The sequence below is a fragment of the Coregonus clupeaformis genome, chromosome 27 (assembly GCF_020615455.1).
Source record: "Coregonus clupeaformis isolate EN_2021a chromosome 27, ASM2061545v1, whole genome shotgun sequence".
NCBI lineage: Eukaryota > Metazoa > Chordata > Actinopteri > Salmoniformes > Salmonidae > Coregonus > Coregonus clupeaformis.
Window position 1 is genome coordinate 16,243,795 of NC_059218.1, and position 144,179 is coordinate 16,387,973.

The window sequence follows — 144,179 nt, forward strand, 5'->3', positions numbered from 1 at the left end:
AAACTTCAGACGGGCCTGGACATGTACTGGCTTAAGCAGGGGGACACGTCTGGCACTGCAGGATTTGAGTCCCTGGCAGCGTAGTGTGTTACTGATGGTAGGCTTTGTTACTTTGGTCCCAGCTCTCTGCAGGTCATTCACTAGGTCCCCCCGTGTGGTTCTGGGATTTTTGCTCACCGTTCTTGTGATCAATTTGACCCCACGGGTGAGATCTTGCGTGGAGCCCCAGATCGAGGGAGATTATCAGTGGTCTTGTATGTCTTCGATTTCCTAATAATTGCTCCCACAGTTGATTTCTTCAAACCAAGCTGCTTACCTATTGCAGATTCAGTCTTCCCAGCCTGGTGCAGGTCTACAATTTTGTTTCTGGTGTCCTTTGACAGCTCTTTGGTCTTGGCCATAGTGGAGTTTGGAGTGTGACTGTTTGAGGTTGTGGACAGGTGTCTTTTATACTGATAACAAGTTCAAACAGGTGCCATTAATACAGGTAACGAGTGGAGGACAGAGGAGCCTCTTAAAGAAGAAGTTACAGGTCCGTGAGAGACAGAAATCTTGCTTGTTTGTAGGTGACCAAATACTTATTTTCCACCATAATTTGCAAATAAATTCATTAAAAATCCTACAATGTGATTTTCTGGATTTTTTTCTTCTCAATTTGTCTGTCATAGTTGACATATACCTATGATGAAAATTACAGGCCTCTCTCATCTTTTTAAGTGGGAGAACTTGCACAATTGGTGGCTGACTAAATACTTTTTTTCCCCACTGTATGTGAGGGTATTGTGGCTTTTGTTAAATAAAATGGATAAAATCATAGGCCTACCCCTTGTTAGCTTAAGATTTTGATCTATAAAAACGCTTTAGTCCGCAATGCAAAAAACTAGCTGTAAATGCCTGGGAAAGAAGTGACCAATGCATATGGGCTATCTTTGGTTTGTCTCTATGATATTCAGACGCTGCACTACAACCTTCTATAGGAGACACAAAATGTACTTTGCTTGGGAAGTAGCCTAACGTTTGATTCTGTCACTATCAATTGACATTAGACATTTCAACAGGCTATTAAACAACATACTAACTTTAAATCAGTCAGGAGCAAGCCAGGTAGCCAAGAAGGAATGAAAATGAATTATGTAGCCTGCCATTTAAGAAACATATTGTGAAGCATTTGTTACATGCTACAAGCTGGCAGGAGCGCTCAGCATTTCAACAACAGCACTTCAACAACAGGTCTGTAAATTTAGCATTTAGGCTGTGTAAAATGAAATGTAAAAAATAATTACTTCGAATTAAATAATAATGAAACGGAAAATGCCTTATAAGGCTATATAGTCATTCTACAGTGCCTTTGAATTCACTTTTAGAAAGACGAGTTTGGCCAGTCTTTGGTTTGAGGATCATGGTGGTGAACTATGAATGTCTAGTTTGTTAATTTAGCCTAGCAGATGCTCTTATATTCCCATACCCTAATCACAGTCAACACAAATCTATTTTGTTACAACAATATCATGTAATAAAATATAAACGCAATGTGTAAAGTGCGTTGTGTGGGCGAGCGGTTTTCTGATGTCAATGTTGTGAACAGAGTGCCCCATGGTGGCGGTGGGGTTATGGTATAGGCATGTATAAGCTAAGGACAACGAACACAATTGCATTTGATCGATGGAAATTTGAATGCATACTGTGACGAGATCCTGAGGCCAATTGTCGTGCCATTCATCCGCCTCCATCACCTCATGTTTTAGCATGATAATGCACTGCCCCATGTCACAAGGATCTGTACACAAAAAAAAATGTCCCAGATCTTCCATGGCCTGCATAATCACCAGACATATAACCCATTGAGCATGTTTGGGATGCTCTGAATCGATGTGTACCAGTTCTCTGCAATATCCAGCAACTTTGTGCAGCCATTGAAGAGGAGAGGGACAACGTTCCACAGGCCACAATCAACAGCCGGATCAACTCTATGCGAAGGAGATGTGTCGCGCTGCATGAGGCAAATGGGGGTCACACCAGATACTGATTGGTTTTCTGATCCACATCCCTACTTTTTTTTTTAAAGGTATCTGTGACCAACCGATGCATATCTGTATTCCCAGTCATATGAAATCCATAGATTAGGGCCTAAGGAATCTATTTAAATCGACTGATATCCTAATATTAACTGTAACTCAGTAAAATCTTTGTAATTGTTGCATGTTACGTTTATATTTTTGTTCAGTATATTAGAATGGATATCTTTTCACCCCTACCCTTGTCTGTGGTGGTCTGTAAATCCACAACCTTCTGGCTACTTTGCCATGTAATGCTTAAAAAAGGAATAACAGTTTCTAAAACTGCATATCTAAGGCTCTGGTCTGTCCAAGGAGTAAGAGTAAACTGTAGGTTCTCTGCAATCCACTTTTTTATTACTATTTTGGGTATAGGGGAGGGTCACTTTTTTTTTCTAGCATTCAGGGAGGGTCAGGTAAAATATATATTTTGCTGAAGGTAGAGCCATCCATTTTTCATTTCAGAGAGAGATGAATTTCTCCAGGTATCCCTTATTATAAAGTTCAGTCCCTAACGGAAGATAGTTGCTCAGCTAAACTCCATATTTGGTGATCAACTAACGGATTTTGTTATAACGCTTGCAGTTCTGGTGAATGAGATTTTGACTGTGCTTTCTGGGCATTAGAGAGGTCTCTAACGTACAGATGATACTGGTTCAGTCTGCGATCTACTCTGTGGAGGAGTTGAGGTACTTGTCCATTTCTGTCCCAGTCTCGCTCTGTCTTTCTATCTTTATTTGTTTCCCTCTCTCTCCAAGTCTCGGTCCCACTCATCTGTTCATTAAAAAGACAATCAAATCAGACAATCAAAAAGACGTCCATAACTTTGGGATCATGATCCATAACAAGCTGATCAACCACGCACAGTACTCTCCTCCAGTTCCTTTGATTTCTACTGATCTCTTCTGGTTTACACCTAGTAGTGCAGCTTGGAACACCCAGAAAATACCATTCCAAACAAAAGGAGGCTGTGGAGTTGACTTTTGAATTTTATTTAGCGTTAATACAATATACAAAACAAACTACTCAACATGCAACTTGAAGGAGAGACGAGAGCTTCTGTACAGTAAAATGAAATTCAGGACACCAGCCGACCAGTCGTCAAACTTTACAAAATATACAAACATCCCTTAAAGTCTGCTCTCTTTCTTAAATAACTTCAATTTATTCCATTGTCAGAAAGTAGCAACACCAATTTCATATTAATTCTCAGTGTTTTCTACTACATACTTGTGTCATTGATTAAAAAGTACAAGTTAAAGCCACAGTCCATCTCAAAACACGCACAGTTCACATCGCTTAATTCCACCTACTGACTTTCTCACATTTCGCAGGTGATGCATTTTTTCATTGTTTTCATGCCAAAAAATGATTAACAGGAACATTCAGGTGCCATTCGTTCAGATTTTCTAAAGAGGAAGAACAACCTAAAGTAGCTCAGCACACATTATCTCACACGCAGGCGCGCACACATTCACAGGCATATACTCAAGACACTAACAAACCACAGAGAGTTGAATGAATTATTCACTTTAACTGACACACACGCCACACCAATGATATTACAGCCCACATACCCTTCTCTAACGACCCCAACCCTTCTTCATGTCACACTGAAAGGGTGAAAGTCACAGGCAGGTTCACAGTTAACACTCAAAACAAGAACGTTAGAGTTTATGCAGGACTTTCTCTCCAACATGATAATGAATAAAATGCAACTAAGAGAAAGACACACAGAACAAACAGATAAATAAACAAGCCACTCTCGGGATCAGAAGGCGCAAAACAAAGACTGGGGGGAAATCGCTCCTTTCACTCAATCATACAATGAATATAATAATATAACTAATATACTCAGGCTATCAGCGTCTACACATCCATACAGCATAGACCAATGATATTACTGGGAGATTTCTCCTGTTCTGGAGTGTTTGGAGAAACAGGGATTACTGGACCGGTTCAGTTTAATGCACAGCATTAACTTCAAAGACACAGAATCCTCCTTTTTGATCAGTTGACTCACAAACCGGAGTGTAACCATAGACATCTATAATACACAGAGGCCTAGACCAGAGCAGTGTCCAGTAGATCAGCAAGCTTTGTCATGCATGTAAAGAGTACTGTATATGTTGATATTATCCCGAGGAGTGCTAACTGTAACTGAGGTACTGTATACCTCCACTAGAAAACCAAGGCTGGAGACTAGCTAGCGCTCGCTCACTGGAGTCAGTTGTTAGCATATAGCTTAGCTAGCATACATGTGCAGGTCTGAAAGCATAGGGCTTTTGGGTGTGCGGGTGGATATGTATACAGTATAATACAGATGTCCGTGTGTGAAGGAGTGTCTACATGAAATGCAACTTTGCCACTAAAGGACGGTACAATGATAGAGGCTATGACATTTAGGTCGCTGTCATCTGGTTCTTTGTTTATATTATAAGGTATTTTGATAATAAAATATGTTAAAGGCAATACTTCAAGCTACTACGACATGGCTGTGAGACAGAGAACATGAAGACCCAGAACGAAAAATCTAACCAAGACAGCAGATAGAAACCTGATTTCTGAGACACTTTCTTGTTTAGACATCTGATGGGTTTACACTCACTTCTTGAGATTAATCAGTCTAGATGTGATCATTCCGAGGTGACAACGTCGTAGAATGCACAGCATTCATCAACACTACCAGGTCTCACCACCAGAGGGCAGACTAACTGACCACCGACTGGTGGCCATCCCTGCCTGACCGGCTCAGGGTTCAAAATAAGTAAAGAAGTGTTTTGAGTTCATTAAGTGTTAAAACATTTCTAACAGTACTTGGTTAAATCCAGTTAATAAATGAGTAGAGTAAGTTTATGGATAGCTACAGCCATTAGTGTATTGGTGAAGTGAATTGACTTGCATCAGAGGGAGTGACAGAATCTGCATCTGGAATGCACACAACGAATAGGCCTCGGCATTAACATATATAGAGACACTAATATTCATATATGCACACACACACAGCTGCACACCCACACTTCAAGGAAAGTTTGCAAACACTTGTATAGTGACATGACTAAGGGGGTGTGGGGTCAGACAGACACAGGACAGGAGTGCATTAATAAAGCCACTAGGGTGGAGAGAGGCGGGGATTGGTGGATGAGACGGAGAGTGATAAGACGGTGATGTCTACAGGATGTACATCTGCACTGGGAGCTGAACGGAACTGAATGAAACGACTTAAACACAAGCCTCTCATATCTACTTCCTGCTTTCATCTACTATGACATCATTGGTCTCATTCTTCTAGGTCTCATCCATAGAGAATGATAGAGGACTCTATTGGCCAAAAGGCCGTTTTAGCATGGGCAGCGCCATTGAGTGCTTCCGCCATTTTAACCCATAAGAATCTAAGCCCTGTCTAAGCCGGGGGAGAGGGGGTTCTACTAAGCTTTATGGAATTGTTTTAAGAAGGTCATACCAAGGATCATTTTACTATTTGATTTTGAATTTTAAGACCCCTTGAAGTATAACATTTTTTAAAATAATATTTGGCCTTAGTGCCCTTAGCCCATACAAACGCATTGAATAAAATATTCACTACATGGAACAACAGATAGTCCCCCCCAAAAAAATCTAAAAGAAGTTTGTTCTGAAGTGTCCATCCTATATCTGACAGATATTAGAAAGATCTGGAAACATGTTAATTTTTTTTGTAATTTTTTTAAAACATGCATTTCACCCCTTATTTTTGGCACTAAACAGTGTCCATATATACTTCCATACATTTTTTCAACTGGTACCGGGGGACCTTCAGACGAGTCTTGTGAGCGTCCTAGAGCAAAACAACCAATATGTACGTGTTCATTAGTCTTGCTTTTCCACAGAGGGGTATTAGTGTGTAGCTCAAACTGTTCGGACGTTACAGACAGAAGTTGGCAGATCGGATATACCGACTTCAGACGAGTCCCAAGATGCTTGTGGGGGTCATACAGCTAAACGGAGAACACCATTGTGTTTGTGAGAGTCTAATCATTCCATAGATAGTTTGCAAGCCAAACCGTTCGGACGGTACAGACGATTTTGTCTCATGGTCTGACAAACACCACTCTAGCTCTGTCACCTTTCACCTCAGATGAGGAAGTGTGGCATAGGCGCATGCGGTGGATTGAGACGCATCCAATGCAAACAAAAACATATCTCTAGCTTAAACTGACAGATTTTTATTGTGATTGTTTTATTATGCTTATTATGCTAATTTGATTTCCGTGGAGACGCAGACATCGACCATAGGGAGTTCAAGAAATCAAAGTAAACTGGGTAAGGATTCTTATGGGTTGTAGCCTCAATTGCACTGCCCATGCTGTCACAGACGCTATAATGGCACAAATATAAAGATGAGTCCTCTATCTCTATGGTCTCATCCTAGTCATGCGAGTAGAGCTAGGTTAGGAGGGCAGGGAAGCTTGAGCTCGCTCGGGGGCTTGGATTGGACAGAGAGAAGAAATAGGGCGGGCTCTAGGGGCCAATCAGATCTGTTGCTTGAAGGCTCCGCTGGCGGCGTTGGAGGCTGCGGTAGCGGCGGCAGTCTGGACCGTCTTGTTGGCCATGACGCCCGTGGCGAACTCTGCCTGAGCCTTCTCAAAGCTGGCCCCCGTGGTACGGTACATGCCATGGACCTGAAGGGATGAGAGGGGGAGGAGGGGAGGAGGGGAGGAGGGGGAGGGGGGAGGGGGAGGGATAGAGGAGAAAAGGGGGAGGAGAAAGAGGAGGGGAGGGGGGAGAGGGAGGAGGGGAGGTAATTATTTAAATGAGGTCTATAAATACCCCAAGTGTTCATAATCTCAAAGAATGTGTGGATGTTATGATTCCTTTGAATCTAATCTTCTCAAACATGGTGAAAGGCTGAGGCTCATTCACAGCTTCATGATTATGATGAGGGATTGTGTGTAGGGTACCTTTTTGAACATGATGAGGGACATGGCAGCCAGGGCGGTGAAGAGAGCAGCGATGAGGATCATGATGATGCCAACAGGGATGCTCTTATTCAGACCAGTCAGAGCTGAGATCCACCCACTGTAGGAGATAGAGAAGGACAACCAGAGAGAGGATATTAGGTACTGAATCTCTATCCATATCAAGGTGAATAACATCTATTCCGAGTGATGTCAAAGAACCGTGTGTCCATGTCACTTCCTGTTAATGTCTGTGACAGTGACTGTCCTCACCTGGCGCCCCAGCCGGAGATGCCGATGGACTGCATCACGTGGACACCAAACTGACAGATGTAGACGAAGAAGAAGACGAAGAAACGGAACGAGCTGTCACTCCTGGAGAGAGAGAAAGAGATTGCTGTTTAATGAACGGCCTCTGTGAGTGTGTATGTCTGTGTGACTCTGTTTGTGTGCTTGTTTGTACACCCACCTGAAAGCTCCATAGAGGGGTCTGTACCAGCAGACGAAGGAGCAGGGGGTGAAGATCATGAACCAGAGCATGGCCAGACCAAAGTCCACTCCCCTGGACGCATCCACACAGAACCAGGCCAGACAGCCAAACATGTTGGCAAACAGCGTCCCTGTGTGGACTTGAGGGGAATGACAAACAATACCACTGATTAGTTTAAATAAAAATGTTGCATATAGAAATGTAACATATAGAGCAGACAGAAATGGCAGTTGTGTAGAATAGAGATGTGTATCAGCTCTTTAAGTTACATTTCTATGTGAAAGAGAGAGTACTTGATATAGGTCCTATGCCGCATCACATTACATTTCTATCTGAAAGATCCTTTTTGATAGAGGCCCTAATAGGCTACTTCAGTGTCCTGCCAAGTCATGCTAATGAAGAACAGGATGTTAGGAATAGGAGGAGGACAAGGAAAGATGGCTGCTTAATAATTTAACACACTAAGGAGCCTGGTGGTGCGCACACACGGTCAATTTAAATAATTCACAATGAGCAGAACTCTACCTTGGGGCTACAATAATGGCATGGCTCTGGGCATTGTATAGAGTCTGGTGTGTTGTAGTGTACAGTCACATTGGCATGGTATAGTCATATACCTACAGTGGCAGGATTCTGCACCATACTGAGGAATCTAACACTACTCTCACACTTTGGGTGAGAGAGAGAATACATAACGTGTAGGTAGAGGAGAGAGAGAGAGAGAGAGAGCGAGAGAGAGAGATAAGAGAGGGAGTGAGGGCGAGGAAGAGGGTAGCGCGAGGAAGAGTGAGAGATAAGAGAGGGAGGGTAGGGCCTCAAGACAGGTTGGAACTCCCAATGTCTCCCCCCCAGTCACCTGACCCGGTCACATAACCAACCACATGACCTACCCATGTGGCGGTGGAATTCCACGCTGTGCTATTGGCTCATATCTAATAAATGTCCTTCATAATCCCTCTCAATGGCCTTTTCATATTTAACAGACTGGCTGTCAAGTAAAGAAAGAGACTTCTGGAGATCAGATTTCTTCGAAGCTAGCGACAAAACTGAGGCAAAGGTTCAGTCATATTGAAAGAACAATTCTAAAGTGTACATTTGCCATAGTAGTGTCTGTTTTCTGACGTTACAAGCACTGAGGGGGGCAGATGACTTGACAAGAGGGCAGAGGTAACTCACACATCCAGATGTAGTACATGATCTTGACAGTCTTCTGGAACTCTACAGGGATATCCACTGTGATGTCATGGTAGAAACATGGGCCCACGGGGAACTTCTCTGGGAGAGGAGGCCAGTTGTTTTTCCTACCTGGGACAGAGAGAAGAGAGCAATGCTTGAATGATTCTGCAAAATGTTGTGTGAAGGTTTGGGTCTGACAAAGTGTAACGTAGTTCGAATGCAAGACCATTGGTTGAATGTTGTGTGAAGGTTGGTGCCAACCTCCTGATGTGCTGAGCGACTGCATCTCTCTCTCCCGGCGGTCTAGCTCCGCTGCCTTCCTCTCCAGCTCCTCCTGTCTCCTCAGCAGCTCTGTAGCCGCCCACGCCTGCTCCTACACACACACACACACACACACACACACACACACACACACACACACACACATCAAACAGTGCGCACTAACACTATACTAAACACACAAAAGAGATATACAGTACAGAGATGTTCTAGATGTTATCCAGACTAGATCAGGCTCCATATGGCTGACAAGTCTGATTTGACCTCTGACAAACCGTGAACTTCAAGTCAACTTGAAACTGACATTGAGGCAGCTGACTTTTTGTTTTAGTAATGTGTGTGTGTGTGTGTGTGTGCATGTGTTTGGCAGACTACTGTCAGCACACAGCACAGTCCCAGTAGTCATCTCCACCTCCTTTCTCTCCATGCGAGTCAGAATAATTAACGTTCTGGTTTTAATTTGACTAAATGCTAATCGCTAGGCAGGCATTGCTGGTTGTGTGTGTGTATGTGTGTGCGCGCGCCCAATCTCTAGCATGCAACAGCTGCAGGTGAAGCAATGGTTGCATTTGACGTCACTAGCTATTGCTACTAGGCACTAGCCAAACTACTGACAAAATGCTGCCCAATGCATCTTTAAAGGTAGGAAGATATTTCAACAGGACCAGGGACAGGATACTAGTCACATGCCTTATTGCCAACTTCCTGGTTGCAGCCTAGGTTGAAGATGACAAAGGTCAAGACAACGGGATTCTAATATCCCATAACTCTTTGCAACAATGGGACTATGCTAGTTCGCAATGGTGCTGGTAGTTAGTAACGGCACCAGTAGTTAGCAACGGCGCTGGTCCCAGATTCGTGACGACGTTGTCTTAAGCTGTACATCTGATCTAGGTTGCAGCATTCTGATATCATCTCTGTGTGTGTATGCCCAAACATTAAAAAAAACAGGTAAATGTGTCAGTAGAGGTAGAAAAAAAAGGTAGTAGAATAAGGAATATTGTTCCTGTCTTATCTGTCTGCTGGTGTCTCTCTCTCACTCTCTTTTCAGGTGCAAACACAAAGTTACACTTCTCCCTTAGACAGCGAGGTGTGGAGCCCACATTCATGTTTATGTAGTGTCTCTGAGGCTTAGAAGCATCTCCACACTCTGTCACAAACAGCTTTTAATTAGAACACGCCACGCTCTGTGGGAGAGCCTGCTGCCAAACCCACCAGAGCACGGTGTGTGCGCATGTGTAATTTGTGTGTGTGTATGAGTGGGGGGGTGGGCATGCATGGTGTTTCTATGGAAATGCAACGCTACATTGAGCCCTCTTTTCTTCAGAGGGGTGGAATAGCATGGCGTAAAAGGGTAGAACAGGATGTGAGGTGTGTGTGTGGGGGGTACCTGTGTCTGTTGAGGCTGTGAGTATGCAGGCGGTTCTTCAGTAGGCTTCATGATGGCTGGTTGTGTGTTGGTGGTGGTGGGGGCCGGTACCTTCGGCGCTGTGCCAGCGTGGACCTGGGAGAAAATAGCTACATCTTTTAACAATCCCACACTGGTTATGGCTCAAACCATACCCTATTCCTCATGTAGTGCACTACTTTTGACAAGAAACATATGTAGCTTGGGTCAAAACAACGTAGTGTACTAAAGGGAGAATAAGGTGTCAATTGTGAAGCAGACACCTTCTGGAATCAGCATCTTCAACCATTCTTCAGGAACAGAAGCTGAATGTAATAACATAATGAACACTTATCATCTGGAGCTACGTCCCCATCAGTGCTTCTGTTTTGATCTCATCAATGGCGTCGGTGTCTCCCATCTACCCGCCACCTCTCCTCAACACCTGGCCTCTCACACTGTGCAGTGCGGTTGCAGGGCAGCCCTCGAAGTGACTTATCAACTGTATGCAAGAATTTCCTCTGTGTTGTCTTAGGAATTCAGCATGCTCTGTGTTGATCTTGCCTACCTCCATTGTCTCACTTCTGAGAAGCTGAGGTTACATCCTGTAGGTCTGCTATCTGATTGGAGGTTAACTTTACAGTAATTATATTGGTCAACAACTCAGATTTTGAATCCAAACAACTCAGATGCTTACAAAAAGTGATTTATATGATGTGTTCCTCTTGCTGTGGTGAGATCCCTACACTCTCTCTCCCATGAGCTATGGGCAATGGCACAAGCCATGGTTTCTTCATCTCTCCCTTTCTCCCTCTGATCATGCTTAGAATAATGCCTTGTAATGCTTTGCAACTTAAGCTTCATGCCTTGTATTTATGCTGTGAATCTTTTACAAAATAATGAAATACACTTTATTTAGAATTCTAGTATCAGACATTTCTTGATTGCCTATTACTGTAAATCAACTATAGTGTACTTGCATATTGCTAAATCATCTTTATGGAGACAGATAAACATTATAAATCGGCTAATTACTTAGTGTTATTACGAGTCGCATGTGAGGTTTTAGAATATCATATATACTGTATATGCACATTTCAAATACTACTAACTACACTTTACTCACCGGCTTGGCATCTGTGAAGGGGTTGTACTCTTCCAACCCTGGAGGAGCATTCTGTGTTACTTGTGTCACCGACGGATCCTGAGAGGATAGGAAAAGACAGAAACTCAGTCTTCATACATATGGCACACAGTTCTACAGTACAGTATGAGGAGCATTGAGGGAGTCAGTCAATAGGCTATACTCCCATGTAGTAACCTAAGCCTAACTAATAGGCACTCAAATTGACTAGCCTACAGTGAGGGAAAAAAGTATTTGATCCCCTGCTGATTTTGTACGTTTGCCCACTGACAAAGAAATGATCAGTCTATAATTTTATTGGTAGGTTTATTTGAACAGTGAGGGACAGAATAACAACAAAAAAATCCTGAAAAACGCATGTCAAAAATGTTAGAAATTGATTTGCATTTTAATGAGGGAAATAAGTATTTGACCCCCTCTCAATCAGAAAGATTTCTGGCTCCCAGGTGTCTTTTATACAGGTAACGAGCTGAGATTAGGAGCACACTCTTAAAGGGAGTGCTCCTAATCTCAGCTTGTTACCTGTATAAAAGACACCTGTCCACAGAAGCAATCAATCAATCAGATTCCAAACTCTCCACCATGGCCAAGACCAAAGAGCTCTCCAAGGATGTCAGGGACAAGATTGTAGACCTACACAAGGCTGGAATGGGCTACAAGACCATCGCCAAGCAGCTTGGTGAGAAGGTGACAACAGTTGGTGCGATTATTCGCAAATGGAAGAAACACAAAATAACTGTCAATCTCCATCGGCCTGGGGCTCCATGCAAGATCTCACCTCGTGGAGTTGCAATGATCATGAGAACGGTGAGGAATCAGCCCAGAACTACACGGGAGGATCTTGTCAATGATCTCAAAGCAGCTGGGACCATAGTCACCAAGAAAAGAATTGGTAACACACTACGCCGTGAAGGACTGAAATTCTGCAGCGCCCGCAAGGTCCCCCTGCTCAAGAAAGCACATATACATGCCCGTCTGAAGTTTGCCAATGAACATCTGAATGATTCAGAGGAGAACTGGGTGAAAGTGTTGTGGTCAGATGAGACCAAAATCGAGCTCTTTGGTATCAACTTAACTCGCCGTGTTTGGAGGAGGAGGAATGCTGCCTATGACCCCAAGAACACCATCCCCACCGTCAAACATGGAGGTGGAAACATTATGCTTTGGGGGTGTTTTTCTGCTAAGGGGCCAGGACAACTTCACCGCATCAAAGGGACGATGGACGGGGCCATGTACCGTCAAATCTTGGGTGAGAACCTCCTTCCCTCAGCCAGGGCATTGAAAATGGGTCGTGGATGGGTATTCCAGCATGGCAATGACCCAAAACACACGGCCAAGGCAACAAAGGAGTGGCTCAAGAAGAAGCACATTAAGGTCCTGGAGTGGCCTAGCCATAGAAAATCTGTGGAGGGAGCTAAAGGTTCGAGTTGCCAAACGTCAGCCTCGAAACCTTAATGACTTGGAGAAGATCTGCAAAGAGGAGTGGGACAAAATCCCTCCTGAGATGTGTGCAAACCTGGTGGCCAACTACAAGAAACGTCTGACCTCTGATTGCCAACAAGGGTTTTGCCACCAAGTACTAAGTCATGTTTTGCAGAGGGGTCAAATACTTATTTCCCTCATTAAAATGCAAATCAATTTATAACATTTTTGACATGCGTTTTTCTGGATTATTTTGTTGTTATTCTGTCTCTCACTGTTCAAATAAACCTACCATTAAAATTATAGACTGATCATTTCTTTGTCAGTGGGCAAACGTACAAAATCAGCAGGGGATCAAATACTTTTTTCCCTCACTGTATATGCTGCATTGTCGTGGTGTGATGAATGAACTCTGAAGCCACTCCAGTCCAGTGTGACCTAAAACAGATCTGTAGTGAATGCTAGCCTACATGCATATACCAAGTTCTTGCAACCCATTCTGACGTCTGCTTACGAATCAAGTGCAACAAAACTCAAGGGCAGCACCACCACTAGCCTCATCTGCCTAACCTGGCCTCAGAGGTTTTCAAAAGTCAATATGAAGTCAGACAAACAGACAAGCACTTTTCATCTGAAGAAGAGAATTCCTCCACAGACAGAAAGACCCTAACAGCAGGGTACCCTTCACTGTCAACCCTTCACTGTCTATAATCTAGGGCCTTATAAAATATTTTTTTGTTGTTGCCTTATTCAGTTTCTCCCCAAAATTACTTTTTTTTCAGGTTTTTGCTCTCGAAAACAACTTTTGTAATATAACAGATGTTTTTGTTTTTCTAAGTACAATGTTTAAACCAAGTTTAAGATCTGGATTTTTTTTTTAGGTTGTAGTTCAACTGTGCACCACCAAGAGACTTGTTTGGTTAGCGGTGTTTCTGTAGCACACATGTAATTGCAGTTTGCTAAACAAATCGCCACTGGATTGATGCAAATAATCATAATATCAGGTAGGCATACTTTGAAGTTAACATTTAATTGAGAAGGTTTTAGGAAAAGCTTTTCCATCTACCAGAAGATGTATCATTATTAGCAACATCGCTAACGGCTACACTGTGGTAGACAAACACGCACACAGACAGCGGCTTTCCTGTGTTAGAAAGTTGAAGGAAAATATGAATCACTGATGCATTTTGTTCATATTTTATGATAATCTTGGGCATATTAATACATTTTCTAATAAGTTCAATACATTTAGTTGATTTCCTACAATACATTCTTGAATATTGTTGAAATGCGTTTCAATGTCTGGATCCCGTGATTCCATCCCTGTTCTCCGCTTTGTGGATTTTATAGGGCCCTAATACTCCCAAACTGGCAAAGACGAGATGATTCCAATCATTTTCACCACCACACAGACAGCTATAAATAGCGCAGAGCCCACGAGTTTGAGGAGGGAAGAGAACACTTTTCTCTGCTAAGACAAAGGACTCTGTGTGCTGCCGTTACTGGCATGCTGTGCAGACTCAGATACACAGTCTAGGCTAATTGTTTTCTTTCATCAACCTTTATTCAGGCTACGCAGATTCTAGGTTGGTATCAGTGAGTTCAAATCTCAGTTTCATAGGCCATTTTCCAATCTCCATGTGAATCCGGGAGGCTACGAGTAGGCTATTTGCCAAGTGATGAAAGTATAGGCCTATAGGTGCACCTCCCAGGACTGATGCATTGTTTAACTAGTGTGTGTCCACTGTGTCTACAGGTGTGTGCTGCAGTCATCTCTAAAACAGAGAATAAGGTGTGGCTTGCCGTGGTGTAGCCCGTCATCGCTGTCTGCGTGCACATGGATGTGAGTGTAGGGTGCATTTCAGGTAGCTAGCTCACCATGACAAGTTTTCACTCTTGCAGCATAAATTCAGATGGTACTTCGGTTCAGTGCAGTCCAGTGCAGCCCAAGAAGGCCTATCCAATACATCCAGTATAGTAGTCCAGTATAGACTGCTACAGACCAGTATAGTCCGGTATAGCCAGTTACAGCCAGTATCAGTCAGTCTGTCCCAGTCCAACCCCTCTCCTCGGCTGTGAGGTTCTGTTCTGACTGAGAGTCTCATGTCTGTGTGTAACAGAGGCAGGCTGCGCCTTGTCCCGAGGACAGTCATCAATACTTCAGGGTGTATCGTGATAAATCTTTAATATGGTCCTGACGCACAGCCAGATTGACACACAGTGCTCAAGTACAAGCTCAGTACACCCCATGGAACTACAAAACTACAGGATAGACTACTGCTGTTGAACGCCTACATTACAATATAGATTGGGCCAATAATGCACTAGGCCTACCTGTTAAATGTATGTGAACACAACAAAACTATCTCTGTTAATATTATAAATAATGGAGGGGCCTCCACTAGAAGCTGTTAGTAGGCCTATTGCTCTCTTGAAAAGAGCATCTCACAGAGCGAAGGCGGCAATGTTGACAGTCACACACAACGTTGACACACAAACATGTGTGTTAGATAGGCCTACAAGTTATCCCTCTCCACAACAATCTCACTGTGACAGACACTGCAACAACCCCTTCTGTATCTACTGAATGTTCGGTAGATGGGTTTTATGAACACAATTGATTTGATAAGAGAGACTACCAGGAAGGACCAGGAAGTAAATCAGGGGAAAGCAGCTAATGTAACCCTAAGCACCAGCTGTTGCCATGACAGCACCATATGATTTCATGAACTATTGAAGAGAGCCCAGAGTTGCAAGGCATAAATCATTAGGCTTACTGGCCGCAAGGCTGAAACGGGCTGAAATGGGGAGTCATCTAACAATGCCATAATTAGGGCACTATAAAATCAGTTACATTTCCCAAATTCCGTTTTTTTCAGGTTTTCGCTCTCATAATCACACACACAATAAAAAACTAGTTGGATGTTCTAAGTCCACAAAAATGCTTAAACTACATCAGGAGACCAAGTTTGAGGTCTGGAATTTTTTTAATAAACTTGCATTGTTGGGTGTAGATACCCTTTAATTCACATGAGCACCAGCATGAGACTTGTTTGGTTAGCGGTGTTTCTGTAACACACAAGTAGCAGAGTTCACTAAACAAATCGCCACTGGATTTATGCAAATAATCATGATACCAGGTAGGCATAGGCTACTTTGTAGTTAACATTTAATTGAGAAGGTTTTTGGGAAAGCATTTCCATCTACCGGAAGATGCTTATCCTTATTAGCATCATCGCTAACGGCTAGGCTACTCAAAGTGGTAGACAAACGCTCACACACAGACATGGGCATTCCTGTGTTGCCTCTTCAGAAAGTTGAAGGAAAATATGAATCACTGATGCTTTTGTTCATGTCTTATGATAATCTTGGGCATATAAATGTTCTAATAAGTTCAATACATTTAGTTGATTTCCTACTAAGTTAAATACATTTTTTAATATTGTTTAATTCTGTTTGATTGTCTGGATTCCGTGATTCCGTCCGCTTCGCAGATTTTATAGGGCTCTACTTAACCGACAGTTTCAGAAATATATATTTTTCCTGATAGGTTAGCCTAATTCAGGGGATACACAAATCCGGTCATTGAGGACTGCAGTGCCTGCTGGGTTTCATCCATGCCTTTCAATCGCTTTCAGAGAAACTACAGTTTTACTGTAGGTGTGTGCTGTGCATTTATTGATCCATGAAGTGACAGGGAGGAACCAAAAACACCCATGTCCTTTTACAAGCGACGGAGGAACAGACTGAACAACTTCAGATGGTTACACTACAGACTTCCAGCTCTAATATCTGACCAATCCTGTTTGTTCACACACACGTAGGATTCCTCGGAGACCTGCAGCAGTACAGACGTAACAGAGAGGGACTATTCGTGTATAGCCCAATAAATAATTGACTGTTTACGTGGTGCGGTGGTCAGCAGCACGCCACAGCTCTAGTGTTGAGTTAAACACACATTTCTATACAGAACAGTTAGGCTAGCTGTGGGAAGTACACCATTCATTCCTTCACTAACAATAAAACCATGCTTACGATCAATTATCAATAATCCTTACACATAAGCATCAACCTACAGACGAGCCACATCATCCAAACAGCAAGGCGGAGGGGACCCATTTTCCTGAGGGCAACTCCGCAGCTTCCAGGAGTGACAGGGCAATGATTAAAGGACCAGAAAGGGCAAAAGTGTGTGTGTGTGTGTGTGTGTGTGTCAGAGCGCGAGAGCCAGCGAGCAACCTTGCAGTGAGTAAACTATAATTGAATTGATATAGACAGACAGAGCGAGAAAGAGAGAGAAAGAGATAAAGGATCAAGAGAGAATGAAGAAAGAAGCTTCTGTCTAAAACAAGGAACACCAACAAGCTTGGGGAGTAGCCTAGCCTAAACAATACAAAGCAGGTCCTCTTTACCAAGCAAACGGGGTGAGCTGTGCTGTGCTATGAGGATCACTGGTGAGCCACAGTCTACAAAAGACAAATCTAAGTAATACCATTTTCATAATAAAAGCAATGCAACATGTCTTCTTACAACCACCACACCAGCAGGTATCAAAGCGGAATTCCTGGAAAGCAAAGGTAGTGGGATCACAGAATATGATGTGACATTATGACAGCACATCAAATTAATGTAGGCATCCATCACATGATGTTGTTTTGATGAAATTACTCAGACTCTTAGCTGGAATAGAGTATTGCACCTGTCAATCACAATGTGGCCTGCCCTGGATTCCAAGACAACAGCTGAGACGATGGATGTCCCAAAGAGTAGGATTATCATTCCCAATGCCATTCATCAGATAACATTGAGGAGTTTACCACATCAGTCACCGGCTTCATTAATAAGTGCATCGATGACATCGTCCCCACAGTGACCGTACGTACATATCCCAACCAGAAGCCATGGATTACAGGCAACATCCACACTTAGCTAAAGGCTAGAGCTGCCGCTTTCAAGGAGTTGGACACTAATTCAGATACTTATAAGAAATCCAGCTATGCCCTCCGACGAACCATTAAACATGCAAAGCGTCAATACAGGACCAAGATCGCATCCTACACTGGCTCTGGCGCTTGTCAGAAGTACTACACTGGCTCTGGCGCTTGACTCCCGAGTGGCGCAGCGGTCTAAGGCACTGCATCTCAGTGCTTGAGGCGTCACTACAGACCCCCTGGTTCGATTCCAGGCTGTATCACAACCGGCCGTGATTGGGAGTCCCATAGGGCGGCGCACAATTGGCCCAGCGTCGTCCGGGTTTGGCCGGTGTAGGCCGTCATTGTAAATATGAATTTGTTCTTAACTGACTTGCCTAGTTAAATAAAAATAAAATTTAGCAGGGCTTGCAAACTATCATGGATTACAAAGGGAAACCCAGCCGCGAACTGTCCAGTTACACTATTTAACGATCTGCATTGATCCTTTTTGCACTAACTCTTTTGATTCATCACATACAATGCTGTTACTGTTAATTATCTATCCTGTTGCCTAGTCACTTTATCCCTACCTATATGTACAGATCTACCTCAATTACCTTGTACCCCTGCACATCAACTCAGTACTGGTACCCTGTGTATATAGCCAAGTTATCATTACTCATTGTGTATTCACTGTGTTATTATTTTTTATATTTTTCTTCTCTCAGCATTGATGGGAAGGGCCCGTAAGTAAGAATTCCACTGTTAGTCTACACCTATTGTTTACAAAGCATGTGACAAATACAATTTGATTTCGAAGATGAACCTGCATTGTGTCAGTCGGGAACTGGTGTATTTTGGACATATATAATGCTATATTGTTTCCCCATAACTTTACAACTTGTCAGTGCCACACAGTCCACTACAAGCAACAATTCGGTCTGATGAAGTCTGTAGCACTACTGTCATGTCCACCTTGCATAACTCTCGTCATAAAGACCCTAGGCTAGCTGCCTACCAACCTCAATGTCAATGAGTTGTCCTACTAAATGAAAAACTCACATGTAACGTTAGTGAATGAATCATCAAGAGATGAGGCAACAGTTAACGTTACCTTTGTGTGGGTATTGTCAGACCCTATACGCTGCCTCTGTCTACGTCAGGTGTCAAGATGCAGCTAGCAATGTTAAGCTGATGCCTGGCTGAAGAGGACACAAAGTGATAACTCCACAATTGAATGGCAATAAGCGAAGTCATCATGATCTAGCGTGTTTGCTAGTTAGCTATAGTTTGTAAATAAATTACTTGATACAACGTTCTCTTTGTTCAAAGTAACTACTTGCTGACATAAAACGTTTGTTAGCAAGTGCTCCAGTTAACGTTAGTTAGCTGGGGCGTAAGTTATTCATTACGCCGATTCTGTTACAAAACGTTAAACGAAGCAAACGAAACGGGGAGGATCATCTACCTGCATTTGTCCAATAGAAAATCTCGTTTTAGATTCAGAAACAACTGTTCAGACTAATGATTACACCCCTGGCGTTACAGCTGTCATGCCCAACGGAAACAACGTGACACTGTCATCGCTAGAAAGCTAGCTAGCTATCCTTGCAAGCTAAATTCAATTCAACATAACGGACATTAGCAGGCTAACAAATTAGCATAGCCAAATGACAGACCGGTGAGTTAGCTATTTCACTTACCTGAAAAGGGTTATTGAATTCAGGGTCCGCGAACGGGTTATGGTCGAAATCTGACATTCTACTTTGATGACGTCTTCAATTGTTAAAAACTGACTTGGTCTCTTGTCTCGTTAAAAAAAATTAACAGCTGAACTTCAAAACAATGGCGGCAGACAGCACCAGCTAATCTGGACCCGGCTTGTTTTGAGCATCAGCAGCAAAATGGCAGGATCTCGGAAGTGATGTCTGTGCTTTGCCTGCCGTAGCTTGCCCCTGTAAAATGTGATCACCATCAATGAATACGGTTACATGCACACAATAATACGATTATTGTGGATAGTCAGATTAAAATAATAGTTCGTTTAAAAAGTTTACATGCTTTTCAAGAAGGCGGATTTCCATATTAATAATGCTGTTTACATGGACACGTCTGAAATCAGACCACTTGATCAAAATAAACATTCTACCACAGCCACCATTACATTTACGTCATTTAGCAGACGCTCTTATCCAGAGCGACTTACAAATTGGTGCATTCACCTTATAGCCAGTGGGATAATCACTTTACAATATGTATTTTTTATTTTTTTGGGGTGGGGTAAGGGGGATAGAAGGATTACTTTATCCTATCCCAGGTATTCCTTAAAGAGGTGGGGTTTCAAGTGTCTCCGGAACACCATGTTATTTTTTGCAAAGCCTATTTGATTCTGAGTTCCAACATACACTACATGTATGTGGACACCCCTTCAAATGTGTGGATTAGGCAATTTCAGCCACACCCGTTGCTGACAGGTGTATAAAATCGAGCACACCGCCATGCAATCTCCATAGACAAACATTGGCAGTAGAATGGCCTTACTAAAGAGCTCAGTGACTTTCAACGTGGCACAGTCATAGGATGCTAACTTTCCAACAAGTCAGTTTGTCAAATGTCTGCCCTGCTAGTGCTGTTAATGTGAAGTGGAAACCTTTAAGAGCAACAATGGCTCAGCCAGGAAGTGGTAGGCCACACCAAAAAACGGGACCACCGAGTGCTGAAGCGCATAAAAATCGTCTGTCCTTGGTTGCAACACTCACTACCAAGTTCCAAACTGCCTCTGGAAGCAACGTCAGCACAATAATTGTTTGTCAGGAGCTTCATGAAATGAGTTTCCGTGGCCGAGCAGCTGCACACAAGCCTAAGATCACCATGCACAATGCCAAGTGTCGGATGGAGTGGTGTAAAGCTCGCCGCCATTGGACTCTGGAACAGTGGAAACGCGTTCTCTGGAGTGATGAATCACGCTTCACCATCTGGCAGTCCAACCTGCCCGAATGCATAGTGCCAACTGTAAAGTTTGGTGGAGGAGGAATAATGGTCTGGGGCTGTTTTTCATGGTTCGGGCTAGGCCCCTTAGTTCCAGTGAAGGGAAATCTTAACGCTACAGCATACAATGACATTCTAGATGATTTTGTGCTTTCAACTTTGTGGCAAGTTAGGTGAAGGCCCTTTCCTGTTTCAGCATGACAACACCCCCGTGCACAAAGCAAGGTCCATAAAGAAATGGTTTGTTCAGATCGGTGTGGAAGAACTTGACTGGCCTGCACAGAGCCCTGACCTCAACCCCATCAAACACCTTTGAGCATTCATTGTGTGAATTGTTTGCCCTTTGATTGTATTTTTTTATTTTGATCAAGTCCCAATTACATACACTGAACAAAAATATAAAAGTGTTGGTCCCGTGTTGCATAAACTGAAAAAAATAATCCATACACACAAAAAGCTAATTTCTCTGCACAAATTTGTTTACATCCCTATTAGTGATCGTTTCTCCTTTGCCAAGATAATCCATCCATCTGAGAGGTGTGGCATATCAAGAAGCTGATTAAACATCACGATCATTCCACAGGTGCACCTTGTGCTGGGGACAATAAAAGGCCACTTTAAAATGTGCTGTTTTCTAACACAACAATGCCACAGATGTCTCAAGTTTTGATGGAGTGTGCAATTGACATACTGACTGCAGGAATGTCCACCAGAGCATCAGATACATGGTCTACACATACTGAGACAGAGAGGTGCCGTTTCGCTCGCTCAACGCTTTATCTTAGATTGAATCGTCTTTCTGTCGGCGTGCGTCTCGGTCAAATATTTCAATATTTTATTTGGACAGGCAAGGAGGTACCGCCCATAACGGTGACACCTATTACAGGCAATGCACATAAAGTATGAAAATGTATGCACTCACTAACTGTAAGTCGCTCTGGATAAGAGCATCTACTAAATTACTAAAATGTAAAATAAATCCTATACGATAGTGCAGCTCTAGCGCCCACTACCGGCTGTCTAGGCTAATAAGAGGGAGGCTTGCGCTACCGGTGCTGGCACATGTGCAGATCAAATATACCACTAGAACGCTGATTAAGCTGTTTACATGTCCTAATAACTCTAAATATTGCTCAGAAAACCAGGTGTTTTAATCAGCGTATGCTTGCTTTGTTTCTGACCTTTTACGCCAATTAGGATAAGCAAAGTAAAGTGTTTTAATGACTATTGCCATGCTCTGCCTACTGCCATAATCAGTTTAATATCCAATTATTAGTGTGCAAGTAAACATACTCAATCACTGGCCAGCTTATCAATTAATCATCATAATTGTAGGGTTATTTTGAGGGCTACATGGAGTATTCTTCAGGGAATGATTACATTAATTCTACAGTGGCACTCTCACAAAATGAAATATAACAAACTAGTAATCTCTATATGAGCAATGTGCTGTATCTTTGATGATGCAATCCCAATACTTTACTGACTTCAAATATTTTCTAATTTCCTTCATCTGCACTGATCTGGAAACATGGGACAGGAAGTCTAATATGAATTTGCTTTCATCTGTTCAGTTCTCTCAGAAGGAGACAAGGAAGCGATTTTCTATGTATCTAGATGCAGCCTGGTCACAAGAGAAGGATGACCCCGGGCTATCTCCAAGAAAGTCCTAGTTAGCCTCAAGCAAGAGAAAACAAAAAAAAATGAGTATCCAAATGTTACAGCACAGTTATTATTTGCCAGAAGATACCGACCCTACCGTTATGCTTGTTTACTGAGGTACACTGGGTCGTAGTGCAATCATGGTTACATTAAGACACTGTGGAGCCGGCGCGAGACATGTTCCGAAAAAATGATACCTTTATCCACACTGCTCCGTCCAGAAGATTGAAATACTGCTTGTTTTCCCGGAAAACTGCCCTTTTCGTCCTCGTGCTAGCTAGCAGTAGCCACAGCAGCCATTATGGAATAGCATGTCGCAATGAACAATGTTCCAAAATGTCTGCGGTGGCTACTGTTAGCTAGCATGAGGACAAAAACAGCAGTATTTCAATCTTCTTGATGTATCAGTGTGGATAAAGGTATAATTTGGAGTACAGAGGCATATCCCATTCCGGCATTGAAGTACGTTTTCCAACCCATATCTCGCGCCGGCTTCAACGTGTCTTAATGTAACCATGATTGAATTCTGACGACAGTGCAGCTCACTAAAAAAGCCTAACGGTAGGGTCAGTATCTTCTGGCAACGTTCTTCTGTTCTCCTCTTGCAGTTGTTGGTGAACATGGCTGGCTGAATGTGCTTCTCTTTCACAGTCAAATTAAGTCAGCAGTTTGCAGTCATGCCTAATCAAATACTGGTCCATTGCTGCAATCTACAGTAACAGACATTCTTCAGGAAACAAACGGTATCATTGATGAAACAGTGAAACAGTATTATGCAGAACTCAGATCCAGATGGCAGGGTGAAGAGACGTATTATTATTATTATTATTATAAGGAGAGTGACTTGTGTCCGGTTAAAAATGAATTGTTTGAATCATGTCTTAATGGACTCATTAACCTTTACATTAAATATTATCTTCTCTCAAGACAAAAAAAACTAAAATGGCACAATGAAAATATACCTTCGTTACATATCAACATGAAACATAAACTAAAATACAAAATGAACAGAGCATTTTGTTTACAACAAATGCCACTGTTACAGACCAGAGGTATCAGCTGGTTCTGACTGCAGTTCCACTGAAAAGCATAAAAAGACACCAGTTTTCGTGATCTGAAAATGACAGACAAAGAAGCATTCTTCTTCATTGTCAGAGTCTGGATCAGCTTTACACTTGACAGGTGATATCACTAAAGGGACCTCCCCTGGTAAGATTGTCAGAGGGCATTTGCTGTCATTACCAAGATGTTGAAAGACTCTTTCAGTAAAAGTGTGCGTGAACGTGTGTATATGTGTGGCATTATCAGGGTTAGAGAATGACAGTGTTCCTTTGTCCCAGTCCAGCCGCACTCTGATTGTCCTGGTATAGTCTACAGTGAGAAGAATTTTGTCATTTGGTGTGGAAAAAGCTTTATATGTACCATACAAGTATGTTAAACCCCAGGACTGGTCTCTAGTCTTTATTTCTCCCTTCCTCAGAGCAGACTGATTGCACACCCACCATCCACTCTTCATTTTCCCCAACCCCAACGTCCCAAGTGTGTAAGCCTGAGTCAAAGCCCTCAGAGCCCAGGACCGAGGGCCATTTATCAAACCTCTCTGGGTTGTCAGGAAGCTGCATGCTGTGTTCAAAGTATGTGCCAATGGTAAGATCATCAGACAGGACCATTTGTGGTTGGGCAGTGTTGGGGTCCAGAATCACAGGAGCTGAGTGGAAAGATCAGAGATACTTTAGTCTTTAATCAGTGGGCAATTTTAGAATTTGCTCAAATTTGGCCCTAAATTATTATTATTTTTCATCAAGAAAGCAGTGCATAGAGTTACAGGCATACTATGTTTTGATTATAAGGGACGGAAACACAAAACAATCTGTATCAAAATATTTTAATGGAATTTTACCATCAACAACACAAATGTCACTGTAACATACAACTATTAATGCTCCCAATGTTTAAGTAGGCCTACTTCCTCTTATGAATGTTCTTGAAGTTGAACACTTGTGCACAGCACACACACTGCTTTAAGTACTGTTAAAGCTTCAGGCATTCTAAATGAGTGTGACTATAGGAAAGAAGAAATGGCTCTATGGATGAAAAGAACAAGGAGCTTTTAAACTTGTCCAACAATGTTATGAAAACACTGTAACCATTCCGATAACTTTACACACATAGTCCTACACACTCTCCCTCCCTCCCACACCCGCTCTCTCACTTACTCATTTTCAGACACATACACACAATATCATACAAACCCCACTCTTGCATATGCAAATCGCATTATATATTACGATTTTGGAAAACGTACAATATGTAACGAATTTGCAAAATGTACTATATGTTACGAATTCTAGCTAGGTGGCTAACGTTAGCTAGCTGGCTAACATTAGCTAAGGGTTAGGATTAAGTTTAGGAGTTAGGTTTAGCTAAAAGGGTTAGGGGAAGGGTTAGCTAACATGCTAAGTACTTGCAAAGTAGTAAGTAGTTAAAGTTGCTAATCAGCTAAAATGCTAAAGTTGTCTGTGATGAGATTCGAACTCGCAACCTTTGGGTTGCTAGATGTTTGCATTCTTCGGATTTAGGAAAAGAAAAATACGAAATGCTCTGAGACCAGGTTGAGTTGTCTATTCCTTTTCAGTTCCTCCTGTGCCATCCAAGTTTGTGCATAGCCTAGTCAGTGGTCAAGTTATCAGGTTGCTAGCTAGCTAGGTAACATGACTAGCTAGCTAAACAATGTTTTATTATCGAACCAAAAAATATCAGCTCGCGACTAGTTTAAAACGGATCGCGACATGAGCACAAATTCGCGACAGAAAGAAAAAAAACATAACTCCGGTAATATTGGGCATAACTTTTACATGATTTTGGCTAGAGGCACACAGTCTTCAGCAATGTAAAGGGGTTGTTACCATAGCCACAAAGTCATAAACCCCTCCTATTTCACATTTTTGTTTTCATGAAAGCAAATGTTTGTTTTCATTAATTATTACGATATATAGGCTATATAATTTTAGGTTAGGGTTAGGCATAAGGTTAGCAGTGTGGTTAAGGTTAGGTTTAGCTCATTTTAACTTTGGATTGGTGGATACATCTCATTATTGTAATCCTTTTTTAAATATTCGATAAGGGTTATTGACGTCAACCGCCTGTTTCAATGGAGATAGATGCTATGCTACTAGCCTCATACCATGAATATGCATAGCCATCTCGAGACAACTCCAATATAAAGTGTTTTTTTCTCAAAGTTGCAATGATGTCACACATACACACATCAGTACACTCGTAACAACTTAGGCATTACGAAACGTATATTCCATCAAATAAACCTAATGTAACAAATAAGCCATTCATTTTTTGGTTGACCAAATTCGACACTCATTGACCTCCATACAAAAACCCACTACTTGGTAGGCGAAACAAAAAAACGGCACCTGCTGGAGGGAAAAGATCTGGCATGAGGCTAGTAGCAAAGCACCTCTCCATTGAATACAGGCGGTTGACCTCATCAACCCTCATCGAATATTCAAAAAAGGATTACAATAATGAGATGTATCCACCAATCCAAAGAAAGGATAGGCAGGAGCTAGACAGCCCGCCGTGCCGCTTTGTGGACAACGACTCCCATTGTTAGGGCGGAGAGACATGTATCTTGTCAGTATATCCAACATCTTTGGCCTCTCTTCCTCTTCCTCTCTGCTGTAGCTGTGTTCAGTGTCGTGTTCTGCACCTAAAATGGTCAGTGCGGAAACACGTGCACTTAAAAAGTTCTGTGCGGTGAAGAAATGTTATCATGTGTTATTAACGTTAACAGCCCTATATAAAATGTTAACTTTTCTGTTCACTTCCACAGCTCTGTTTAGTCCAGACAACTGCTTGCGGATTGCCCATTGGGCCAGGTCAGGTTAACAGGAAGAATAAACCGATATCACGATATGCCTTGTTCATATCAATATCATATCGAATTATCAATATTGGTGCCCACCACTAGTATTTACTAAAGATTTTAAAACTGTATACAAACTGTAAGTGACAATCTCATTCCTCTGCATCTTCTCCCAAGCTTTGAACTGCAGGTTGCCCAGATGTTTGTCTATGTCAATCAGTGCTCCTGAGACCAGCTGTGTATCTGGATCTGACAGTGTGCACAGAATATTCAGGAGTCAGTGGGAGTTGTGCTGTGGGGGTTCAGAACACACAGAGAAGAGAGAGACAGGATGCAGCTCACTTACCTTTCCATGATAGTCTTGTAGTTCTGCAGAAGAACAAACTACCAGATTAAATTCCAATATTTATCAATCACTATTCATCATTATAAATGCAATAATAAATAATGTTAACTTAGACAGAGCAGTCCTGACCTGAAGGAATGAGGTGTCTTCAGCTCATAGCTCATCCTCTATAGCTTCAATTGTGTTTACAAGTGATGACATCTTGTCTCAACTGGTCAATCCTATTCACCATTGCTGAAGTCTTCTCAAACTCTTCTTCCCTCAGTATGTCAATCCTGGCCTTCTCTAAGAAACTGCTGAAACTCCTCGAATTCATACTTGATCTCCATGTCTGTGTCTTGGAATTGTCTCTGGAGACAGTGAGAGAACTGTTATTACATTACGTTACTGGAATTCTCACATTTCATCCAGAAAACCAATTCCCTGGTCCGGTTGCCGGATTCTGGTCTGATTTTGCTAGCCATTGGTACAGCAGTGAATTAATTAGGCCTACTACAGAGTCTAGCTGTGCAAAATGATGATTTAGCCAACTCTATCAAACATTTGGCAACCAAATGCAAACAGAATTAAATACTGATCTAATACATTATAGCTGCGTTCTCTAATATATTAAACTCAAACGTTGTCCTACCTGAATGTGATGCATTGTGGAAGTACAGATTTCTGTAGCTTTTTGAACACCTTCAGCTTCTCCTGTAAGGGTTTCAGTGTTCTCTCGAGTTCACCCTGAAACGAAAGGACATCTTATCTTACAGTTCAATAATCTGTATACAGTATATATAAACACCTCACATAGAAAAATGTATTATGTTCAATAAAAACGTTACTCTGTAAAATGCATGTCTTTATGTCGTTGTACCTTGTCCTTGAGGTCCTGTACAGCTTCGTCTATATGGCAGTAGTCATGACTCTTGTGTTTTCTAGATGATTGACACACTAAACAGATGGGCTGCTTATCCTCCAGACAGTAGAGCTTGAATTTCTCAACATGCAGACTGCAGGGCACTTTAGACTCAGACTCTGCTGAAGCTCTCTCCTCAAGGTAGGCCTCACACACAGGTTCTTTAGAGACAGGTTACCCATTGAAAATGTCTTCCTGCAAACGGGGCATTCCCGAAACCCCTTCGACACCCAGCATTGCTGCAGACAGACTTTACAGTAGCTGTGGCTACATGGTAGGAGGACGGGATTATTGAAGATGTCACAGCACACAGGACAGGTGAAATCTTCCTCTGGAAGAGATGATCTGGAACTAGAAGCCATTTTCCCAGCCCCACTCACATTCCAAGCTCCTAAAGTTAGCACCTGTGTAATCAAGCTGCAGGTAGCTCGACAGCCAGCTAACCATCTAGCTCTGAAGTTTACTTCAACTCTCGTTGTTTCTGTTTCTGTTTCTTCTTCTGTTTCTTCTTCTTCTTCTTCTTCTTCTTCTTCTTCTTCTGAGGGCTTTATGGCGGACTACATCCAAAAGTTGCATTAACTTTTGCTTCTAGCGCCAAAGCTACAACAAAAATACTGGACGCTTTAGTTTAGCGCGCATGCGCGTCATCGAGTACGCCCCTAAGCTCATTTGATTGGCTTGCTCCCATAGTTACCATGGCAACGGGGTGGTCAGGCGCTTCGATTGGGTTCATGTAGTTACTACAGCTACAAAGTCAAAATAGGCTATCGTAAAAATTCATGTAAACAAAAATGTGCCTTTTGGTGTTCATTTAAGGTTAGGGTTAGGCATATGTATAGCAGTGGGGTTAAGGCTAGAGGTAAGCTTAGGGTTAGGTTTAAAATCACATTTTAAGAAGATAAATTGAAGAAAAAGGCGGGGTTTATGACTTTGTGTCTGTGGTAACTAGGGACGACCGATTCCTCTTCCCCTTGTCATGTGTCATGTGACTGACTCGAAGGTATCCTACTCATGCTTCCGGTACTGCGTGGATAAGGGGGAAAAAGTTGCACGTTGAGGATAAAGTTTTGTTTTGAGTTTCTCCTTCTAATTGGCGTCATCAAACTGTCAACGACTGGGATTTTGTTTCCGGTAGTTTTACTTTATACAATAAACAATTCTGTACATTTGTGAAACGTCAAATGTTGAACATGTCGACGAACAACTTGTCGTATAACGACCAAGGAGGATCGGATTCAGCGGTGGAGGTTGGTCAGGAGACTACCCCGACCACCAATGCTGGAGCTGGATTTGGCCTGTTCAGTACCAACTTTAAAAAGTAGGTCAGTTAGCTAGCTAGGAAGCATTTTAGTAACCTGCTTGTGTGTAAGCTGTGTTTGCAACTTAATTTGCTAGCTAACATGGCTGCTGGTGGTAATTAGTTAGCGAGATATACAGCCGCAGTGTCAACCCAGCCACATCTCTATGGTAGCTTCACGGTTGAAAACGCTTTTGTTGACAGCCAGCAATGTTTGATTTATCGAAGATGCCGTTTGCTTGGAATACATGTTGACATAAACAAAACAGCAAAAAGATGACGAAGATACACCACCAGACATTTTCTCTAACATACACAGATTTTACATTCCACATTAATGGTGTTCCACCATGTGGTTTTATGTTTGTATCGTTGTGCGGGGTCAAATTATTCTAAATGAAAAGTTACACGAAGATAATGCTAGCTGTACTATGCACATAGGCTATCCTCAGTTGGAGCCGGTTTGGCTACTCAAGTCAATTGATGTGGTCCTCCAAGTCCCTCGGTACAAGCCAGGTAAAAAAAAAGATCCCATCTTCTTTCCCTCTCACTGTCATAAACTCAAGTGATTACAATAAGTCCCCAACAGTAGCATATAATTGAAATATTGGTAAAAATCTTTGTAAACAACCCATTTATATAAATGGAAAAAGTGAGATGAGAAGGAACTGACTACTTGTCAAATGTGCTCAGATGTCAGCAATCAGCATCACGTGATCCCACAGGGGGTATGAAAAAAAAAAAAAAAAAGTATAATAATAATGTGACTAACTGTAAGTCGCTCTGGATAAGAGCGTCTGCTAAATGACGTAAATGTGATGATACCACTAGAGGGCAGTCCATCATTTAGTCATTTAGCAGACGCTCTTATCCAGAGTGACTTCCAATTAGTGAGTGCATACATTTTTCATACTGGCCCCCGTGGCCATCCTCCTCCTGTTGTCATGTGGCTTTACTGTAAATCCAGGCCTGTATTCACATAGGATCTCAGAGAAGGTGTTCTGACCTAGGATCAGGTCCATATAGCCTAATCTTATTCATTATGATCTTGAATACGTGCCCAGTAGTTCACTTACTCAGCTGTATGATTGGGTTTACTGTAAATCAGTATTTCCCAAACCGTGGCCTTGGAGTTATAATTTCACTATCAGTAGGTTAGTCTTTCCCCAGCTGGCTCCAGACAAGGCCTCAAGTCACTGTCTTCTCTGAAGGCCATTTTCTCCCGAAAAAAGTCTCCCAAACAGTCAGCCATTATCATATGAAAGTTATTTCAACCTGATTATCATGGAAGCTTTGAATTATCCACTTACTGTTAGTTTGTCTGTCTTTCTCTGCACTTGGGCCTATTTCACATGTAGACTATTCATTCTTGCAGTTTTAAGAGGTAGCCTACCCGTATAAAGGTTTCATTGAAAATGTTGCATTGTGCTCATGTCATCATTATACAATGGAATGTCTACCGGTATGTCTGTTCTCTGTTGTTCTATGTTCTTCAGTGTTCCATGTAGCCTAGTGCTGCTCTTCATTGCAGCGGGCAGTAGAACAGTTTCAACCATCTCTGTCTCTGTCAAGAAGTGACATGCTTCAGCCTAATGTTTAATGTGGTTTGGCCCTAAGTGATCTCTAAGTCCTCTCACATGATCAGATGATTGGTCTGTTCAGCAGCGGGGCAGGGCCAGTAGGCCAGGTCTTTTGGTCTGGTAATGGAGACTAGATGACTCTTGGTTGGGCTGCTGGAGCCTGCAGGGCTGGGGCGTTGGGAATGCCTGGATGTGAATGATTACACTGTCCACCCACAAACTATCACACACAATGCCTAGGCTTTACTATGAGATCTAGTAGGGAGTCTGTCCTAAGGGATTATCAGTATCACATAGTAACTTAATCTAGGTTTATGTCAGGCATTCATACATTTACTCACTCTATATTCACCATTAGCCTAATTCCCTTTACATTATGTTTTTCTGTACTCCCAAACTCAAGTCAGTGACTGATAGCGTTGTTCTATGAAATCAACCCAGTAGCCCCACATCTCTTGTAGATCTGAATTGAATGGATGTGTGTAAGCATAGGGTAGGTGGAGGTTTTATCATATTTTTATGGCTTTTTTGAATGAAGCTATATTCATTGTTACTTTACTTGCCTTGGACGTATATGCATTTAATGTCCGTAAGCTTAATCCTCTCTTGCACTTTATTGCTCATAAAGATATTGATTTGAATAATGTCATGTGACACAGTCAGGGTCAAAGCCACGTTCCTGTAGATGATCCTATATTGGCTGGGCTCTTGTTACCGCACGGTCCACTACTGCTCTGGCCAAGACAGAAGCACAGCAACATGTGACTGGCTGGTTGTCCCCAAGTGATCAGCTGCTTCCTAAAAAGCCATATTATTTCATTGTGGTTCAGTTTCCCATGTTTTTATAGGGATTTGATGAGGACCTGGCTTAGCCTATGTGAATTAGGCCTCCATGTGAAGTCGGATGATGTATTAGGCTATATCAACTGAGCCATGTCCGACAACATTATCATCCTGGTTTTAAACACTAGAGGACATGGCAGACAGTAGTAGGCTAAATAGCGGAAGCTGGTAAGACAGCTGATTGGAGCAGTTTACAGTGTTTTATCCTACTGGTCGTTATGTGAATGATTGACCAGAGACTCTTCCGGGCTTGTTGGTTGTAAACTTGCTTGCCAGTCTTAAAAACCTGGAAAATGAGACTAGGCTGGTTGAAACATGAAGAGAGACATGTAGAGTTGTTGGGTGTTGTACTAACTCTGTGTGGTTCTTCTGGTGGTGTGTGATGCTTGGAGGGCTGGCATCGCCCTTATCTAGCCCAGACCTGGAAGCAGTTCCCTTGGAGGGCACTGGGCAGGCGTGAAGCAATGTGCTGTGGATGGTGGTGGTGAAAGCTGCTCACTGTTTACCCTGAGGCTGATAAGGCCCTCCCGTTTCACATGGAGGAAGTGGCCACAGGCACAGTCACAGGCAGAGAGAACCAAACTACCACCCAGCTACACACAGACGCAGAGAACTACAGTACGGTCAGAGGAGAAGAGGTAGAAGGGAAGAGAAGGAGAAAGTAGCCCCTGTCCGAGAGCTACAGATCCATCAGGCAGGAAACTTCAACCCGTCTCTGGATTGGATTTACAGCAATGAAGAGTCATAGCCTACTAGTAGCCATTTAAAGAGGGCAACTTCATCTTCCCACTCCCTTTATCATCTTAGAGCTGAGGAGGTGGCGGTCTCTTAATTGCTTAGTAGCCTGATACACGAGATTAAAGAGAAGGTGCTCTCAGTCACAGCTTCAGTTTACAGAGAGGGAGAGAGCATACCAGAGAGAGCATGAGTAGTGTCTGTCTGTGTGTGTGTGTGTGTAGCAGAACCACTAATGCTAGATCATAAGCCGGCAGAATGGTTATCCTGTGACCACTACTGTTGGTCGCTGCCTGAAGTGCAAAAGCAGGAGAAGGGAATTAGCCACAGTGAACGCCTCAGCCAGCTGACAGTCAGGAAACGTGTGTCTGGACTCGCGGGACTGAAGTAAATCAGTAGAAAGAGGATAACTGGATGACCAGGGGGAGCTCTGTCTGTGCCAGGGCGAGGGCTGGAGCTTTAGCCAGCGGAAAGGGCATCCTGTGACTCCTCTTATCAGCTGAGAGAGGTGGAGAAAGAAGAGCGAGGAGGACGGACAGAGAGGAGAGCAACAGATGGGCCTGTAGAAGCTGTAGCAGTATGAACGGTCACCGGGATTCTGAGGCGGCGGGGACTGTGAGGACAGCTCTGGTGTCTGCTGAGAACCTCCAGCTCACCTTAAAAACTGAACTCTGCCAGGAGGAGCAGCACCCTCACACACACGCCAACGGAGGCCCTGAAGAGACACACACTAAAGGGTACTCTACAGAAGTGTGTGTCTTGGCACATGCTTGTGTATCTCATCACGTGCTTGTGTTGTGTGTGTCTCTTCAAGTTTACGAAATGGCCTAGTTTCCCCATCTCTCTAGCTCAGTGTTTCCCAAACTCGGTCCTGGGGCCCCCCCGGGTGCACATTTTGTTTTTTGCCTTAGCACCACACAGCTGATTCAAATAACCACTCATCATCAAGCTTTGATTATTTGAATCCGCTGTATAGTGCTAGGGCAAAAACCAAAACGTGCATCCGGGGGGGCACCAAGACCGAGTTTTGGAAACCCTGCTCTAGCTGATTTATTGTTTGTTGATTGTGACATTATCGTGAGTCACTCACGAGTCACAGCGTGACTTTATTTTATCTGTGCCTGGCAACAACTCCCAATATGGTTAAATTGTGTTGTGTTTTTCATTCTCTCTCTACCCATCCCTCCTCATGTTGTTGTTCAATGTGAAACAACAACAACCCAACAGTCCATTCTGATGCTAACTGTTTTTTTTCTTCTGTCTGACCGTACCTCTCTCATTGAGTGGCCAGAACCCTTTCTCTGTCTCTCTCTCTACAATCAATGACCTGCTGTGTGGCTTCACATTCTTCTGTGGAAGAGCGAGGGTTGTGTAGGTCTGGCTGGGTTAACATCGTGAGATTCTGCTTTGCTCTCTGGTTGAAGATGTTTCCATAGCAAAGCTATGATACTTTAAATGTATCCAGTTGAGGATGATGGCACGGTAAAGGGATGAATTGTTGAAGCTGTTGTTGATATAGTTTGAGCGTAGTAGACCATATAGAAGACTATCCAAATAAAATGGTTCAGCTGGGGCCCTATATTGTTCTTGCAGTCATTTGACATTGATGGGACTAGAATGGTTCTCCTACCTGTATGTGGAAGCCACTCTTGAAAATGTATATTATTGCGGAGAGGTTCGCCGCATGACTACCAATTTATAGCAGGAGCTAAGTTAATTCAGGACATAATGCTCTCCATAGATCAGTATTAGTCTTGGTCTTGGCAGACCTTTGGCCTGTCTCCCACCAAGGACACGGCTAGATATCGATCAAGTGAGGCTGCATACCTTTTTGTGAGAGAGGATTATAATTTTCTCAAATAACTCTGTTATAAGTGTACCACCGTTTTCCAGTCCCAATTCAATGACATTCTTCAACTCATAAGCCTAATGAATTTTACACCAGTGGAAGTGTAGAATACTTGGCTACACCGGTGGAAGTTGTCTGGTGTAAAGAAGGGCATCCGCTATGCAAAAAAGCAGTGTGGTAATATTAAATAGCCTATAGCATACTGTACATGTTCTAATCTCTTTCTCCTCTCCACCAGGAATGATGACCTTAAAGAGATGCTGGAGAGCAATAAGGACTCACTCAAACTGGAGGCCATGAAGAGGATCATTGCGGTGAGCACCACCTACACAAGCACATTCCAGGCCTGATAAGTGCACTTCAGCTAACTGCACTGCAATCTCAGTTCAAGTGTACTTCAGTGTTCCAGTCTTAAGTAAATTTGGCCGACTGTACATTATTGTAAATTCCTCCTTTGAAGAAATGATGGACAATTTCCAAAATGCAATTTACAATGCAGTACATTGCAGTAGTATACAGTAGTATATACATTCGGAAAGTATTCAGACCCCTTGACTTTTTTCACATTTTGTTACGTTACAGCCTTATTCTAAAATGGATTACATAGTTCTTTCCCCCATCAATCTACACACAATACCCCATAATGACAAAGCAAAAACCAGTTGTAATTGCTAATCTATAAAAAAAACAATTACGGAAATATCACATTTACATAAGTATTCAGATCCTTTACTCAGTACTTTGTTGAAGCACCTTTGGCAGCGATTACAGCCTCAAGTCTTCTTGGGTATGACGCTACAAGCTTGGCACATCTGTATTTGGGGAGTTTCTCCCATTCTTCTCTGCAGATCCTCTCAAGCTCTGTCAGGTTGGATGGGGAGCGTCGCTGCACAGCTATTTTCAGGTCTCTCCAGAGATGTTCGATCGGGTTAAAGTCCGGGCTCTGGCTGGCCACTCAAGGACATTCAGAGACTTGTTCCGAAGCAATTCCTGCGTTGTCTTGGCTGTGTGCTTAGGGTCGTTGTCCTGTTGGAAGGTGAACCTTCGCCCCAGTCTGAGGTCCTGAGCGCTCTGGAGCAGGTTATGAAGCAGGATCTCTCTGTACTTTGCTCTGTTCATCCCCACAGCATGATGCTGCCACAGCCATGCTTCACCGTAGGGATGGTGCCAGGTTTCCTCCAGACATGACGCTTAGCATTCAGGCCAAAGAGTTCAGTCAGAGTCCTTTAGGTGCCTTTTGGCAAACTTCAAGCGGGCTGTCATGTGCCTTTTACTGAGGAGTGGCTTCCGTCTGGCCGCTCTACCATAGCTGCAGAGATGGTTGTCCTTCTGGAAGGTTCTCCCATCTCCACTCCTGTCAGAGTGACCATCGGGTTCTTGGTCACCTCCCTGACCAAGGCCCTTCTCCCCCGATTGCTCAGTTTGGCCGGGCGGCCAGCTCTAGGAAGAGTCTTGGTGTTTCCAAACTTCTTCCATTTAAGAATGATGGAGGCCACTGTATTCTTGAGGACCTTCAATGCTGCAGACATTTTTAGTACCCTTCCCCAGATCTGTGCCTCGATACAATCCTGTCTCGGAGCTCTACGGACAATTCCTTCGACGTCATGGCTTGGTTTTTGCTCTGACAGGCACTGTCAACTGTGAGATCTTATATAGACAGGTGTGTGCCTTTCCAGATCATGTCCAATCAATTGAAGTTACCACAGGTGGACTCCAATCAAGTTGTAGAAACATCTCAAGGATGATCAATGGAAACAGGATGTACCTGAGCTGAATTTCGAGTCTCATAGCAAAGAGTCTGAAAACTTATGTAAATAAGGTACACTACCGTTCAAAAGTTTGGGGTCACTTAAAAATGTCCTTGTTTTCGAAAGAAAAGCAATTTTTTTGTCCATCTTTAAAATAACATCAAATTTATCAGAGATACAGTGTAGACATTGTTAATGTTGTAAATGGCTATTATAGCTGGAAACGGCTGATTTTTTTAAATGGAATATCTACATAGGCATACAGAGGCCCATTATCAGCAACCATCAGTCCTGTGTTCCATTGGCACGTTGTGTTTGCTAATCCAAGTTTATCATTTTAAAAGGCTAATTGATCATTAGAAAACCCTTTTGCAATTATGTTAGCACAGCTGAAAACTGTTGTGATGATTAAAAGGCAATAAAACTGGCCTTCTTGAGACTAGTTGAGTATCTGGAGCATCAGCAATTGTGGGTTCGATTACAGGCTCCAAATGGCCAGAAACCAATAACTTTCTTCTGAAACTCGTCAGTCTATTCTTGTTCTGAGAAATGAAGGCTATTCCATGTGAGAAATTGCCAAGAAACTGAAGATCTCGTACAACGCTGTGTACTATTCCCTTCACAGAACAGCACAAACTGGCTATAACCAGAATAGAAAGAGGAGTGGGAGGCCCCGGTGCACAACTGAGCAAGAGGACAAATACCATAGTGTCTAGTTTGAGAAACAGAAGTCTCACAGGTCCTCAACTGGCAGCTTCATTAAATAGTACCCGCAAAACACCAGTCTCAATGTCAACAGTGAAGAGGTGACTCCGGGATGCTGACCTTCAAGGCAGAGTTGCAAAGAAAAAGCCATATCTCAGACTGGCCAATAAAAATAAAAGATTAAGATGGGCAAAAGAACACAGACACTGGACAGAGGAAGATTGGAAAAAAGTGTTATGACAGACAAATCGAAGTTTGAGGTGTTCGAATCACAAAGAAGAACATTTGTGAGACGCAGATCAAATGAAAATATGCTGGAGTAGTGCTTGATGCCATCTGTCAAGCATGGTGTAGGCAATGTTATGGTCTGGGGGTGCTTTGGTGGTGGTAAAGTGGGAGATTTGTACAGTGTAAAAGGGATCTTGAAGAAGGAAGGCTATCACTCCATTTTGCAACGCCATGCCATACCCTGTGGACGGCGCTTGATTGGAGACAATTTCCTCCTACAGCTGGACAATGACCCAAAGCACAGCTCCAAACTATGCAATAACTATTTAGGGAAGAAACAGTCAGCTGGTATTCTGTCTATAATGGAGTGGCCAGCACAGTCACCGGATCTCAACCCTATTGAGCTGTTGTGGGAGCAGCTTGACTGTATGGTACGTAAGAAGTGCCCATCAAGCCAATCCAACTTGTGGGAGGTGCTTCAGGAAGCATGGGGTGAAATCTCTTCAGATTACCTCAACAAACTGACAACTAGAATGCCAAAGGTCTGCAAGGCTGTAATTGCTGCAAATGGAGGATTCTTTGACGAAAGCAAAGTTTGAAGGACACAATTATTATTTCAATTAAAAATCATTATTTCTAACCTTGTCAATGACTACATTTCCTATGCATTTTGCTCAATTTCCTATTCAAACTCATTTCATGTATGTTTTCATGGAAAACAAGGACATTTCTAAGTGATCCCAAACTTTTGAACAGTAGTGTATATCATTTTTTTATATTCAGTACCAGTCAAAGGTTTGGACAGCTACTCATTCCAGAGTTTTTCTTTATTTTTACTATTTTCTATATTGTAGAATAATAGTGAAGACATCAAAACTATGAAATAACACATATGGAATCATATAGTAACCAAAAAAGTGTTAAACAAATCAAAACACATATTTTATATTTGAGATTCTTCAAATAGCCACCCTTTGCCTTGATGACAGCTTTGCACACTTGGCATTCTCTCAACCAGCTTCATGAGGTAGTCACCTGGAATGCATTTCAATTAACAGGTGTGCCTTGTTAAAAGTTACAGTGAGGGGAAAAAAGTATTTGATCCCCTGCTGATTTTGTACGTTTGCCCACAGACAAAGATATGATCGGTCTATAACTTTAATGGTAGGTTTATTTGAACAATGAGAGACAGAATAACAACAAATACATCCAGAAAAACGGATATCAAAAATGTTATAAATTGATATGCATTTTAATGAGGGAAATAAGTATTTGAACCCTCTGCAAAACATTACTTAGTACTTGGTGGCAAAACCCTTGTTGGCAATCACAGAGGTCAGACGTTTCTTGTAGTTGGCCACCAGGTTTACACACATCTCAGGAGGGATTTTGTCCCACTCCTTTTTGCAGATCTTCTCCAAGTCATTAAGGTTTCGAGGCTGACGTTTGGCAACTCGAACTTTCAGCTCCCTCCACAGATTTTCTATGGGATTAAGGTCTGGAGACTGGCTAGGCTACTCTAGGACCTTAATGTGCTTCTTCTTGAGCCACTCCTTTGTTGCCTTGGCCGTGTGTTTTGGGTCATTGTCATGCTGGAATACCCATCCACGACCCATTTTCAATGCCCTGGCTGAGGGAAGGAGGTTCTCACCCAAGATTTGACGGTACATGGCCCCGTCCATCGTCACTTTGATGCGGTGAAGTTGTCCTGTCCCCTTAGCAGAAAAACACACCCAAAACATAATGTTTCCACCTCCATGTTTGATGGTGGGGATGGTGTTCTTGGGGTCATAGGCAGCATTCCTCCTCCTCCAAACACGGCTCGATTTTGGTCTCATCTGACCACAACACTTTCACCCAGTTCTCCTCTGAATCATTCAGATGTTCATTGGCAAACTTCAGACGGCCCTGTATATGTGCTTTCTTGAACAGGGGGACCTTGCGGGCGCTGCAGGATTTCAGTCCTTCACGGCGTAGTGTGTTACCAATTGTTTTCTTGGTGACTATGGTCCCAGCTGCCTTGAGATCATTGACAAGATCCTCCCGTGTAGTTCTGGGCTGATTCCTCACCGTTCTCATGATCATTGCAACTCCACGAGGTGAGGTCTTGCATGGAGCCCCAGGCCGAGGGAGATTGACAGTTCTTTTGTGTTTCTTCCATTTGCGAATAATCGCACCAACTGTTGTCACCTTCTCACCAAGCTGCTTGGCGATGGTCTTGTAGCCCATTCCAGCCTTGTGTAGGTCTACAATCTTGTCCCTGACATCCTTGGAGAGCTCTTTGGTCTTGGCCATGGTGGGGAGTTTGGAATCCGATTGATTGATTGCTTCTGTGGACAGGTGTCTTTTATACAGGTAACAAGCTGAGATTAGGAGCACTCCCTTTAAGAGTGTGCTCCTATTCTCAGCTCGTTACCTGTATAAAAGACACCTGGGAGCCAGAAATCTTTCTGATTGAGAGGGGGTCAAATACTTATTTCCCTCATTAAAATGCAAATGAATTTATAACATTTTTGACATGTGTTTTTCTGGATTTTTGTTGTTGTTATTCTGTCTCTCACTGTTCAAATAAACCTACCATTAAAATTATAGACTGATCATTTCTTTGTCAGTGGGCAAACATACAAAATCAGCAGGGGATCAAATACTTTTTTCCCTCACTGTAATTTGTGGAATTTCTTTCCTTAATGCGTTTAAGACAATCAGTTGTGTTGTGACAAGGTATGGGTGATATACAGAAGATAGCCCTATTTGGTAAAAGACCAAGTCCATATTATGGCAAGAACAGCTCAAATAAGCAACGAGAAACGACAGTCCATCATTACTTTAAGACATGAAGGTCAGTCAATACGGAACATTTCAAAAACTTTACGTTTCTTCAAGTGCAGTCGCAAAAACCATCAAGCACTATGATGAAACAGTTTCATTAGATTTACCAGGCTCAGAAATTGCAGCCCAAATAAATGCTTCACCGAGTTCAAGTAACAGACGCATCTCAACATCAACTGTTCAGCAGAGACTGCGTGAATCATGCCTTCATGGTCGAATTGCTGCAAAGAAACCACTACTAAAGGACACCAATAATAAGAAGAGACTTGCTTGGGCCAAGAAACACGAGCAATGGACATTAGACCGGTGGAAATCTGTCCTTTGGTCTGATGAGTCCAAATTTGAGATTTATAGTTTCAACCGGCGTGTCTTTGTGAGACGCAGAGTAGGTGAACGGATGATCTCCGCATGTGTAGTTCCCACCGCGAAGCATGGAGGAGGTGTGATGATGTGGGGTGCTTTGCTGGTGACACTGTCTGTGATTTATTTAGAATTCAAGGCACACTTAACCAGCATGGCTACCACAGCATTCTGCAGCGATACGCCATCCCATCTGGTTTGGGCTTAGTGGGACTATCATTTGTTTTTCAACAGGACAATGGCCCAACACACCTCCAGGCTGTGTAAGGGCTATTTGACCAAGAAGGAGAGGGATGGAGTGCTGCATCAGATGACCTTGCCTCCACAATCACCCAACCTCAACCCAATTGAGATGGTTTGGGATGAGTTGGACCTCGGATTGAAGGAAAAGTAGCCAACAAGTGCTCAGCATATGTGGGAACTCCTTCAAGACTGTTGGAAAAGTATTCCAGGTGAAGCTGGTTGAGAGAATGCCAAGAGTGTGCAAAGCTGTCATCAAGGCAAAGTGTCTACTTTGAAGAATCTCAAATATAAAATATAATTTTTTGGTTACTACATGATTCCATATGTGTTATTTCATAGTTTTGATGTCTTCACTATTATTCTACAATGTAGAAAATAGTAAAAATAAAGAAAAACCCTTGAATGAGTAGGTGTGTCCAAACTTTTGACTGGTACTGTATATAAATTAGCAAAAATTGATAAAAAACCTGTTTTCACTTTGGCATTGTGGGGTGTTGTGTGTAGATTGATGAGGAAAATCATTTAATCAATTTTAGAATAAGGCTGTAACATAAGAAAATGTGGAAAAAGAGAAGTGGTCTGAATACTTTCTGAATGCACTGTATGTACAGTGTAATAACACATTGAATACTGTGTTGAAACATGCAAGTGATATTGTGTCTGCAGCTGATCGCCAAGGGGAAGAATGCTTCCGAGCTGTTCCCAGCAGTGGTGAAGAACGTGGCCAGTAAGAATATAGAGGTATGGGGTCAACCACACACTCATGCACAGAGCATCCATTGTATTTGCATAACGTTTAGTACATTCTATCTAAGACAAGATGGATGAGATTGCTCCCACTGCCAGGAAGAGATCACAGAACCACTGCCTGGTAATATTGATCAGCGGAATTAACGGGCAGTACGAGGGGCAGCCTGTGAGGTGTGTGTGGGGCAGCCCAGCCCGTGGTAGGGAACTGGAGCATGTGGGTGGGGGTAATTGGCAGAGGATAGCCCATGGTCACGTCTCCTCTCTCTCCCCTCACACACACACACCAGCTGCTAGGGTAGTGCTAGGTCCCTCTCTGTGGCCCGCTCTCATTCTCGCTCTCTCTCACTCTCTGTCCTCACTTCTCTGCGGGCAGCTCAGTCACTCTGTCTCTCTTGTCCCCCACTCCTCCCCCACTCTCCCCTCTCTGCTGCTTTGCTGTGTGTTATTGATTGTCTCTAATCAGAAAGCAGCACTGGAGGACACAGATTATTGACGGAATAGTGTGATTTAATATCAGGATGCTTTGTTTACTTCAACCAGCGCTAGCAACAACACCCTAAGACTAGAAAGCCTTGAGGTGTGTGTGTATGAGTGGGAGATGGAGGGCTATATGGAGTATGGTTATAGGTATCTGATAACTGATCAAATAATGGAAATTAAATCCCTAGCATATTTGATTAGTATTCCTAAATTTGAGCATCTATTTCTGTGATGTTTTCGATATGTGATTCCCCTTAGACATGGCCAGATGGGTTATGTCCCCTCTTAGACTCAGTAATGATGTTAATTCACCCACTAATTACAGCAATGATGATTGAAAACCACAGCTGAACCTCCCCTTGTACACACACTTAGCACACCGAATAACACTGAAGTGAATCATGAAATGGCCAACCTTTAAAGGGATACTTCGGGATTTTGGCAATGAGGCCCTTTATCTACTTCCTCAGAGTCAGATGAAACCGTGGATACCATTTTTATGTCTGTGTCAAGTATGAAGGAAGTAAGAGGTCGTTTTGTGAGCCAATGCTAACTAGAGTTAGCGCAGTAAATGGAAGTGTATGGATATCTGCTAGCATGCTAGCACATACCCATAGACTTCCAGTCATTGCGCTAACGCTAGTTAGCAGTTGCGCTACTTAGCAACTTCCTTCATACTGGACGCAGAGACATAAAAATGGTATCCACAAGTTCATCTGACTCCTTTAACTCCCAGTCGGACACTTGACAGATAATAATAATATGCCATTTAGCAGACGCTTTTATCCAAAGCGACTTACAGTCATGCGTGCATACATTTTTGTGTATGGGTGGTCCCAGGGATCGAACCCACTACCTTGGCGTTTCAAGCGCCGTGCTCTACCAGCTGAGCTACAGAAGACCACATTAACTCAGTCTCCCCTACGTGTGAAGAGAGAAGCGAGGAGGGGGAAGAAGTCAAACAAAAACTTTTTTAGCTCATTCTCTGCTCTCCCTGAAACAAAATGGGATCTAGACTGTAATAATATCAAACAGAAACACTTTCAACCTCTGCTAAAACAACCAACCCAAGAAATACATCTGAAGTCTAGCCAAAGCACCATTCTCTCCACTGTGTCCAAGAATAGTGTTACCTAAACATTTTGTAATGTGTACTGAGCTCAACCCAAAAGTGAATCACATAGACTTGGGATTTCTTCAATGACTAATTCAAAGTGTGTATTCCAGCTGAAGAAGTTGGTGTATGTGTACCTGGTGAGGTATGCTGAGGAGCAGCAGGACCTGGCTCTACTGTCCATCAGCACCTTTCAGAGGGCCCTCAAGGTAACACGTATGTGTGTGGTGTGTGCACAGCAGGCTTTGATGCTGAGCGTTTTTACCATTTGAATTCCCACACACTCATACAGGTCTTGGAAGAAACTATCATGTTTGGGATGTACGTGTATAAAGGTGTGAGAGTGTGTGTAGGACTATTGAGCCATTAACGAGAGGCTGTCTGTCTCTATGTAAGTTCTGTGGACAACAGAGTTGTGTTTTTAGACAGCCCACCCATTCACCCTGATGTGTCTCAGGCCCCAGAGCTGGAAAACCCATTTCAGCCCCTGCTAGCTCTACACCATGCTTCACTTCCTCCCAGCATGTATGTGTGTCTGCTTTGTGTGTGTGTGTGTGTGTGTTTGGAGTGTAGTACTGTATTATGTCTTCAGTATCTCTTAACCCAAACCACATGAGAGATTTCTGTCTCCAGTTCTTTATTTTTTATCTTTTACTTTCCTCAGTCTGTCTCAATGTGTACATCTTTGTGGAAGTGTCTGTGTGCGTGTGTGTGCGCACTTGTGAATGTGTTAAAAATCATCCTAATATCCCCTATCTGTCCTCTACCAGGACCCTAACCAGCTGATCAGAGCCAGTGCTCTGAGGGTTCTGTCCAGCATCAGAGTCCCCATCATCGTTCCCATCATGATGCTGGCCATCAAGGAGGCTGCCTCCGACATGTCCCCTTACGTCAGGAAAACATCCGCTCACGCCATCCAGAAACTCTACAGGTAGTGTGTGTGTGTGTGTGTGTGTGTGTGTGTGTAAAGCAATGGAACTGGGAGTGGAATCAAAGCTTTCCTTATCCTTCTCCTTAGCCTGGATCCGGATCAGAAGGAGCACCTGATAGAAGTAATTGAGAAACTGCTGAAGGACAAAAGCACAGTGAGTAAAACCATTTCACATTACCAGCTAATCAAAATAATTTTGGGGATGGTAAAATGTTTTCAGTGTAAACTTAAACGACTAGACCAAGATATAAAATATGTAGAAAGATAATGGAGCTATATATATATTTTTATAAGACTATCTTTGAGACTAACAATCACCAAAATATAACTAGACAGTCAGGGAGAATCTAAAATTCCCCAAATGGCATGGGGCCCACATTGATTTTATGTTTGAGTCACTCCAATGGCATAAGAACATGGGATAAGCCGTGACAAAATGTGTAGTATCACAGGAAACCAGTTTTACAACTGTAAAATGCCCCATGTCAAAATATGTAGAATTGCAGGAAATTTGCTTTAAAACAGCAACATTTTGTATCTGCTGCCAACAGGATTGCCCCCCAACGCTAACTTTGCCACAGCTAGAAAAAATCCTTAGAGGAAACACTGGAGACCTCACAAAACAAACGCCATACAGAAAACCGGCATGCCATGAACAAAGCAGTAATAATCATGGATTAGATAGGTTTTCATCTATTTCATTCATTTGATATCAGACAGGTTCAGCGGTCAGTCCCTACTCTCTTAATGCATTAATTCAAACCAAATCCATAATGTCACTACTACCGCTAGTCCACTAGGTGCAGTAATCCCATCCAACCACCAGAGGGTGCTCCACTCCAACAGAACAGGTCCCCTCATCATTACACCTATCTCTCTCTCTCTCTCCTCAGCTCAGCTCATTCACCAATGCCATGCTTTGTTAGCGCCCACTTAACTAGGAGCATCTGAAGTTGTGTGGATTTAACTGTCCATTTAGAAAGGCATTCTCTCACTGATGCTGGTGTCACCTTAATTTGCTTGCTAAGGCCAAGTTATTTTTTCTAGATTAGCCTGATGGTGTTCTCCAACTAGTGTTTGAAGCACCTAGCCAGTCACAAATACAGCGTCTCCTTTTGCTATTAGGATAATAGATAGCGCATATTCTCCAGAAGGTCACAATAAATACATAAATGCTCTTATAAAGGCTAGTTAAATAAATGTAAATTGTGTACGTGCTGAAGTTAGCATATAGAATGCCCTTTTACATGTTAGTAAATACAAACCATACACGGTCTCTCTCGCAATTACGTATTCATTGCATGCATCTCTCATTATATAAAATAACCCGTAGCACTAAGGGGGGGAGCCCAGGACCAGATGCATAGCATATTTAGCTTCAGTCACTAACGAAGATAGATGATTTCTCCCCATTGAAACACTCTCTCAATGAGGCTAGCTGGCTGGGGGACATGGAGAAAGGGCACAGTCACACAAGTCCATGCGCTGTGTTTTGTACTGGAAGAAGATTAATAAGACCGGAATGCTAATGACTTTTCGGGGGTATTTTTGTGTTATGATTGTTATTAGAATTTCAGAGAGCTTCTATACCAATTTATTTATTGCCAGTTTTAGCTCTTTGCTTTCTGTCGGTGATCTATCGTGTTGTTTGTCCTCTTATTCAAAGGACATCTGCATTTATATGGATAAAATTCACTTTATTTTGACCAAAGCATCATAAGAACCATCTTTGAATGTATTTTACAAATATCTTGTATTACCTGTTTTATCAACGTTCATCCCACAGTAGTATTTCAAATCAAACTTTATTTAAAGTGCATTTACACAAGATGTCACACAATATACACTTGGCAGACTAGGCAGGTTTTCACCTGGAGAAAAATAAAGCTTTAAGCTGATATTCCCCTTCACATTGAGATAGCAACCTGCTATCATTCTGGAGAGTGAGAATCACAGGCTGACCATGTAGAAATGGACTGTGTTCCACGAGTGTCTGGGACAGGATATAAAGCTGAGGTGTCCCAGACATGCGACCCAGGAGCCATGTGTAGCCCACCTCCATCAGATCTGATGTGTCCCCTGCCTGTGCCCCAAAACTAGCCTCCACCATTATTAGAAATGATTGTGCGTTGTATAAATAAGGATTCTCAAAAAGGCATTGAATTCACAGTTATGTTGGGTATGTTACAATGTAAGTATATTTAGAGAGATATAAAAAAAGATATTTGGCTGTCTTAGTTCTTGCTCCTTTGTAGCCTTCGTGACATTGGTCTGAACGGTGATGGCCCCTTTAGGCTAAATGAGCGTGACACCCCTGGTTAAAGAGAGGATGGTGAGAAGAGAAGGGCTGTTGAGAGAGAGAGAGAGAGCGAGAGAGAAACAACACAGGAGGTTGTGCAGCTGTTTCAATGTGATGGATCTATTATCCAGCCATTACATGATAAATGATCGATCCCTCCCATCCCGGCGCTCTGCCTCTCCCTGCACCTCCTGCAAAATTGAAATGAGAACAGGGAGGAGTGTGTGTGTGGTATGATTAGGGGCTAGGTGGGAAGCGCATTCATTTAAGAGAAAGAGGAGGGAGGAGATAGAAAAATGGAGGAGAGGATAGAGAGAACGCAGGGAAGGTAGGCTGACTGACCCTGCGCCGTGCCATCAATCAAGGCCACCCAGCACTCGCCGCCTCCCTGGTGCCCTAATTAGAATTCATGACAAAATAGATGCAAGGAAATGGTTTGGGCCCCTCATAATTTTATAGGAAATTTATTGTTATTAGAGGAACCATTTGCTTAGTGTGATTTTTCCATTACTGGCTTGTCACGTAGTGTAGATAATATGGTGGAAGTGGATGGGGGAGGGAGGTGAGGAGGGAGGGATGGTTGTGAACTCCATAGATTGGGGTGTCAGTTTTGTTGATGGCGCATGTAGTTTACCTGCGTCTAATGGGGGAAGTTGAGAGGGAGGTTGGGGAGAGGGACGGGGGGAGAGGGACCGAGAGAGGGAGGGAGAGCGAGAGAATGCACAAAGAGAGGCTGAGGAGGCAGGCCCAGAGACTGTCTGTAAATGGCTTAGAGAGAGAGATACAGACAGACGTCGGAGGGAACATAACACTGGCCTGAGATACTAGAAACATCAGTGTATCCATTGACACACACGGGCACATTCTCGCAAAGTTCCTGTTCAAGTCCTGTCAGTACTATACTCCAATATAAGGGCTATGCACTAGATGAGGTTTGCAGAGTTGGAACTTTACATCCAGTATCTGTTAGTTCTGAGACCAAGCACACTTTGCATAACAATTATAAACCACACATACATTTCCCAGCTAGGCCGCTTTCCAATTATAAATCACAAGCACGCATGTTCAACTCTGCTTATATGAGGTTTCTTATTGCCTGTGGGTTTCCTAATTGCTTGCTAAACCGAGTGCTTAAACAATATGTTCCTTGCCTCTGTTTTGATTTGTTTCGCCCATATGTTATTTATTTTTTACCGAACAGCTTCTTTTTAATTAAAAAACTTAATATTGGTTGCAAAGTTAGGCTACTCCCAAACACGCATTTTACCTCGCACACCTTTTCTGTAGTTTTACCAGTCATTTAGAAGCCTACTCCCTAAAGCTGTCCAGATTGTTGAATGATTAGCGCTTCGGTTCCCAGCTCCCCAGTTGTCAGAGGGCCTCAAACGCACACGCGCACACACACAATCAATGCAGCTGCACGTCAGGGCTGATGGGTAAACGTACAGGGTTTCCACAGGGGCCACCAGGGGCCAGTCTTTTCTAATGGGAGAGACCGGATCCGCCACCCCTCTCCTCGCCTCCCCTACTCCTTCCTTGTCCCCCCTTGCCTCTCTGCGTTAATGCTGTTTGCATATTAATACACAGCCATGTCAATCAGTCAGTCTGCCAGCCAGCAGCACTATAGGGATAGAATACGGACCAGACAAATTGATTTTTTTCTCCCAATAAAATGTACTTGATTGCCCCCCCCCCGTCCCTTTCCTCCCTCTCTCCCTCCATCCTCCCACTTCCCCCTTTCTCTTGTCTCATGAATAGAACATGAAATTAGTTATGAGTTGAAGGAAAAATTAAAAGTCTGTGGTAAAATCTGAGAAATATTTAGGTTGTGTATGAGCGATGGAAGGATGCCTTTTACCATGGTGATGCAAAATGAGATTTGTTCAGTGTAGACTTTAAATGCTGTAATTTTCCACCCAGTTATTCCTCTCCTGTCTGGTGCCTGGCTCTTTGCTGTAATCTAACTGTTCATAAACACAATTCTTGCTTTTAGATCATGAAGTACACTCTGTCTTTCTAACCAAGACGTAACCGTATGATGTGCTCAGACTAGAGCAGGGGTCTCCAAGTCGGATCCTGGAGAGTTACTGAGTGTGTAGGCTTTTACTCAAGCCCTGCAGTAACACAATGTCTCCTCCTATAGCTGGTAGCGGGCAGCGTGGTGATGGCCTTTGAGGAAGTGTGTCCGGACCGTATTGACCTGATCCATAAGAACTACCGTAAACTCTGTAATCTACTGGTGGATGTGGAGGAGTGGGGTCAGGTGGTCATCATCTCCATGTTGACACGCTACGCCAGGACACAGTTCACCAGCCCCTGGAAAGAGGTGAGGGATGGAGGAGGGGAGGGAGGAGTGGGGTCAGGTGGTCATCATCATGTTGACCGAGCGCACCAGCCCCTGGAAAGAGGTGAGGGATGGAGGAGTGGGGTCAGGTGGTCATAATCATGTTGACCGAGCCACCAGCCCCTGGAAAGAGGTGAGGGATGGAGGAGAAAAGTCAGGTGGTCATCATCATGTTGACCGAGTGCACCAGCCTGTGGAAAGAGGTGCGAGATGGAGGGATGGAGAACGAGAGCAAGAAGAGTGAAAGAGAGGCGAATACATGGTTTGTATCAGAACAGTGTAGTGAAGCCCTTTTATTTTACTTTGAGATTTGAGATGAATAAGATGTAATGGCTTCTCTTGAAAGTCTCTTAAGCGGACCAGGAAAGGGCTCAGGTAAGAGACTAAACACCAGATATCTATAGAACATCAACACTGAGGTAATAAGGTAATTATTGATTCAGTGTGATGAGTCAAATATAGCCTATATTTAGTTATTTCAACAATAGACATGAACCGTGCGTGTTGTTGAAATGTACTGTAGGTCTTGAATCAGCTATTTGTCACCCAGCGTAATCTTCCAGTAGGTGACGGTGACGTGTGAACATCATGTATTTAAAAGAAACCCTACACAAGATGTGCTTTCAGTATCTATCTGTTGTTTATTGTCGTTACTTGACGAAGGTCAAAAGACCAAAACGTTGGCGTAGTAAGAAAGTGATACTTAGCGAGCGCACTTCTCCAACTCACCTGCAAGCAACTTGTAGATGTGCGTATGCATCTGGCTTGATAAATTGACATGTTGAGTTGACATGATGAGGTGACACCTGAATGTAAATATGTGGCTGATGTGCTATCACATTGGCATGTGTGCTGTGTATGGCAGTGAAATAAAATGACAGAATGAAAGACACCTGTGTGTGTTTCAGGACGGTCTGTTTGATGAGAACAGTGAGAGGGCGTTCTATGAGTCTGATGAGGGGAAGACAGAAAATGAGAAGGAGGCCAAGTCCTACATGATGGACCCCGACCACAGACTGCTCCTCAGGAACACCAAGCCTCTACTACAGAGTAGAAACACTGCCGTGAGTCACGCGCGCGCGCGCACACACACACACACACACTGTTCCTAGTCTCTCACACACACACACACACAGATGTATAAACACACACGCATGCAGCAGTAAACTGTGTGTGTGTGTGTGTGTGAGACAGTGTTGACGGCTGTTGAACCTGCTGGCTGTGAGGGATACAGGCAGCCTTGATGAAGGCGTCTGAGCATGGGGTTCTGTTTTCACTCCTTCCGCACAGCTGTCTCTGGAACCAAGGCTACGCCACGACTGATGCTGCCGCTGCGCACACACACACACACTGTGAGCAGGTCTCCATCACCCAGGAGACTCGAGGTCTGTGTGGCAGTGTAGCAGCGGGAGGAAAAATTGTCCCAAGTGAGCATGTTGCTTAAAATGCGACATGTTGTTTCTTTAACAGAGAGAACACGATGCGGCCCTCCATCTTACCGACACTTACCGTCACTTCTTCCAAATGTCACTCCTCAGTCCTTACTCTGGCTATCTGTTACCTTCTAAATTACATTCCTCACATTTAATAACATATGGCACTTGACTTTGGTGTTGCTGTTTGATAAATGGAGCTTTAAAGAGCTTTGTGTCCAGAGGGAAGAGAAAAGACCCATCCTACATGAGGAGTAGATACAGCACTGCCTGGTCCCAGGGCTATTTGTATTGTCTTGCCGAATCCTATGGTCTGTGACACCAAAGAATGGCTTGACAATGACCATAGGACTTGGCAAGACAGCACAAATTCAACTGGGACCAGGCTAGATACAGCATGACTGGAGTTGAGAAACACTGCCTGTATTTGAGGCGTGGCTAGACGGCCATGTTAGATGTGTCTGTTGATGTCTGTTGTCCGCTGTCGGTCAGGTGGTGATGTCAGTAGCCCAGCTATACTGGCACCTGGCTCCTAAACACGAGATCAGCATCGTCACCAAGTCACTGGTCAGACTGCTCCGAAGCCACAGGTACGCCCCAACCCCACTCTTTCTTTCTCTTTTCTCTCTCACCCTCCCTCCATTGTTGTGAGGACAAAAAAGGCACTTAATCATGTTTCCCTTCTGTCTCGCCCTGTCAGAGAGGTGCAGTACATTGTGTTACAGAACATAGCCACCATGTCTATCCAGAGGAAGGTAAGGCTCTAAACATGGCTTCTTCAGTGTCAACTGCAGGACAGATAATTGCGTGTGTTACCTGTTACTGTTTTATTACCAGAGTGGCTGCGTGACCAGATTCTCTGGACGCCTCTTGCCGAGATAGCTTAACAACCGTACCTTCTGCGCATGTGCTACGTCTGGCGATGATCAGAAAATGATGTCTTGTCTGTTGTAACTATAAACGACATGATCGAGATGTTGTAGACTACAAACTTCTGTAGTGACTATAATAAACATGGTCGACATGTTGTACAAAATTCGTTGTCTGTTTTAACTAATAACATTGCAGTATTACAAAGAAAAGCAGGACACTCAGTCTTAAGTAGCGATTTAATATGCTTTTTTCAGATGGGAAGTCGGAAATTTACATACACCTTAGCCAAATATATTTAAACTCAGTTATTCACAATTCCTGACATTTAATCCTAGTAAAAATTCCCTGTTTTAGGTCAGTTAGGATCACCACTTTATTTTAAGAATGTGAAATGTCAGAATAATAGTAGAGAGAATTATTTATTTCAGCTTTTATTTATTTCATCACATTCCCAGTGGGTCAGAAGTTTACATACAATCAATTAGTATTTGGTAGCAGTCTTTAAACATTTTAACTTGGGTCAAACATTTTGGGTAGCCTTCCACAAGCTTCCCACAATACGTTGGGTGAATTTTGGCCCATTCCTCCTGACAGAGCTGGTGTAACTGTGTCAGGTTTGTAGGCCTCCTTGCTCGCACACACTTGTTCAGTTCTGCCCACAAATGTTCTATAGGATTGAGGTCAGGGCTTTGTGATGGCAACTCCAAGACCTTGATTTTGTTGTCCTTAAGTCATTTTGCCACAACTTTGGAAGTATGCTTGGGGTCATTGTCCATTTGGAAGACCCATTTGCGACCAAGCTTTAACTTCCTGACTGATGTCTTGAGATGTTGCTTCAATATATCCACATAATTTTCCTTCCTCATGATGCCATCTATTTTGTGAAGTGCACCAGTCCCTCCTGCAGCAAAGCACCCCCACAGCATGATGCTGCCACCCCCGTGCTTCACGGTTGGGATGGTGTTCTTTGGCTTGCAAGCCGTCCCCTTTTTCCTCCAAACATAACGATGGTCATTATGGCCAAACAGTTCTATTTTTGTTTCATCAGACCAGAGGACATTTCTCCAAAAAGTACGATCTTTTGTCCCCATGTGCAGTTGCAAACCGTAGTCTGGCTTTTTTATGGTGGTTTTGGAGCAGTGGCTTCTTCCTTGCTGAGCGGCCTTTCAGGTTATGTCGATATAGGACTCGTTTTATTGTGGATATAGATACTTTTGTACCCGTTTCCTCCAGCATCTTCACAAGGTCTTTTGCTGTTGTTCTGGGATTGATTTGCACTTTTCGCACCAAAGTACGTTCATCTCTAGGAGACAGAACGCGTCTCCTTCCTGAGCGGTATGACAGCTGTGTGGTCCCATGGTGTTTATACTTGCGTACTATTGTTTGTACAGATGAATGTGGTTCCGTCAGACGTTTGGAAATTGCTCCCAAGGATGAACCAGACTTGTGGAGGTCTACAATTATTTTTCTGAGGTCTTTGCTGATTTATTTTGATTTTCCCATGATGTCAAGCAAAGAGGCACTGAGTTTGAAGGTAGGCCTTGAAATACATCCACAGGGACACCTCCAATTGACTCAAATTATGTCAATTAGCCTATCAGAAGCTTCTAAAGCCATGACATCATTTTCTGGAATTTTCCAAGCTGTTTAAAGGCACTGTCAACTTAGTGTATGTAAACTTCTGACCCACTGGAATTGTGATACTGTGAATTATAAGTGAAATAATCTGTCTGTAAACAATTATTGGAAAAATTACTTGTCATGCACAAAGTAGATGTCCTAACCGACTTGCCATAACTTCAACTGTACATGCAGCTATCTAGGCAGCATATCTTGGAAGATAACATGCACAGAGCGTGACAAGGTTGTTAAGCTCTGGGGAAGAGGCGTCCTGTGCAACGGGGGTGGAACGGGGCAGTTCAATCCAGTCGCGCAGCCTCTGTCTTTTATAATGAAGTAACATTATGGTGTTATGTTCTCCCACCAGGGCATGTTTGAACCTTACATGAAGAGTTTCTATGTGAGATCCACAGATGCCACTCACATCAAGTCACTCAAGGTAAGCTCCCTCATGATGACCTAGCTAATCTAAAAGTAAACCATGAGATGAGGTCAGGTGTGTGATCAGACCTATCTTGTCTCCCCAGCTGGAGATCTTGACCAACCTGGCCAACGAAGCCAACATCTCAACCATCCTTAGAGAGTTCCAGGTAAGTCTCTCTCTCTTTGATTATCTCTGTTGCTTTCTCTCTCTCTCTCTCTCTCTCTTTCGCTCTCTCTCTTTTTGTATATTTTCTTATTCAATATCCCTTTCCATCACTGGCAGCAATTCCACATATATTTATCGCCTTTTACATACAATGAATGGCTTCACCTTGTGCTTTGATTTGAACAGACTTATGTAAAGAGCCAGGATAAGCAGTTTGCTGCCGGTACCATCCAGGCCATCGGCAGATGTGCCACCAACATCTCTGAGGTGACAGACACCTGCCTCCAAGGGCTGGTGCTGCTGCTCTCCAACCGAGATGGTACGGAACCACTGATCAATTGAACGATTGATTGATTGATGATTGATTGATCGACTGATTGGTTTTCTTTGCCAGCTCCTGTTCAAAGTTGGATATATGCGTCAAACTCTCTCTTTTGTATGTATTTTAAATGTAAAGTTCCCAGTTTTAGGGACCTGCGTGTTGCTAGTACCAGTTCTGACCGACATATTCACTTATAAATCCATATGTGTATTGAAATGGCTTGCATTGAGCGGTAGCCCTGATTCTCATAGACACAGGAGTATGTTTATTCTGCCTGTGTGAAGCAAGATGTGAAATCTGACACCACTCGAAGCTGTGATGTCCCTCCTACCATTTCATTCGCTCTTCCGACTGTCCATCAACTCCTGGCTGAACCCTACTTCACAGCCACTAACAACGCATATGCCTGGAATCCTTACCTCGTAACGGAGCAGGAGAGAGTGGTTTCATAGCTGTACCACATTGAGATCGATTTATAGCCAGTAATCTAAACTAATTCATAGATTCTAAACATAAACACTTTCTGTTTGTCATAGACGGACAAGATTATTATGAGATGAAACGAGTCCCTAACGAGTTCAGGAAGCAAGGCTAGAGCTCTGTGAGAAGGTCTGACGTTTTGATAAAGTGAGACCTTTAGAAAATATGCACATTTTCTCTATCACAATATACAAATATGTATTGGCCCAGCGTCGTCCAGGGTAGGGGAGGGAATGGCCGGCAGGGATGTAGCTTAGTTGATAGAGCATGGCGTTTGCAACGCCAGGGTTGTGGGTTTGATTCCCACGGGGGGCCAGTATAAAAAAATAAATATGTATTCACTAACTGTAAGTCGCTCTGGATAAGAGCGTCTGCTAAATGACTAAAATGTAATGATGTAATGTATTTTACACTTATAAGGAAGGTGAAATCTTATAGTTTTAGAAGTTGATTATACTATATTTAGAATTTTTTTTAATTTCAAGCCTTATTCATACACTTGTTGAATAGGAAATACATCATATAAAATATTTCATATTTTCATCATATTTGTACTGTGTACTTGAGCTTGTGTCCTCAAAAGTGATTACACCTCAGCAATTTATAACTATTTTTACTAAAAAGGTGAGATTTTAACATTTTCTTGGAGTATGCAGCATTACTAGTTTTTGTTTATGCCCCTCTCACAATAAATGATTACTTTTGGGGATTACGTAGATACATTTTTTTTTTTTTACATTTAGTTACATTTTCAAATAGAAATGTATTGTGTCCCTACAGAGACGGTGGTGGCTGAGAGCGTGGTGGTGATCAAGAAGCTTCTCCAGACCCAGCCCACCCAGCACAGTGACATCATCAAACACATGGCCAAACTCTTCGACAACATCACTGTACGTCTGCCACTATCTGAACGTGTCTGTCTCTGTGTACTTGCTCTTGCGGCTGAGCTTGTGTGAGTTGGGACTCAAAATGCATACCCAAATATACAGTGCATTCGGAAAGTATTTAGACCCCTTGACATTTTCCACATTTTGTTACGTTACAGCCTTAATCTAAAATGGATGTAAAAATATATATATCCCTCATCAATCTACACACAATACCGCGTAATGACAAAGCAAAAACAGGTTTTTAGAAATTATTGCACATTTATTATTAATAAAAAAACTTAAATATCACATTTACATAAGTATTCAGACCCTTTACTCAGTACTTTGTTGAAGCACCTTTGGCAGTGATTACAGCCTCGATTCTTCTTGGGTATGACACTATAAGCTTGGCACACCTGTATTTGGGGAGTTTCTCCCATTCTTCTCTGCAGATCCTCTCAAGCTCTGTCAGGTTTGATGTGGAGCGTTGCTGCACAGCTATTTTCAGGTCTCTCCAGAGATGTTAGATTGGGTTTAAGTCCGTTCTCTGGCTGGGCCACTCAAGGACATTCAGAGATTTGTCCCGAAGCCACTCCTGCGTTGTCTTGGCTGTGTGCTTAGGGTTGTTGTCCTGAGCGCTCTGGAGCAGGTTTTCATCAAGGATCTCTCTGTACTTTGCTCCGTTCATCTTTGCTTCAATCCTGACTAGTTTCCCAGTCCCTGCATCCTCACAGCATAATGCTGCCACCACCATGCTTCACCTTAGGGATGGTGCCAGGTTTCCTCCAGACGTGAAGCTTGGCATTCAGGCCAAAGAGTTCAATCTTGGTTTCATCAGACCAGAGAATCTTGTTTCTCATGGTCTGAGAGTCTTTAGGTGCCTATTGGCAAACTCCAATCAGGCTGTCATGTGCCTTTTACTGAGGAGTGGCTTCCGTCTGGCCACTCTACCATAAAGGCCTGATTGGTGGAGTGCTGCACAGATGGTTGTCCTTCTGGAAGGTTCTCCCATCTCCACAGAGGAACTCTAGAACTCTGTCAGAGTGACCATCTGGTTCTTGGTCACCTCCCTGACCAAGGCCCTTCTCCCCTGATTGCTCTGTTTGGCCGGGCGGCCAGCTCTAGGAAGAGTCTTGGTGGTTCCAAACTTCTTCCATTTAAGAATGATGGAGGCCACTGTGTTCTTGGGGACCTTCAATGCTGAATACTTTCCGAATGCACTGTACAATGCAAACATACTGGTAATAGCCCTAACCATCCTCTATCCTTCATGTTGTTCACAAATACACCATCTAAACAGGACTAACCCCTCTGTGTGTCAAGGTGCCGATGGCGCGGGCCAGCATCCTGTGGCTGATAGGAGAGTACTGTGAGAGGGTTCCTAAGATCGCCCCTGACGTCCTCCGCAAGATGGCCAAGACCTTCACCTCCGAGGAGGACATCGTCAAACTGCAGACTGTCAACCTGGCTGCCAAACTTTACCTCACCAACTCTAAACAGGTACACTAGCCTACACTAAACAATGGGTACATGCTACAGTAGAACCTGCTGTATATGTTCCATCATTATTCTGCCCTAACAATCACTTTTATTATCATGTAAAAAAACAACCTCATAGTAGCCTCCAGATTCAATGGACAATATAGTTTTCCCAGCTTCCTTAAGAGCAAGCTTTAATGTAGCGCGTCGTACCATTGCCTTGCCTCCCCTTGTATGCTAACTACAGATCCATTCTATCAGATGCAAAGCAATATGGCTGCCAGGCTGGGTTTATGACCACACTGCAGATGCTGCTGCTGCCTTCTCAAATGAGCACATCATTACACCTCTTTTCCCTGGTAATGTTTCAGAGAGAAGGATGGAGGGATGGGGGGGAGAGAGAGAGGGATAGTTTGAGAGATTAAAGAGGTGGACGGAGAGAGGGGTGGAGAGGGAAGAGGTAAAAAGGGATGAAAAAATAGAGGGAGTGTGAGAGACGGAGAGGTAATGTCAACCTTCTGGGGGTAGTAAGTCTTGTCTTTATACCTCACTAAATGATATATGTTAGTTTAAGGCAAGCACTCTCCATCTCAGACCATAAACCCACCTGGCACAGAGAGAGGTTGTCACTCATACAGCTAGAGAGGGTGAGCAGACGGAGGAGGACTGGAGGAGAAGAGAGTGTTGGTATGAAGAAAATGTGTGAAGCACCATACTGATTCATGAGCTTACCTTAATGGAGCTGTGTGTGTGTTTATGTTGGATTTGTGTGTCCTCTCTCCCTCTGCTCCTACTGCTTCATCTCCTCCATCTTTCTCTCCCTCTCTCCTTCCCTCCACCCACCTCTCTCTCTCTCCTTCCCCCTCTCCCTCCATCCAGACCAAGTTGTTGACCCAGTACATTCTGAACCTGGGGAAGTATGACCAGAACTATGACATCAGAGACCGCACGCGTTTCATCCGCCAGCTCATCGTGCCCAATGAGAAGAGCGGCGCACTCAGCAAGTATGCCCGCCGCATCCTGTTGGCGCCCAAACCAGCGCCCGTCCTCGAGTCCGCCTACAAAGGTACCTTGGAAGTAGTGTACTAAAGAGGGAATAGGGTGCCATTTGGGATGCAGACGGGTGTGTTTTTAATATGCTGGTGTGTGTCTGAATGGCAGAGGGTCCAGGGCCTTCTCTCTCCCGGCTCTGATGAGATGGGTGAATTACCTGGCTAATGATAACCTTTGAGATGCAGAGAACTCACACACACACACACACACACTTGACTTTAATCCAGATGAGAGAGAGACAGAAGCAGCGTCCTAAACATTATTATTCTGCGGTGGTCTCTGCGTCTACTAGATGTTTATGGAAAACGTTACCACTCCTGTCATTCTTAATATTCACCCTTTAACTCTTCATTTTTTTTCTCCCTCTCTTTTTGGTTAGAGAAGGCAGACCTCCCCAGGCACTTTGACTGATTACACCTCCTATATTGACCATTAGGGAGGGAGAATGGTTTTACTCTGTGCGTGCGTGTGGGCTCCTGGACCCTTTATTAAACAGCACTGTGTGTTTGTTTATACAGTGACATTTCAGAGTGTTGAATGCCAATGACTCACTGTCCTGCTGATTGAGAGAGCACTGCTGTGACATTGAGACCCTTGCCTCTCTTTCTCTCCCCCCTTCTTCTCCTCCAATGTTACTCATTGTTTCTCGTCCCTCTTTTCTCCTCTCCTCTCTCCCTCCTCCCATGTTACTCATTATGTTTCTCCTCTAACACATTTTCCCCTCTTTGTCTATCCTTCTTTTTCTTCCTCTCTCCATCTTCTTCTTTTCTCCTCTCCCCTCCATCTCTCTGTCAGACCGTGATCGTTACCAGTTGGGAACCCTGTCCCACACCATCAACACCAAAGCCAGCGGCTACCTAGAGCTCTCTGATTGGCCTGCCGTGGCTCCTGACCAATCGGTGAGGAACGTGGAGGTGATCGAGCCGGTAAGGATCCATCTTTACTTCTACTGCCCGTTCCCGCTCACCACCCAGGCACTACACCAAGGGTGGCCTTGGTCAACTCAGACATTTAATACAGGTCCATATTGATACACTATATACAGTGAGGGAAAAAATAATTTGATCTCCTGCTGATTTTGTACGTTTGCCCACTGACAAAGACATGATCAGTCTATAATTTTTATGGTAGGTTTATTTGAACAGTGAGAGACAGAATAACAACAAAAAAAAAACAGAAGAATGCATGTTGAAAATGTTATAAATTGATTTTCATTTTAATGAGGGAAATAAGTATTTGACCCCTCTGCAAAACATGACTTAGTACTTGGTGGCAAAACCCTTGTTGGCAATCGCAGAGGTTAGACGTTTCTTGTAGTTGGCCACCAGGTTTGCACACATCTCAGGAGGGATTTTGTCCCACTCCTCTTTGCAGATCTTCTCCAAGTTATTAAGGTTTCGAGGCTGACGTTTGGCAACTCGAACCTTCAGCTCCCTCCACAGATTTTCTATGGAATTAAGGTCTGGAGACTGGCTAGGCCACTCCAGGACCTTAATGTGCTTCTTCTTGAGCCACTCCTTTGTTGCCTTGGCCGTGTGTTTTGGGTCATTGTCATGCTGGAATACCCATCCACGACCCATTTTCAATGCCCTTGCTGAGGGAAGGAGGTTCTCACCCAAGATTTGACAGTACATGGCCCCGTCCATCGTCCCTTTGATGCGGTGAAGTTGTCCTGTCCCCTTATCAGAAAAACACCCCCAAAGCATAATGTTTCCACCTCCATTTTTGACGGTGGGGATGGTGTTCTTGGGGTCATAGGCAGCATTCCTCCTCCTCCAAACACGGCGAGTTGAGTTGATGCCAAAGAGCTCCATTTTGGTCTCATCTGACCACAACACTTTTACCCATTCTCCTCTGAATCATTCAGATGTTCATTGGCAAACTTCAGACGGCCCTGTATACAGTGGGGGAAAAAAGTATTTAGTCAGCCACCAATTGTGCAAGTTCTCCCACTTAAAAAGATGAGAGAGGCCTGTAATTTTCATCATAGGTACACGTCAACTATGACAGACAAAATGAGAAAAAAAATTTTTTTTATTGATTTTTTATGAATTTATTTGCAAATTATGGTGGAAAATAAGTATTTGGTCAATAACAAAAGTTTCTCAATACTTTGTTATATACCCTTTGTTGGCAAAGATACAGGTCAAACGTTTTCTGTAAGTCTTCACAAGGTTTTCACACACTGTTGCTGGTATTTTGGCCCATTCCTCCATGCAGATCTCCTCTAGAGCAGTGATGTTTTGGGGCTGTCACTGGGCAACACAGACTTTCAACTCCCTCCAAAGATTTTCTATGGGGTTGAGATCTGGAGACTGGCTAGGCCACTCCAGGACCTTGAAATGCTTCTTACGAAGCCACTCCTTCGTTGCCCGGGCGGTGTGTTTGGGATCATTGTCATGCTGAAAGACCCAGCCACGTTTCATCTTCAATGCCCTTGCTGATGGAAGGAGGTTTTCACTCAAAATCTCACGATACATGGCCCCATTCATTCTTTCCTTTACACGGATCAGTCGTCCTGGTCCCTTTGCAGAAAAACAGCCCCAAAGCATGATGTTTCCACCCCCATGCTTCACAGTAGGTATGGTGTTCTTTGGATGCAACTCAGCATTCTTTGTCCTCCAAACACGACGAGTTGAGTTTTTACCAAAAAGTTATATTTTGGTTTCATCTGACCATATGACATTCTCCCAATCCTCTTCTGGATCATCCAAATGCACTCTAGCAAACTTCAGACGGGCCTGGACATGTACTGGCTTAAGCAGGGGGACACGTCTTGCACTGCAGGATTTGAGTCCCTGGCAGCGTAGTGTGTTACTGATGGAGGCTTTGTTACTTTGGTCCCAGCTCTCTGCAGGTCATTCACTAGGTCCCCCCGTGTGGTTCTGGGATTTTTGCTCACCGTTCTTGTGATCATTTTGACCCCACGGGGTGAGATCTTGCGTGGAGCCCCAGATCGAGGGAGATTATCAGTGGTTTTGTATGTCTTCCATTTCCTAATAATTTCTCCCACAGTTGATTTCTTCAAACCAAGCTGCTTACCTATTGCAGATTCAGTCTTCCCAGCCTGGTGCAGGTCTACCATTTTTTTTCTGGTGTCCTTTGACAGCTCTTTGGTCTTGGCCATAGTGGAGATTGGAGTGTGACTGTTTGAGGTTGTGGATAGGTGTCTTTTATACTGATAACAAGTTCAAACAGGTGCCATTAATACAGGTAACGAGTGGAGGACAGAGGAGCCTCTTAAAGAAGATGTTACAGGTCTGTGAGAGCCAGAAATCTTGCTTGTTTGTAGGTGACCAAATACTTATTTTCCACCATAATTTGCAAATAAATTCATTAAAAATCCTACAATGTGATTTTCTGGATTTTCTTTTCTCAATTTGTCTGTCATAGTTTACATGTACCTATGATGAAAATTACAGGCCTCTCTCATCTTTTTAAGTGGGAGAACTTGCACAATTGGTGGCTGACTAAATACTTTTTTCCCCCCACTGTATGTGCTTTCTTGAGCAGGGGGACCTTGCGGGCGCTGCAGTATTTCAGTCCTTCACGGCGTAGTGTGTTACCAATTGTTTTCTTGGTGACTATGGTCCCAGCCGCCTTGAGATCATTGACAAGATCCTCCCGTGTAGTTCTGGGCTGATTCCTCACCGTTCTCATGATCATTGCAACTCCACGAGGTGAGATCTTGCATGGAGCCCCAGGCCGAGGGAGATTGACAGTTATTTTGTGTTTCTTCCATTTGCGAATAATCGCACCAACTGTTCTCACCAAGCTGCTTGGTGATGGTCTTGTAGCCCATTCCAGCCTTGTGTAGGTCTACAATCTTGTCCCTGACATCCTTGGAGAGCTCTTTGATCTTGGCCATGGTGGAGAGTTTGGAATCTGATTGATTGATTGCTTCTGTGGACAGGTGTGTCTTATACAGGTAACAAGCTGAGATTAGGAGCACTCCCTTTAAGAGTATAAAAGACACCTGGGAGCCAGAAATCTTTCTGATTGAGAGGGGGTCAAATGCTTATTTCCCTCATTAAAATGCAAATGTATAACAATTTTGAGATGCGTTTTTCTGGATTTTTGTTGTTGTTATTCTGTCTCTCACTGTTCAAATAAACCTACCATTAAAATTATAGATTTATCAATTCTTTGTCAGTGGGCAAATGTACAAAATCAGCAGGGGATCAAATACTTTTTCCCCTCACTGTTATACAAAAGTATGTGGACACAACTTCAAATTAGTGGATTCGGCTATTTCAGCCACACCTGTTACTGACAGGTGTATAAAATCGAGCACACAGCCATGCAATATCCATAGACAAACATTGGCAGTAGAATGGCCTTACTGAAGAGCTCAGTGACTTTCAACGTGGCACCGTCAAAGGATGCCACCTTTCCAACAGTTCGTCAAATTTCTGCCCAACTTTAATTAGCCAGGCCTAATCGCCCAACATCAGTGCCCGACCTCACTAATGCTCTTGTGGCTGAATGGAAGCAAGCCCCCGCAGCAATGTTCCAACATCTAGTGGAAAGTCTTCCCAGAAGAGTGGAGGATGTTATAGCAGCAAAGGGGGGGGACCAACTCCATATTAATGCCCATGATTTTGGAATGAGATGTTGCACGAGCAGGTGTCCACATACTTTTGGTCATGTAGTGAATGTTTCAATAGGTTTGCTTTTCTCCCGAATCTCCTCCCTCCTCTTTCCTTACTTCCTCATACTGTACCTCACTTCCTCTGACCTCACTTCCTAATCCATTGCCAGGTGAAGGAGTGGACTCCTTCGCTTGGAAAGTCCAAGCTGTCCAAGTCATCAGATGATAAGTTCTACTCTGACTCTGGAGAGGAGGAGGAGAAGGAAAAGTGCTCAGGGAGCAGTAGCAGTGATGATAGCAGCAGCAGCAGTAGTAGTGAAGGTCTGTCTGTGTTTGTCCATGTGTGTACCATTTTAAGTATAATGTTATTTTGTGAGTGTTTGCAATGCCAGTCCAGTATTTATAATCGTACGACGACAACCTGTGTGTTACAGAGTCAGGCAGCGAGGCAGAGAGCGATGAGGAAAAGAGCAGTAGTCAGAGCAGTGAAGAGTCGAACAAGTCCTCCAGCCAATCAGAGAACAGTTCCAGTGAGTCTGACTCTGAACAGAAGAAGAAGAATGCAACTAAGAAACCACCACAGAAGAAGACAGTCAAACCAACGGCCAAAGACAGGTACCACACTATAATGAAATATAGAATACGTACAGTTGCGGTTAAATATATTGGCACCGTTGCACGATTCACAATTTTAGTGCTGAGGGACTAGTGCTTTTTGAGTTCGGTTCGGTCTTTGATTTGGGTTCCAATTTTTTCTATTTTTTTGCAATAAATGCATTATGTCAGTTGAATGCTGTAACCACACAGAATAAAACTATTAATAAAAGCCCCATGATGGTGGTGACTGCCCATTACTGCTTAGCACTTATTAACCATAGTTCTTTCATAACATATTTTAGTTGGGTATATTACATATTTGTTTTAGTATGATGATGACTTTATTAGCAGTTTCATTAATAAAAGCAATGGTGATGACTACCCATCCTTTATCACATTACTTTACTTTAATAACATATTTTAGTTGTGTATATTACATAATTTTCATATGATGACTATATTATTTCATTCCAAGCCATCATCACATCTCTGCTCAGGCAGTAGCAGCCACCATCTATCACTCTGCTCCCCAGTGAATCATCCTAATTAGGCTAGCTAGCAGGCTATGCTGTCTGACGAAATCACTATTTTAGTAGTTCTTCAAAGTACGTAAGGAATACCTTCAAGACTGTTTTAATGCCAACTATCAGTCAATTGGATGTATTGTTGACTAGAGATAGGCTTCCTCACGGAGCAGTTTCCATTTCTGTCCCTCCCTCATGTCACGCTCTTCTGTCTCTTTCTCTAACGTGTGTGTGTGTCAAGAAGGCTACATAATGGTAATTGTAGTCCTGTGTAGCTCAGTTGGTAGAGCATGGCGTTTGCAACGCCAGGGTTGTGGGTTCGTTTCCCACGGGGGACCAGTATGAAAAAAAAAAAAAGGGAAAAAATGTATGCACTCACTGGATAAGAGCGTCTGCTAAATGACTAAAATGTAAATGTAAGTACCACGTTTTCTGCTGTAAACTTAGTTGAGCATTTGCCTTTTGAAATCTAGAACTTCCTACTAAGTCCCACAACAGCGCTTTGAGCTCACAGAAAAAACCAGAACTAAATGGAATTAGAATAATTGAACGGACGGTGGTCAATTTTTTAAAAAATAACGGAAATAAACAGACATTTCGGCTAATCGCGCAGCACTGTATTTATTCAAAAGTTGAAACTCAAACCAATGAATGAGATCTGAGACATTACTGTTGAACACACACACACTGGCAAATTTTGGCCCTGACACGTTCTATTTCACTCTATCCCACAATGCTCTCTTTCACACATACACACCCTACCTGCTCGCGCTGTGTGACAGGCCGGCAGCTGACCCTGTTCCCTCCATTAGAGGGTGTAATTAGACCAGCTCACCCCAGTGCTTCCACACACGTGCGCACACACACACGCTATACACACTATCCCACACACACACAATCTCTCTCTCAAACACACACACACACACACTCACACAGACACACACACACAGTAATTATCCCAGCTCACCCCAGTGCTTCCACAACAAACACAGCATACTGCCCTCATTACAGCCCAGTCATTCCAGGCAGGGCTTAATCAGGCCCACTCTGATTTATATCGCTTTTTCCTGTTCGCAACAAATGAAATCTGTAGGCCAAATTAATACTGGCTTCTCATCATCGGCCAAGTTAAAAAGCCAGTTACCGTCACAATTCTGCTCGTTAATTTAACAGCTGAAAATCCCAGGCAGCTCGAGTAAACACTCATTATCAGGACAAATTGGAGAGAGAGAGGGAAGGGAGAGGGTGGAAGAGAAAAAAGTTTCAACGAAAGCAATATTAAATTAAGTGGGCAAACCAAAACAGATTGATATTGGTTGTTCTGACAGAGTTTTAGTGTGAGCTCCAGCAGACTGCAGTAGGTGGTGGGGGTGGAAAGTGTTTTTGTTAGAGTGCCTTTAATGGATAGGTTCATAACATGTTCCCCTTCATAATGAAACTTTCATGTTTTAATATAGGAAAAACCCATGTTAATGTTATATTTCAGTCTGTTAAAGATGGAATCCGCAGTAGGGGAAACAGCGCCACTGTTCTCCCCGAGGCCATTGTTATGTTTTGGTTTTGTTGACGAAGCAGAGGTGAGGATCTTCGCAACGTGATATATATACACACACACACAGTGGGGAGAACAAGTATTTGATACACTGCCGATTTTGCAGGTTTTCCTACTTACAAAGCATGTAGAGGTCTGTCATTTTTATCATAGGTACACTTCAACTGTGAGAGACGGAATCTAAAACACAAATCCAGAAAATCACATTGTATGATTTTTAAGTAATTAATTTGCATTTTATTGCATGATATAAGTATTTGATCACCTACCAACCAGTAAGAATTCCGGCTCTCACAGACCTGTTAGTTTTTCTTTAAGAAGCCCTCCTGTTCTCCACTCATTACCTGTATTAACTGCACCTGTTTGAACTCGTTACCTGTATAAAAGACACCTGTCCACACACTCAATCAAACAGACTCCAACCTCTCCACAATGGCCAAGACCAGAGAGCTGTGTAAGGACATCAGGGATAAAATTATAGACCTGCACAAGGCTGGGATGGGCTACAGGACAATAGGCAAGCAGCTTGGTGAGAAGGCAACAACTGTTGGCGCAATTATTAGAAAATAGAAGAAGTTCAAGATGACGGTCAATCACCCTCGGTCTGTGGCTCCATGCAAGATCTCACCTCGTGGGGCATCAATGATCATGAGGAAGGTGAGGGATCAGCCCAGAACTACACGGCAGGACCTGGTCAATGACCTGAAGAGAGCTGGGACCACAGTCTCAAAGAAAACCATTAGTAACACACTACGCCGTCATGGATTAAAATCCTGCAGCGCACGCAAGGTCCCCCTGCTCATGCCAGCGCATGTCCAGGCCCGTCTGAAGTTTGCCAATGACCATCTGGATGATCCAGAGGAGGAATGGGAGAAGGTCATGTGGTCTGATGAGACAAAAATAGAGCTTTTTGGTCAACTCCACTGCGCCGTGTTTGGAGGAAGAATAAGGATGAGTACAACCCCAAGAACACCATCCCAACCGTGAAGCATGGAGGTGGAAACATCATTCTTTGGGAATGCTTTTCTGCAAAGGGGACAGGACGACTGCACCGTATTGAGGGAGGATGGATGGGGCCATGTATCGCGAGATCTTGGCCAACAACCTCCTTCCCTCAGTAAGAGCATTGAAGATGGGTCGTGGCTGGGTCTTCCAGCATGACAACGACCCGAAACACACAGCCAGGGCAACTATGGAGTGGCTCCGTAAGAAGCATCTCAAGCTCCTGGAGTGGCCTAGCCAGTCTCCAGACCTGAACCCAATAGAAAATCTTTGGAGGGAGCTGAAAGTCTGTATTGCCCAGCGACAGCCCCGAAACCTGAAGGATCTGGAGAAGGTCTGTATGGAGGAGTGGGCCAAAATCCCTGCTGCAGTGTGTGCAAACCTGGTCAAGACCTACAGGAAACGTATGATCTCTGTAATTGCAAACACAGGTTTCTGTACCAAATATTAAGTTCTGCTTTTCTGATGTATCAAATACTTATGTCATGCAAATTAATTACTTAAAATTCATACAATGTGATTTTCTGGATTTTTGTTTTAGATTCCGTCTCTCACAGTTGAAGTGTACCTATGATAAAATTACAGACCTCTACATGCTTTGAAAGTAGGAAAACCTGCAAAATCGGCAGTATATCAAATACTTGTTCTCCCCACTGTGTGTGTATGTATGTATGTGTGTGTATATATGTATGTATGTATGTGTATATATACAGTGGGGGAAAAAAGTATTTAGTCAGCCACCAATTGTGCAAGTTCTCCCACTTAAAAAGATGAGAGGCCTGTAATTTTCATCATAGGTACACGTCAACTATGACAGACAAATTGAGGAAAAAAAATCCAGAAAATCTCATTGTAGGATTTTATGAATTTATTTGCAAATTATGGTGGAAAATAAGTATTTGGTCACCTACAAACAAGCAAGATTTCTGGCTCTCACAGACCTGTAACTTCTTCTTTAAGAGGCTCCTCTGTCCTCCACTCGTTACCTGTATTAATGGCACCTGTTTGAACTTGTTATCGGTATAAAAGACACCTGTCCACAACCTCAAACAGTCACACTCCAAACTCCACTATGCCCAAGACCAAAGAGCTGTCAAAGGACACCAGAAACAAAATTGTAGACCTGCACCAGGCTGGAAAGACTGAATCTGCAATAGGTAAGCAGCTTGGTTTGAAGAAATCAACTGTGGGAACAATTATTAGGAAATGGAAGACATACAAGACCACTGATAATCTCCCTCGATCTGGGGCTCCACGCAAGATCTCACCCCGTGGGGTCAAAATGATCACAAGAACGGTGAGCAAAAATCCCAGAACCACACGGGGGGACCTTGTGAATGACCTGCAGAGAGCTGGGACCAAAGTAACAAAGCCTACCATCAGTAACACACTACGCCGCCAGGGACTCAAATCCTGCAGTACGAGACGTGTCCCCCTGCTTAAGCCAGTACATGTCCAGGCCCGTCTGAAGTTTGCTAGAGTGCATTTGGATGATCCAGAAGAGGATTGGGAGAATGTCATATGGTCAGATGAAACCAAAATATAACTTTTTGGTAAAAACTCAACTCGTCATGTTTGGAGGACAAAGAATGCTTAGTTGCATCCAAAGAACACCATACCTACTGTGAAGCAGGGGGGTGGAAACATCATGCTTTGGGGCTGTTTTTCTGCAAAGGGACCAGGACGACTGATCTGTGTAAAGGAAAGAATGAATGGGGCCATGTATCGTGAGATTTTGAGTGAAAACCTCCTTCCATCAGCAAGGGCATTGAAGATGAAACATGGCTGGGTCTTTCAGCATGACAATGATCCCAAACACACCGCCCGGGCAACGAAGGAGTGGCTTCGTAAGAAGCATTTCAAGGTCCTGGAGTGGCCTAGCCAGTCTCCAGATCTCAACCCCATAGAAAATCTTTGGAGGGAGTTGAAAGTCCGTGTTGCCCAGCGACAGCCCCAAAACATCACTGCTCTAGAGGAGATCTGCATGGAGGAATGGGCCAAAATACCAGCAACAGTGTGTGAAAACCTTGTGAAGACTTACAGAAAACGTTTGACCTGTGTCATTGCCAACAAAGGGTATATAACAAAGTATTGAGAAACTTTTTTTATTGACCAAATACTTATTTTCCACCATAATTTGCAAATAAATTCATAAAAAATCCTATAATGTGATTTTCTGGAGAAAAAAAATCTCATTTTGTCTGTCATAGATGACGTGTACCTATGATGAAAATTACAGGCTTCTCTCATCTTTTTAAGTGGGAGAACTTGCACAATTGGTGGCTGACTAAATACTTTTTTCCCCCACTGTATATATATATATATGTATATATATATATATATATATATATATATATATACAGTGCTATGAAAAAGTATTTGCCCCCTTTCTATTTTTCTCTACTTTTGCATATTTGTGATACTGAATGTTATCTGATATTCAACCAAAACCTAATATTAGATAAAGGGAACATAAGTGAACAAATAACACAACAATTACATATTTATTTCATAAACAAAGTTATGCAACACCCAATTCCCCTGTGTGAAAAAGTAATTTCCCCCTTACACTCAATAACTGGTTGTGCCACCTTTAGCTGCAATGATTCCAACCAAATGCTTCCTGTAGTTGTTGATCAGTCTCTCACGTCGCTGTGGAGGAATTTTGGCCCACTCTTCCATGCAGAACTGCTTTAACTCAGTTACGTGTGGGTTTTCAAGCATGAACTGCTCGTTTCAAGTCCTGCCACAACATCTCAATTGGGATTAGGTCTCGACTTTGACTAGGCCATTCCAAAACTTCCAATTTGTTGCTTTTTAGCAATTTTCATGTAGACTTGATTGTGTGTTTTGGATCATTCCACAGTAAGAACATCATACCAAAGGTCAAGCATGGTGGTGGTGGTGTGATGGTTTGGAGGTGCTTTGCTGCCTCAGGACCTGGACGACTTGCCTTAATAGAAGGAACCATGATTTCTGCTCTGTATCAGAGAATTCTACAGGAGAATGTCAGACCATCCGTCTGTGAGCTGAAGCTGAAGCGCAGCTGGGTCATGCAGCAAGACAATGATCCAAAACACACAATCAAGTCTACATGAGAATTGCCAAAAAGCAACAAATTAGAAGTTTTGGAATGGCCTAGTCAAAGTCCAGACCTAATCCCAATTGAGATGTTGTGGCAGGACTTGAAACGAGCAACTATGAAATAACACATATGGAATCAAGTAGTATCCAAAAAAGTGTTAAAGAAATCAAAATATATTTTATATTTGAGATTCTTCAAATAGCCACCCTTTGCCTTGATGACAGCTTTGCAAACTCTTGGCATTCTATCAACCAGCTTCACCTGGAATGCTTTTCCAACAGTCTTGAAGGAGTTCCCACATATGCTGAGCACTTGTTTGCTGCTTTTCCTTCGCTCTGCCGTCCGACTCATCCCAAACCATCTCAATTGGGTTGAGGTCGGGGGGTTGTGGAGGCCAGGTCTTCTGATTCAGCACTCCATCACTCTCCTTCTTGGTCAAATAGCCCTTACACAGCCTGGAGGTGTGTGGGGTCATTGTCCTGTTGAAAAACAAATGATAGTCCCACTAAGCCCAAACCAGATGGGATGGTGTATCACTGCAGAATGCTGTGGTAGCCATGCTGGTTAAGTGTGCCTTGAATTCTAAATAAATCACTGACAGTGTCACCAGCCAAGCACCCCCACACCATAACACCTCCTCCTCCATACTTTACGGTGGGAACTACACATGCGGAGATCATCCGTTCACCCACACCGCGCCTCACAAAGACACGGCGGTTGGAACCAAAAATCTAATGGCCATTGCTCATGTTTCTTGGCCCAAACAGGTCTCTTCTTCTTATTGATGTCCTTTAGTAGGGGTTTCTTTGCAGCAATTCGACCATTCACATTCACACAGTCCCCTCTGAACAGTTGATGTTGAGGTGTCTGTTACTTGAACTCTGTGAAGCATTTATTTGGGCTGCAATTTCTGAGGCTGGTAACTCTAATGAACTTATCCTCTGCAGCAGAGGTAACTATGGGTCTTCCATTCCTGTGGCGGTCCTCATGAGAGCCAGTTTCATCATAGCGCTTGATGGTTTTTGCGACTGCACTTGAAGAAACGTTCAAAGTTCTTGAAATGTTCCGTATGAATGTCAGTCAATGTCTTAAAGTAATGATGGACTGTTGTTTCTCTTTGCTTATTTGAGCTGTTCTTCCCATAATATGGACTTGGTCTTTTACCAAATAGGGCTACCCCCCCCACCTTGTCACAACACAACTGATTTGCTCAAAGGCATTAAGAAGGAAAGAGATTCCACTTTTAAGAAGGCACACCTGTTAATTGAAATGCATTCCAGGTGACTACCTCATGAAGCTGGTTGAGAGAATGCCAAGAGTGTGCAAAGTTGTCATCGAGGCAAAGGGTGGCCATTTGAAGAATCTCAAATATAAAATATATTTTGATTTGTTGAACACTTTTTTGGTTATTACATGATTCCATATGTGTTATTTCATAGTTTTGATGTCTTCACTATTATTCTACAATGTAGAAAATAGTCAAAATAAAGAAAAACCCTTGAATGAGTAGGTGTGTCCAAACTTTTGACTGGTAGTGTATATTTGTTTCAGGTACATATTCTGCTGTTCGATCGCACGTGCAATGATGTCAGAGGGGGAAAAAGCAGTGTTCGTTGTTTGCTGTAACTTATTTGTTGTTATATAGCAAACGGTAGTGGCAGTTTCACCACTAAGGATTCCAGCTTTTAAAGTTGTAATATTACACATTTTCCCACCCACGGAATAACCCTTCAAGATGCGCTCCTTAATCTCACAGGTGCATATAGAATAGCGTTCTATTTAGGGCTGTGACGGTCATGGAATTTTGGATTACGGTTATTTGCCAGCCAATTAATTTTTCTCTCCTCCTCCACTCCTGGCTGCATGTACTGCCATAGAAATAGAATGAATAGAACATGCGTCCCCATTCAAGTCAATGATAATAATGGGTTAATGGTATAGTGGGTGGACTGGCGGCCATTGCGAGTGTAATCAAAATGGGACCATCGTGCTCTCCCAGAAGCTTGGGCGGTGCTCAAAACCCGCAAACCCAGACTAACAGAAGGTGTAATATGTCCGCACCCAAAAATATGTTGCATAAAGCTTACTTCATTGTGAGTGTACCCATAGGCTGGGTTGAAGATATATATTTTCTACCTAGCCCATAGGAGCAAAGCAGAAAGGGTACCCATCAATATGTGCTGTGATTTGTTGATTCAACTCAACTGACGTTACAAAAAATACATTCCATTGCATGAGCCACATCAGTTACCGTAATTTGAATGAAAATGTTACATTACCATGGATATTATTTCATCACAATACCAGGCAGCCATTGCAAGTATACCCATGAGTTTACCAGTCCAATTGCCTGGGTTAGCGGTTGCAAGCCCGTTTTATTCATTCTATTTCTGTGTGCTGCTGCTGCAGTGAGGTGGGCGTTGCCTAGGCAACCAAAGTAGTGTTTGCTACAATACCTTGCTTGTTTCAGCTAGGAGCAACAAAGTGTTACCACAGAATGTTACCACAGAGTCAACCACAAGAATGCCTGTCCATTCGTCTTCTGTCAGCTGTTCGTTCCACAAAAACAAAACAAAAATGTGATGACGGTTATTTTATTTTCATGACTGTCTTCATCCATAACCGTTGGTTATACGGTAATTGTACCAGCCCTAGTTGTACTGTGTTTAGTTTAGCTCTCTAACACCCTTTTGTGTTATTTCTCCTATGTGTCAGTGATTCAGATGAGAATGGGAACGTTGCTAAAGAAGCCAGCAGTTCGTCTGCAGAAGAGAGCTCTTCTGGTTCCGAATCTGGGTCCGACGCAGACTCTGACTCAGGCACCGAACACAAGAAGAAAACCAAATCTAAAGCCAAACCCAAGGTGAGACAACCAACCGTGAGGGCAACCGCTTGCTGGGTGTGTCAGTTTAACATGGTTAACACCTCAGAAATAACCCCTAGTGGGGTTTTCCTTTATCTGCAGTTGATTGAATTGAGACCATGGTCTGACTCTGAACAGATGAAGTTATTTTGACCTGTGTCCAATCAGACTTCTTCTCCACACTGTAAATAAGACAGTTTGAACCAACCCTCTGTTCGGCATAGTACAACACTATATAATGTGTTAGTTAGTGTGAACTGTGGGAGAATCTCAATTGCATACTCCTCACGTCCTCTCTCCTCACCTCCTCAAAACCCATTGGAGGAGAAGGTCTGAGGGGAGGGACCTCTGGCTTTCTCATCCAATGGGTTTTGAGAAGGAGATGAGGAGCGAGGACGTGAGGAGTACGCAATTGAGATTCTCCCAGTGTCTTTTTAGAGCTAGTGGAGGCAGATAAATCATATTCTACACAGTGGAATATGATTTGGTCTGCTTCTTTGCAGCATCGTCTTCCCTATCTATCTCACCCCCCTCTTTTTCCTTCACTCCTCCTCCCTTCCCTCTCTCTTTCATTCCCTCTTTCGTTCTCGGCTATGAAATTCTCATTTTGCATACTTTGCTTCTACGACCTATGCATCTCTCCATCTTTTCTCTCCCTCTTTCGCTCTTCCACTCGCTCTTTCTCTCGCTCACTCCGCCTGCTAACAAGGGTTCCTTCTCTATTACCGCCACCAAGCGGCAAGAGACAATCTGAGAAGATACGTCCTCTAACTTCATTATTTGTTTTCACTATTACACCTTCTCTCTCTCTCTCCCTCTCTCACGCTCTCCGTTAGTGGATCCCGCAGTAAGCAGAGTGGAATTTTACGGTTCTTTATAAGACGTGAGCAGGGCCGTGGTTGGTTAGGAGGGCGTGGAGAGCGAGAGAGAGGTCCGTAATAGTGCTCTTATGTTTAATAGCGTTTTTATTGTTACCCGTTGTAGTGTAGATCTGGCGATGCACATCCTGATATTCCGAGTCGCCGTTTGACAAGCCTGGCCTAGTGGTTGGAGGTAGTCGCTAGAGTGTATCGGGTTGTGACAGGACATGCCTCATGGCTGGCCCATGCAGATCAGAGACACGCTTCAGATGTGCAGTGTGTATATGCACAGCAGCCTGAGAAATAGAATTGATATAGAATTGAATTTTATGTACATAGCAGATATGTTTAGGAATATCATGTTACATTGGATAGACGCTGTCAGTCAAATTAGGCAGTGTAGGCTACATTCCCCCATATACAGTACAGACAGACTTTACTTCCAATATTCTGCTTGTCATCTTTTCTGTCTTCCGCTTGTTCTTCTATCTCTTTCTCTTTCATCTACACTACTGATCAAAAGTTTTAGAACACCATCTCATTCAAGGGTTTTTCTTTATTTTTAATATTTTCTACATTGTAGAATAATAGTGAAGACATCAAAACTATGAAATTACACATGGAATCATGTAGTAACCAAAAAAGTGTTAAACAAATCAAAATATATTTTATATTTGAGATTCTTCAAATAGCCACCCTTAGCCTTGATGACAGCTTTGCACACTCTTGGCATTCTATCAACCAGCTTCACCTGGAATGCTTTTCCAACAGTCTTGAAGGAGTTCCCACATATGCTGAGCACTTGTTGGCTGCTTTTCCTTCAGTCTGCGGTCCAACTCATCCCAAACCATCTCAATTTGGTTGAGGTTGGGGGATTGTAGAGGCCAGGTCATCTGATTCAGCACTCCCTCCCTCTCCATCTTGGTAAAATATCCCATACACATCCTGGAGGTGTTTTGGATCATTGTCCTGTTGAAAAACAAATGATAGTCCCACTAAGCCCAAACCAGATGGGATGGCGTATAGCTGCAGAATGCTGGGGTAGCCATGCTGGTTAAGTGGGGCGGCAGGTAGCTTAGTGGTTAAGAGCGTTGTGCCAGTAACCAAAAGGTTGCTGGTTCTAATCCCCTGATGAAAAATCTGTCGATGTGCCCTTGAGCAAGGCACTTAACCCTAATTGCTCCTGTAAGTCGCTCTGGATAAGAGCGTCTGCTAAATGACTAAAATGTAAAATGTGTGCCTTGAATTCTAAATAAATCACAGACAGTGTCACCAGCAAAGCACCCCCACACCATAACACCACCTCCTCCATGCTTTACGGTGGGAACCAAACATGCAGAGATCATCCGTTCACCCACACCGCGTCTCACAAAGACACGGCAGTTGGAACCAAAAATCTCAAATTTGGAATCCAGACCAAAGGACACATTTCCACCGGTCTAATGTCCATTGCTTGTATTTCTTGGCCCAAGCATGTCTCTTCTTATTGTTGGTGTCCTTTAGTAGTTGTTTCTTTTCGGCAATTCGACCATGAAGGCCTGATTCACACAGTCTCTTCTGAACAGTTGATGTTGAGATGTCTGTTACTTGAACTCTGTGAAGCATTTATTTGGGCTGCAATTTCTGAGGCTTGTAACTCTAATGATCTTATCCTCTGCAGCAGAGGTAACTCTGGGTCTTCCATTCCTGTGGCGGTCCTTATGAGAGCCAGTTTCATCATAGCGCTTGATGGTTTTTTCTCTTTGCTTATTTGAGCTGTTCTTGCCATAATATGGACTTTTACCAAATAGGGCTATCTTCTGTATACCCCCCCTACCTTGTCACAACACAACTGATTGGCTTAAATGCATTAAGAAGGAAAGAAATCCCACAAAGTAACTTTTAAGAAGGCACACCTGTTAATTGAAATGCATTCCAGGTGACTACCTCATGAAGCTGGTTGAGAGAATGCCAAGTGTGTGCAAGGCTGTCATCAAGGCAAAGGGTGGCTATTTGTTTAACACTTTTTTACTACATGATTCCATATGTTATATCATAGTTTTTATGTCTTCACTATTATTCTACAATGTAGAAAATAGTACAAATAAAGGGAAAACCCTTGAATGAGTAGGTGTTCTAAAAACTTTTGACCGGTAGTGTATATCCCTCATTAATCTCAGCATTCATGTTGAAACATTTGCTAAAAAAGGTAACGCTATTTGTATTTACTATAAATATGTTTCACGATCTGACAAAGACCTAAGGGTCAAATATTAATTAATATTTATTTTGTTATTCAGTACCTGTTCCAAGCCGGTAGATATATGTATGCTCTAGGGACAGTTTGTTTCTCACGAAGGTTTCTGTTGTTCTTTTCCCTAGATGGAGGTGAAGTCAAAGAAGGTGGTGTCCCTTTTGGATTTGGATGACTGTACGTTTTATGTCCGCAAAACAGCACGTAACTGTGAAAAATACATAAACTGTAGAACTGACAATATTTCCAGTGGGAATTAAGCCTATTTATGCCTTAAATGACATAATAAATATATATACAGTGGGGAAAAAAAGTATTTAGTCAGCCACCAATTGTGCAAGTGTTCCCACTTAAAAAGATGAGAGAGGCCTGTAATTTTCATCATAGGTACACGTCAGCTATGACAGACAAAATGAGAAAAAAAAATCAAGAAAATCACATTGTAGGATTTTTAATGAATTTATTTGCAAATTATGGTGGAAAATAAATATTTGGTCAATAACAAAAGTTTGTCAATACTTTGTTATATATACCCTCTGTTGGCAATGACACGGGTCAAACGTTTTCTGTAAGTCTTCACAAGGTTTTCACACACTGTTGCTGGTATTTTGACCCATTCCTCCATGCAGATCTCCTCTAGAGCAGTGATGTTTTGGGGCTGTCGCTGGGCAACACGGACTTTCAACTCCCTCCAAATATTTTCTATGGGGTTGAGATCTGGAGACTGGCTAGGCCACTCCAGGACCTTGAAATGCTTCTTACGAAGCCACTCCTTCGTTGCCCGGGCGGTGTGTTTGGGATCATTGTCATGCTGAAAGACCCAGCCATGTTTCATCTTCAATGCCCTTGCTGATGGAAGGAGGTTTTCACTCAAAATCTCACGATACATGGCCCCATTCATTCTTTCCTTTACACAGATCAGTCGTCCTGGTCCCTTTGCAGAAAAACAGCCCCAAAGCATGATGTTTCCACCCCCGTGCTTCACAGTAGGTATGGTGTTCTTTGGATGCAACTAAGCATTCTTTGTCCTCCAAACATGACGAGTTGAGTTTTTACCAAAAAGTTATATTTTGGTTTCATCTGACCATATGACATTCTCCCAATCCTCTTCTGGATCATCCAAATGCACTCTAGCAAACTTCAGACGGGCCTGGACATGTACTGGCTTAAGCAGGGGGACACGTCTCGTACTGCAGGATTTGAGTCCCTGGCGGCGTAGTGTGTTACTGATGGTAGGCTTTGTTACTTTGGTCCCAGCTCTCTGCAGGTCATTCACAAGGTCCCCCCGTGTGGTTCTGGGATTTTTGCTCACCGTTCTTGTGATCATTTTGACCCCACGGGGTGAGATCTTGCGTGGAGCCCCAGATCGAGGGAGATTATCAGTGGTCTTGTATGTCTTCCATTTCCTAATAATTGTTCCCACAGTTGATTTCTTCAAACCAAGCTGCTTACCTATTGCAGATTCAGTCTTTCCAGCCTGGTGCAGGTCTACAATTTTGTTTCTGGTGTCCTTTGACAGCTCTTTGGTCTTGGGCATAGTGGAGTTTGGAGTGTGACTGTTTGAGGTTGTGGACAGGTGTCTTTTATACCGATAACAAGTTCAAACAGGTGCCATTAATACAGGTAACGAGTGGAGGACAGAGGAGCCTCTTAAAGAAGAAGTTACAGGTCTGTGAGAGCCAGAAATCTTGCTTGTTTGTAGGTGACCAAATACTTATTTTCCACCATAATTTGCAAATAAATTCATAAAAAATCCTACAATGAGATTTTCTGGATTTTTTTTCCTCAATTTGTCTGTCATAGTTGACGTGTACCTATGATGAAAATTACAGGCCTCTCATCTTTTTAAGTGGGAGAACTTGCACAATTGGTGGCTGACTAAATACTTTTTTCCCCCACTGTATATATACACATACATACATACATATATACACACACATACATACATACACACACAGTGGGGAGAACAAGTATTTGATATACTGCCGATTTTGCAGGTTTTCCTACTTTCAAAGCATGTAGAGGTCTGTAATTTTATCATAGGTACACTTCAACTGTGAGAGACGGAATCTAAAACAAAAATCCAGAAAATCACATTGTATGAATTTTAAGTAATTAATTTGCATGACATAAGTATTTGATACATCAGAAAAGCAGAACTTAATATTTGGTACAGAAACCTGTGTTTGCAATTACAGAGATCATACGTTTCCTGTAGGTCTTGACCAGGTTTGCACACACTGCAGCAGGGATTTTGGCCCACTCCTCCATACAGACCTTCTCCAGATCCTTCAGGTTTCGGGGCTGTCGCTGGGCAATACAGACTTTCAGCTCCCTCCAAAGATTTTCTATTGGGTTCAGGTCTGGAGACTGGCTAGGCCACTCCAGGAGCTTGAGATGCTTCTTACGGAGCCACTCCATAGTTGCCCTGGCTGTGTGTTTCGGGTCGTTGTCATGCTGGAAGACCCAGCCACGACCCATCTTCAATGCTCTTACTGAGGGAAGGAGGTTGTTGGCCAAGATCTCGCGATACATGGCCCCATCCATCCTCCCCTCAATACGGTGCAGTCGTCCTGTCCCCTTTGCAGAAAAGCATTCCCAAAGAATGATGTTTCCACCTCCATGCTTCACGGTTGGGATGGTGTTCTTGGGGTTGTACTCATCCTTATTCTTCCTCCAAACACGGCGAGTGGAGTTGACCAAAAAGCTCTATTTTTGTCTCATCAGACCACATGACCTTCTCCCATTCCTCCTCTGGATCATCCAGATGGTCATTGGCAAATTTCAGACGGGCCTGGACATGCGCTGGCATGAGCAGGGGGACCTTGCGTGCGCTGCAGGATTTTAATCCATGACGGCGTAGTGTGTTACTAATGGTTTTCTTTGAGACTGTGGTCCCAGCTCTCTTCAGGTCATTGACCAGGTCCTGCCGTGTAGTTCTGGGCTGATCCCTCACCTTCCTCATGATCATTGATGCCCCACGAGGTGAGATCTTGCATGGAGCCACAGACCGAGGGTGATTGACCGTCATCTTGAACTTCTTCTATTTTCTAATAATTGCGCCAACAGTTGTTGCCTTCTCACCAAGCTGCTTGCCTATTGTCCTGTAGCCCATCCCAGCCTTGTGCAGGTCTATAATTTTATCCCTGATGTCCTTACACAGCTCTCTGGTCTTGGCCATTGTGGAGAGGTTGGAGTCTGTTTGATTGAGTGTGTGGACAGGTGTCTTTTATACAGGTAACAAGTTCAAACAGGTGCAGTTAATACAGGTAATGAGTGGAGAACCTCTCTCATCTTTTTAAGTGGGAGAACTTGCACAATTGGTGGCTGACTAAATACTTTTTTTCCCCACTGTGTGTGTGTGTGTGTGTGTGTGTGTGTGTGTATGTATATATATATATATATATACAGTGCCTTCCACTATTATTGGCACCCCTGTTTAAGATGTGGTCGAGGACTTCCAAAAATTCTCCTTTTTTTTTTAAACAACATAGAACCCAAATGCAAAAAAAGAGAAAAATCCAACCTTTTATTTAAGTACATTACTTTGGTGGTTAAAAAAAAGAATCACACATTTAGAAAAAAATTAACTTGAAATCATGTGTCCCACAATTATTGGCACCCCTAACAATTCCGCTGAAAATTTTAATTGATTTTTTTAAAAATATATTTTTCTGTAGTTGCTAAAGTTGGTCAGAGTATCTAGGAACTTTTAATTAGTTATTCATGACTTCCTGTTTCCCTGGGGTATAAATATGACGTGACACAGAGGCCTAATTCTCTTACCCATTTGTCAACATGGCAAAGACAAGAGAACACACCATTCAAGTAAGGCAGATTTGTGTTGACCTTCATAAGTCAGGCAATGGCTACAAGAAAATAGCCACTCGCCTTAACTTGCCCGTATCTACAGTCAGAGGAATCATTAAGAAGTTTAAAACAACTGGAACAGTGACAAACAAGGCTGGAAGAGGTCCCAAGTTTATCTTGCCACAACGCACAGTGAGGAGGATGGTAAGAGAAGTAAAAAAAAAAGTCCTAAGCTCACTGTCACAGAATTGCATCAAAGAGTGGCATCTTGGGGTCACAGTCTCCAAAACAACCATCAGACGCTCTCTACATGCCAACAAGCTGTTTGGGAGGCATGCAAGGAAAAAGCCTTTTCTCACTAACACTCACAAACGTAAACGTCTGGAGTTTGCTAAGCGGCACTTCAACTGGGATCGTGTGCTTTGGTCAGATGAGACTAAGATTGAGCTTTTTGGCAACAAACACTCTAAGTGGGTCTGGCGTAAAACAAAAGATGAGTATGCCGAAAAGCACCTCATGCCCACCGTGAAGTATGGTGGAGGATCTGTGATGCTGTGGGCCTGTTTCTCTTCCAAAGGCCCTGGGAACCTTGTTAGGGTGCATGGCATTATGAATGCTTTGAACTACCAGGACATTTTAAATAAAAACCTGATGGCCTCTGCCAGAAAGCTGAAGATGGGTTGTCATTGGGTCTTTCAGCAGGATAATGATCCAAAACATGTGGCAAAATCTACACAAAAATGGTTCAGCAGTCACAAACTCAAGGTCCTCCCATGGCCATCTCAGTCCCCAGACCTCAACCCAATCGAAAACCTGTGGGGCGAGCTAAAGAGGAGAGTGCATAAGAGAGGACCCAGGACACTGGATGATCTAGAAAGATTGTGCAAAGAAGAATGGTCAAAGATCCCTCTCTCTGTGTTCTCCAATCTTGTGAAATGTTATAGGAGGAGATTAAGTGCTGTCTTGTTGGCAAAAGGGGGTTGTACAAAGTATTAACATCAGGGGTGCCAATAATTGTGGGACACATGATTTAAAGTATTTTTTTTTCTAAATGTGTGATTTTTTTTTTTTACACCAAAGTAATGTACTTAAATAAAAGGTTGGATTTTTCTCTTTTTTTGCATTTGGGTTCTATGTTGTTTTTAAAAAAAAAAAGGAGAATTTTTGGAAGTCCTCGACCACATCTTAAACAGGGGTGCCAATAATTGTGGAGGGCACTGTATGTGTGTGTGTGTGTATGTGTGTGTGTGTGTGTGTGTATATATATATATATATGTATATATATATGTGTGTGTGTATGTAATTTAGCGGATACTTTTATCCTAAGCGACTTACAGTAATGCGTGCATACATTTTACGTATGGGTGGTCCCCGGCCTTCTCTGTGTCCTGTAGTCACTCCTACACCAGTGACCCAGCCCAAGTCGTATGTCCTCTCCCCCAGCCTGCTTGGAGACCTGGAAGGCCTGTCTCTCGCCAACGTCTCCTCCACCATGCAGGTGAGTGTGTGTACTGTCTGACTGTCTGTGTCAGTTTGTCTATCCCTCCCTCTGTGTCCACTGGATCCTGTGTGTGTCTGGTTGACAGAGCTGAGAGAGAGACAACATACAGTAGTGTGTCTCTGAATGAGTTGGTCTCTCCAGTGGCTGAGATATCTCCTCGTGAGGTTGGCTACTGACCTTTTCCTCCTCCCTGAACATATTTATATCTCCTCTCTCCTCTCCTCCTCTCCATCCCTCCCTCTCATACAAGTGCACTGCCTGCCTCCATCTCTCTGTCAGTCGTTCCTTCCCTGTTGTCTCTGTACAGTGTGTCTATGCACGATGGTTGACCTTTTCCAAGTGTAATGGCTCTTTCTCTCTTTGGTCTTGAGATTTCTGTGCGCGTGTTGGCCATGCACTTGCACTAGTTTAGCTGAGGACCGTGTGTGACCAACCAATCAATATAAGCTAATCCATTAGAGAGCCGATATGTCCCAATAACATCACCATAACGTCCCATATTGTTCCTATTACATTCCTTAGCTACAAAAAAGAAGTTCCCTCAGGGAAGACGTTCCCTTATGTATCCAATCTTTTAGTTATTTTTGTAGTTTTCTGTCCTCACTCGTCCAGGGCTTTTGTGTCAGTGTGCGCGTGTGTGTGTGTGTGTGAGAGAGTCTGTTCCTACGCTTTTGAAAGTAAGTAGCAAGAGGGTTGTGAGGTTATTTACCCCAGTCTATGAATCCTGATGGCCATCATGTATTTATGCATAGGATTGACTCTCAATCAGATGCTGATGTGCAAACAGCACCCTGTTTAATCTGCAATTCTATTCTCTATTACTGCCCGGCCTTCACCTTTCAGTACACACACCACTCTGCATACAGACAGGCCTGGGAAGGGCTGTCAATCTCACACACTCTCTCTCTCACACACACACACACACACACGCAGTATCACCCACTCACTCATTCCCTATCTCTCTCACACACACACAAATTGACACACACACACACCATCTCCTTCACACACTTGCCCTGGTGTCATTTCTATTTCTCACCAATCCGCCCGCAGAAGCAGTGAGTGTGTCTCAGCTGAGCGCTTTGGCCCTTTTAGAGAATTACTGCATGGTTATCAAAGACATTTACATTAACCCTGGTCACCGTCTCTGACCTCTCCTCTCCTCTATCTCCCTCTCTTCTTCTCCCCCCTCTTTTTCCCTTTCTCTCTCCCTCTCTTCCCTTTCTCTCTCTCTCTTTCTCTCTCTTCTCTCTCTCTTTCATGCTCCCTCTCTCTAATAACATTTTGACATTAAAGGATCTCTCACAAATGCATTTTAAACCACCCCACCCTGCCACACACCCTCCGTCCGCTGTCCATGTGTATGGGGGGGTTGGCTAAGGCTGATAACTTTTCATTCATAATTAGCATTGGGCGAATGAGGCTGCGTTGGGGGGAAATTGAACTGTCAGCAGCAGGGCGCGGGCCGTTTGACCCCATCACACCCGGAGGGGGCCCATCATAATTTGTTCATTTGGTGCCCATCAGGCGGGCCCCTCCTCCCCCGTCTCCCCACTCTGACCTCCCCCGGTGTGGGCGCGCTGGGTTAAGGTCTAATTATGAGTCAGCAGTGGGCTGGGAAAGGCAGGAATATCGCAGCCCTGCCCTCCACACACCCCTACCTGCCACTCTCACACACACACACACACACACACACACACACACACACTGGCTGGGTATAAATATGTTTAAATGCCCTGTAGGAAATAGTGCAATATGCAATCGGTTGGTTTTGATGGGATGGGATGTGGCTGGGTGAGTGTGTGTGAGGGGGTTGTCTGTCTGTGTCTGTCTGTCTGTCTCTGAATCAAGTCCCTGATGCAAAGGCTTCAATTAAACTGATGCCACCATAGTAAGATTTACTGACTGAGTCTTGGTGTACAATAACTATCCATGTTTCTTTGAAAGTAACCAGATGAATCACTTAAAACAAAATCATATATAGTGATGAATGGTCCCAGATGAGCTAACCTCCGTCGATGTGCTTTGGGATAACTAACTCCTGTTGGTTTAATATGGTTGTAGGTGACAGCAGTGACATCGAGCTGACTCCTTCTAGTCAAGGTCTTCTGATAGACTGACTCAATTAATTGTCATCTCCTGACTGACTGAAGGGAACAATTACAATCAGATGCGTCTCTTACACCCGTTTCTCTTTCTGTCTGTCTCTCATACAATCTCACAACATAATGAAATCCTCTTTCGGAAGTAACAAGCAGCCAATGTCACAAAAGCAGAAATGGATTTTCAATACATCCCCATACATCTCCTAACACGCACTCTTTCTCTTAAATTGGACATCTTATGCGTCCACATGCTCGCCAGACGCCCTGTTACGGTTAGCCCCTTTTGAATATGTCAGCGGGATTTTCAGGTCGTTTTCCAAAGAGGATGCTGGGAGGGAGTGAGCGTGTCGTCCCGTTGTGTGTGTGTGTGTGTGTCCAGGCTCTGAAGGTGACTGGCGTGTGTGTCATCCATCACAGTAGCTTCCTTTAAGTTGAGACATAATAGAGCCTCTCAATCAACTTCCTCTCCCATTGTCAGCTTCCCCGAAGTCTAGAAGAGACAAGACAAAAAGAGACATACCCTGTGTGTGTGTGTGTGTGTGTGTGCATGTGTGCGTGCCACAGTGGAGTCAAGGTTACATCCCTAGTCTGCTGTTATTTACACTTTGGGTCTGGAGGATGCCTCCTGCCTCACAGGCCAACAGTGGCGGAAGACATGGGGAGGTTGTGTGTGTGTTAAGCCGTCACTGTCCACTGTGTCAAATTGGTGATGATAAGCGGTTTGAAGCCCTGTCCTATCCTGTCCTCCTTTCCTCCCTGCAGCCCTCCCTCCTCTCAGGGGTGTTAGACAGGACCTTGAGTGCAGAGTGTGGCAGGATGTGCTTGTCAGGAAGGTAAATCTGCATTGTGACGGGGTGGCAGACATTATGGCCAGCTTTATCGACAACGACTGCTCTGACACGGACAAACGTGGCCCGATAAATGTCCCTCGTTGGCGTGACGGGCGAGTGTGAGGGTGCCGCGCTACGACAGCACGCCGGCAAATGTTTGTATGACCCCCTTCCTGTCTGTGTGTCCAGGATGTCTGGGGGTACGCGTCACAAAACGTCACGTCTAGGCTGACCATAGGAGGTTTGAGATCTCCTCCTCTTCTCTGTGTCGTTGTATGAAGATAACCTCCTCTTCTTCTGTATAAAGAAAAACCTTTGACTGTGATTAGCCAGCCAGTTCCTGTTTACTAACTAAACAGTGTCATTGAACGCTGAATCAGTTAGGGGCCCAGGGCAGTAACACACAAGAGATGGCACTTTGACTTCCATCTCCTCAGCCCCCTGTTGTATTTCAAACGGATTCTCCACACTCACACACCATGACAGTCCTGAGAATGCCTCACACACATCTCTTCTTCTCTCCCCCACTCCCTTCTCCTATTGTCTGATCTGGAACAGACTGGCAATCCGTCCACCCACCTCCATCTCCTGTCAAACAACGCGTTTCTGACACCTCTCAAAACCCTGTGTGTGTGTTCCCATTTCAGAAATGAGGAGTTATATTCGCCCCCTCATTTCACTCTCACCGTTTCACACATTTGTTTGCTTGGACCCGTTTTATCTTGCTTGTTGTCGTTGAGTTTTTTGACATTGCGTTGTGAGATTTCGCACACCTCTTTCTATCGTTCCCCCCTCTATCCCTTCCCCTCACTCTGTCCATCTCGCCGCTTGTCGAGGTTAACACATAGCACCAGCAGCCGCAGGTGTAACGGAGGGATTCATGAAGTGTTAACTACTCGTTTTAGCGTTCTCACACTTTACTCTCATTAACACGTTGATATCCATGTGTCTGTCTGACAGAGGCAGGGAGGTGCGTGTTAAGCTGGTAGAGTTATGGGCATTATATAGCCAAGTTAGTAAATAGGCAATATGTAGCCATGATAGTCCTGAAATTTCAATAGAAAAGGAGAGCCGCTCTAGGAGCTCAGATGCAATAATTTTATAACCAACGTTTCGACACCCAAGCTGTCTTCATCAGAGTATAAAGATGGCTTGGCTGTCGAAACGTTGGTTATTAAATTATTGCATCTGAGCTCCTAGAGTGTGTGGCTCTCCTTTTCTTTTCCAAGTGTTCTACTCCGCTAGCCAGCACCTCGCCTAAACAGATGTGCGTTTCTTTCGCCTCCAGTGCTGATATTTAGACAGTTCTGTCTATACTGCATGGCTGGGCTGAGTGTCAACAGGGCAGCCTTTTACTGTTAATGAGGATTGAGCCAATAAGCAGGGTCACATTTTTATGAGTTTATTCTCCTATTCACACATGAATGTGACATGAATGGTTACACATCAATGTTACAAAATGCTACTTTTCAATCCTCATTAAAAGTAGCATTTTGATTTTGTAACCGTTTTTGATGGGGATATTGCAATGGTGGGTCGTTTTGTGCCTATGCAAAGTGTTACGAAACCACCTAGCCAACTTAGGTTTATTTGTTTTTGCATGTAGCCTAATTGTTGTTGCATCAGTCTTTGTCTGTAAAGTAGATGCCTTGTACCAGTATACATAGGCATAGATACAAGCAAATGTATAGTGCTACTGTAGGGTTGATCCTCTTCAGTCGAGAGGAGGCCATTGCCACTGTCAAATGGATGAGTGGAGAGAGAGCAGAGTCAAGCCGAATAAGAACAGACCAAAAAAAGAATGAGAAGGACCATGCTAATGTAGGGAGTGGGAAAATAAAGAACAAGAAAACACTCTGCTTAAACCCAAGAACGTGTCAGTACGTTTCTCCTCCTGGCATGGTGTTTTGTCCTGCCTTTCTGTGCTATGGTAATTACATTTTCTGCTGGTGAAAAGGTAAAAGCTCTGTTAATAGAGAGCTGAATGGCAGGCCCAGAGCAGGCCTCTAGTGTTGCCATTCATTAAGCCTGAGCAGTCCTTCAGCCTGCCATCAGACCCACTCACTACTAGTCTGACTGGTTGGGGACGTAGGACGAATAATACAAATAATAATACATTGGGTTTATATGGGGCTTTTCTAGAACATTGAAATGGGCCCTTTTCAAGGGAGAATGGTTGTGTTTTAATGAACAGAGCTAGGCTTAAGTTGTCAACAAACCCTCAGTTGTTCTGCAGTCGAAACAAAGTAGAATAGCCTAACCACTGATTGTAGATGGTAAATAAATATTGAATGAGGTATGCTGGGCCTACGCTATCAAAGCTATCAACCAACAAATGAAAAGAGTAACTAAGTATTTGTACGTGTGGGTCATGTGGGTTTGCTTATCTTACAAAGACCATGTCAGTCAAAATGTTATCAACCAACCTTCAGCTTTTTTAGATCATACCTTTCATACTTTCGCCTGTCCTCTCTATCTGTGGTCCAGGTGAGCGGTTACACGATTTTGTCCCAAAGAAGTGTTTCTGTCTCGCTCTCTCTGTCTGTCTCTGTATACTCACCCCTGTCCTCTTTCCTGTGTCACCCTCCTCCAGGTGAGCGGTCCGGCGTTTGTCCCAGAGAAGAGCCATGACCTGCTGCATCGTATGACAGGTAAAGGTCTGTCAGCCCAGTACCAGTTCCCCAGACAGCCTTGTCTCTACCAGCCAACCATGGTCTCAGTCCAGATCAGCCTGACCAACACCTCAGACCACCCTCTGGAACAGATCCACATCGGAGACAGGAGCCCCACAGGACTCAACATATACTGCTTCAATACTATAGGTGAGTTAGATAATACACTGCTTCAATACTATAGGTGAGTTAGATAATACACTGCTTCAATACTATAGGTGAGTTAGATAATACACTGCTTCAATACTATAGGTGAGTTAGATAATACACTGCTTCAATACTATAGGTGAGTTAGATAATACACTGCTTCAATACTATAGGTGAGTTAGATAACATAATACACTGCTTCAATACTATAGAGTGCATTCGAAAAGAATTCAGACCCCTTGACTTTTTACACATTTTGTTACGTTACAGCCTTATTCTAAAATGGATTAAATTATATTTTTTCCCTCATCAATCTACACACAATATCCCATAATGACAAAGCAAAAATTTAGCTAATTTATTAAATAAGAAAAACGGAAATATCGCATTTACATAAGTATTCAGACCCTTTACTTAGTACTTTGTTGACGCACCTTTGGCAGGAATTACAGCCTTGAGTCTTCTTTGGTATGACGCTACAAGTTTGGTACACCTGTATTTGGGGAGTTTCTCCCATTCTTCTCTGCAGATCCTCTCAATCTCTGTCAGGTTGGATGGGGAGCGTCGCTGCACAGCTATTTTCAGGTCTCTCCAGAGATGTTCGATCGGGTTCAAGTCCGGGCTCTGGCTGGGCCACTCAAGGACATTCAGAGACTTGTCCCGAAGCTACTTCTGTGTTGTCTTGGCTGTGTGCTTAGGGTCGTTGTCCTGTTGGAAGGTGAATCTTCACCCCAGTTTGAGGTCTTGAGCTCTCTGGAGCAGGTTTTCATCGATCTCTCTGTACTTTGCTCCATTCATCTTTCCCTCAATCCTGACGAGTCTCCCAGTCCCTGCCGCTGAAAAACATCCCCACAGCATGACGCTTCCACCACCATGCTTCACCGTAGGGATGGTGCCAGGTTTCCTCCAGACGTGACGCTTGGCATTCAGGCCAAAGAGTTCAATCTGGGTTTCATCAGACCAGAGAATCTTGTTTCTCATGGTCTTTGAGAGTCTTTAGGTGCCTTTTGGCAAACCAAGCGGGCTTTCATGTGTCTTTTTACTGAGGAGTGGCTTCCGTCTGGTCACTCTACCATAAAGGCCTGATTGGTGGAGTGCTGCAGAGATGGTTGTCCTTCTGGAAGGTTCTCCCATCTCTAGAGCTCTGTCAGAGTGACCATCGGGTTCTTGGTCACCTCCCTGACCCAAGGCCCTTCTCCCCTGATTGCTCTGTTTGGCCGGGCGGCCAGCTCTAGGAAGAGTCTTGGTGGTTCCAAACTTCTTCCATTTAAGAATGATGGAGGCCACTGTGTTCTTGGGGACCTTCAATGCTGCAGAAATGTTTGGGTAATTCACTGCTTCAATACTATAGGTGGGTTAGATACACTGCATGACCAAAGGTATGTGGACACCTGCTCGTCGAACATCTCATTCCAAAATCATGGGCATTAATATGGAGTTGGTCCACCCTTTTGCTGCTATAACAGCCTCCACTCCTCTGGGAAGGTTTTCCACTAGATGTTGGAACATTGCTGCGGGGACTTGTTTCCATTCAGCCACAAGAGCATTAGTGAGGTCGGGCACTGATGTTGGGCCATTAGGCCTGGCTCACAGTCGGCGTTCCAATTCATCCCAAAGGTGTTAGATGGTGTTGAGGTCAGAGCTCTGTGCATGTCAGTCAAGTTCTTCCACACCGATCTCGACAAACCATTTCTGTATTGACCTCTCTTTGTGCATGGGGGCATTGTCATGCCGAAACAGGAAAGGGCCTTCCCTAAACTATTGCCACAAAGTTGGAAGCACAGAATTGTCTAGAATGTCATTGTATGCTGTAGCATTAAGATTTCCCTTCACTGGAACTATGGGGCCTAACCCAAACCGTGAAAAACAGCCCCAGACCATTATTCCTCCTCCACCAAACTTTACAGTTGGCACTATGCACTTGGGAAGGTAGGGTTCTCCTGGTATCCGCCAAACCCAGATTTGTCTGTCGGACTGCCAGATGGTGAAGCGTAATTCATCACTCCAGAGAACGCATTTCCACTGCTCCAGAGTCCAATGGCGGCGAGCTTTACATCACACCAGCCGACGCTAGGCATTGTGCGTGGTGATCTTAGGCTGCTCGGCCATGGAAACCCATTTCATGAAGCCCCCGACTAAACAGTTCTTGTGCTGACGTTGCTTCCAGAGGCAGTTTGGAACTCGGTAGTGAGTGTTGCAACCGAGGACAGACGATTTTAATGCGCTACGCGCTTCAGCACTCAGCGGTCCCGTTCTGTGAGCTTGTGTGGCCTACCACTTCGCAGCTGAGCCGTTGTTGCTCCTAGACATTTCCACTTCACAATAACAACACTTACAGTTATAATAATAATAATAATAATATGCCATTTAGCAGACGCTTTTATCCAAAGCGACTTACAGTCATGCGTGCATACATTTTTTTTTGTGTATGGGTGGTCCCGGGGATCGAACCCACTACCTTGGCGTTACAAGCGCCGTGCTCTACCAGCTGAGCTACAGAGGACCACTGGGCAGCTCTAGCAGGGCAGAAATTTGACGAACTGACTTGTTGAAGTGGTTGCATCCTATGACGGTGCCACGTTGAAAGTCACTGAGCTCTTCAGTAAGTCCATTTTACTGCCAATGTTTGTCTATGGAGATTGCATGGCTGTGTGCTCGATTTTATACACCTGTCAGCAACAGGTGTGGCTGAAATAGCCGAATCCACTAATTTGAAGGGGTGTCCACATACTTTTGTGTATATAGTGTGTCTTCATTCATAACACATACACATACATATCCCTCTGAGCCCAGACATGAAAGAAAAGCAAAAGAAGAGAGAAAAAAAACAAGATGAAAAGGTGTGCGCTCAAGTGCGTTAAAAGCATCAATTGGCTGTGGATTGATTGGGCATTGAAGGAACTCGGGCAGCCAAACACTGGGTAATTTGGATCGATTGAGCTTAGAGTGTGGGTGTGTGTGAGAGTAGAGTTGGTTTTCATATTGAGCAGGAGAAAGTGAATGCGGACGGAATACCTTACTTTACCCCACAGTGTATTTAACCTCGTAAAGAAATGTTAGACTAGCACGTGGCTATTCCTACAGCAGCATAGCCCACAATGTCTTTCAACATATCGGTCTCTTCTATATGTCAGCATCTACTGTAGTAAAGTCCACTTTTCTCTTAAAACTGAAATGGCGAGGGGGAGGAGGAGGAGAGAAAGAAAGAGTGCGATGAAGTGAGAGAAATGTGAAAAGGGAAGAGAGAGACAGAGAAAGAGGGGTGATTGAGGCATAGAAAGCAGTGGAGAGAAAGAGAGTGTATGATGGCTCTGTTTCCAGTGTCTGTCCTCTGGTGTCCAGGGTCCTTTCTTCTCTCCTCTGTGTGAGACAGAGTTCCGCTCCACAGAGAGACAGAGAAAGACAGGGTTGCTCAGGAGACCGTGGAGGATCCTTCTGTCTGTCTGTCGGCCTATCGCTCCCTCTTTCGTCCTCATCCTTCTTACTTTCACTCTCACCTCGATCTCACAGATCTCTCTCTGCTTCATGTCTTTCTCTCTTCTCTCTCATCCCCCAATGTCTTTTCCTCCTTTATACATATCCATCTCCCCCCTCTTTTACTATTTCTCTCTCTCTCCTTCTTCTCTTTAGACCCTGACATTCTCTTTGACAACCCTGTTGTTTTGGAAAATGTTTCTGTCTTTCGTCTCGTTGTGGAGGATGAGATTGAAAGATGGATTTCTCACACGCGTTGGCCTTGCTTTGTGAAGTAGAAAACACAAGTGGTGTCTGTATGCCTGTCTGTTCCACTCTAATGACCTCCCCATGTCCCTCTTCTTCCTCTGCCCGTGTCACTCACTCCTCTCTTTTCATTCTTCTCTCTGTTCTCAGAGTGTCTGCAGCCAGAGGCCTCGGTGACTGTGTCTTTGGGCATCGACTTCAACGACTCAACACAAGCAGCCAACTTCCAGCTGTGGTAAGATACTCTGACGTCTAGTCTAGCTCTCCTCTCCTCTCCTCTCCTCTGCTCGCTGATCAGAAAACCTGTTTGGGAGAGAGCTAATTAATCTTTCCCAAAATGCAATCACCCAGTGTGTTTTGCATGACAATCAGAATAGAGATGGAGAAAACGTCAAACACACACATTACACACGCAGCTGTACACACACACACACCACTCATTTCAAAGAGGGGCTTGTTGATCTGTTGTCCTGTTTATCCATCAGTACGAAGGAGGACCAGTTCAGTGTGTCCATCCAGCCTGCCGTAGGAGAACTCTTCCTACCCATCACGATGACCGAACAGGACTTCCGCAAGGAGCAAGGTAAGTTATTATACACCGTTAACTACAAAGAAAATCATAATCATTATCTTGCACAATCAGACAAAACATTAGCTACATTATCATCACCATGACCGATCACTGGTGTTTAGCATTAGTCACTGTGAAAGACGTGCTGTAGTCAAAGCAGTAACAAATGCAGTTTGTAGGTAATGACTTCATAAGTGGGGCCAATAATTACTGGCCTGCTTTCTATGGAGGCTTTCTATGAATTTAATAATAAAGAAACATTCAACTTTGATTCGCCTCCCTGAGTGATTGAATATCTTTTACACACACACACACACAGAGAGCGAGAGACACACACACACACACACACACCTCCCACTCCTGTGTATATAAGAGGCATTGAGAGAATTCAGTATGTAGGCTACCACTCTTCTCTAAGTGCCTGCTAAATGCCTTCCTCGTCTTGTTAATTCATTAATGAACCTTCATTCACTATAGTCCTATTCTGAGCTCTCCTCCTCATAGCAATCCGAGAGAAGAGGATAGGAGACCGAACGGCTAGATTTAACCCGCCCCTCTCTTTTAAAGATGATTTAAACCAAACCACTTTACTTCTCTTCAGGTGGTTTTTAGAAACATGTTTGTTGTTACTTTGACCTGAATGGAGTATTTTCCCCTTGGCTAACTTGTGCCCCCTCCACCCCACCCCACTCACTCTAAACTCCCCCCCTCCCCCAGTCCTCATTAAATGCTCTTTCTGGAGTGTTGGGAGCTCTTGTGTTGTCCAAAAACGCACTTTCTTTCTTTGTCTTATTCACAGTCAAGCTCTCAAGCACTATGTTCATTTCCTGTCGTTTGTCAGAATCAGAAGACTGGCTGTGTGTCACTGTGTGTGGAGTACAGTGAACAGTTAGTTTGTGAGGATTCTTCTCCAGCGCACCTGCAACGCAACCTCTAGATGTGATGTGAGTGCATAATTTCACTTGTTTCTGTTTCTCACCCAATCAGGTAAACTGCTGGGCATGAACGAGAGCTCGGCAACCATCACCATGGCAGCAGAGAACACGACCAGCCAACCAATCAGCAGACAGGTGGCAACCGTGGCCAACCTGGGAGTGGTTCCATCCGGTCAAGACAACCTCCACAGGTGAGATGTGTGTCTGTGCGTGTGTCTGCATGTGAAGGCTTGCTGTGTAATTGGTGTACACAGGGTGTGCTAATGAGCTTCCTCCTCCGTCACGCACACCTACACACCTGACGGATAATTACCCCTCTCTCGCTCTCTCTCTCTCGCTCTCTGTTTCCTTATCTCTTTCACTTCCTCTCTGTCCCTCTTTCACTTTCTCTACCTCCCTGTCTGTCTCCATCTCACTGTCTGAATGTCCATCTGTCTCTCCCTCCTTCCCTTTGTCTCCCCCCTCTTTCTGTTTGAGAGAGAGGATGAGTAACAGGGCGGGAAATAGGGAGAGGAAGGAAAAGAAAGAGAAGCGGATGGAAAAACAGAGGAGGGTGGAAAAGGTGAGAGGGAGAAAGAGAGGAGAGCGTGAGGGAGATAAGAGGAGACACCAGCACAAGGTTACAGGGAGCTGGGAGGAGAGGAGAATCAGTGGAAATCAATGTTAGCCGGTGGGAGAGGCCTGCCTCCAATAACCCCATACTTCATTTAGAATAACCAATAGAACAAATGACTCTGGACTATCAATCTCTCTCTCCTGGCTGGCTGACGGCTGGTGAGGAAGCTGCGCTCTCCTTACCGTCCCTTAATGATGACATGCTCTCCTATGGTCTCACAATGATGACATGAAAAGGGGCCTTTATCCACAAAGCGTCTCAGAAAAGTTCCTAGGAATCCTGTTAAAACCTGTTTGAAGACAAAATAATGTTAAGACACTGCTCAGACAAACTCTGAGCCAGGAGTAAAATCAAGTCATAAAAGTTTATCTCAGCTGGGAATCACAACAGTTTGAGGTATCGCAAAGGAAAGCTAGTGACGACCATAGAAACAAAGAGCATCTACAGTTGAAGTCGGAAGTTTAAATTTAAAAAATGAATTGGTCATTTAGCAGACGCTCTTATCCAGAGCGACTTACAGGAGCAATTAGGGTTAAGTGCCTTGCTCAAGGGCACATCGACAGATTTTTCACCTAGTCGGCTCGGGGATTAGAACCAGCGACCTTTCGGTTACTGGTACAACGATCTTAACCACTAAGCTACCTGTAAGCTACCACTAAGCTACCTGCCGCCCATACACTTAGGTTGGAGTCATTAAAACTTGTTTTTCAACCACTCCACAAATTTCTTGTTAACAAACTATAGTTTTGGCAAGTCGGTTAGGACATCTACTTTGTGCATGACACAAGTCATTTCTCCAAAAATTGTTTTCAGACAGATTATTTCACTTATAATTCACTGTATCACAATTCCAGTGGGTCAGAAGTTTACATACACTATGTTGACTGTGCCTTTAAACAGCTTGGAAATTCCAGAAAACGATGTCATGGCTTTAGAAGCTTCTGATAGGCTAATTGACATCATTTGAGTCAATTGGAGGTGTACCTGTGGATGTATTTCAAGGCCTACCTTCAAACTCAGTGCCTCTTTGCTTGACATCATGGGAAAATCAAAAGAAATCAGCCAAGACCTCAGAAGAAAAATGTGTAGACCTCCACAAGTCTGGTTCATCCTTGGGAGCCATTTCCAAACGCCTGAAGGTACCACGTTCATCTGTACAAACAATAGTACGCAAGTATAAACACCATGGGACCACGCAGCCGTCATACCGCTCAGGAAGGAGATGCGTTCTGTCTCCAAGAAATGAACGTACTTTGGTGCGAAAAGTGCAAATTAATCCCAGAACAACAGCAAAGGACCATGTGATGATTCTGGAGGAAACGGGTACAAAAGTATCTATATCCACAGTAAAACGAGTCCTATATCGACATAACCTGAAAGGCCTCTCAGCAAGGAAGAAGCCACTGCTCCAAAACCGCCATAAAAAAAGCCAGACTACGGTTTGCAACTGCACATGGGGACAAAGATCGTACCTTTTGGAGAAATGTCCTCTGGTCTGATGAAACAAAAATAGAACTGTTTGGCCATAATGACCATCGTTATGTTTGGAGGAAAAAGGGGGTTGCTTGCAAGCCGAAGAACACCATCCCAATCGTGAAGCATGGGGGTGACAGCATCATGCTGTGGGGGTGCTTTGCTGCAGGAGGGACTGGTACACTTCACAAAATAGATGGCATCATGAGGAAAGAAAATTATGTGGATATATTGAAGCAACATCTCAAGACATCCGTCAGGAAGTCAAAGCTTGGTCGCAAATGAGTCTTCCAAATGGACAATGACCCCAAGCATACTTCCAAAGTTGTGGCAAAATGGCTTAAGGACAACAAAGTAAAGGTATCGGAGTGGCCATCACAAAGCCCTGACATCAAACCTGTAGAAAATGTGTGGGCAGAACTGAAAAGGCGTGTGCGAGCAAGGAGGCCTACAAACCTGACTCAGTTACACCAGCTCTGTCAGGTGGAATGGGCCAAAATTCACCCAACTTATTGTGTGGAATGGGCCAAAATTCACCCAACTTACTTATAAGCTTGTGGAAGGCTACCCGAAACGTTTGACCCAAGTTAAACAATGTAAAGGCAATGCTACCAAATACTAATTGAGTGTATGTAAACTTGTGATGAAAGAAATAAAAGCTGAAATAAATCATTCTCTCTGCTATTATTCTGACATTTCACATTCTTAAAATAAAGTGGTGATCCTAACTGACCTAAAACAGGGAATGTTTACTAGGATTAAATGTCAGGAATTGTGGAAAAACTGAGTTTAAATGTATTTGGCTAAGGTTTATGTAAACTTCTGACTTCAACTGTATATACTTACATTCTATTTCTATCAGAGAGGAAGAAGCAATGGTGATGATGCTAATTGACATTGTTGCAGATGATGGGGAATAACCAATCGCGATGAGGCATCGCCAGCTTGAATGTGACTGTACATCAAATGTTGCAATTATAAAACGTTTGATATAATTTTCGCCTGACACGACCACTTTGCCTACTCTTAATTCCTGCCTAATACACTACCGGTCAAAGGTTTTAGAACACCTACTTTTCTACATTGTAGAATAATAGTGAAGACATCAAAACTATGAAATAATGCATATGGAGTCATGTAGTAACCACAAAAGTGTTAAACAAATCAAAACTTATTTTATATTTGAGATTCTTCAAATAGCCACCATTTGCCTTGATGACAGCTTTGCACACTCATCCCAAACCATCTCAACTTGGTTGAGGTCGGGGGATTGTGGAGGCCAGGTAATCTGATGCAGCACTCCATCACTGTCCTTCTTGGTAAAATATCCCTTACACAGCCTGGAGGTGTTGGGTCATTGAAAAACAAATGATAGTCCCACTAAGCCCAAACCAGATGGAATGGCATATCGCTGTGGTAGCCATGCTGGTTAAGTGTGCCTTGAATTCTAAATAAATCACTGACAGTGTCACCAGCAAAGCACCCCCACACCATAACACCACCTCCTCCGTGCTTTAAGGTGGGAAATACACATGCGGAGATCATCAGTTCACCCACACCACGTCTCACAAAGACACGGCGGTTGAAACCAAAAATCTCAAATGTGGAATCCAGACCAAAGGACACATTTCCACCGGTCTAATGTCCATTGCTTGTATTTCTTGGCCCAAGCAAGTCTCTTCTTATTATTGGTGTCCTTTAGTAGTTGTTTCTTTGCGGCAATTCGACCATGAAGGCCTGATTCACACAGTCTCTGCTGAACAGTTGATGTTGATGTCTATTACTTGAAAATCTTACAAAAAATGTATGCACGCATGACTGTAAGTCGCTTTGGATAAAAGCGTCTGCTAAATGGCATATTATTATTATTATTATTATTATTATTATTATTATTAACTCTGTGAAGCATTTATTTGGGCTGCAATTTCTGAGGCTTGTAACTCTAATGATCTTATCCACTGCAGCAGAGGTAACTCTGGGTCTTCCTTTCCTGTGGCGGTCCTCATAAATAAATAATAAATAAATATGCCATTTAGCAGACGCTTTTATCCAAAGCGACTTACAGTCATGCGTGCATACATTTTTGTGTATGGGTGGTCCCGGGGATCGAACCCACTACCTTGGCGTTACAAGCGCCGTGCTCTACCAGCTGAGCTACAGAGGACCACCTCATGAGAGCCCAGTTTCACCATAGCGCTTAATGGTTTTTGTTTCTGCACTTGAAGAAACTTTCAAAGTTCTTGAAATGTTCTGTATTGACTGACCTTCATGTCTTAAAGTAAAGATGGACTGTCGTTTCTCTCTGCTTATTTGAGCTGTTCTTGCCATAATATGGACTTGGTCTTTTACCAAATAGGGCTATCTTCTGTATCCCCCCCTACCTTGTCACAACACAACTGATTGGCTTAAACTTTGTGAAATAAATTCCACAAATTAACTTTTAAGAAGGCACACCTGTTAATTGAAATGGATTCCAGGTGACTACCTCATGAAGCTGGTTGAGAGAATGCCAAGAGTGTGCAAAGCTGTCATCAAGGCAAAGGGTGGAATAATCTCAAATATAAAATATATTTTGATTTGTTTAACACTTTTTTTGGTTACTACATGATTCCATATGTGTTATTTCATAGTTTTGATGTCTTCACTATTATTCTACAATGTAGAAAATAGTAAAAAATAAAGACAAACCCTTGAATGAGAAGGTGTTCTAGAACTATTGACCGGTAGTGTATGTTGGCATGCATAACCTTTTTTTAACCAATTTTGATATTTTGAATAATGTGATAGACATATTGTACTGAATCATACATTATAATGGTTGTTAAAAGCAGGATTTAAAAGTTTTCTACCTTGTGTGACCATTTTCCCAAAATGCTTTTCTGCTTTCTTGAACAGACTGGTACGTTTGCTCCGTTTTGGTGGGTGTGGTTTGAAGCAATGAGTGACGTATTTAAAGGGCAGCGGTGCACAACCCAACCGCTCCTCCAGAATTTTGAACATGTCCGTAGTCTCACCACACTCCAGCCCGGTAGGTTGCTTTTTCACCGGTTAGGACAGGTCATGAGGTCTCCTAAATACCTGTCGACTAGGTGAGACTCGTATGGCTAAAGAGGCTTGCGTAGATTTTATTTTTTCCCATTAGAGTAGGAGTAAAATGATTTTTCTTAGCACTTACGACCAATTTTCTACTCTGAGATGATTTATGGACACGACCCCTGGCCTAGCGGTAGGCTTGGGCGGTATACTGTATATACAGTGCATTCGGAAAGTATTCAGACCCCTTGACTTTTTCCACATTTTGTTACATTACAGCCTTATTCTAAAATGTAATAAATATTTTTTTCCCTCATCAATCTACACACAGTATACCATAATGACGAAGCTAAAATAGGTTTATATAAATTTTTACAGATTTATTACAAATAAAAAACAGAAATACCTTATTTACATAAGTATCCAGACCCTTTGCTATGAGACTCGAAATTGATTATCCTTGAGATGTTTCTGCAACTTGGAGTCCCTGCAACTTGATTGGAGTCCACCTGTGGTAAATTCAATTGAATGGACATGATTTGGAAAGGCACACCTGTCTATACAGTGAGGGGAAAAAATTATTTGATCCCCTGCTGATTTTGTAAGTTTGCCCACTGACAAAGACATGATCAGTCTATAATTTTAATGGTAGGTTTATTTGAACAGTGAGAGACAGAATAACAACAAAATAATCCAGAAAAACGCATGTGAAAAATGTTATAAATTGATTTGCATTTTAATAAGGGAAATAAGTATTTGACCCCTCTGCAAAACATGACTTAGTACTTGGTGGCAAAACCCTTGTTGGCAATCACAGAGGTCAGACGTTTCTTGTAGTTGGCCACCAGGTTTGCACACATCTCAGGAGGGATTTTGTCCCACTTCTCTTTGCAGATCTTCTACAAGTCATTAAGGTTTCGAGCCTGACGTTTGGCAACTCGAACCTTCAGCTCCCTCCACAGATTTTCTATGGGATTAAGGTCTGGAGACTGGCTAGGCCACTCCAGGACCTTAATGTGCTTCTTCTTGAGCCACTCCTTTGTTGCCTTGGCCGTGTGTTTTGGGTCATTGTCATGCTGGAATACCCATCCACGACCCATTTTCAATGCCCTGGCTGAGGGCAGGAGGTTCTCACCCAAGATTTGACGGTACATGGCCCCGTCCATCGTCCCTTTGATGCAGTGAAGTTGTCCTGTCCCCTTAGCAGAAAAACACCCACATAGCATAATGTTTCCACCTCCATGTTTGACGGTGGGAATAGTGTTCTTGGTCATAGGCAGCATTCCTCTTCCTCCAAACACGGTGAGTTGAGTTGATGCCAAAGAGCTCGATTTTGGTCTCATCTGACCACAACACTTTCACCCAGTTCTCCTCTGAATCATTCCGATGTTCATTGGCAAACTTCAGACGGGCCTGTATATGTACTTTCTTGAGCAGGGGGACCTTGCGGGCGCTGCATGATTTCAGTCCTTCACGGCGTAGTGTGTTACCAATTGTTTTCTTGGTGACTATGGTCCCAGCTGCCTTGAGATCATTGACAAGATCCTCCCGTGTAGTTCTGGGCTGATTCCTCACCGTTCTCATGATCATTGCAACTCCACGAGGTGAGATCTTGCATGGAGCCCCAGGCTGAGGGAGATTGACAGTTATTTTGTGTTTCTTCCATTTGCGAATAATCGCACCAACTGTTGTCACCTTCTCACCAAGCTGCTTGGCGATGGTCTTGTAGCCCATTCCAGCCTTGTGTAGGTCTACAATCTTGTCCCTGACATCCTTGGAGAGCTCTTTGGTCTTGGCCATGGTGGAGCGTTTGGAATCTGATTGATTGATTGCTTCTGTGTACAGGTGTCTTTTATACAGGTAACAAGCTTGTTACCTGTATAAAAGACACCTGGGAGCCTGAAATCTTTCTGATTGAGAGGGGGTCAAATATGTATTTCCCTCATTAAAATGCAAATCAATTTATAACATTTTTTACATTCATTTTTCTGGATTTTTTTGTTGTTATTCTGTCTCTCACTGTTCAAATAAACCTACCATAAAAATTATAGACTGATCATTTCTTAGTCAGTGGGCAAACGTACAAAATCAGCAGGGGATCAAATACTTTTTTCCCTCACTGTATAAGGTCCCACAGTTGACAGTGCATGTCAGAGAAAAAACCAAGCCATGAGGTCAAAGAAATTGTCCGTAGAGCTCCAAGACAGGATTGTGTCGAGGCACAGATCTGGAGAAGGGTACCAAAACATTTCTGCAGCATTGAAGGTCCCCAAGAAAACAGTGGCCTTTATCATTCTTAAATGGAAGAAGTTTGGAACCACCAAGACTCTTCCTAGAGCTAGTCACCGGCCAAACTGAGCAATCGGGGGAGAAGGGCCTTGGTCAGGGAGGTGACCAAGAACCCTATGGTCACGCTGACAGAGCTCCAGAGATCCTCTGTGGAGATGGGAGAACCTTCCAGAAGGACAACCATCTCTGCAGCACTCCACCAATCAGGCCTTTATGGTAGAGTGGCCAGACGGAAGCCAGTCCTCAGTAAAAGGCATATGACAGCCCGCTTGGAGTTTGCCAAAAAGCACCTAAAGGTCTCTCAGACCATGAGAAACAAGATTCTCTGGTCTGATGAAACCAAGATTGAACTCTTTGGCATGAATGCCAAGCGTCACATCTGGAGGAAACCTGGCACCATCCCTACGGTGAAGCATGGTGGTGGCAGCATCATGCTGTGGGGATGTTTTTCAGCGGCAGGGACTGGGAGACTATTCAGGATCGAGGGAAAGGTGACCGGAGCAAAGTACAGAGAGATCCTTGATAAACCTGCTCCAAGGTTCACCTTCTAACAAGACAACAACCTTAAGCACACAGCCAAGACCATGCAGGAGTGGCTTCGGGACAAGTCTCTGAATGTCCTTGAGTGGCCCAGCCAGAGCCTGTATTTGAACCCGATCGAACATCTCTGGAGAGACCTGAAAGTAGCGACACTCCCCATCCAACCTGACAGAGCTTGAGAGGATCTGCAGAGAAGAATCGGAGATACACCCAAAATACAGGTGTGCCAAGCTGTGTAGCGTCATACCCAAAGAAGACTCAAGGCTGTAATCGCTGCCAAAGGTGCTTCAACAAAGTACTGAGTAAAGGGTCTGAATACTTATGTAAATGTGATATTTCTGTTTTTATAAATGTGCAAAGAATTCCAAATAAAATGGTTTTGCTTTGTCATTATGGGGTATTGTGTGTAAACTGATGAGGGGGAAAAAAAACAATTTAATCTGTTTTAGAATAAAGCTGTAACGTAACAAAGTGGAAAAAGTCAAGGGGTCTGAATACTTTCTGAATGCACTGTACCATATACCGGGGTGTTTGGGGGAACACGGGATTGCTTTTCAATACCATCAAAACCGTCAAAACTATTTCTTTAAAGTTTTTCAATACATTTTAATATTTTTAGCTACTTTTTAAGTTATTACCTGCAGTCAACTTGTGTAATACCTCACAAGATAAACCAGATTGCGTTCTTCATTTCAGCTGTCACATTATTTTAAATTATGTAGCTTACCGTAGTTCCCTAGAACAGTTGAGCCAGCCACGTGTTTGTAAATAGCACAACTGGAGAAAGCGAGCTGGTGAGTCTTTAGCGTTCTATATCTATCGGTGAATCTCTGTTGTGCGGCGCACATTTACATTTCACATTTACATTTTAGTCATTTAGCAGACGCTCTTATCCAGAGCAACTTACAGGAGCAATTAGGGTTAAGTGCCTTGCTCAAGGGCACATCGACAGGTTTTTCACCTAGGGAGATCGGGGATTAGAACCAGCGACCTTTCGGTTACTGGCACAACGCTCTTAACCACTCAGCTACCTGCCGCCCACTTCACACATATTTGCCATCAGATATCTTATAATGGCTTTCTGCCAGAAGTCAAAGAGCTCTGGATGAGTTATCTGTACAGGTGGCATTTTCTCCCTGTGCTTCCTACTAGTGTTTTTTTTTCTGCTCTGTTCTTCTCTGTGTACAGTCGTGGTCAAAAGTTTTGAGAATGTGAAAATTAGTATTTGTGTCAAAGTCTGCTGCCTCAGTTTTGATGATGGCAATTTGCATATACTCCAGAATGTCATGAAGAGTGATCAGATGAATTGCAATTAATTGCAAAGTCCCTCTTTGCCATGAAAATTAACTTATTCCCCCCAAAACATTTCCACTGCATTTCAGCCCTGCCACAAAAGGATTAGGTGCCATCATGTCAGTGATTATCTCGTTAACACAGGTAAGAAGTGTTGACGAGGACAAGGCTGGAGATTTAAAAGGAGGGTGGTGCTTGAAATCATTGTTCTTCCTCTGTTAACCATGGTTACCTGCAAGGAAACACGTGCCGTCATCATTGCTTTGCACAAAAAGGGCTTCACAGGCAAGGATATTGCTGCTAGTAAGATTGCACCTAAATCAACCATTTATCGGATCATCAAGAACTTCAAGGAGAGAGGTTCAATTGTTGTGAAGAAGGCGTCAGGGCGCCCAAGGAAGTCCAGCAAACACAGGACCGTCTCCTAAAGTTGATTCAGCTGCGGGATCGGGGCACCACCAGTGCAGAGCTTGCTCAGGAATGGCAGCAGGCAGGTGTGAGTGCATCTGCACACACAGTGAGGCGAAGACTTTTGGAGGATGGCCTGATGTCAAGAATGGCAGCAAAGAAGCCACTTCTCTCCAGGAAAAACATCAGGGACAGACTGATATTCTGCAAAAGGTACAGGGATTGGTCTGCTGAGGACTGGGGTAAAGTCATTTTCTCTGATGAATCCCCTTTCCGATTGTTTGGGGCATCCGGAAAACACCTTGTCCGGCGAAGACAAGGTGAGCGCTACCATCAGTCCTGTGTCATGCCAACTGTAAAGCATCATGAGACCATTCATGTGTGGGGTTGCTTCTCAGCCAAGGGAGTGGGCTCACTCACAATTTTGCCTAAGAACACAGCCATGAATAAAGAATGTTACCAAAACATCCTCCGAGAGCAACTTCTCCCAACCATCCAAGAACAGTTTGGTGACGAACAATGTCTTTTCCAGCATGATGGAGCACCTTGCCATAAGGCAAACGTGATAACTAAGTGGCTCGGTGAACGAAACATCGACATTTTGGGTCCATGGCCAGGAAACTCCCCAGACCTAAATCCCATTGAGAACTTGTGGTCGATCGTCAAGAGGCGGGTGGACAAACAAAAACCCACAAATGCTGACAAACTCCAAGCATTGATTATGCAAGAGGGCTGCCATCAGTCAGGATTTGGCCCAGAAGTTAATTGACAGCATGCCAGGGCGGATTGCAGAGGTCTTGAAAAAGAAGGGTCAACACTGCAAATATTGACTCTTTGCATAAACCTAAAGCCTTTGACACTTATGGAATGCTTGTAATTATACTTCAGTATACCATAGTAACATCTGACAAAAATATCTCATAACACTGAAGCAGTGAACTTTGTAAAGACCAATACTTGTCATTCTCAAAACTTTTGACCACGACTGTACACATGCTGCTCTTCCTTCAGAAAAGCATGCATCACAACTTTGGTCATTTGCAGAATTTCTCTCGTTCACTTTCGCTTGTAAATGTCCACACTCACCGAAAATGTTATTTGGTAGCTACTAGCTATTCTTGTATAACTTTATGAGCTGGATTTGTTTGTCTTTGCAATTAGTTTAGCTAACAGCGTCTATGTGATTTTGCTATTAGTTTGTGCTAATTTGGTTAGCATTCTGGTAATGGAGGCCGAGTGGGTTTTTCTTGAGTTTTTAGCGCCCCTCATACAGATCCCTATGCTATGACGGTAATACCGTACATCCCAGCATGAGAGAAGGACGGTATGACAATATGAAAATCTGGATACCGTCCAAGCCTAACTAGCGCCTCCTGTGTCTGCAGATCTGAAGGGGTCAGGTATATACTAGAAGGTTGGGTGGAGCCATCTACGGTTTCCTTCAGATCTGAAAATACCAAAGTGGTAGTGGTATCTCATAGGTGGGGTTATGTCGATGCTGCACAACTACTAGTACCCACACACACACACACAGACTAATGCTGACACAAACGCACACAGTAGGAATTGTATGAGGGGATATACACACTGAGAGCTCATTGTGGAGGTCACTGCATTAATATTACTGTGATGAAGGTGACCTCCACTAGGACCCCCTCTCCTCACCTCTCCCCAGGGACAGGCCTCTTCGGCCTGGGCACCAGCACATCTGTCCCTGGGGTTCAAGGTTCAGACTTAATGTAGAAATAATTATCTGAAAATGGTGTTATGTGATACCATTTATATTGTGTGGTGACATAAATGTAAATGTAAATTAGCTACAAAACTGTTACATTTGATGTTATGGCTATTTGAATAATTGTTGTTTTGTGCTTTACTGCATATCTCAGGTTATCTTTGGTTTGTGCGTGCGCGTGTGTGTACGTGCGTGTACGTGCGTGCGTGTGTGTACGTGCGTGTACGTGCGTGCGTGTGTGTACGTGCGTGTACGTGCGTGTGTGTACGTGCGTGTGTGTGTGTGTGTGTGTACGTGTGTGTGTGTGTTTGTGCGTGCTCCACCACCTCACCTCTCAGCCATGCAGTCCTGTAAATCACCAGCAGGGTGCAGCCCTGTTGTAACAGAGGACACCCTAACAACCACCTCAACACAGCCCAATTGATTGCTGGAAAGGAGGCTGGCAATAAATCAAGCAGAAAAGCAAATGTAGAAAAAGCTGTTCTTGTTTATGTCTAAACAGGAGGAATAGAATAAATGTGCTCTATTTTTCACTCCGTTTGAAAGCCAATTTGATTGTATTTGTAGGTATTGGTTGGTTAGAGACCTTCATTTTTAAAAGTGCACCTTTGGAATTCTAAGCTATGTTTTCACTTTGCTTCAATATAATCTATTTATATATCCAGTTTTATTTCCATTTGGGGATTACTGATATATTAAGTTAAATACAAATAAATGTTTTGTCCTATTAGTCTTAAATGAGTGAGGATGTTCAATATGTTATTCCATAATTTAAATAATCATAATAATCGTCATAATCGTTATTTGATTAGCACTTATAATACCAACAATTTGCAGTCTAAAAAACTTTTGTGGTGTAATAATATTTATTTGTTTTATTTTATTATCCTGCGGCATGCAATTTGTATTGGGTTTGTGAGCTTTATTGCTGAATGTGCAACCTTATTATTATTATTATTATTATTATTATTATTATAATAATAATAATAATAAATATAGCTACGAGCAGCAATGAACGGGGTTCACAGGATGACCGAAAGGAAACAAGATCAGTTGGATAACACAAGCACTATCTTCCTTTATGTGCAATCAGTGAAAGCATTACCATGTTTCTCTCAATACCACAAGGATGACACAAGTGAAGTTTAATCTAGTGCTGTAGGTTGGATGCAGCAGGTAATCATTCTTAAAGTATTGAGTTTATATACCAATTCTGGGGTAAATTTGATTCATAATGGTTTATGTTAATATTTGTGAAATATTCTCAGTGTTAGTGTATTGGTATATTACGGTCATCTTTGAATTATGGGATTAGAGATTAATTTGTTAAATCTACGTACCAAATATGTTTTGAATAGGATTTATGGTTCTAGATTAGCTGCTTAACTGTTTTGTTCTTGACTACTTGTGCATCCCTTTGAGCGTGTCCGTCATGTACAGTGAGGGGAAAAAAGTATTTGATCCCCTGCTGATTTTGTACGTTTGCACACTGACAAAGACATGATCAGTCTAATTTTAATGGTAGGTTTATTTGAACAGTGAGAGACAGAATAACAACAAAAAAATCCAGAAAAACGCATGCCAAAAATGTTATAAATTGATTTGCATTTTAATGAGGGAAATAAGTATTTGACCCCTCTGCAAAACATGATTTAGTAATTGGTGGCAAAACCCTTGTTGGCAATCACAGAGGTAAGGCGTTTCTTGTAGTTGGCCACCAGGTTTGCACACATCTCAGGAGGGATTTTGTCCCACTCCTCTTTGCAGATCTTCTCCAAGTCATTAAGGTTTTGAGGCTGATGTTTGGCAACTCGAACCTTCAGCTCCCTCCACAGATTTTCTATGGGATTAAGGTCTGGAGACTGGCTAGGCCACTCCAGGACCTTAATGTGCTTCTTCTTGAGGCACTCCTTTGTTGCCTTGGCCGTGTGTTTTGGGTCATTGTCATGCTGGAATACCATCCACGACCCATTTTCAATGCTCTGGCTGAGGGAAGGAGGTTCTCACCCAAGATTTGACAGTACATGGCCCCGTCCATCGTCCCTTTGATGCGGTGAAGTTGTCCTGTCCCCTTAGCAGAAAAACACCCCCAAAGCATAATGTTTCCACCTCCATGTTTGATGGTGTTCTTGGGGTCATAGGCAGCATTCCTCCTCCTCCAAACACGGCGAGTTGAGTTGATGCCAAAGAGCTCCATTTTGGTCTCATCTGACCTCAACACTTTTACCCATTCTCCTCTGAATCATTCAGATGTTCATTGGCAAACTTCAGAGGGCCCTGTATATGTGCTTTCTTGAGCAGGGGGACCTTGCGGGCGCTGCAGTATTTCAGTCCTTCACGGCGTAGTGTGTTACCAATTGTTTTCTTGGTGACTATGGTCCCAGCTGCCTTGAGATCATTGACAAGATCCTCACTGTTCTCATGATCATTGCAACTCCACGAGATGAGATCTTGCATGGAGCCCCAGGCCGAGGGAGATTGACAGTTCTTTTGTGTTTCTTCCATTTGCGAATAATCGCACCAACTGTTGTCACCTTCTCACCAAGCTGCTTGGCGATGGTCTTGTAGCCCATTCCAGCCTTGTGTAGGTCTACAATCTTGTCCCTGACATCCTTGGAGAGCTCTTTGGTCTTGGCCATGGTGGAGAGTTTGGAATCTGATTGATTGATTGCTTCTGTGGACAGGTGTCTTTTATACAGGTAATAAACTGAGATTGTGTGCTCCTAATCTCAGCTCGTTACCTGTATAAAAGATACCTGGGAGCCAGAAATCTTTCTGATTGAGAGGGGGTCAAATACTTATTTCCCTCATTAAAATGCAAATCAATTTATAACATTTTTGACATGTTTTTTTCTGGATTTTTTTTGTTATTCTGTCTCTCACTGTTCAAATAAACCTACCATTAAAATTATAGACTGATCATTTCTTTGTCAGTGGGCAAACGTACAAAATCAGCAGGGGATCAAATACTTTTTTCCCTCACTGTAGTTACCTGTGTTATGGTGTGAATGTGGTAAGGTTTAGGAATTGTATTGATTGTAATATGCAAATAGAAATACTATGCATAGTCACTTTAATAACTCTACTTACATGTAAATATTACCCCAATTACCTGGACTAACCGGTGCCCCCGCTCATTGACTTGGTACCGGTACCCCCTGTATATATCCTTGCTATTGTTATTTTTACTGCTGCTCATTAATTATTTGTTACTTTTATTTTTCGTATTATTTTATATTGTATATTGTTTTGGTTTTTTCTGTGTTCTTTCTTAAAACTGCATTGTTGGTTAAAGGCTTGTACGTAAGGTCTACACCTGTTGTATTCGACGCATGTGACAAATACAATTTGATTTGATTTAAGTGTATACACCATTAGTTAAGGCATTTCGGATTCTCCAGAATTTCTAAGCCAATTTGTCCAGAGGCAACAAGGTGAAAAATAAGACTCATTACAGTTCATTTCTTATAGGGTGTGAATATATTATGCCACTGGTGCCAATGTAAGGTTGCAGAGACTTTATATTCACACAGCTTCTAAGGACATACACTACTGGTCAAATGTTTTAGAACACCTACTCATTCAAGGGTTTTTCTTTGTTCTTACTATTTTCTACATTGTAGAATAATAGTGAAGACATCAAAACTATGAAATAACACATATGGAATCATGTAGTAACCAAAAAAGTGTTAAACAAATCAAAATATATTTGAGATTCTTCATATAGCCACCCTTTGCCTTGATGACATTCCCACATATACTGAGCACTTGTTGGCTGCTTTTCCTTCACCCTGCGGTCTGACTCATCCCAAATCATCTCAATTTGGTTGAGGTCGGGGGATTGTGGAGGCCAGGTTCTTGCCATAATATGGACTTGGTCTTTTACCAAATAGGACTATCTTCTGTATACCCCCCCTACCTTGGCACAACACAACTGATTGGCTCAAACGCATTAAGAAGGAAAGTAATTCCACAAATTAACTTTTAAGAAGGCAAAGCTGTTAATTGAAATGCATTCCATGTGAAGCTGGTTGAGAGAATACCACAAGTGTGCAAAGCTGTCATCAAGGCAAAGGGTGGCTATTTGAAGAATCTCAAATATAAAATAAATGTTGATTTGTTGAACACTTTTTTGGTTACTACATGATTCCAAATGTGTTATTTCATAGTTTTGTTGTCTTCACTATTATTCTACAATGTAGAAAATAGTAAAAATAAAGAAAAACCCTTGAATGAGTAGGTGTTCTAAAACTTTTGACCGGTAGTATATACATAAGGTTTACACACCAAATGTAATGGCCCCATGTCCATCGGTTCAGTTCTTATAGCCCTGGTGTGATATGGTGCCATCTAGTGGTGTAGCGTGGCCGACTTAAAATGCAGCAACTAATGATTCTCAAGTTCATTAGAGGCAAATTCATTGAGTCTATATGCCAAATCTACTAAATCTACAGGTACAGTGCGGCCATATTTAGGGGCTCCTGAGTGGCGCAGCGGTCTAAGACACTGCATCTCAGTGCTAGAGGCGTCACTACAGACCCTGGTTCGGTTCCAGGCTGGCCGTGATTGGGAGTCCCATAGGGCGGCGCACAATTGGCCCAGTGTCGTCTGGATTTGGACGGGGTAGGCCGTCATTGTAAATAAGAATTTGTTCTTAACTGACTTGCCTAGTTAAATAAAGGTAAAATAAATAAATAAAAATTAAGGGCCTCACTGCCAAAATCCTGAAATATCCCTTTAAGGACTGATGAGCTGAGTCTAAATACAAAATCTGAAGTGAATCTGACGTATGGTTCATGAGGAGAAGATGATTTTGAGCATTAGCTTTACATATGCAAAGAATGAGTTGTTAATAGTTTCCAAATTCGGTGTGGTTCATTTTAGTGATGACAAGTTTCAAGTTGATAGGCCACTGTGGATGTATTAACAGTGGTTTAAATGGACATGTAAAAATTAGATTTTTGATTTGTCAATAACTCAGCCATCTTTTGACCAATCCCTTAACTTTTCTCAAACTAAGTTAAGACAAATTTGGTTAATGAGGATAAAGATTTTAGCATATTACCATATGTGCATCTACTGGTATAGTGTGACCATATTTGACCAAATTTGGAGTGAATCTGACTTTTAGTCAATGAGAAGAAAATGTTTTATGATTATTTTAAGCATTAACGTTACATAGTCAAAAAAGTGAATTATTAATAGTTTCCTTCTTTTTAAGATATCAATGCCGAATTGAACATGGTTCATCATAATAATGTATTTGACGACCTTCAGTTTCAAGTTGATAGACCATTGTGGAGTGAATTTAAAGGGACACGTAAAATCTGATTTCCTGATTGATCAATAATCAATCCCTTAGCTTATCTCAAATAAAGTTAAGAGATGTACCATGGGCCTACATACCGAATTTGTGTTATTTGGATTTATGGTTCATGATAAGGTTTTCAAAAATGTCCAAGATGGAGGAAAATCTATCCTGGTGGACCTTATGGGTCCTTGAGGCAAATTCTTTCAGCATGAGGAAAGACCCCTACATACAAAGTTTCAAGTCTAGGTCAAACAGGGCGACGGATATGAAGGTTTAAGTGAAGCTTGTTATAACAGCGCCACCTATAGGCCAATCGGTGCCATTCTTTTTCACCAAATTACACATGGCCTCTACTTTCTGTGTGCAAAGTTAGAGAAAGTTATATGTAAAGAAAAAAAATACCGAAAATAACAGTAGGTATTCACAGCTTCGCTGTGAACCCCTAAATAACAGTGGTAGCAATGGTTATTTATGAACATAACAATGTGTGTGTTTGAGTGTGAGTACTCTCTCTCCCCAATCCCCAGCTCCGCATTAATTAACACATCTGTCTACTGGCCTTGTGAAGTGGGCTGGTCTTTCCCTCCCTCCTCACCCCTCTCCCTCTATCTAGTGGTGTGACCATATTGGCCATAGTGTGGTCTAGTGGTCACTCAGTGACCGCAGGGCGGTGTTCTGTGAAGTTTCCTGCTCTCTAATAGGGGTTAATAACAGTAGGAGTCTGGCTGTAGCTGGTCTGATCTGACCACCCTGCTGAAGGACACTTGGTCTTGGACACTCGTCTGACCACATGGCCAGTGAACCCCAGCTAAGCTCTCAGTCAGGACAGAGTGTGGGGTTGCTGGGAGCGTGCTGCTGCATTAATGGTTTTAACCAGGCAGGGCCTAGTGTTGTCTACCAGGCAGCCGCTGTATGTCTGACCACATTATTAGGATAGATTTCTTTTTAACCACTAACTAACCAGTCAAAATACCATTCATATGTTTTTTTGGTTGAATATATCCACAAAATGCAAAGTGCTTTGAGCACCTGGAAAAGCTCTATTTAAATCCAATCAGGCATAATTGTAAAGTCCCTCATAGAGCCTTTTGGTTGTGATGGGTGGCAGATTGAACCTTGTTCTTCCTGACCCAGCCTAAGGTTGAATGTAAAGTTGAAGCCCACTTAGTGTTTGCATGGCGGGGAGAATGGAAGGAAGGAAGGAAGGAGGGAGGGATGGATGGAGGTGTACGGGAGGCAGATGGCAACAGGGAGAGGCTCTTTCCACAGAGGAGAAACACATAATTGGAGAGTGATGCTTAGCGGCAGCCTTGCGATCGATGCCAATCTCCCCTCTAAGTCCAGGGGTTATGATTTTCTTTTCATACGCTGCAATTAATCCAGTGTTTAGCCCCGCACACGCCTGCCTGGAGAGAGCACGGGCATACCAATGACCTGGTTAAGACCACTATCACCCCTGCTGATCGCTCGCTCTCTCTCTCTGTGTGTGTGTGTGTATGAGCGTAAAGAGTTGGGTCGCGTCTGGTTTGTAAATGGATGCTCCTCGGGTCTCCACTGTGTGTGCCCCGTTATGATTTTTCATGATGTGTGTGTCGCCTCACCTCTGTGTGTGTCTCCTCTAGTCCTCGGAACCAGGCAGCATCCTGCCCGGAGGCCTTCAGCACAGAACTAAAGGATCAAATAATGTTCCACCACTACCAAACTGACCTGTACAGAGAACACACGCACAAACAGACTCTTAAAAGTACACACCATCCACTGACAAATTCAACACAATCTTCCCAGGGCTGCAGTGTTCCAACCAGTGTCTCCAGAGAGAGAGAGAGAGAGAGCCTCAAAGAGCAGCCTCAGGGCAGTGTTAGTGTTAATGATAGATTTATATACTAAACCCATTAACAAAGCCACAGGGACCACAAACACAACACACACACCTCAGGCTGCTGGCATGGAGAGAGGCTAAAGCACAGGACACAGTGGCTAGGTAGGACTTTTAAAACGCTAGTTTGTGCAATTACATGTGATGTCCTGTGATAAATAACAAAAGTATAAAATATATCGAAAGTGCTTTTTTTAGGGTAAGCAGAGCTTTTAGATTATAGTTAGATTGGTACATTGGCAAAATTACTTATTAAGGCCTATACAACTGTTGAACTTACATCACACATTTGGGCTAATACTCAGATGCAAAGCTATTGAACAATAAGAGAAAAAGAGAGTGGAGAGGGAAAGAGTGGAGGGGGAGAGGGAAAGAGTGGAGGGGGAGAGGTAATGAGTGGAGGGGGAGAGGGAACGAGTGGAGGGGGAGAGGGAACGAGTGGAGGGGGAGAGGGAAAGAGTGGAGGGGGAGAGGTAAAGAGTGGAGGGGGAGAGGGAAAGAGTGGAGGGGGAGAGGTAAAGAGTGGAGGGGGAGAGGTAAAGAGTGGAGGGGGAGAGGTAAAGAGTGGAGGGGGAGAGGTAACGAGTGGAGGGGGAGAGGGAAAGAGTGGAGGGGGAGAGGGAAAGAGTGGAGGGGAGAGGGAAAGAGTGGAGGGGGAGAGGGAAAGAGTGGAGGGGGAGAGGTAACGAGTGGAGGGGGAGAGGGAACGAGTGGAGGGGGAGAGGGAAAGAGTGGAGGGGGAGAGGTAACGAGTGGAGGGGGAGAGGTAAAGAGTGGAGGGGGAGAGGGAAAGAGTGGAGGGGGAGAGGTAACGAGTGGAGGGGGAGAGGTAACGAGTGGAGGGGGAGAGGTAACGAGTGGAGGGGGAGAGGGAAAGAGTGGAGGGGGAGAGGTAACGAGTGGAGGGGGAGAGGTAACGAGTGGAGGGGGAGAGGTAAAGAGTGGAGGGGGAGAGGGAAAGAGTGGAGGGGGAGAGGTAAAGAGTGGAGGGGGAGAGGGAAAGAGTGGAGGGGGAGAGGGGAGAGGTAAAGAGTGGAGGGGGAGAGGTAAAGAGTGGAGGGGGAGAGGTAAAGAGTGGAGGGGAGAGGGAAAGAGTGGGGGGGAGAGGGAAAGAGTGGAGGGGGAGAGGGGAGAGGTAAAGAGTGGAGGGGAGAGGTAAAGAGTGGAGGGGGAGAGGTAAAGAGTGGAGGGGGAGAGGGAAAGAGTGGAGGGGGAGAGGGAAAGAGTGAGGGAGGGAGAGGTAAAGAGTGGAGGGGAGAGGTAAAGAGTGGAGGGGGAGAGGGGAGAGGTAAAGAGTGGAGGGGAGAGGTAAAGAGTGGAGTAGGAGAGGGGGGAGTGGAGGGGGAGAGGGGAAGAGGGAAAGAGTGGAGTGGGAGTGAGGAGGGGGAGGGGGAGAGGGAAAGAGTGGAAAGAGGGGGAGAGGGAAAGAGTGGAAAGAGAGGAAAAGAGTGGAGGGGGAGAGGGAAAGGGAAAGAGTGGAGAGGGAATGAGGGGAGAGGGAGAGAGTGGAGGGGGAGAGGGAAAGAGTGGATGGGGAGAGGGAAAGAGTGGAGGTAGAGAGGGAAAGGGAAATAGTGGAGAGGGAATGAGGGGAGAGTGGAGGGGGAGAGGGAAAGTGTGGAGAGGGAAAGTGTGGAGGGGGAGATGGGAGAGGGAAAGAGTAGAGGGAAAGAGTGGAGTGGGAGTGAGGAGGGGGAGGGGGAGAGGGAAAGAGTGGAAAGAGGGGGAGAGGGAAAGAGTGGAAAGAGAGGGAAAGAGTGGAGAGGGAAAGGGAAAGAGTGGAGAGGGAATGAGGGGAGAGGGAGAGAGTGGAGGGGGAGAGGGAAAGAGTGGAGGTAGAGAGGGAAAGGGAAATAGTGGAGAGGGAATGAGGGGAGAGTGGAGGGGGAGAGGGAAAGTGTGGAGAGGGAAAGTGTGGAAGGGGAGAGGGAAAGAGTGGAGGGGGAGAGGGGAGAGGGAAAGAGTGGAGGGAGAGAGTGGAGGGGGAGAGGGAAAGAGTGGAGGGGGAGAGGGAAAGAGAGAGTTGGGGGGAGAGGGAAAGAGTGGATGGGGAGATGGAAAGAGTGGATGGGGAGAGGGAAAGAGTGGATGGGGAGAGTGGAAAGAGGGGGAGGGGGAGAGTGGAGGAAGAGGGGGAGAGGGAAAGCGTGGAGGGGGAGAGGGAAAGAGTGGAGGGGGAGAGGGAAGGAGTGGAGGGGAGAGGGAAAGGGAAAGAGTGGAGAGGGAATGAGTGGAGGGGGTGAGGGAGAGAGTGGAGGAGGAGAGGGAAAGAGTGGAGGGAAAGAGTGGAGGGGTAGAGGGAAAGAGGAGTGGGATAGAGTGGAGTGGGAGAGGGAAAGAGTGGAGAGGGAGAGGGAAAGAGTGGAGGAGGAGAGGGGGAGAAGGAAAGAGTGGAGGGGGTAGAGTGGAGTGGGAGAGGGAGAGGGAAAGAGTGGAGAGGGAATGAGAAAGAGGGGCGGGGGAAAGGGAAAGAGTGGAGGGGGAAAGAGGGGTGGATGGAGAGGGAAAGAGGGGCGGGTGAAGGTAAAGAGTGGAGGGGTAGAGTGAAAGAGAGGAGAGAGGGATTAGTGGTGTTTTCAGTGGAGTGTGTATCCTGTTGAAGTGGCTAATATTTTAATTAAGTCTGAGAGGACTGTGAGAGCTGCCTGATAAACTCCCTCTCTTCTGTTGATGGGAATTTAGCCGCTCCCCAGAGGCACAGCCAGACACACCGCTGTGTGTGTGTGTGCGTGTGCGTGCCATAGTGTGTTAATTGGTGGTCGTGCCGTTTATCTGTACCCAGAGACAGAGACAGTGACAGCTGGTGGCCCCTGGTCCTGCCTACAGACCTGCTAGTAACGTGCTCTGTTCCAGCTCTATCTGCTGTGAGGGGCTCCTCTCTCCTCTGCTCTTCACTGGGGTATTATCAGGCCTGAAGGAGGGTCTTTGTGGGGTATTTGTCAGGCCTAACCAGGGGTCCGCAGGGGGCCTTTGTCCCAGGGATGTAGTGCTAAACGGAGGCAGATGGCTGGGTGGTGTCAGCCTGTCAGCTATGTGGGGCTCCAGAGGACCAGAGGGAACAGGAGAGAGGGGGCCCAGCCCAGGCCTGTCACCCTAAATAGGGGCTGGGTCACCCCGGGTCAGGGCCCCTGCTTGGCTGTTGTTAGCACCCTCAATGGGCACCATGTGCACCCTATTTTGGTCCCCCTGTCCACCCTATTTTGGTCCCCCTGTCTGCGGGGCTGGTGTCCTAGGAAACCGGGCTGCTGAGAATTCTCCCAGGGGGGAGGAGGGGTGGGGGGAGGAGGGGTGGGGGGGCTGTTCCTCAGGGGCCCCCACCCTGGTCTCCAAGTCCCCACACACTCTATCACTCTCTCTGGGGAAAAGGAGTGAATGTGTTTGATTGACAGAATGGTGTGTCTCCTCCCTAATGGCTTTTTAGTTAGCTGGATAATAGACTTACTCTCTTTCTTTCTCTCTCTCTCTCTTTCTTTCTGACACCTTTCTGACACCTTACTAATGCTGGGTAATTACAGGATTTGTCGTGTTTTGGAATTTTTCTTAGTTGAGGATTTATGAGGGGCTTGGTGTGTGTGTTAAGTGCATAGGCAGCTAAAACCCACATTGATTTTTCATTTCATGCAGTTTAGTTATAGGTCAGCTATGCAGCCTTTACTTTGATCCCTGATCTTGGAGAACTAGCCCCAGATTAAGACTAAATGTGCATTCAGTCAGTTCAGTAATTCATTCTTTCTTGTATCCAGTCAGTCATGTTACCCTGTCTTCTACTGTATATCTATTCAGTCCTGTTACCTGTCCTGTAACCCTCTCTCATATATCTATTCGGTCGTGCTACACTGTAACCCTTTATACAGTCAGTCCTATATCCAGTCAGTGCTGTAACCCAGTCTCCTATCTCCTGTTCCCTGTAGGTTTGCTGGTAAGACGGCCAGTAGTGGAGCTGTGGTGCTGGTGACGGTGGAGCTGAAGGAGTCGTCTACAGCCCTGATCACCATCAACACAGAGAAGAGTGTCATGGGCCCCATGCTGCTCCGAGACCTGAAACAGGCCCTGTCCCAGGCCTAGAGCGCCCCCTAGCCACAGTCCTCCAACACACAGAGGAAAAACACAGCTGCCATGGAGAGATCTCCAACACATTCATCCAAGAACACACATACACAAAATGTCTTTCTCTCTCCCGATCTCTAAATTTCTTCCTCTCTTGCATTCTCTGTCACACAAATACCCACTTACATGCAGGCAAGGAGATCTCAGATCATCTCCAGAAACTGTTTTTTTTATTGCTAAGAGAAAAGTACTCCTAGATTCCTTATAGCCTTATATTTAAATACTGTTATTGGAATTTGAAACCTCTGAAGCGTTTCAAGAGCCGAAAGCCAAGACGAATGAACTACCATGATGCTATATACTGTATGACATTGATATAATAAAGATACAGTGCTTTTTTGTTGTTGCTGAAGGTAGCCTAGCGGTTAGAGCGTTTGGCCACTAACCAAAAGGCTGCTGGTTCGAATAGCCAAGCCAACAAGGTGAAAAATATGTTGATGTGCCCTTAACCCTAATTTGCTCCAGGGGCGCCGTACTACTATGGCTGACCCTATAAAACAACACATTTCACTGCACCTATCCATTGTGACAATATAAAAAATTCCACTGTGTTACTGTGCCTCATCCATTCCAAACCCTCATATTGTTTCCAACAGAGCAAGTGATATTTTTTTAGGTAACCAAAAATGTGTTCATCAGTCAATGAGGTCTGTATCACTATTGGTGAAAAAAAAGAACTGAATTTATTAAAATGGTTAAGTGAACAATGGTTGTTTCTTGATTGTGGTGCGTGTGCATTGGGTTGGCGTGTAGAGTTGTGGTGCGGTGTGTTCGTGTGTAGGGTTGCAGTGCATTGTTACTGGCTGTGTCTTGGATTGTGCTACGGTTTGTCTGTGAGGGTTGGATTAGGATGCAGTGTTACTGTGTAATGGATTTATGCGGTGTCAAATAAATAAAATTGTATTTGTCACATGCGCCGAATACAACCGGTGTAGACTTTACAGTGAAATACTTACGAGCCCTTTCCCAACAATGCAGACTTCAAAAGTAAGAAAACTTAAATAAATAAAAAAAGGAAATAGTAACACAAACTATTACAATAACGAGGCTCTATACAAGGAGTACCGGTACCGAGTCAATGTGCTGGGGTACGAAGTAGTTGAGGTAATATGTAGAGGTAAAAGTGACTAGGCAATCAGGATACATAATAAACAGAGTAGCAGCAGCGTATGTGAAGTGTGCATGTGTGTGGCATCAAAATGCATGTGTGTGAGCATATGTAGTGTGTGTTGGAGTGTCAGTGTAGCAGTGGAGGCTCCTCAGAGGAGGAAGGGGAGGACCATCCTCAAATAATGTCTTTTTTTAAAGAATTGGCAAACATTTAAAAGGTCCAAAAGGCTATTTAACAGCTTCTACCCCCAAGCCATAAGACTGCTGAACAATTAATCAAATGGCCACCTGGACTATTTGCATTGACCCCCCCAACTAACCTGTACCCCGCACATTGTTTTTAATTTTTTACTTTAGTTTATTTAGTAAATATTTTCTTAACTCTATTTCTTGAACTGCATTTTTGGTTAAGGGCTTGTAAGTAAGCATTTCACGGTAAGGTCTACACCTGTTGTATTCAGCGCATGTGACAAATAAGATTTGATTTGATACAGCCGGTAAAGATGCTGTCAATGGTGCAGCTGTATAACCTTTTGAGGATCTGAGGGCCCATGCCAAATTTGTTCAGCCTCCTGAGTGGGAAGAGCCGTTGTCTTCATGACTGTTTTGGTGTGTTTGGACCATGATAGGTCCTTAGTGATGTGGACACCGAGGAAGATGACGCTCTCGACCCGCTCCACTGTGAATGGGAGCGTTGATGTGAATGGGGGCGTGCTCGGCCCTCCATTTCCTGTAGTCCACGATCAGCTCCTTTGTCTTGCTGAGGGAGAGGTTGGTGTCCTGGCAACACACTGCCAGGTCTCTGACCTCCTCCCTATAGGCTGTCTCATCGTTGTTGGTGATCAGGCCTAACACCGTCCATGGCTTCGGCAAACTTAATGATGGTGTTGGAGTCGTGCTTGGCCACGCAGTCGTGGGTGAACAGAGTGCAGGATGGGAATAAGCATGCACCCCTGAGGGGCCCCCGTGTTGAGGGATAGTGTGGCTGATGTGTTGTTGCCCACCCTCACCACCTGGGGGCGGCCCATCAAGAAGCCAAGGATCCAGTTGCAGAGGAAGGTGCTACGGGCCGATAGTCATTTAGACAGGTTACCTTGGCGTTTTTGGGCACAGGGACTGTGGTGGTTTGCTTGAAACTTAGTTATTACAGACTGGGTCAGGGAGAGGTTGAAAGTCTCAGTGAAGACACTTGCCAGCTGGTCAGCGCATGCTGTGAGTATGCGTCCTGGTAATCTGTCTGAATGTTAACCTGTTTAAAGATCTTACTCACATCGGATACGGAGAATGTGATCACACAGTCGTCCGGAACAGCTGGTGCTCACATGCATGGTTCAGTGTTGCTTGCCACAAAGCTAGCATAGAAGCTTGAAAGCAGCAGCTCTAGCCTGTTGTGTTGGGTTACGGTGCTGTGTGAATTTGTGGTTTGCATCTGGCTGTGTTTTGGGTTAGAGTATAGTGTGCGTTGGGTTTGGGTGCGGTGTTGCTGTGTGTGTTGCGTTGAGTTTGGGTGCAGTGTGTGGTTTGCATCTGGCTGTGTTTTCCGGCTCATAAGCGAGGTGTCTCCGAGGGTTGTAGAGAACACCTGTTAGATCATCTGTCACTGTTGCACCGTACCACTAGTGTCCATCACCTCTCCCTACGTACCCATTCCCCCTGCCAGCTGTTCCCAGCACACACACACCTCGACAGTAGATACACACACACACGACAGGCCGCATTCCCACCTCTACATACGCGTACCCCATTTGCACGTACACACACATGCACTAAAATATGAATGGTACACACACACTAATGCCATCTTCCCCTCGCACGCACAGACACACCCTGGGTGCTGCTACTGTAGCTGGCAACTGTGGGAAAACGGCTTTATCTTCCATTATGACGCAAGCCATTAAGGCCTACTGCAGCCATAATTTACAGCTCATGCTGAGCTACAAACACATATGCACTGGCATATAAATCTGGAGCTTTTACACTCCCGGCTTGGTGACGTTTTTATGTCACATTTAGAGAGGGAATGGTCTGATGCTGATACACACTGACGGGCAGCGAGGGAAGAATGTGTTTCACTCCGCCATCGTCTTCACAAACACACCTCCATCACCACTCTGCTGGTCCTAATGGAACTAGATCATTAGGCTGGAACACATAACAACCCATGCTATCTATTCTATAGAACCCGAGCCATTCTATCAGGACTGTAAGTACTATGGTCGGTTTATGGTTGGTTTTATAGTTGCTTTATTCTTCAACACTGACTGACTGCTGGTTCATTCATGGAGCTAGTGAGGCTGAACTGAAGTCATGTATGTTTGCATTAGATATTGTTCCCACTATGAAGATAGTTACACTATTGTTATGATGAATGTGTTTTTAAGATGCTTTCATGTTCAAGTTCACTTTATTAGCCATTTCTAGGAATCTGCTTTGTGTGAGCGACTGGGTTTGAACCGGGATTGACTGCGGGTCACAAGACTGTGTAAGCCTGCTAAACTAAAGCTTAAATACTGTGAATACAATTTCCCTTCACATTCAGTCATTAGGTGTGGTTTAGAAAATAGCAACTTAGTGGTTGAGGTGTTTGACTAATGGAGAATGTGTGTGTTTGAGAGTACCTTACATCTGTAAATTGACTAGATTGGTATTTCCCATTAAAACACAAATCATGAAATATGGGAGAGAGAGGGTAATCATTTATCATTTGATAACAACCAAATAAAGCTAACTTAACTAGCAAGGTGGTAGACTACCACCACCATGTTCATTTAATTATTCAGAGTGGCTGCATGACCGAATTCTCTGGACGCTTCTTCCCCATAACTAAATAATCATACCTTCTATGCATGTGCTTCTTTACGTTGAAAGGCATGTTGTACGAACTTATTTGTGTCACGACTTCCTTGTTCAGGAAGGCTTCGGCATCGTCGTCACCTGCCTTCTAGCCACTGCCGCTCCTCATCTCATCATTCCATTTGTTTTGTCTTGTTTTTCACACACACCTGGTTCATATCCCCTCATCAGTCCCTGTATAAGTATTCCCTCTGCCCCCCATGTCTTTGTGTGTGATTGTTTTATGTGGAGGTGTCGATAGCTCGGTGGAGCTTTATGTACTGTATCGCCGGGATATTCACCCATGTGTTTTGTTTTTCTCCAGTGCGCCGTTATAACGCACTGTAGTTGTTTTACGCATTGCTGCGAACCGCTGTATTGGCCGAATAAACCATTTATTCTGTGATTTACACCTCCTGCGCCTGACTCCGTCAAATCACCCGCTACAATTTGACTGCTGTAACTATAAAAGACATGCTCGGCATGTTGTACAAACGTATTTGTCTGCTGTAACTATAATCTCATTGCAGTATCACAAACAAGCAGGACACAGTCTAAGTAGTGATTTAATGTTCTACATTTTTTCATATTCATTTTATGTATTTTCCTCTCAATACAACAAACAGTTATTTCTGGTGAGTGGCAAATTGAAGCATGGTAGCGACATACCTCAGATAGTTATGTTGATAATGGTTTTCATCTTACCAGCTACGTGGTCTGACTCTGATTACAGGAACGTAAACATTACAGCCTAATTATACCAGGCGTCGGTGGCTGTTTGTCTCCTTGTTGTGATCATCACATCACCACGGCAACAGCTCCACATCTACTATCTCAAAGTTCAGTCGTCTTCCTAATTTGTTGTAGGCAGCGGCTGAGTTGTGTGATTGTAGCTAGAGGAATGGAAACAACGCAGAGAATAGCTCAACTGAGCCTTCTTGGTCTTGCGTTGAATGTCTTTGACTGAGTGTTAGGCTGGATAAGAAATTGTGGAGAGGCTGAAGGCTGAACTAAGCAAACACACACCCTCTAGTCTAGCTTGTAGGCATTAATACAGTGGAGGGTGGATGCATGTATAGCCTCTCCTTGTGTGTCTGATACGTCTCCCAGGTTGGCACCTGCTATAATGGGATGGGGGGGGGCTGCATCCCTCCCTCCCTCCTCCTCCCCCCTCTCCCCTCTGCTCGTTGGTGACAGCTTGATTTTGTGCTCTCTCTCAGGGCGGCAGCACGGTGACATGATGGGCCTGTTATTATGGACTCTTCGTGGTGTCTGTCTGAGGACAGGAGAGAGGGAGGGAGAGGGGGGAGAAGGATGGAAAGAGAAAGGTCCCAGTTAAAGAAACGCCTGTCTTATTGCTGAAGGGAAGGAGGGATGGAGGGATTGGGGGGGGGGGGCAGAAGGAGGTAAAGAGAGGCTCCCAGTTAAGGAAATGCCTGTCTTACTGCCAAAGGGAGGGATGTGGTGGATGGGGTGGGGTGGGGGGATATAAGGATGGATAGAAAGGGTCCCAGACAGACAGTAAAGGAAACGGCTGTCTGACCTGAGCAGAGAAGGCACTTCTAATTAACCACAGTGTCTCCCTCTGCTCTCCTCATCTAATGACAGGGAGACAGATGTGCAGAAACACACACTACAATTCAAAGACACCTTCACTAGCAGCTTGCACTAGCACACCTTTGTATATCAGTAATATATTATATAATATGGGGCCATTTCAAAGCCTATACCTGGACTGAAAGGTGATGTTTTTACCTTTTAGGTCTTCATCCATACACTAACAGAAACTGGGCCTCCACTCCCGACTCCTTCCTCACAGTCAGACCTCCTGCTCTTCTTTCCCCACCAACTTCAACGTTTTTCCTTATCTTTCCACCACTTATTCTATCTGTTCATCCAGCCATCAATTACAGCAGATGTATTTGAAGCTGTACATTGTATGTCCCTCTATTTCACTGTCATTTGTTTTAGTCAGACTCTCCACATTGATTTACCTCCAATATGATAACAAATCAAAGGAAATAGTTGCAAACAAGAACTCACACTTTTAGGCAATACATAGACAATTTGCAAACCATAATACTTAAATGTTGATTTTATTCATTTGTGAGATAAAGTGGAACAGTAACAGAAGAGCGATAACAGAATAGGGTGTAATGAATACTGTGTGTTGGAGGTAAGTGGAAAATGACATATCTACACCAAATACAATCTTCTGTCCCAAACCTATCTCTGTCTGTAACCAGGGGACCCCTGGGGATGGTGATTGTGGTGATTAGTCTTAAATGGATGCTTCACTGCTATTGTGTCTCTCCTTTATTGTAATTAGATTTTTTTCTGCGCTGAAATGTATTTTAAATGCTGCTCTGAAGCGTGGAGATTAATGAACTACATGTCCCCCCTCAGAAATGTTCAATCAGCTCCTTGTTAGGACCACAGACACATTCAGGCTTTCATTACATTATATTTTTTTACTTTACTTTTTTCTGCATTCACACATGTATCTATCTGCTGTGTGGAGATGAGTAGGGGTGGAAAGTGTTCTGTAAGAATGGGGGGGGGTTGATGGAATGCGTACATGTATGCACATGTTTGTGCCCTCCTACCCATGCACACACTCACACACACTAATGGGAATGTCCATAGTGATAGAGCAACCCAGTCTCATGAGCTATATGTTCAATGGAAAAAATAAAATACAATAAAAAGCCAAGTAGTTGCATTTGAACGTTTTTGTAGTAAAACGTAAAAAAAGAAAAAAGAAAAGGGGTTTAAATGTAGCAAATCAACTTTCCTTTTATAATGGATTTATAAACCATTTATAAAGTACAATTTCATGTCAAGTGTTACCTAACCCAGTTATTTGAAGAGCAGCATGCAGCCAGGTGTATTCTGCCTCCCTCTCCTCTCCTCCTCCTGCCTGTCTCTCCTCTCGTCCTCCTGCCTGTCTCTCCTCTCCTGCCTCTCTCCTCTCCTCTCCTGCCTGTCTCTCTTCTCCTGCCTGTCTCTCCTCTCCTCTCCTGCCTCTCTCCTCTCCTCTCCTGCCTGTCTCTCCTCTCCTCTCCTGCCTGTCTCTCCTCTCCTCCTCCTGCCTGTCTCTCCTCTCCTCTCCTGCCTGTCTCTCCTCTCCTGCCTGTCTCTCCTCTCCTGCCTGTCTCTCCTCTCCTCTCCTGCCTCTCTTCTCTCCTCTCCTGCCTGTCTCTCTTCTCCTCTCCTGCCTGTCTCTCCTCTCCTGCCTGTCTCTCCTCTCCTCTCCTGCCTGTCTCTCCTCTCCTGCCTGTCTCTCCTCTCCTCTCCTGCCTGTCTCTCCTCTCCTGCCTCTCTTCTCTCCTCTCCTGCCTCTCTTCTCTCCTCTCCTGCCTGTCTCTGCTCTCCTCTCCTGCCTGTCTCTCCTCTCCTGCCTGTCTCTCCTCTCCTCTCCTGCCTGTCTCTCCTCTCCTGCCTGTCTCTCCTCTCCTCTCCTGCCTCTCCCCTCTCCTCTCCTCTCCTGCCTGTCTCTCCTCTCCTCTCCTGCCTGTCTCTCCTCTCCTCTCCTGCCTGTCTCTCCTCTCCTCTCCTGCCTGTCTCTCCTCTCCTCCTCCTGCCTGTCTCTTCTCTCCTCTCCTGCCTCTCTCCTCTCCTCTCCTGCCTCTCTCCTCACCTCTCCTGCCTGTCTCTTCTCTCCTCTCCTGCCTGTCTCTCCTCTCCTCTCCTGCATGTCTCTTATCTCCTCTCCTGCCTGTCTCTCCTCTAATCTCCTGTCTCTCCTCTCCTGCCTGTCTCTCCTCTCCCCTCCTGCCTGTCTCTCCTCTCCTGCCTGTCTCTCCTCTCCTCCTCCTGCCAGTCTCTCCTCTCCTCTCCTGCCTGTCTCTCCTCTCCTCCTCCTGCCTGTCTCTTCTCTCCTCCTCCTGCCTCTCTCCTCTCCTGCCTGTCTCTCCTCTCCTCCTCCTGCCTGTCTCTCCTCTCCCCTCCTGCCTGTCTCTCCTCTCCTGCCTGTCTCTCCTCTCCTCCTCCTGCCTGTCTCTTCTCTCCTCTCCTGCCTGTCTCTTCTCTCGGTTCTCTAAGTGATTGCACAATGGAAACATAGAACGCCTTAATGATCGCTCTCTGTAAGAACCCACCCCCTCCACCCTCCCCAGTTCTTAATTAGCATTTGATTGCGCTGTAAAAACCAGCGGAGTGCATTAAAGAGTGATCAACGTGGTCCAAACAGAGATTGGCTTCATTAACGAGGATGGGGAAGTAAAAAGCTTGAATGTGTTGATTCAAGCCGAGGTAAACACATTTTGCGCCTCACCTACACACTCACTTTATTTACTGCGACCATCATTTATTTGCAAGCAGCGAGTAGCTAGGCACGAGGCCCCTGACAGGTTAAAATGAGTTAATGTAAGTTAATAAGTTAAAAGGGGTGAGAGGAAGGTGAGTGCCGTTAAAGTGCTTGACTGTCCTATTCAGTAGCAATTTGGGCCCATAAAGGCTTGCACTAAAACAGACTCTGTCTGACATAGTGGAGTGTTAGCGACACAAAAGACACATAAACCTCTGTGATTCACGCTCACAAAAGCCCCTGGCGGCTTTCCTGTCCAGGCAGGCCCCTAATGAAGACCTGTATTTCACAGCACCTACACAATAAAGCAGAGCGGAGTAGAGTGCTCAGGGCTGGTACCCTGCCCGGCCTATACAAGCACTTTGCATCTGCCTCTTCCTCCCTCTCCACTCTTTACTCTAAAAGCCACAGCCAGGCAATATCTATTTGGGTTGATCCGCCATGTTGCTTTTTAAATTAGGGGACTCATTGACAGACAATTAGGGTTGTTAAGGCTCTGACCTGAGATACCAAAGCGTGTGCTCACATGCTCAAGAGCCAAGGCGAAATTCGACGTCCGTCCATGTTTCTCTCCTTATCGGGAGATTACATAAAAACCGGCCACTAGGGCCAACGGTAAGCGCTATTACTATTGAGTAGACTTGCTGTTTGCTAGGGTGTTGGGGTTGGGGATGGCTCCGAGGGTCATGTGTTCAATCCCAGTCCTAGGCACTCCTTTTTATTTTTGGTTTATAATCCTGTCCCAAACCTTAACCCTTACCTTAACCATTTGGAATGAATGCCTAAACTTAACCTTCGAAAATGTACGTTTATGGACAAACGTTGGATTCTGAAGTGAGACTGTGAGAGCTTGTGTGTGTGTGTGTGTGTGTGTGTGTGTGTGTGTGTGTGGTGCATGTGTATTTGTATGTATTATGGATCCCCATTAGCTGCTGCCAAGGCATCTGCTACTCTTCCTGGAGTCCAGCAAGATTTGCATCGTATGGTGCAAAATGCATCATACGGGGATGATTTTTGTATTTTGAACGTTACATATCTTGAAAACTTGATTGCTGACAAGAAAAACATTTTAGGACTATGCCAACAATGGACTAATGAAACAAATACCAAAAGATAGTTTTTGGGTGGAGTTTTCCTTTAAGGCAGTTATATACAATTAAAAACATTACATTACATTTCACAACACATTAAATGTGTGCCCTCAGGCCACTACTCTACTACCACATATCTACAACACAAAATCCATGTGTACGAGTTTGTATTGTGCGTGTTATCATGCGTGTGTGTAAAAGCATGAAAAAATGCAAAGTGGCTACAAAAGGTACAGAATACTTTCATTTGTACCAAAGGAAAAAGGAAATGGACTGTTTATTCTATTTAAGAAGCACGTTTCTGTGTTGATGTAAGGCAAATGTTAATTCAGTGTGTATTTTCTTTCTTGTGAACTGAGAACACTGTGTACATAGCGTGGTTGGAAGCAACAATGCAGTCAGCTCTCCTCAATCCATGGACCCTTCAAATGGGGTAGCATTAAATGTTTTAACATATTTCTTAACCAAATTTCAGTTGTTTTATCGTGTATAATTTATCCAACAAGACAAGAAATGAGGGACAACATGATTTTTCGTTCCATATTAATTGTGTGTAAAGATGATAAATGTTGGTCAATATGACAGAGCATTTGACATTTAGAGTCAGTCACTATGAATGGTGAGAAGATTACTAGAAATTATATTGGGAACAACCCATTAGCCTACCATCATTTATATTGGTAACACATCAAGCTCTCTCAGTCTCACTGCAGAATTAGACATTTATCCACATTTCTCCAAATGTCAAATTTCGAAAATAGCTTTTTGTCACATATACCTGATTGCTGCAGTGAAATGTGTTGTTTTACAGGGTCAGCCATAGTAGCACGGTGCCCCTGGAGAAAATTAGGCTTAAGTGCCTTGCTCAAGGGCACATTGACAGATTTTCCGGTTACTGGCCCAACGCTGTAACTGCTAGGTTGTCAACCTTCTGATCCAGAATGGTTAAGGTTTGGGATAAGGTTAACACAAAAAAATGTTTTACGAACATACAACCTTCTGATCCAGAGTCATGGGATTAGATCCAGAGTCATGAGATTACGCCCATCCTCCACCCCTGTCCACAACACCCTAGCAAAACCCAAGCCTACTTGATGGTAATAGGGCTCACTGTTGCCCCTAGTGGCCGGTTTTTAAGGCATTTCCCGACATCCTCAGGACATGGATAGACGTCCAATTTCGAAGTCACTCTTGAGTGATCTGCCTGTGGGAACAACCAGCTCAAACAGTGCCAAACCCATTCCAAGCACAACCACCCACCAACCTTGCCAGATCAGAATATGTTTTACAAATTGCTTATTTGTGTGAAAACTTAGAACCGATCCAGCAGGGGACTAGCCTGTATAGCGTGTCCATGGCGGAGAACTCCCTTTTTAGCATGGAGGGGCTGGAGATTATGTCACGGAAGTGCGCGCAGAGTCATTAATATACCTCCTCCCTCTCTTTTCAGAGGCGTGAGGTCTCCCGTTCTAGTGCCTCCCTCCATCCATGCAGTCTCATCTGAATGCTAATTTCCTATTTAAAATCCACCCTCGCGCGCGGGGATGGGGTGTGTAGGGGGGACTGAATGATTTTTCTAGAAACCACAGATGTAGAGTATCAAACCCTGGCTGCTGCTGGCCGCTCCTCCTCGTGCTCTGTCGCATTCAGGCCCAATTAATTAACCCGCGGGGCAGGCAGGTACCCTACTCCTGTGGTGGCCACAGGCGGTGGACTTGTCGCGCTCTCAGATTTAAATGCGCATCTCATTTTCACGCGATGAGCACACATGCACGGCACAGCCAGGCACTTTTGTGTGGAGAGAGAGAAAAAATGACAGTTTTGATACCCCTCCATCCTTCCCTACCCACCCCTTAATCCCTGAGGTCCATAGCCTGCGGTTTGGAGGATCTCAGAGGCGGCTCGTGGGCCGGTCCAGTCGATCAGCAGTTTGGAAACTCTTTTTAAAGGGTTCTATTGTTCTCTCCACGCACCCGCCTGGCTCTCCATGGAACGGCTCAAATAGAAAGTGACTGGCCTTTAATTGAAGTGGTCGGTAAGCAGTTGTCATATGGAAATATTTGAATAGAGATTATGTACGGCACTTCACTCAAATCCACTCCGTTTAGAGAATTAGAAGTAACCTATTGGAAGGGCAGTGGCGAAGCCAAGGGGATTATATAAATGGACTATATTCAGACAATTAACACTTTAACGAGATCAGGAACAGGCTGGTTAACATTTGAAAGGAGTTCGGGGCACTTCGGTAGAGACCGTCTCACATGGTGAATGACAGATGTGTCATAATAGCCTACCGGGGATTACTCGCTTTAATAGTTGTAATTTTGTCACTCATCACGCCTATAAATCCTGCTTCCAAATCACTTATAAATTGACTACCAGAAAATAAGTCCACTGTAGCCTAAATAAACAGTAGCCTTATATTTGGAAAATGTTACTAATTGTCAATTTCATCTAGTTTTTTATTGAAAATGATTTCATATCTACTCTTCCAAACAACAACAAGGAAAAGCGGAAACAGCAGGCAGTGTAGTTTATATCGGGTTTAGGTTATATGGCATCCCTAATCATGGCGTTTCCAATTGTATGATTTATGTTGGGTCTCTAAATGTAGGCTATGATTAGGGGGCTTGGTGGTGGCGAGGCTTGGAGCCGCGTGCAGTTTGGATGTCTCCATGAGGCGGTGCAGTAAATGGGCGTTTTATTTATCGCCGTGCCAGGGCCCCCCTTAGCGGAAGAGCGCTCTCCCAAATTGAAATATAGCGGAGTTTACTCTCCTGATTAGGGCCTCACGCAGCCCAAGGCTATCATCAAACAGAGAAGCCCCGCGCGCTCTGACACCTAATTGCGTGTGGATTAATGTGGTCGAAAGTGACAGCGGTAAAGCCTCAGTCTCCTTCCCTCCCTCCTTCCCTCCACTCCACTCCACCTCTCCCTCCGACACAATAACCACCAGCCAGACAGCAGGACCCTAAATTGAAGACTGGTGGTCTGGCTATAGTGGCCGCCGCCGGCCCTGTCCTGCTCCTAAACAGTGACGTGAAATACCACCAAGTTTAGCCTTTTTCATAAGGGCCTGTGCTAAACGGAATCCTTGGGACGTCAATACCCAATACCCAAAACCCTAACCTTAACCCCTACGCTTACCCTAACCTTAACTATAACCATAACCATAACAATAACCATTACCTAACCCTAACCTTAACCCTTTACATTTGAACTTCAACGTCTCAAGGATCCCGGACCTTTTGATAAAACGATTAATCCATATCTGATTGGTAATTGCTTTGATTAGGCCACATTACATTTTGAGAATAAATTATGAACATTTTCAAATATAGGCTACAGACAGACTCATGTATTGCCAATTCAATGAATGGCCTCTCCGAAAAGGCACACATTTCCCAAGAGCCAATGTCAGGTGTAGTGTCAGGAGACTATCAAAAACAGTTGAATGCTCAGGGGATTAGAGTGAATTTTTCTATATACATTTATTTTAAAAGACAGTGATAAAAACAGCAGTTATTGGGAAAAGGCCGTTCAGATCAAACTCTGACCCGCCACTGTCATGACAGATTCCTTAATTAATTCAGCAATCTACAACAAGATGATTAAAAGAAGGCCTACTACTGTAATTGCATAATCAACTTAGAATATTGTTCACTTCAGAGCTAGAGCCAACCGAAACGACTGCAGGCTTACACGTGCAATATTGTTATTTTGTTACTTTTGGTTCAGAGTTGTTTATTGTGTTGGGCACATGGGGAGATCCAAAGTGGTACATTTTTGTGTATTGAATCATCAAAAAAGGCAAACGTGGTTGCGTTCAATTCGTTGTTTTCCATTGAAACGTTTCAGTAGGCTACCATTTCAGAACCACGGCCAGCGACAAAATTGAGGGCTTGTCTGATGTTCAGCTCCACGAGGCAGTGGACAGCAACAGTCTCAGGTGAAGCTGCAAAGTACTGGCCTCTTTGGAAAACCCCATTTAATGGGAGAAGAGGCCTACACAGCCAGAAGGAGTTGGCTCCCCGTGCTACTCTTTTCAGCCATACTGGTTTAAACCTCAGAATTATACAAAGGGAATAGGCCTATATCTGCGAATAATTGCAACAGCCTTCTCCAGTGAAACTGCATCTACAAATAGCTCAAGTTCGTTGAAAAGCCATTCAGGGCACCCTGCCTGCCTCTGCCTCTGCCCGTCGGGGTGAGAAACACCGTTAACCTGAACGGAAATGTGTCTGCAGCGCGCGGCCCTGGAGGAGCTCACCTGAGCGTTGCGGTGCGAACCGGAGAGGGCTCCCATAAAGTCCTGGCATGCTGTGACCTTTACCGTAATTCATCAGGCGCCGCGGTGACAGGGAGGCCCTTCACGCGCCGATAATTTGATTACTATAACATCTGTAACATCAATAATGTCTGATGAGATTGTTTTGCGCAACCAAACATGCAGAGGCCGTAAAGGATGGAGAGAGAGGGAGGGAGAGAAAGAGAGGTGGAGAATGGAGAGATGGATGTCATATCGTCATTGACGTGTAACCCACAGCATAAGGGCACGTAGCCATTAAAACTGGGTTGGATGATCTCGTTGAAGAGGGTGTGATTTTAAAGGTGACTTCTTCCTCAGACGATGATGATGACGACGATGGTTATGATGATGATAGTAATGATGATGTAATGGTACACGCCATGAAAATATTTTTCCCCCATTACGCATGAATCTAAACTGTTTGGCACAGCAGCATTAAGCGTACCGCTCTCAGGTCTTATTTTGGGCCTCATTGTGCGCACGTGCATCTCCCGAAGCCCGGTTTCCCCTCACACTCCGAGAGAGAGAGAGAGAGAGAGAGAGAGGAATGAGGAGGATATAAATGTTTTGCTTAACCAGAGGAAACATTGCTGCCGCTAACCGATCGCCGGATCCATTAAGCTAATTTATTAAACGCAATTTGCCTTGTGTCATTGGGCTGTGTAGCGCTGCAGAAAGAGAAGGTTGAAAACGGGGAGACAAGGGGCCGCTGGCGGGACAGCGGGGGAACACGGTTCTGACACACAGAATTAGAGGCGAATTAAGAGCCTCAATGAAGAGGTGGTTCCAGGATAAACACAGAGGAGGAATAGACAGAGAAGAGAGGAGGATAAGAAGCGATAGACAGAGAGGAGGGGACTGAATGTCTGTTCAGGTTTTACCAGAGGTTGGGTGTCAAACACAGAATAGCCGCCACCTGTAACATATTCAGATAGCCTACATAGGCCTATGTCATTAGTAATCTGCTTATATTCAGTGACATTGGTCTGTCTGTCTTCTGCAGCCTGTAAACCTGCATGGCTTATTCAGTGACTTTAGGCCTGCAGGTATAGCCTATTTTTCATAGCCTACCTCAGAATCCTGGATACATATCCATTGTGACTTGAGCTCGTGCTTGGCAGCGTTCCCACTTGCAGGTCAGCATGATTAGCACGTTTCTCTGCTGGCTAATGTGGTCCGAGTTGTTTTCCCCACGCATACAGCATTCAATCATCCCGTTTGTTTTGCAACCCCCTTTGTTCTGCTCGGAGGGTTCCACTCATGAGGGTTCCCACCGTTCTGGTTCCACTATTAGGCATATTTAAGGCGCTCTGTAACAAGACTCCTGCCTCCTTTTTCCAAGGTTGACTTATTTTTTTTGCAAACCCACAACAGCTATTTGTCTCAGCAGTCATAACTGTTAATGTTACATTAGGTGTTTGATATTTCATCATTTTAACCAATATTGTTCCAAGATAACGAATGTAAAATGAAACCGCAAGGAACGCGTTCGAATTCCCTCTGAAGGTTTCAGGGAGGAGAGTAAATCCCATGCGCCATGGCTATTAGCTTGGGTGATTTATTTTGTGTATGTCAGAAAACAAGAAGGCCAGAAAAAGAATATGGGCTTTATTTTCTATTACCAAACATTACAATCGCATTTCCATCACTGCACGGTTAAGTAATTTGCGAGAAAAAAGCCGATGGACTCTGGCGGCATGCTCGTGGCGTGTGTTTAAACCCATTACTTTGCCTTTTAATCAAACCGCGCACTCGTGTCAAAACGCGCTATTTTCGCCATGCATCTCCTCGCGCTCGTTCCAATTCACCGAGTGACCTTGAAAATGTTTGCTCTCCTAAACGTCTTCTCCCGCTCCTTCCCTCTCCCTCCCTCCTTCCCCCTCTCTCCCCCTTTTCCCCTTTCTCTCCCTCATCCTCTCCAAACCTCTCATCCATTTCTGCCTACCGGAGAAATACACATCAGTGTGAAACGGGAGAGCGCGTGGAGAGCGTGTATTGGCAAAGTAATCTATTTTTATAAGGTGATAATGATAACGATAATGGTGCATGGGGAAGAAAGCTTGGCTATATATGAGAAACTTCTAGCACACTGACACTACAGCAGACTGTAACAGACTCCTGCCTGAGCTAAAGTGTCATATCTAAACCAGAATTCATTCACACCTCGAGCCTGAGTGCCTCAGTCCACATTTCGCAAGTTTAATCGAGTTATCCAGATGTATTTCTGTTACATAAATCATGATTAACAGAAAGAATTAGATTAATATTCGCCATAATTGTTCCACCGATGTTATCACCCCAGTCTCCAGGCCTTGATAATGGATAGGCCTACTATATTAGTAACAATTACACTGGTGATATCAATTGATTTAACCCGAGCGGACATGGGTTAGTGAATCCAAGCAACACAATGTGAATTAGGCCTATAGGAGATACCTTTTGGCTGTGCGTGGTTCTCAGTGGAGATAGCTCGTGTAGGCCTATTCGTATTTTTCACATCGACAAAAACGCGCCTCTACAATAGGCTATTGTTGTTCCAAGAGCTTGACATGCACGGTTTGTGTGTGTTTGTGTGTGTTGATAGGAGGGGGGGGGGGGTTAGCAGCAACATTCGGCCTTATGATTTATCGCAATCCGGGGAAGGCAGCTCCAGTTTTGGGCCTGTGCTGTCCTAACGCATTTCGCCTCAGCCATCAACCGTGATTAAACACCTGCTGTTGCCGGGAAACAAAGCGCGCTAATCCAATATGTATTTCTGACATATTAAATATCACCCAATCCCCTGACATCACGGCCGCTTTTCCTCGGGATGGAATTCTAAAACATATTTTTCTAATTTATGGACGGACGATAAATCAAAATTAAGCTTACGGACAACGAAATATACATCAATGCAAACTGACGCTGAAGCAAGCTCATAGGTATATAGGCAACGTGCCCGTAGACAGCGGGAACATATGCTCTGTTCTGTGGTAGCAAGCTGTGTGTGAGCTGAGCCGAACTCTGTTCTGTTATGTGGATACACTTGTATGCCGAGGCCACTCTTTTTACCTTGGAGCAGATGGTTTCTCTTGAAACTCTTGTGTGTATCCAGTCCTAGTCCTACTTATATCTGTAAGAGACCGTGACAATATATCTTGAAGGTTAACGTCATTGCATATTGACATTAATTAGGCTTACTGAAATATCAATGGGACTCCCTCTTAAAATAGGCTAAAGGTAAAATAAATAAATACATCTAATTGTAAGCAGCGTTCAGTTTTTAGAAAAACACACCACAGAAAGCAGGTTCAGATACTTTGAATTGCCTCCACATCTCAGAAAAAGGCTATTAATCCAGCTGTTTTGTATTTAGCCTAATTCATTCATTTAAATTGTAATTTATTTACGTAATTTATTAAGGTATAGGTATCAAAACGTATTTTTGTGAGACCAGTCCCTAACACACCCAGGTAAGAGTTATAAGAGGCAGGGGCTGGAGAGGGAAAGTAAAAGGGTGTAAAACGTTATCATTGGAGAATGGCTATAGAGCCCTGAAATAATGCCTCCAGATATAGGCTTATACCCACAAACAAATAACATGTTAGTCCAATGTCATTGGTCCGCATTAACGCACAGCGCTTTCCCCCTTTTCAGTAAAACGATACAATCCGCAGATAAGTGCAGTTTCTTTCTGTGTTAATCCGCAGAGAAGTGCAGTTTCCTTCTGTGTAATATAACACACTAGGCACAAACACACAAACACACTGCTAAACCTCTGCTACAGATTTGTCATTGATGTTGAAATAGATCCCCTGGCCTACACTCACTTTCTCTCTCTCTCCCCCCCTCTCTCTCTCTCTCTTTCCACCTTTGTCCCCTCACCTCAGAATGTTGTTACCATGATGACAGACACCAAAGAGCACGCGGCGGGGGCCACTCTCCCCCTCCGCCACTGTCCCCCGTGCGGTGTGACACTCATTGTATGTGACTCCTCAATTCCGCTGCTTCCCCGAATCTCCTGCCCATTCCTACCGCTGTATACCGCGCTATGAACTATCTGGACAACTAGCGTTTGTCGCTTCTCTGCCCACTGTGCACAGGTAATGGATCTGCCGGACCCGGCTGTTGTGCGGAAAATATCAGAGAAAGACGCATACACACATGCCGGAAACGATACAGGCCCCATCAAAAGGCAGAATGTTATTCCATTTGTGGCATCTCTGGCCGCTTAAGGTAACCTAACTATGCTAAAATAGCCTCTGTGTTAGTGGACATGTTTAAAAATGATAGGCCCACTGTGAAGTTTTCCCATCACCACAATGACCCATTATAGGATAACGGAAAGGCGAACCTGGGTAATTGTTTATAGTGGCCTTTAATGAATGCATAATGATCGCATTTCATGCTTCCTAATGAAAATAAAGTATATTTTCAGGCGTACAAAGTTTGTGGCCAATATGGCGGGTAATTTGCGTAATGTTTTGTTATTCATATTTATGTAAATAAGCAACTATTCTTAATTCAATAATTTAAGATAGATGAAAACGTTTGAATAGCGCACAGGAATTCATTTAGCTCGTGGAAAATGAAGGCGACAGTAATTTTCAGCACCTTGGACAACGTGGGGGAAAAATAGACGCATTCGGCTAAAGTTTCTCACTCACATCTCGCATTGTGTAGTCATAAATCATTTAGTGTTATTTGAATACTTTTGAAAATAATTCCATGTTTTTCCTCAGTAATGTGACTTCCATATGCTCTGTCATTCGACTGAATTATTGGACTTTTATTCTTTGTGCTGATGTATTTAACCGATATGTAAACAGGACTGACTCTTGGCCTCCAACCTGGAACTATTTTCTCGTTTCTCTTTTTCTCTTTTTCTCGTTTCTCTAGTTTCTCTAAATCTTTTATTTTCTCAATATTAGTTAAAGGTGCTATATCTACATGCCAAGCCTATTATATTGCATAATGACAATGGAGGAACTTTTAAGGTGAGATGAGCAGTTGAAGGATAACCAACTAATAGAACAGTTGAACATGGAATTATGATATTTGTCCCCAACACAAAATGACAGATATTGAAAAAACAATGACGGGTGTTCAAAAACACATTACCTTGTCAAAATGTACTTGCAGAAAAAACAGTAGGCCTACAAAAAGATAAATGGAGAGAAGGAGAGTGAAAAATGTAGACATTCCTATCTATTCAGCGACTTTTATGTCAGACAGCACAATTTAATGGCGACGTCAATGTCCAGAAAATGAATGGTTGCTTTAACTGTAATATTCATTTCCCTGACAAATTGGTTTCCTTTTCCTAACATGCCTCCCACTGCTCCACTTACCTTCTGCGAAGCAGGGTTCTATTTTCTATTTTGCAGTATTTGTGCAGCAAGCTATAACAACACAAGCTCCTTATTTGATGGACCCTTTGCATACACAACACACACGATACAAGTTACTCCTTCCACTTCATATTTTCTCATTTGTTTAACAATCATTTGTGTGAATTACAAATTAAAAGTCCTCTGAATTACAGAACTGGTGCAGTGCATTCACAAGGGCCTATATTTCCTGAATGTGGAGACTTGTATAGACCTACATGATGAGGCCTCTTAAGCCAGTGTGTGTATGTGTTTTACTGCATGTGCATTGGCCTTTATTCTGTAAAGTATCTTATCACATCTCCTGCTTCTTTCAGAGAATGGAATAATGGAATATGTACGGATAACATCAGCGCAAAATAATTTGTTTCAAAAAAGTGTGTGTATGTGTGATCCGCGTGCATATATAAGTATATACACTGAGTGTACAAAACATTAGGAACACCTTCTCTTTCCATGACATAGACTGACCAGGTGAATGCAGATGAAAGCTATGATCCCTTATTGATGCCACTTGTTAAATCCACTTCAATCAGTGTAGATGAAGGGGAGGAGACAGGTTAAATAAAGATTTGTAATCCTTGTGACAATTGAAACATGAATTGTGTATGTGTGCCATTCAGAGGGTGAATGGGCAAGACAAAATATTTAATTGCCTTTGAACAGGGTATGGTAGTAGGTGCAAGGTACACCGGTTTGTGTCAAGAACTGCAACGCTGCTGGGTTTTTCACACTCAACAGCTTCCCGTGTGTATCAAGAATCAATCAATCAATTTTATTTTATATAGCCCTTCTTACATCAGCTAATATCTCGAAGTGCTGTACAGAAACCCAGCCTAAAACCCCAAACAGCTAGTAATGCAGGTGTAGAAGCACGGTGGCTAGGAAAACTCCCTAGAAAGGCTAAAGCCTAGGAAGAAACCTAGAGAGGAACCAGGCTATGAGGGGTGGCCAGTCCTCTTCTGGCTGTGCGAGTGGAGATTATAACAGAACCATGCCAAGATGTTCAAAAATGTTCATAAGTGACAAGCATGGTCAAATAATAATCAGGAATAAATCTCAGTTGGCTTTTCATAGCCGATCATTAAGAGTTGAAAACAGCAGGTCTGGGACAGGTAGGGGTTCCATAACCGCAGGCAGAACAGTTGAAACTGGAATAGCAGCAAGGCCAGGCGGACTGGGGACAGCAAGGAGTCACCACGGACGGTAGTCCCGACGAGTATGGTCCTAGGGCTCAGGTCTCTCAGTTGGCTTTTCATAGCCGATCATTAAAGAGTTGAAAACAGCAGGTCTGGGACAGGTAGGGGTTTTACGGGCCGAGGCAGAACAGTTGAAACTGGAATAGCAGCAAGGCCAGGCGGACTGGGGACAGCAAGGTGTCATCATGCCCGGTAGTCTGACGCGTATGGTCCTAGGGCTCAGGTTCTCAGAGAGAAAAGAGAGAACGAGAGAATTAGAGAGAGCATACTTAAATTCACACAGGACACTGGATAAGACAGGAGAAGTACTCCAGGTATAACCAACTAACCCCAGCCCCCGACACATAAACTACTGCAGCATAAATACTGGAGGCTGAGACAGGAGCGGTCCGGAGACACTGTGGCCCCATCCGAAGAAACCCCGGACAGGGCCAAACAGGAAGGATATAACCCCACCCACTCCGCCAAAGCACAGCCCCCGCACCACTAGAGGGATATCCCCAACCACCAACTTACAATCCTGAGACAAGGCCGAGTATAGCCCACAGAGGTCTCCACCACAGCACAAACCAAGGGGGCGCCAACCCGAACAGGAAGATCACGTCAGTAACTCAACCCACTCAAGTGACGCACCCCTCCCAGGGACGGCATGAAAGAGCACCAGCAAGCCAGTGACTCAGCCCCTGCAACAGGGTTAGAGGCAGAGAACCCCAGTGGAGAGGGGAACCGCCCGGCAGAGAACAGCAAGGGCTGTTCGTTGCTCCAGCCTTTCCGTTCACCTTCACACTCCTGGGCCAGACTACACTCAATCATATGACCTACTGAAGAGATAAGTCTTCAGTAAAGACTTAAAGGTTGAGACCGAGTCTGCGTCTCTCACATGGGTAGGCAGACTGTTCCATAAAAATGGAGATCTATAGGAGAAAGCCCTGCCTCCCGCTGTTTGCTTAGAAATTCTAGGGACAATTAGGAGGCCTGCGTCTTGTGACCGTAGCGTACGTATTGGTCCACCACCCAAAGGACCTCCCGACAACTTGACACAACTGTGGGAAGCATTGGAGTCAACATGGGCCAGCATCCCTGTGGAACGCTTTCGACACCTTGTAAAGTCCTTGTCCCTACGAATTGAGACTGTTCTGAGGGCAAAAGGGGAGAGTGCAACTCAATATGCCTTCGGAAAGTATTCAGACCCCTTGACTTTTTCCACATTTTGTTACGTTAAGGCCTTATTCTAAAATGTTTTTTTTTTTTTACAATCCTCAGCAATCTACACATAATACACCATAATGACAAAGTGAAAACAGGTTTTTAGAAGTTTTAGCAAATGTAAAATAAAATAAAAAATAAGTCAGTGTCCCTACGAATTGAGGCTGTTCTGAGGGCAAAACGGGAGAGTGCAACTCAATATTAGGAAGGTGTTCCTAATGTTTTGAACGCTCAGTGTATAATTGTGTGTTTGCATGTGTGTATGTGTGCTTGTGTGTATACTCATATGCATGTGTGTATTTGTGCATATTTGTTTCCATGTGTGTATGTGTGCATTTGTGGCAGGTAGCTTAGTGGTTAAGAGCGTTGTGCCAGTAACCGAAAGGTTGCTGGTTCTAATCCCCGAGCCGACTAGGTGAAAAATCAGTCGATGTGCCCTTCCGCAAGGCACTTAACCCTAATTGCTCCTGTAAGTCGCTCTGGATAAGAGTGTCTGCTAAATGACTAAAATGTAAATGTATATACAGTGCCTTCGGAAAGTATTCAGACCCCTTGACTTTTTCCACATTTTGTTACGTTAAGGCCTTATTCTAAAATGGATTATTTTTTTTACAATCCTCAGCAATCTACACATAATACACCATAATGACAAAGTGAAAACAGGTTTTTAGAAGTTTTAGCAAATGTAAAATAAAACAAAAAATAAAATACCTTATTTACATAAGTATTCAGACCCTTTGCTATGAGACTCGAAATTGAGCTCAGGTGCATCCTGTTTCCATTGATCATCCTTGAGATGTTTCTACAACTTGATTGGAGTCCACCTATGGTAAATTCAATTGATTGGACATGATTTGGAAAGGCACACACCTGTCTATATAAGGTCCCACAGTTGACAGTGCATGTCAGAGCAAAAACCAAGCCATGAGGTTGAAGGAATTGTCCGTAGAGCTCAGAGACAGGATTGTGTCGAGGCACAGATCTGGGGAAGGGTACCAAAACATTTCTGCAGCATTGAAGGTCCCCAATAACACAGTGGCCTCAATCATTCTTAAATGGAAGAAGTTTGGAACCACCAAGACTCTTCCCAGAGCTGGCCACCCGGCCAAACTGAACAATCAGGGGAGAAGGGCCTTGGTCTGGGAGGTGACCAAGAATTCGATGGCCATTCTGACAGAGCTCCAGAGTTCCTCTGTGGAGATGGGAGAACCTTCCAGAAGGACAACCATCTCTGCAGCACTCCACCAATCAGGCCTTTATGGTAGAGTGACCAGACGGAAGCCACTCCTCAGTAAAAGGCACATGACAGCCCGCTTGGAGTTTGCTAAAGGCACCTAAAGACTCTCAGACCATGAGAAACAAGATTCTCTGGTCTGATGAAACCAAGATTGAACTCTTTGGCCTGAATGCCAAGCGTCACGTCTGGAGGAAATCTGGCACCATCCCTACGGTGAAGCATGGTGGTGGCAGTATCATGCTGTGGGGATGTTTTTCAGCGGCAGGGACTGGGAGACTAGTCAGGATCGAGGCAAAGATGAACGGAGCAAAGTACAGAGAGATCCTTGATGAAAACCTGCTCCAGAGCACTCAGGACCTCAGACTGGGGTGAAGGTTCACCTTCCAACAGGACAACGACCCTAAGCACACAGCCAAGATAACGCAGGAGTGGCTTCGGGACAAGTCTTTGAATGTCCTTGAGTGGCCCAGCCAGAGCCCGGACTTGAACCCGATCGAACATCTCTGGAGAGACCTGAAAATAGCTGGACAGAGCTTGAGAGGATCTGCAGAGAAGAATGGGAGAAACTCCCCAAATACAGGCGTGCCAAGCTTGTAGCGTCATACCCAAGAAGACTCAAGGCTGTAATCGCTGCGAAAGGTGCTTCAACAAAGTACTGAGTAAAGGGTCTGAATACTTATGTAAATATGATATTTCAGTTTTTTATTTTTAATAAGTTAGCAAACATTTCTAAAACCTGTTTTTGCTTTGTCATTATAGGGTATTGTGTGTAGATTGAAGAGGGGGAAAAAAACGTTTAAAAAAAATCCATTTTAGAATAAGGCTGTAACCTAACAATGTGGAAAAAGTCAAGGGGTCTGAATACTTTCCGAAGGCACTGTATACTCTCGCATGTGTATAAGTGTATGTGCAAGCCTGCCTTTCTGTGTTTCTCTGTGTGTCTAAATGAAAGAGAGAAATAGTGTGCAAGACCAGAGATGATTTTTCAATGTGTTTAGCTCCAGCCTCAGCCCCCTCCACTACAGAGGATCTAATCAATCTGCCAGCTATTAAGTTTGTTAATTGATAATGCATACTAATTAGGCCGGCCGCAGTTACTTTGGAGACTCTGAGGAGGTAATTGTAGGCTCAGGTCCAAATGGAGTTTACAGCAGGCTGTGCCAGGTAAAAACGCATTAGAGGGAGGTGGGGAGGAGAGGATGGAGGAGGTTGAGAGGAGAGAGGAGTGGAGGGAGGGGACAGGGAGGGAGGAGGTGGAAGGAAGAGGTTGAGAGGAGGGAGGATGAGATGGAGAGAAAGAGAAGAGAAAAAATGGTGGAGGAGAGGTGAGGAGGGAGGATGGGTCAACTCCAATGTCAGTCTACGTGTATAGAGATCTACTCTGAAGTAGATGCTCTAATTACGGTTTTCCATTGTGTTGCTAGATGAGAGAGTGTAGCTATTTAAGTCATAAAGACTGGGCTGTCATCGGATTACAAATGACAGAAAAGCGTGTGGTGTGTGTGTCCTGCTAGAAGTAGCAGTATGAGTCAGTGTGATTGACATGCACTTAACATAAGCGGATCACACAACTAGCTCTCACAGTCTCACATCGTCAAGTTTCAAAGTGTTTAAAGGTTAAGTTTAGGCATTAACTCTGAATGGTTAAGGTAAGGGTTAAGGTTTGGGATAGGCTTTCTATTGCTGGATTCGAAGGTGCGAAACAACTTTCTATCGCTAGATTCATACATGCAACCTTTGGCACCGGAGGCAGATGCTTACACCCATCCGCCATGCCCATCCACAACACCCTAGCAAAACCGAAACCTATATGAAGGTAACAGCGCTCCATGTTGCCCCTAGTGGCCAGTTTTCACGTCATCTCGCGACGACCTCAGACATGGATGGACGTCAAATACTGACTTGTATCACGGGTGACCTGGCTGGATCACATGTGTGATGTGTGTATTTGAAATGTGGATCAGAGGGCTGCTTGTTAATTGAGACGGCTGTGGCGTGTGTTTACGTCCCACTCAGTGTCAGCCTGACGACCCTGTAATCCCTCCGTCAGTCTGGGAACAAACAGACTCTGTGTCCCTGAGAGAGAAAGGCATGGAGGGAGACTGTGTCAAAAACATGTTCTACACTACAGCACCACTCACTGTCTTTGTCACAAAGAGAAGATAGGAGAAGAGGAACGAGAGAAGAGAAGACAGGAGAAGAGAAGTGAGGCCTTGTCATGGCAGTTCTCTCTGTGATCAGTGTCATGGTTCACATTCCAAAGAAACATCAGAAAAGCAGTGAATTTATTTTCACAGAAGCTAAATGTGGTGGGACTGAAGGACCTATTCATTCAAACTGGATATCCAGAGGTTTTGGAATAGGAGGAAGCCACATGGAAGCAACATATACAAATCAAATATATTGTAATTCCTGAGAGGGAACTTCGTGACATAACACATTGTTATATCTAGCCAGCAATCCAGATTAATATTTTGTAACCTGCAGCTGTAACTTGCAAATCATGTCACTTTTCCTGTCTCAACAAACTGTAGTTGGATTGTTGATTAAATTAGATGAGAATGGATGTGACGGACCAACACCATCACAACATTTCCTCCACTACACCAGCTATGTGACAGAGCTCAACAGAGAGTTATGTGTAAAACACTTTCTGTTTCATTTTCAGTCAGACGGTTATTTTTGGTTATTCTATTTCACATCATTGTTTTTGCAGATGACAAAATGTATATAATATCAAACTCAATGAAGAGAGAGAGAGTGTAAACTATGCCAGTTAGTTTTATGTTGTCACATCATTTCCTAAGCCCTCTCCTCCATTTTAAATATGACAAAACCCTTTGTGGATTTAATCATTCATTTTGAGAAATTTCACTTGCAATGTGAACTTATCATTCACTCTCTCTGGCCACTTGTTAAATCTCTCTTTATCTCTACTCTCTCCTTCCTCTTTCTTTCAGTTGTGTTTGTTTCTCTCTGGCCTCGCGGGACACCCCGAAACAGACATCTTTGCCAGATTCATTTTCTGATCAAAGCTGTTTGATTTTGTCAAATTTGCCACATTGGAGCTGATCTCTATTACTGAGATAAATAGCCCCGGGCTAACTGTCAACGAAAACTTGTAAGCTAATCAATTATTCCAATTTCTTCCAGCTGGATTTCTCCTGGGAGTCGGCCTCTAGGAAATACACTTTTTGATTAGTACATTTCTGTGTGTGTGTGTCTGGACATTCGCATGTGTCGTATTTGATTAGTGTGCAGGCTGTTGGAGTGAGCAGGGAGGCAGAGGGAGGCAGAGGGCCTGTCAGACAGCAGAGGAGAGGAGGCCTCTAATGCATTATGCATTGACAGAGCCCTGGAACCTGGATGCTGCTGCCACCTTGGCAGCCACGCCTGGGAGAAGAGGGGAGAAAGGAGAGGGGCTGGATTGGCCTTCTTACCTGTGGGGGCCTTAACTGGGATCTGGCTCTGAGCTCCTTGCCCAATCTCTCCTGGGAGGGGAGAGTTTGACAGAACCAATACGACAAGGCAGGCAGTCCCGTTGGACGACACTTGCATATAGGCACGCACACACTCACACAAAAACCCACACGCTAACACATGCAGAAAAGCACACACACACACCTTCCCCTCCCCTCTCTCCTGGCCTGGAAATGGGTGGCTGGCCATAGAAAGTGTGTCATCAGCAGAAACAGACAGAGTGAGAAGATGTGACTGATAGACTGGGGGAGAGAATTGATGGGCTCCCACGTCCCCTGGCCAACCCCTGGTCCTCCAACCCTCCATCCATCCCTCCAACTCCTCTCTCCTCTCTCCCCGTTCTCTCCTCCATGGCCAACCAGTTTGTCCTCCTTTCATTGCTCATCCCCTCTATCTCTTTCTCCATCCTCCTCCTCTCTCCTTTCTCTTTCTCCTCTCCTTCTCCTCCTCCCCCTCTCCTCTCCTCCCTGGTCTGTCTCTCCGCTCTGCTGGTCCTGGTGACTCAATAAGTCCCAGCATGCTCCATACCTCCCGGCGCTGCTCGGCTGCGTTCGGACCAGCAGCAGATTAAATAGTTGTGTGTGTGTGTACGAACGCCAAAACCACACACACCATTCATCAAGCCACCAAAACTGTCCCTAGATGATTACCTCTTCCAAACCAGCCCAGAACCAGGGGGAGGGCCGGGGGAGGCAAGGGGGAGCCAGGGGGAGATTGAGGGGGGAGGGGAGACGGTAAATGAAACTTTTGAGGGGTCAGTGGTTTTGTACTTTGGCTATTCATCTTCTCTCCCTCACCTCGTTGGGGCTTGCGGGCGGGCGCAGGGAGAGGGTGCTTCTGGGTAATTACCTCTCGGAGCGCGGCGCTGCTTCATTATGTCCCACTATTCCAATCCACTGAAACATCTTTAATTTAGTCTGCTGAAGCAGCTAGCACACACACACACACACACACAGGCCAGGAGATGGAGGAGGAGGTGTGTGCATGTGTGTGTGTGTGTGTGTGTGTGTGTGTGCGTGCGTGCATGTGTGTGTGTGTATGTGTGTGTGTGCATCAGCAGGGGCCTTACCTCTCAGGGTAATGTGTGTATGCATATTAAGGGGTTGGATCACTTCTATTTCAACTCAGCCCATTTAGGAAATGAATCGAAATGCAATTCATCAGCTGCAGAGATTGCCCATTATTTTCAATGAGTATTGTTTTTCAGCTCAGGAATTGGATTTTCATTGTTTGACCCCAAGCCGGGTAGGAAGAGCGCGGGTATGTAAAAGAGCTCGAAATGTAGTCATTATTGAATAGGACTAATTCACGATAGGTCAGGAATATTGAATACCAGTAATATGATTTGTTTATTATTAATTCATTGTGACATTTAGTTATTTCTTACAAAACTTAAGTAGTTGGGGTATTGGTGTAGGTCTAGGTGTTTCTGTCTATAACGACATGACCTCTGTTTAATCCTTCTTGATCTCATTCTCATACTTGGACTCATTCTTTATAGTCATTGGTCACACTCTGAGTCAGACAGTCAGACAGAACAGTGACAACTTCTGTATGTATGAAAAGCCCACCGGGCCAGAGATGACAACATGTCGCTCCGTCCTGGCCAAGTATGTGTGTGTGTCTCAGATCTGGAACGAGACAAGAGGACAGACAAGGACAGAAAAAGTGGCCTTTGTTATGACAGAGCCTTGGGGACCAGTGTTACAATCTCTGGGAAGATGTTTTTCTCTGTTCTCTGTTCCCCATAACAGATCAGTCAGCCGCTGCACACAGTACTGTCACTCATACACACATGCCTTATGACAGAGACAGCTGTGTTGGATGTGGGATGAACACTAGACTTATTGGGCAGTTGTTTGATTCTCCTTTGTGTACTTTGCTTGCCTCTGGTGGGGATTTGTATTTTTAAGAAGTAGGCAAAAGTAGGCAACTGTTGTAGTCATGGTGACAAAGGCAGGTTTTAGTTCAATCGAACATATTTTTTGTAGGCTTGAAAAATATGTCTTAACATGGTTGAAATCTTGTCATCTAACATCGCTCCAAAACAGATTTCAACCAAGAAATGTCCCATGCAAATTTTGCCCACTGGGGTGTCGCTCCTATGGCTCCTCTAGCTGCATCATATCCTGTGTCCCAGCACCTTCACTTCCTGTCTCTGTCCTTCTGCTCTGAGAGGCTCCTCTAACTAACTAACCAGGCTTCTAATAGACACAACCCTGTTAGAGACTATTGGCTGGCTGGCTGGCTGGCTGGCTGGCTGGCTGGCTGACTGGCTGGCTGACTAACCCTGAGTATGAGTGCTAATCAGAAAATGAATTTCCACACACACACACCTCTTCCTGTATGAGGGACCTGCGGCAGAAGGATACCCCCACTGGAAAAGTGAGAAGGGAGAGAGGGAGTGTAGGGAGCGAGGGAGTGTAGGGAGAGAGGGAGAGAGGGAGCAAGGGAGAGATGGAGCGAAAGAGAGATGGAGAGAGGGAGTGTAGGGAGAGAGGGAGCGAGGGAGAGATGGAGCGAAGGAGAGATGGAGGGAGGGAGAGAGGGAGTGTAGGGAGAGAGGGAGCGAGGGAGCGAGGGAGAGATGGAGCGAAGGAGAGATGGAGGGAGGGAGAGAGGGAGTGTAGGGAGAGAGGGAGCGAGGGAGAGATGGAGCGAGGGAGAGAGGGAGTGAGGGAGCGAGGGAGCGAGGAAGAGATGGAGCGAAGGAGAGATGGAGGGAGGGAGAGAGGGAGTGTAGGGAGAGAGGGAGCGAGGGAGCGAGGGAGAGATGGAGCGAAGGAGAGATGGAGGGAGGGAGAGAGGGAGTGTAGGGAGAGAGGGAGCGAGGGAGCGAGGGAGAGATGGAGCGAAGGAGAGATGAGGGAGGGAGAGAGGGAGTGTAGGGAGAGAGGGAGCGAGGGAGCGAGGGAGGGAGGGAGAGAGGGAGGGAGGGAGAGAGGGAGTGTAGGGAGAGAGGGAGCGAGGGAGTGTAGGGAGAGATGGAGCGAAGGAGAGATGGAGAGAGGGAGAGAGGGAGTGTAGGGAGAGAGGGAGCGAGGGAGCGAGGGAGAGATGGAGCGAAGGAGAGATGAGGGAGGGAGAGAAGGAGTGTAGGGAGAGAGGGAGCGAGGGAGCGAGGGAGGGAGGGAGAGAGGGAGTGTAGGGAGAGAGGGAGCGAGGGAGTGTAGGGAGAGATGGAGCGAAGGAGAGATGGAGGGAGGGAGAGAGGGAGTGTAGGGAGAGAGGGAGCGAGGGAGCGAGGGAGTGTAGGGAGGGCAGGAGCAGCCAGCTGGGTTGTAGGAGTAATAAAGAAGGAGAATCAATAGGCCATGCAATGGAGCCAAGGTGCTGCCATTCATCACGCCGCCTCCCTGACTCCCATCATTCATCATGCTCAATGAGGCAGCAAATAGGAAAATGACTATTTGTATCAAACACATCTGCACTCATCCACCAAGGTATTTCATTCCCATTAACTCCCAGAGTAAAATACGCACAGGGTTCGGGCTTTTCTGTGTTGTTGTTACTTGTGATTGTGTGTGTGTGTGTGTGTGTGTGTATGCGTGTGTGTGTTTTCTTTGTGTTGTGGTGTGTGTTTTTGTTTGTACAGGTTGGCGGTGGAAAATGTATCTGGCAAAGAACACATTTATGGTCGTTTTTTTTTGTGTCTTTGTGGAGGTACATTTTTACGAGGGACTGCTCATCCCTCCCCCAATTCCTTCCTCCTTCCCTCACTCCCTCACCCCTCCCTCCTACTCACCCACCACCAAGACCCACGCCCCAGTCATCTTTTATGGGCTGTCATTGGTGAGTTTTTGTGTATGTCTTCATCGGTGTGTATCCTTTCAACTCCTCTCTGCTTTGTCTTCATGTACACACACACACACACACACACACACACATACACACACACGGCTGCTCTGTTTGCGTTTTGGGTTTGAGAGCACTGTAATAAATCTAGGTGGTTGACTGTAAGTATGGCTTGTATTATTCCAGGACAGCGTCCTCATGTCCTCAGCCTTATAAATCCACTAGGCTGCCAGGTAAGACAGAGGTGCTTCTCTTCACAGCAGCCACAGGAAGCAGGCAGGATGGGATGCAAATGTGCAGGGCTATCATCATTATAGAGTAATACCCCATGAAATGGCTGGATCATTACTGTCTATGGCAGCAACATTATCATCTACCGGCTTTATGGGCTGCTGGGGCGTGGTAGAGAGGCTGTATAGAAAAGAGAGATGGAGGTGTGTGTGTGTGTGTTACTGTAACCCTTTGCATTACCCCAGTAGTGTTTGTTTGGATGCTTCTCCCCTGGTGGTAGTCCTATCACATCAACAACAGTCACTGTTTTAATTATGTTTCAAATGTTGATTAATGTGGACCATCTTCAAAACAAAAACATAAACAACTAGATGCACATTAAAAGGCTAATTATGAGGCTGGAGAACTTTTGTAAGATAATGGAAATATCAACCAATGCTTTGCTCATAGCCGACACATTCAACCAAAAATATATATTCTCACATTTCTGCAATGAGGCAAAAATAACATTCCTCACACAATTTGACTAAAACAAGAATGTTACAATGCTTACAAAAAAAGTGACTGTATTTCTGGAGTGCTTTCTGGATATATATATGAAAGTTTGATCTCAACACTTATGCTATGTGTGCATGGACACACTTCCCAATCCAGAATAAGCATGTGTCCAGATATGTCATTAAAGCACAAAGATAATATATCCATCTACTTGTAAGATTTGTTAAGCCTTATTACGTTTCAAAACATGCAGCCAATTGTTATGTTCATATATCAGGTGTTTGTGTGTTCTTGCTGAGAGATTATGCAATTTAGTGGCCTACCTGAAATATAAATGTTTTCCTTACAGCTCTCCCTTTAAAATAGTCTAAAAATAGCAAGGTACTCTAAACTCAGTTTTCTCTCATTTGCACGTTGTCAACTAAAAAGGGGAAAAAAAATCTACTCCCTCCAAAGTTCAATATCACACAGCTGGAGGTAAGAATGTGTGCATTGCTGCTCTACTATCAGTCATTCTAGCAGAGTGTGGGAGAGAATAGACAGGCAAGGTTAATAGCGCTGTAATGTAGGATTTAGTTGAACGAAAAATACTGTGATTTTGC

The 144,179-nt window shown here is 44.0% G+C and overlaps 3 protein-coding genes across 4 annotated transcripts; 1 reads left to right on the top strand and 2 right to left on the bottom strand.

The window, feature by feature from the left end:
* Positions 1-5,624: 5,624 nt before the first annotated feature.
* LOC121541559 (secretory carrier-associated membrane protein 1) lies at positions 5,625-19,896 on the bottom strand. 2 transcript variants are annotated; one of them, XM_041850648.2, is made up of 9 exons: positions 19,506-19,896; positions 11,450-11,527; positions 10,327-10,440; positions 8,919-9,030; positions 8,658-8,786; positions 7,461-7,620; positions 7,265-7,366; positions 6,995-7,112; positions 5,625-6,715 (listed from the first exon to the last, which is right to left on the bottom strand). In XM_041850648.2, the coding sequence occupies exons 1-9, from the start codon at positions 19,560-19,562 to the stop codon at positions 6,566-6,568; spliced, it is 1,020 nt and encodes a 339-aa protein (XP_041706582.1). In that variant the 5' UTR covers positions 19,563-19,896; the 3' UTR covers positions 5,625-6,565. The 2 variants fall into 2 exon arrangements, with proteins under 2 accessions (XP_041706582.1, XP_041706583.1); XM_041850649.2 differs by lacking the exon at positions 19,506-19,896 and adding an exon at positions 14,768-14,964.
* Positions 19,897-23,253: 3,357 nt separating this feature from the next.
* On the bottom strand, positions 23,254-28,198 carry LOC121541560 (vespryn). The gene is made up of 6 exons (XM_041850650.2): positions 27,538-28,198; positions 27,310-27,404; positions 26,808-27,028; positions 26,679-26,701; positions 26,471-26,581; positions 23,254-24,160 (listed from the first exon to the last, which is right to left on the bottom strand). The coding sequence occupies exons 3-6, from the start codon at positions 26,840-26,842 to the stop codon at positions 23,907-23,909; spliced, it is 423 nt and encodes a 140-aa protein (XP_041706584.1). The 5' UTR covers positions 26,843-27,028; positions 27,310-27,404; positions 27,538-28,198; the 3' UTR covers positions 23,254-23,906.
* A 395-nt stretch (positions 28,199-28,593) lies between these two features.
* LOC121541561 (AP-3 complex subunit beta-1) lies at positions 28,594-113,618 on the top strand. Its single transcript, XM_041850651.2, has 27 exons — positions 28,594-28,897; positions 34,122-34,197; positions 40,663-40,737; positions 42,454-42,549; positions 43,111-43,271; positions 43,359-43,425; positions 47,714-47,896; positions 48,823-48,978; positions 49,840-49,937; positions 50,048-50,102; positions 52,208-52,279; positions 52,368-52,430; positions 52,616-52,748; positions 54,012-54,121; positions 55,424-55,600; positions 56,459-56,645; positions 57,428-57,558; positions 61,394-61,544; positions 61,658-61,838; positions 70,699-70,846; positions 74,068-74,116; positions 79,144-79,247; positions 84,779-85,007; positions 88,875-88,959; positions 89,210-89,307; positions 90,283-90,421; positions 112,716-113,618. Exons 1-27 carry the CDS (start codon positions 28,761-28,763, stop codon positions 112,867-112,869), a joined length of 3,315 nt encoding a protein of 1,104 aa, XP_041706585.1. The 5' UTR covers positions 28,594-28,760; the 3' UTR covers positions 112,870-113,618.
* Positions 113,619-144,179: the final 30,561 nt, after the last annotated feature.

Bases quoted from the DNA above. Each gene is read 5' to 3' on its own strand.
- LOC121541559 (XM_041850648.2), bottom strand. From the start codon at position 19,562: ATGTCAGATTTCGACCATAACCCGTTCGCGGACCCTGAATTCAATAAC. The intron at 9,031-10,326 runs GTACCCCCCACA...GTGTGTGTGTAG, and splicing joins CACAGCCTCAACAGACACAG to GAGCAGGCGTGGGCGGCTAC. The intron at 7,113-7,264 runs GTGAGGACAGTC...TATCTCCTACAG, and splicing joins ATCTCCGGCTGGGGCGCCAG to TGGGTGGATCTCAGCTCTGA.
- LOC121541561 (XM_041850651.2), top strand. From the start codon at position 28,761: ATGTTGAACATGTCGACGAACAACTTGTCGTATAACGACCAAGGAGGA. The intron at 28,898-34,121 runs GTAGGTCAGTTA...CCTCTCCACCAG, and splicing joins TTCAGTACCAACTTTAAAAA to GAATGATGACCTTAAAGAGA. The intron at 52,749-54,011 runs GTACGGAACCAC...GTGTCCCTACAG, and splicing joins GCTGCTCTCCAACCGAGATG to AGACGGTGGTGGCTGAGAGC.
- LOC121541560 (XM_041850650.2), bottom strand. From the start codon at position 26,842: ATGAGCTATGAGCTGAAGACACCTCATTCCTTCAG. The intron at 26,702-26,807 runs GTCAGGACTGCT...GTTCTTCTGCAG, and splicing joins AAGACACCTCATTCCTTCAG to AACTACAAGACTATCATGGA. The intron at 26,582-26,678 runs GTAAGTGAGCTG...GCACACTGTCAG, and splicing joins TACAAGACTATCATGGAAAG to ATCCAGATACACAGCTGGTC.